The 112,043-nt window shown below is 39.8% G+C and overlaps 2 protein-coding genes across 2 annotated transcripts; one reads left to right on the top strand and one right to left on the bottom strand.

Annotated features, from left to right (window-relative positions):
• Positions 1-971: 971 nt before the first annotated feature.
• Positions 972-21,377, top strand: ECRG4 (ECRG4 augurin precursor). The gene is made up of 5 exons (XM_023918211.2): positions 972-1,182; positions 15,490-15,615; positions 16,272-16,319; positions 18,827-18,984; positions 21,016-21,377. Exons 2-5 carry the CDS (start codon positions 15,522-15,524, stop codon positions 21,175-21,177), a joined length of 462 nt encoding a protein of 153 aa, XP_023773979.2. The 5' UTR covers positions 972-1,182; positions 15,490-15,521; the 3' UTR covers positions 21,178-21,377.
• A 6,710-nt stretch (positions 21,378-28,087) lies between these two features.
• Positions 28,088-84,634, bottom strand: UXS1 (UDP-glucuronate decarboxylase 1). Its single transcript, XM_086880329.1, has 15 exons — positions 84,427-84,634; positions 72,964-72,991; positions 70,251-70,299; positions 68,118-68,161; positions 64,562-64,622; positions 59,696-59,876; positions 48,983-49,087; positions 47,605-47,664; positions 45,432-45,553; positions 38,679-38,798; positions 35,153-35,196; positions 34,044-34,104; positions 32,572-32,629; positions 30,177-30,280; positions 28,088-28,927 (listed from the first exon to the last, which is right to left on the bottom strand). The coding sequence occupies exons 1-15, from the start codon at positions 84,521-84,523 to the stop codon at positions 28,796-28,798; spliced, it is 1,266 nt and encodes a 421-aa protein (XP_086736455.1). The 5' UTR covers positions 84,524-84,634; the 3' UTR covers positions 28,088-28,795.
• Positions 84,635-112,043: the final 27,409 nt, after the last annotated feature.

Here is a 112,043-nt window from a genome sequence, read left to right as displayed (position 1 = left end):
GCATGATCATGTTATTTCCAAGTGGTGGCAGTAAGTAAAGCCTCTCTTCCCAGAACTCCTACATAAGCTGGACATGTGGCTGGCTGCCTGGAGGTGAGCCCCATGTGCAGTGTCTGGGCCCTTACACACTGCTTACAGCTGCTTTGCCACTGCATGTCCAGGTATGTCCCATGAGCAGGAATATTCACCCTGACGTGGCCAGACATCCTGAAGTATGATCCAAAGGGTACATCCATTTCCACTGAATGTTTGGATATGTATCTTAGCCATTCTGGCACTAAAAATATATAATGTTTTATATAAAACTCCAAAATACAGCTGTAACTGCACCAAGTGTTTCTTTAAGTTGACTGCAATTTCCTTATGCCATTTGCAACATTACTGGGATATCCCACTGAATAAGAAGAACTTTCTAATATACAGATGCCACACTCATTGTCTGTTCCTCATTAGCTACATATTCAGATAAATTAATTTGATATTATTGATGTCCATCTTGTTTATTCCTCCTGGATCATCCGTAACAGGAGGTTGAAACCACTACACTTGTGGTAAAACACAGTTTTGCTGCCACAGCCTCGTGAATTTTCGTGCATAATGGGTGTTCAGCAGGAAAATGAGTTTTTATGAACCCCAGCCTTGTTCCCTGCAGTAAGGGGAGCCTGCTGGTCATGCCTCTGGCTTCTGGCTCTCCTGCTGACCCCAGGTGTGCTGTCCCTCCTGTGTCTCAGCTCTGCTGTACCAACACATACTGGTTCCCAGCACCTGCAAGGAATTACAGAGCACTAAAATGCTCCCTGGAGCTGGGCGCTCATCGTACAGTACAGCTGACACAAAAGCTGAAATTCCTTTCACATGAGAACATGGGTACATCTGCTTGCAATCATCTTCCTCCAGGCAGCCGGCCTGATCAAGGAGAAATGTGATTCTCCACTCTTGATCCAAGGAGTGCTGGGTAGACGCCTACAGCCAAGGGGCTGGGACTGGGGAGAGACAGAATAAACGCGCCTTTCACACCCGGCATCCCCACCAGTCCCGTGGCTCCCGTGCTCTTCTTGCCCTGCTTGCAGGAGGCAGGGCATGCTGAAATAAAGAGAAACTTGTTCTGTGGCAGGAAAAGTCATTTCTTCTGGCCAGGCATTCCCATCCTGGGAAGGAGACAGGAAGCATATTACATTAAAGGTAAACTGATAAAATATTTGTCTGCTGGAGGAAGGGGAGGAATGTCAGAAACATGTCAGTGTTGTTTAGAAAAAAGTATTGTGGCATCTCACTCCTTCCCTGACAACAACTGTGGGGTGTCATAAAGAAATGTTTTGGGCTTCAGTGATCTGTAGCCTCATGCAGGGCATTTTGCTGGGAGGATGCTCTTTGTTGGTCTGTGCACGCCTGTGTGTGTACACACTGGGGTGTGAGTGTGCGCTGTGCAGCAGAGGAAATGTCTGAAAGTATTAGAAGTGAGTGGACATAGAGGGGATATTGGCAGAGCTCTGGGAAATCTATTGTTTGTTTGCTATTACTTTCTTTGTTGCAGCTGACCAATGAGAAAACAACCAAAAAAGCTACTTCTTTGATAAAATGTACAATTTGTAACACAGATGTCTTATGGTTCTTGTACTTCTGTAGATTTGTCACATTCCGTGTTAAAACTTGCTTTTCATGCTGCTACACAAGGGGACTGAAGAAGTAATTTATAGGTACAATTAAGAATGCCATGCTTGGGAAATAAAGGGAGAGTGTTTGTAAAAAAAGGAAGCTTGACAATTGAGTGGCTTAACTTCACTGTGATTCCTGAAAGCAAGCTGAAGGTAGGAGCCATGTACTTTTAATCTTCAAATCTGATCATCAGTTAATATGTTTGTAAAGGCAAGGTGGCCCCACCTCCTCAGGCTGGATTTTACCAGCACATAGTCCAGATAGCCTGAAGACTTGAGCCAGCCTTGCAGAAGACATTAACAACTCAGTGATGCAGTTGTAGCTACAATGCTCCAAGGGCACATGCGACCCAGACAGCCACAGCATCCCTACAGCTGGACTGATTAAAATGGTCAGAAGTGACAGTTCACCACAGTCCTGCAAGAAAATGCTGTGCTGCAGGCTGGGCAAGAGGACCTAGGGCAAGGCAGCCTGCTCTGTGCATGCTCTTTGGAGGCATGTGGTTAAATCAGGCATGGACTGCTCCTAAACTCTTTGAACTTAACTCCTGCTAAGACCTCCTTGGTTTCAGCCAAGCTATATTCTTGGCCACAAATAAGTGCCTAATAAAGACAGTTCTCATGAATAAGTCTTACTTTGGAGTTTTTTTAAGAATCTGTCTTAGGGAAGACATTTAAGAATCTGTTTAGGGAAGTTTTGGTAGGGTGGAAGAACATCCCTTAACAAGTGCAGAGAACAGTGATGAACAGATAATGTTTAAAAAAAATTGGCATGCAGAGGTTCTGCATATTTTACCATTGCAGTTTATTCACATACATTCATGTACGTATGTAGAGTTTTAAGGTGACTATAGAACGATCTGTGCTAGAGCATGAAAATTCGAAGAGAAACATCTGTCATTAAAAAACAATAGGAAAAAAACATTTATTTAGCACAGGCTGAAATACAGAAATGTTTGCATGCTGTGTTTGGCTTGATTTACTATAGGGAAGACAATGATGTACAGAAGAGTTGTCTGTAAGAAATCCTGTGGGGTCTGCTCTTTTCTGGGCCTTCTCACATGAATGTTCATTTGGGTGTTGCAACACACTCACACTCTGTAGTAAATCCACCACAGCATTTTGTAAAGGCCTCATACTCAATGTATTTTTTTAATATGCTTCATTCCCAGAGAATACTAATGCAGATTTATAAAGATGAGAAGCTTTCCTATGACAGACAGATGGGATGCCTTTAAGGCTGTGTCAGTGGCCTCTGAAAATATTGATTGCCATGTGTGGTTACTGAGAAAAGATGCTGAAACCTTCAGAATTGAACAGTTAACAGAGCATGCATCAAACCTGGATTTTCAGTTATAGAAAGGAGAAGCCCTTATGTCAGTCCTTCCCTGTGGCAGCCATTAACTCCTATGACTGGGTCTCAGTGTAGCTGTGGGAAAATCACATCTGTGTTCCTTTGTTTTGTGAAGGCTGTGCTTACAGAGAATGTTCTTACCTCTCACCACACAGATTTCATCCTCAGCAGGAGGATGAGTTATTATTCTAGGCAGAAGGCACAAGCACAAGTCTTTAACTTTGGGGAGTAAATGGAATTTGTCAAGGCCTTGTAAAATCACTCTTGCCCGTTGGTCTTTCTAATGTTACACCACTGCCCTTTGCCTCCTCTGACTCTTACTTGCAGCCTCTCTGTTCCTTGTAGTGCTGTCATCAGCCACCAACCTTTTTCAGGTATTGCCTGAAGCCACTACTGAGAAATTGATGGGAAAACAATACTGGTTAGGTTGGAGGAAAGTTGGCTTTTGGTGACATTTTTGTATATATTTGGAGAAATACATTTTGTAGGTGACTTGTAAATGCACAAATTCTACACTACCACCTGTCGTCTCCTTCCTTTCACATCCAAGAGAGCTGCATTGGTTTTAAGGCTAGATGGCTTCACTCTGGGCTGACCACATGCATAATTCAGATCCTCTGACATCCCTGTATAAAGTCATGTTTCAGGATCAAGAAGAGTACCTGTGACAGAGACTGTCTTTTGACAAGCAGAAAAAAAACCTCTCCTTGATTAAGAAAGATCCACATAGTCCAAGAAAGTTCTTTAGAAGTTGTTCTGGTATTGTTAACATCCATCTGATGTTTCCCCTTGGAATTTATACTCAGAGCCCATTACACATCCAATTAGGTTAAAAGAACTTCAGAAGGGAGGCTGCTCCGCTCCTCACACATGCATTCTCCCTGCACAGAATTCAAGTATCAGTAAGCAAAATACATATGTTTCATAAGTGTAGGTGCTCTTGTCATAAACTCCAGATCATTTGGGATCATTTGTTCCTGAAGCTGCCTATATAGTTGGGGAAGGGAATGGGAAAATACATTTTTCAACATATTTTCTATGCAGAAAACATGCTTAGATCTTTGATTAATATTCCTAGTTTGTATTGTGTATATACATATAAGAGATCAGTCCTTTGTAATGAGAGCTTATTTCTGAATGAAAATATATGATGTTTAAATGGAGAATGGAGATGAATAGGAGAGAGACAGCTCAGAAGAAATAATAAAGAGTTGGAATTTGTTCATAATGAAACCAAAATGAGGGTATTCTGTCAGCCTTTGTTTTAATCTGTTTCTTTTTTTAGCCTTGCCTGAATTTTCCTCTGTGCTCGCAGTGAAATCAATCTATGCCTTGGGCAGTGGGATCTCTCCATGCCTAGGGAGACTGATTGATTGTTTCGTATATTGAGACTGTAGGTTTGATGGGAATTCTATAGGAATGGTGACAGCAGTGGAGATTTGAGGGTTTTGGCTTCTTTACTAAAATACATACCTTACAGCATATGTTCCTTCTTATCAGATAAAATGTCTTCTCTCCACTGTGTATTTCTCTCTTCTTTCTGCTATTTCTCGTCTCTTTTGTGCATTTCTCTCTTTTCTCTTCAAACATCTCAGTATGGATCATTTTAAGTACAAAATTTAATTAGTAAGTCATGTAAGATTAGTACTATGGAAAAGCTTTTCCATGGACATATTTAGTGGCTTTGTAATGATTCAGTGATTTGGTTGCATTTGGTACTTTTTTTTTTTTTAAGTGTAAAATAATTTGTCATGACATGGCCAACTCAAACCCCATGACAAAAATTTCATATGAAATTATCAAGGGTAAAGGGTTGGCTTTACTAAACCCAAGGACAATTATTGTATTTATACTAGCAGAACCAAGACTTTTCTTATCCAGGTGCCTGAACTTTGCTAGCAGCCAGCCAGGCTCAGTCTGTGAAAAATGTGCTCGCATGTTCTTCAAAGTATGACTGGTGTTCTTCAAAGTACGACTGATCTGTCATTTTCTCTTAATTGAAAAAGACTAAACAGCAGAAAGCTTCCTATCTGCTCCAATCTCCTCCCTGCTGTCCTGGGAAGCACTGGAGTCACCATCCCTGGAGGTGATTTTAAAAGATTTTTAAAAGATGCATGGATTTGGCACTTAGAGACATGGTTTAGTGGTGGACTTGACAGTGGAAGGTTTTTTGTTGGACTTTCCCTACTAAGTGTTTCTGTGATATGGTGATCTTGCCATCTCTGGTTAATAAGTGATTATCAACAACTGAAATTCATGAAGAACTTCACAGAAAAGGTAATAACTTTGGAATGGACTCCCTGTGGAGATGGTGGAGTCATCATCCCTGGAAGTGTTCAAGAAACAACTGGACGTGGCACTGCATGCCATGGTTTAGTTGAGCTGGTGGTGATTGGTCTTGGTTGGAGTGGTTGGACTTGCTGATCTTGGGTGTCTTTTCCAACCTAAATGATTCTGTGTGATTACCAATATCAAAGTTATATTGCTGTCCCTGTGTCTGCATTAATCAACATAAAAATTACAAGTTTAAGTGACCATCTTTATGAAGATGTTTCTATTCCAGTTATAACTTGGGTAAAAATAAACAGTCTAATACCACTGTGTGGCCTCTCCTGATCTATCATAGAGTCATCCCTATGCTTGCACCAATTCTGTCAGGTACAAGCAATCCTCAAAGGTTTGTCTGTGTGTATGTATGTATATATGTTTGTACATACTCACTGCTGTATGGCTAAGCCCCAACCTGGACTCACTCTCTTTGGAGAGAAAGAGATTGGTGTCATCAGGACACCACGGCATTACCCAGATCAGGTCCTTCCCATTCCAAATACCATTCAGCTCATTCCAAATACTTGCAGCCTATTTTAACAATTATTTTTTATTTTAACAATTATTTTAACAATAATTACCAGGTGAAAGCATCTTTTCATTGTAGCTATTAGGCAGTAATATTATCTAATAAAAAGGCAGTCACTGTCCTTTGGTCAGGAACAGTACTTCAGATCTGCCATGCAGCATGTGAAAACATGTTAAATAAGGACAACATACTTTAAAGCAAAAATCACTATGGTCCTCTTTAAAATAAAAAAAGGAGTCAGACACAAAGACTTATAATGGCAGATCTTGAGAGAGGAGGAGGTGAAAGAATTTTGTGTTGGTTTTGTTAAAAGTAAGTGATCTAATTGCTCATTACAACTTGAAGAATTATATCTTCAGAATTCCCCTCTATGAAACTGATTAACTTTCAGATTAAAGTTTATATCTTGTCTGACCCAGAAACTGAGTGATCTGACCCAAACCACGGCTGTCTTGCTTACAAGGACATTTTTGGTGGAAGGGAAACAACATGCCAGAGATAGATGGCAGCATCTTAGCTCCTCTGTGCCATCCTCCATGGCAGGAGTTCCAGGACAAATCAACAATTATGCCAGTGCCTTGAGCAGTGAGCAGGAACTCCAGAGACCTATCTACATCAATAAGTACAGGCACGTTCCTCTGCTTGGTTGATGGAGAGCCAGCATGGGTCCAGGAGTTGTGCAGTCCTACTAACACAAGGAGAGCTAAGGTGGGCTGAGTCAGGACCCATGCTGTGATTCAGGATCAGAGACCAGCAGCATTCCTTTCTGTCACTCACCAAACACAGGCCCAGGAGAGCAAAGAGATGGGGATGAAATGCCCACCTTTCCAGTGGAGCCACGTTTCTGTTACAACAGAGTTTTTTGATATCCAGGCATAGAGTGGGATTTAATCTTTCTGAGATAAATGGGATTCCATAGGGCTCTTGTGATTAAAAATACATGTGTGCATGAATACTTGTAGGGCGGGGGGCTAAATTATCCCAATGGGCAAAAAACCTCCCCTCAAATTTCCATAGCCCACAGCCACCCACCCTTTGAAGTTGCTGGCATCCAGGGACAGCTGGGTGCAGTGGGGCTTCACAGGGAAGATTAAAGATGTCATGATCTCTTGTTCATCAGCAGCACAGAGAGAGTACAGAGAGTGCATTCTCCTGGAAACAAACTGAACTGTAAATCAGAGAGGTAATCCAGCATCAGATGAGCAGAGGCATGGGCTTGTTCACAGGCAGGGCATTGGTGAAACTGGGAATAAAGCAGAGCCAGCAAGCGCGGCCACAGAGCAGATCAAGAGAGGTGTAAGGTCATATATGATAAAGTCAGGGAGACAAGTGAGGTTTCTGCTCTAATAACCTGAGAATCCTGCTCCAAGCTGGGATGCACTGCATGTTACTAAGGCTCCCAAGGGCTCGTGTTTGACCTGAGGAGAGAACAGTGACTTGCCCTCTGTTGCAGGTGACTCTGCCATATTTTGTATTTCCACTGTTTGGACAGACATTTTGTATCCCATGGGCCTGCTTTGGGCAGGCTGGCAGTGCTGCTGAAAACTGTATCCCATGTGATTCCTACCTGCCTGAGAAGGGGAAAGCAGGCTGTTCTGTTTATGCTGAAAATTCCTGATACACTCCAGGCAATGTTCCAGCTCTTCTGCTTTGAAATGTTGGCTTCACACTCAGCCAAGGGCGACAGCAGCTCTCTGAGATGTCCCCTGTCCCCCTTTTCCTTCCCCATGGAAACACACCCACTTTCTCCCATTTCAAATAAAACCTCCATATTTTTACAGCACCTGCTCAGTAGGCACTGTCCCTGCAGGTCTCTGAGGCTCCTGGCTGTGCTGGTGAGGTTGCAGTGGAGACACACAGGGCTTGCCCTGCTGCCCAGGCTGTCCAGCATTGCTGGGGTTCCTGGCACTGTGGTGACTGAGGCACAGGGAGGGAAACCTTGGGCTGACCTATTACAGATTGACCTGTCACTGTCTCAGGCTCTTTGCTCCTCAGAAGGCAAACTTGTTCTGCTAGTAAACTTCCCTGCACAGGCTGAAACCCACTCTGGAACATGCCCATTTTAACTGGTGACATCACTAAGATTTAATATTTTTGAGATTTTGCATTTCCTAATCATTGAGTAGGTGCAGCTTGTTTGTTGAGTGGATCTGGGATTTTTTTGTTTGTTCAAGGGGTTCTTTATGAGAGTGTGTGTGCATTCCAAATGTGAATAATAAAATAAGGCAATGAACACAAGTGAAAAAAATAGCTCAGGAATAAGAGTTTAAAAAAGAAATATTCTGAAGCATAAAAAATAAGTATCCCAAATCACAGCAGTAAAGCAAAGAATGATTTGAATGAAATCAGACCATGTCAGAAAGACAGGTATTAATGTACTACAGTCCCTCTCCATCTCCCTTCCTGTTAAATCTGACACAGACTTGCTATATGCTTCCAGGTTTATCCTAAAAGTATGTTGGAGGCAGTGGAAGAAAAAAAGGAGAAGGATTTCTTAGAGAGAGACTGTTTTTATCCCTCTGTGGAAAGGAAGCAGCCATGATCTGATAACGTTGCTGAACTAATCTGTTTCTCACTGTGCTTATCACTAGAGCAGCAAGGTGAATTCTGCAGTGAGGGCAGCAAAGTACTGTCAGTCAGTGAAAGGGAGGAGGATGGACAGACCAACAGACATCATTTCTTATCTGGCAGGCTCAGACAGAAGCTGAGAAAAATATCAGCAGTAGCCAAGCAGGAGAAAAAAAATCCCAACAACTTTATTTTAAGCCGTTTTTTATGGAAAATATGAGCTCTAATATTTATTACTAAAATGGACCAAAGAAATAGTGCAACCAATTGAGATACAATGGCTGAAATGTGTCCCAAACCATGTGCCATGGACAATGAGACTCACAGATGACAACAATTAAGCTTTTCCTAAAGAAAAGGTGTTTGCCCTGGGACTTGGGGCTGGTCCTGTCACTGTCAGGACATCTCTGGGGCGGTGGAAGAAATAGTATGAAAGTCAAAATATTTTGGAAAGAAGTGACTGATGATTTAAATATTATTCCTTCTGTTTGGAAGGAAAACACAAGTTCCTGCAGTTTTCTTGGAACAGGCTGCAGAAAATGATTTGGAGTGCCAAGTGTCTCTACCCTAAGGCAAGCGACCTGTACAATATGTCTGGGAGATTCAGAGAAACCTTATTAGCAGAAAGTAATAATTTACTGGGTGTTAGGAACACTCTTCAGTGTAGCCATGTTCTTGATCAAATAGATCATTTTAGTGGATTGTTAAAAACTACATGGTGCTTATTTGCAAAAGATGAAGTGCCTTCTCCTGCACTCCCTGGCCAATTTCCAACTTATCTATTTGCCTACCAAGTTATGCTGACGTTGAGCCTCATTATTTTATCCTAAGTCTCATTATATTTGGTGGGGGGGTTTCTTGGAAATCCAACTTTGGGAGTCCTGTGATTATATAAGCATTTAATCTACACTGTATTCAAGAATATTACTGTGTTGAAACACTTATAATCATGAATCCTAATAAAGAAAGAGGGAAAGAAATCAAGATCAATCTTTTTAGTGCATTTTTTCTTACGCTTGGAATTACTGAATATCCTTGAATAGCCATTACTAATACTATCTCTTACATTTTAATGAACAAACCATAGTTCTCTCAATAGCTACTGTGATGAGAGGCAAAAGCAGAGGCGTGTCTGCTATTCACAGATCTCTTTGTACAAAATTTTAGACAAAGTGTAGAATATTGATAATAGTAATAATAATAATAATAGTAATAGTAAAACTTAAAAATGCAGGATGCTTTGAGCCAGAGATTCCCCCATCCTCCCTGTGCCCCCCCAATTTAGCTCATATCAGTTAAAGAGCCACACATGCCCACACCATTTCAGGCAGCTTAAGTTTAAACCTCTGGGCTTAAAACCAATTTACATAAACTCAGGGATCACAGAAATGAAATGGGGTTGCCTGAGTAGTCACCAAACCTGCTGCAAGTTGAAGAGCTCTTTCGAAATCTCGGACCTTCTTTGCTTACTCTGAAAAACATGCACTGAGTCCTGCAGGCTCCAAAGACAAAGCTGGCCAGTAGCAGACTCAGCTGTCAGAATTTCTTCAGTGAGCTCCTTGTCTTGCTCCTGCCTGTATACTCTTGAAGTCAGGTTCAGAGTGGTTTCCATTGGACTGCTCCCAAATTTTTGCTTCAGTCTTCCAAGACTGTAGTCCTCTGTCTAACCCCATGTTGGGAAAGTAATGAACCCACCAGCTCCATCCTGCTATCCTGCTGCAGGAATCCCTCCAATTCATGGTCTTTGTTGTGCTGAGGGCTTGATGGAGCTTACACCATACGTGAAAGGGGCCCTGCTCACTGCTTGTCATTCCAGGGCTGTCTGGGGAACAGTCCTGCTGACAGCATTAATTAACACCTTTCAAAAAAATTTCGACATCAAGGGTCTAGTGCTGTCACCAGTGGTGATGAAAGAGATTAAACCAGATGACATCATTAGTGCAGACTTGCTTACCTAATGCCCATGGGAGTGCTGCTCATGCCATCAGAGAGCTTCCAGCACTGGTGTGCCAATGGAGGCAAATCAGGCCCTAAAACAAGCCTTAAATGCCTCCATACACAGAATCACACAGAATCACAGGGCTGGAAGAGACCTTCAAGATCATTGAGTCCAACCCAGCCCTAACACTTCAACTAAACCAAGTCACTGAGTGCCATATCCAGTCTTTTTTCAAAGACATCCAGGGATGGTGACTTCACCACCTCCCCAGGCAGACCATTCCAGTACTTTATCTTTCTATAGAATACTTTTTCCTAATATCCAACCTGTATTTCCATTGATGCAGCTTTAGACTGTGTGCTCTCATTCTGTCAGCTGCTGCCTGGAGAAAGAGACCAACCTCACCTGACTACAGCCACCTCTCAGGGTGTTGTAGAGAGTGATAATGTCACCTCTGAGTCTCCTTTTCTCCAGGCTAAACAACCCCAGCTCCCTCAGCCTTTCCTCACAGGGTTTGTGTTCCAAGCCCCTCACCAGCCTCACTGCCCTCCTCTGGACACGCTCCAGTGTCTCAATGTCCTTCCCAAACTGAGGGGCCCAGAACTGGACACAGCACTCCAGGTGTGACCTCACCAGTGCTGAGTACAGGGGAAGAATGACCTCCCTGTTCATGCTGGCCTCACCATTCCTGATCCAGGCCAGGAGCCATTGGCCTTCTTGGCCCACCAGGGCACAGGGCTGGCTCACGTCCAGCCAGCTGTCACCAGCACCTGGAGCACGTGACTGCCACTCCCTGGACCCGGCCATCCAGCCAGTTCCTAACCCAGCACAGAGAGCTCCTGTCCAAGCTGAGGACTGACAGCTTTTCCAGGGAATGCTGTGGGAGGCAGTGTCAAGGGCCTTGCTGAAGTCCAAACAGACACATCCACAGCCTTTCCCACATCCACCAGGTGGGTCACCTGGTCATAAAAGGAGACCAGGTTGGTCAGACACAACCTACCCCTCCTAAACCCATCCTGGCTGGGTCTGATACCCTGGCCATCCTGTAAGTGCTGTGTGATGACACTCAGAATAAACTGTCCCATTACCTCACCAGGTACTGAGGTCAGGCTAACTAGTCTATAATTACCAGGGTCTTCCTTCCCACTCTCTGTGAATGGGTGTTACACTGGCCAGCTTCCATTCATCTGGAACCTCACCAGTGAGCCAGGACTGTTGGCAAATGATGGAGAGCGACTTCTCAAGCTCATCTGCCAGTTCCCTCATCACCCTGGCCCTTCTGGGTCCAGAGATTTATGAACATCCAAGCAGCTCAGCAGTTCTCTGACTGCCTCCTCCTGGCTAACAGAGGGACCATTTTGCTCCCTGACACCATCTACCAACCCAGCAGGACAGTTGTCCTGAGGACAAGCCATCTTCCCACTAAACACTGAGGTAAAGAAGGCATTAAGCACCTCCACCTTCTCCACATCTGCAGTTACTAAGTTCCCTCCCACATCCAGTAGAGTACCAAGGCTGTTCTTACCCTTCCTTTTGCCATTAATATATTTGTAAAAACATTTTTTATTATCCTTCACAAAAGTTGAGAAATTAAGTTCTGAGATTTAGCCTCCCTAATTTTTTTCCTACATTCTCTACCAACCCCCTTAAATATTTCCTGAGACACCTGACCTTCCTTCCAAAGATGCTATGTCCTCTTTTTATTCCTAACTTCTTTCAAAACCTTGTTGCCCACCCAGGCTGGATGTTTGCCTCATCTACTCATCTTTAGGCACATGAGGACAATCTGTTCCTGTGCCCTCAGGATTTCTGTTTTGAAGCACCACCCACCTTTCCTTAACTCTTTTATTTTAAGGGCTGTTTCCCAAGGAACTCTCTGAATAAGTCTCCTAAGTAGGCCGAAGTCTGCCCTCCAGAAGTCTAGTGTGGATATTTTATTGATGCTCCTCCTGATTTCACCAGATACTGAGAACTCTCTAATTTCATGATCACTGTGCCCCAAGCTGCCTTCAACCACCACATCTCCCACCAGCCCATCTCCATTTGCAAACAGCAGGTCTAACATAACCCTGCCCTGGTGGGCTCACTCACCAGCTGTGACAAAAAGTTGTCCTCCACACACTCCAAGAACCTCCTGGACTGCCTCTTCTCTGCTGTGTTAAGTTCCCTGCAGATGTCTGGCAGGTTAAAGTCACCTACAAAAACAAGGGCTGGTGATCCTGGTGATGCTGAGGAAAGGGAGGTTTTAAAGAGAGCAGTGTCACTGCTGATGAAGAGATCCCAGGAAAAACTGTAGTATTCCAGCTGTACACACAGCAACTGTGGTTTTTCATGGTAAGTAACAGAAAGGGGTACTGCAGGCATGTCAATAAACTTGGATATTCACTCGGGGATAAATACTTGGAATAACAATGCAGTAGTTGCAAGCTCAACAGAAAAATGTGTCTTACTACAATACTAGGGCAACACTGCTTTAAGTCCTTAAAACTAACTGGAAAGAAATAGAGAGTGCTAGTGGGAAAACATCAGTCACCTTTCACCCTGCCTTAGAAAAGGAGTGCTGCTATATTTGTTTTTTTTTACTTTATGTCAAAAACTTGTGTCCCCTGAACTGAAAAATTTACTTCTTCTCAAAGACAATGCACTCAGTTTAAATCTGAGCATTGTAGTCTTCTGTCAATCACTTCTTCCATCACCAGGGCAATGAATTTCTACAATAACCTTGTACTTGAGTCAATCCCTTCTCTAGGTTTTACAAGATTGCATTTTATCCCAGCAGTTTCTTGAGTCATCATGATGTATCTGGTATCCAGATATTTCTTTGGCCAAGAGGCACAAAGCACCTGAAGTTCTGCAGAGCCCCAGCTCCCACACAAGGCTTGTTACAAGCCAACCAGCTGAACAAAACATCCTTTGCCACTACCAGTATAGCAGTAAACCATGAATATTCATGAGTTATTGCCCTGGTTTTATAAATTAACTCCATCACAGCTTTTCCATGTAGTCTTGCCTATGTGCTCTTCACTTCTGTCCCTTCTAGCTATATTCTGCAAGTAACTGTGTTAACCTGATGAAAGAGTGCATTGATTCAGGAGAAGGGGCGTTTGCTCCAACACATGGTGTAGTCTGCTGACACTTGAAGCATGGGGCTACAGGGAGAAACCACTCGAAAACAGAGGCAGAAAAGAGGAACAAATTCCTGTTCACATTTGCATGTGAGTTAAGCTGGGACCCCAGCCTCTGTCACAGGGATGGGGAAGGTGCTGCTCCCTCCCGCTATCCCTGTGGGAAGGTGTGGCTCCTGCAGAGAGCAAGAGGCGCTTTGGGTGGAGCTCTTGTTCGACTTTGACACTGCCACTTGGGCTGGGATAAGAGAATCATAGAATGGTTTGGGTTGGAAGCGACATTAAAGATGATCTCATTCCAACCCCTCCCCACCCAGGTAGGGACACCTTCCTGAAGACCAGGTTGCTCAGACAACCCCATGCAACCTGGCCTTGAACACTTCCAGGGATGGGACATCCAGAACATCTCTGGGCAAGCAGTTCCAGGGTCTCACCACCATCACAGTAAAGAATTTCTTCCTAATACCTAAACTAAACCTCTTTCAGTCTGAAGCCCTTACCCCTTGTCCTATTACTTCATGTCCTTGTAACAAATCCTCACAAAAAGGATGAGCAGAGATGCCTGCTCTTTAGCTCAGGGCTGCTGGGGGGATGAAGTGCAGCAAGGGAGAAGCTTTGAGTGCAGATTCAAGTGATTTTTTCAGAAGAGGAAAGATGAGTGGGGCACACAGGAGCAATTTTCTGAAGCAGCATTCAGGCTGGGGCTGGGACACTGCAGAGGGGCCAGCCCACTCCGGTGATTCTTCTGCATTCTACAGTGAGAGGTGAAGCCAGCCATGGGGTCTGGTCCCACCCCCACCATCTGCTGTGCCTGTATGTTCCACATCTCATCACAGGGAGCTGCCACACCTCTGCACAGCTTCCCCACCCTGCACTCGTGGCTATGCATACACACACGTACATATTCAATGTACATATTTATATACAATTGCAATATACAGAGTATGCACTCTGTGTGTGTATTCATCTGCAACTGATCTGGAACCGATCCTTCTAGCACAGAGCCAAGGCTCCAGCACTTGCCAGATTTCTCACAAGTAGTTTACAGAGGGAGCCCGGCTCTCCCTTGCTCTGCGCTGGCACAGGTTCAGCAGGAGGTGAGATGCTCATTGTGGTCTCCTGAGTGCTGTGGGTCTCTGCTGCGAGGGAAGAGAGAGGTTTGTGTCTGAGGATGGGTAAGGAATTCATTAGGAATTCATCTGGGCTGTTTCTGGCATCTGCAGGGGAAGGAACTGGTAGAGGATTAATTCACCAAGGGAAGGTTTAAGTCCGAATTAGGAAAAGGCAAGAGTAAGTTTAGGCACCATTAGAGTTATGAAACTGCTGAGCAAGGGTTCTTCGATTTTAAGTCTGGCTTTAGGTCCCTGAATTCTTAGAATAAAGTAAAACTGTCCATATGTAGGGAAAAAGTCCAAATTATTTTTTAAAGAATTGTGATTATCTGTGGGTTCGGGTGATGGGAGGAAGGGAGACAGAGAAAACCCTGAACTAAGTCACCTTTAAGTGATTCTGTTTAGTTTTTCAATCAGGACAACCTCTCCATTTCCATGTACTGTTAAGAAGGATCTGACAAACTGGGTTTTTATCGACAGCAATGTGAAACGACAAGCTACAGCCATTTAAAATTTGTTTTTTGACTCCCCTGTCAGAAAAGCCTGCATGAACCTGCAAGGTCTTTGCCAGTCTCACTGGACCGATTATGTGTAACTCCAAACAAGAAGTGTTTCTGGGAAGTGGCCGAGCACAGGGGGGTCCCTGTCGCTGTCGGTGGCTGCCGGTCCCGCGGGTCCCGGGGCTGCGGGCTCCGGGAGCGCTGCCCTCGCCTCCGCGCCCCTCCCCGCCCGCAGGGACCGGCCTTCCCTCCCTCCCTCCGTCCCTCCGTCCCTCCCTCCCTCCCTCCCTCCCTCCCTCCCTCCCTCCCTCCCTCCCTCCCTCCCTCCCTCCCTCCGTCCCTCCCTCCGCCTCCATCCTCTCCGTCTCCTCCCGCACAGGTGGGACTCCTCTCCTCGCCGGCCCTGCCGCGATGCCGCCGCCGTGTGCCCGCGGGGCCCTGCCCGGAGTCTCCTTCCTCCTCCTCCTCCTCCTCCTCCTCGTCCCGCTGCTGTGCGCGGCCCCCGGTGAGTGAGCGCGGGATGCGGGACACGGGGCGAGCACAGCCCGGCCCGGCCCGGCCAGCGGCGATGAACCTTCCCCGGCATCCCCCTTCGGACGCCCCAAACCTTGAGCAAGTCGGGCATGTCTCTTGAAAGGTGCTTGTTTGCCAGTGACTGAAGCATTTGGGAACAGCCGAGCGCTCTCCCTTTGCACTGCCGGTCGGGGGATCAGCGGGATCTGCTCCGGTGTGCTTTGGGGCAGGATGCCAGGCACGACTCTGGAGCGGTCTGATTGTTAGCACAGCCTTCACCCAGGGGCTTTCAGCATTATCATGCTGTTCTGGGTGCTGGTACCGGCACCAGCTGCACTTTTCTGGTGAAAAATATAATGATTTACTCGGTGAAGAAGGCCAGCTTAGGGTTTCCCTTGCCAAGAGAGCTGGGGAGAGGATGCTGGAGTGTCAGAATCTTCCCTGCAGTGTATATGGTGCTCAAGTGTGGAAAGGGGAGCAAAGACAGCAAGTTTCTCTTGGGAGAAAATTGTCTGCTTTGCCTGTTGAACTGGAGCTATGACAAAAATACTTCTGGCAGTTTTTGAGAAAAAATCTTTTTTTGTTGTTGGTGGTGGTGGTGTTATTTCCTTCTCAGTAAATGTATCTGTTTTATTTTTATTTGTCTAGATGTTTCAAGGGGAAATAAGCTTAAACTGATGCTTCAGAAACGAGAAAGTAAGTAAAGAAACAGCAAAGTGCTTTGATTTCCCTTGGAGCTGGTTGCTGCCAGCAGAAGCTGCTGCTGAGCTGTCCCTGTACCTCCAGCTCCAGGAGCACAGACGGAGCAGGAGGCTGCAAACACAGGGCCACGCTCACCACGGGCCACACCAAACCTGCTGCCCAGGCAGAGCCTCTGCCTGGGTGCCTGTTGGGGCTGTTGGGCTGGAGGCTCTGCTTGCCACAGCTCCCTCTGGCATCCGGGGTTCCCAGGCTTGGCAGCACACCTGCCTTTTGCTCTGCACAGAGCACAGCACCAACCTTTTCCAGTGCTTGCATGGCAGACGTGGCATTTATCTGGTTCGTTTGGGGAAGTCACAAACTTTTCCAAGGAATTGTAATGCATGGAAATACTGCTGGCTCAGGCACAGGGAAGAATATGTGCAAACCCAGCTTTCCTATGATGCCTTGACTTGTTCTTTTGGTCTTCTTGGCCCCTCTAGTGCTTCTTTTTTGGAAGACTGCTCTCTTACAGGAGAGATGATGGCCAAGGGCCCAGCAGTCAGAAGCATGGAATGGCTCACTGGTTGAGGGAAGGTGGTGGAAACGATGCCAGCTGGGAACAAGCTGCACCACAGCAGACGAAACATCCCAGAAGTTTTGGCCAGCTCTCCTCAGCCAGCTCTATGGCTGAAGCAAAGAATTTATACCCCCACAGAGGGGACTCCCACTTTCTGCCAGGCTTTCTAATTTCATACTGGTTTTTTTTTTCTGGCATCACTCCACACCTCTTACCAGAACTAAAATATATATCCCACTGTCGCTATCCAGCTCCCTACCACCTCTGTTTTCTCCTCATGTGTGGGTTCCTTACATCACCATTCTGCAGCGCTTGTGTGACGGTAGGAGCGACCTTCCTGCACCACAGCAGCGGTGTTTGTTCAGGTCCCCTGGGGAGAGGGACTGCCTGGGGAGGGCTCTTGGGGCATGAAGACAACATGGCTTAGATCAGGAAGAACTGAAGAACTGATGATGGAGGGATATGCAGTCTCTTTAATTCCAACCTTGCTCCCCTTTCCTGGCTGGTTTCTAAAGTGAGCAGGCCAAGCACACAGTTCTGCTTCCCTTGCTGGCAGTGTCCCTTGTGTGAGGGCTCATTCATGGGACATTTGCTCAGCTATCCCTCTTCTCAGTAATAACACCCAGTTCAAGCTCACAGTGTGTAATCAGTTTCCAGCTCATCACTGCAGAACAGCCTACTGTTTCCCACTTACTACAACTCATCTATCACTTTTATCTTCAGAATCTCCTTCTCTCTGCAGTCCTTTGCCTTTCTCTGTGAGTCTGCCCAGCTCCTACTTCAGTGGTTTTCACATCTCCACTTGACTTCCCTGTCTACCCCAGTCTCTCCCCTCACATCCTCCAAAAATCCCACCCGTGTTCCTGATTTCTCCCTCATTGAAATGAACCATCTGAAGGCAGGACTTCTCCTACTCCTACAGACTTCTTGTTTCACAGCCAGATCAATAACGTGTTTTATCATTTCCACGTGTGGCCAGGGGCTGGCCAGTCACAGAATCATAGAACTGTTAGATTAGAAAAGATCTCTAAGTTTAAATCCAACTATTTACCCAGCAGAGACACTGTCACCACTAAACCATGTCTCCAAGTGCCACATCTGTTTTTTTGGACTTCCAGGGATGGCAATTCCCACCACTTCCCTAGGCAAGCTTGTTCCAAAGCTTGACCACTCTTTAAGTGAAGGAATTTTTCCCAACATCCAATCTTACATGGCACAACTTGAGGCCATTTCTTCTCATCCTGTGTAGTCCTCTCATCCATGTCTTTGGGAGGTGCATCAGTTCCTCTAGCAGCCACAGCAAGCTGCTCTTAGGCATGGAGCAAGCCAGATGGCTCATCTGGCTCTGGCAGGTTGAGGGCAACCTACATGAGGGAGGCATTTCCATGCATCCCTCATGTAGGTTGCTATGAAAACCTGATGGGCTTTTATTTTCAGGCATACAGGGCATTTAGTAGTGCTCATCTAAATACTGCTTTTTACACATCAGTTCAAAAATCAATCCTTTTAAGTGTTTCTCCCTTCACTCTAATATGTTAGCAGTGTTTTGCCAGCTTCCTCAGTCTTTTTAACTTCACCTCTCTTCTTCAACCCAATTTCTGCAATCATAGCACTTGGGGCCAGTCTCCTGTTCTCCCCTGAAAGCAAAAACACATAGTGCATATGCTCCTTGAGTCTGGGTGTTTTTATCCAAATTCCTCAGTTAGCTGCTCTGCTTGAGCTCAGAAATTATTTTCAAGAATCCAGGAGAATGAGGGTAGCAGAGAAATCCTATTACATCGGTGATTCCTGGGTTTATTACTGCTACTCTGCTACAGGCATTGCACTGGCAAGCACAAAGGTAATGGCACGATGTGAGAATCATTTTCTTACTTGCTGCAAGTAGTACTCTTCAGGCTGACTAAAAATTTCCTGGCATGCCTTTTGTGGGGGGAATTAATTTCAGCCTCTGCTGCTGTGAAGCCTGAGGTGTCAGTGAAAGAAAGAGCAGCCAAGGAATTCCTGAGCAGCCTGAGACGCCAGAGGCGCCAGCTGTGGGACAGGAGCCAGCCCGACGTGCAGCAGTGGTACCAGCAGTTCCTGTACCTGGGCTTCGACGAGCAGGTGAGTGCAAGAAATGGAGAGGGCTTATGAAACAGAGGGAGAATACACAGGGATAGAACAAGGTTAATGGGGTTTAAATGAAAAAAAAAAAAAAAGATATTTGGATAATTAGGAATATTAGGAAGAAATAGATAAAATATTAAGAAGAAATTCTTTACTGTGAGGGTGGTGAGGCCCTGGAACAAGTTGCCCACAGAAATGGCTGATGCCCCATTCCTCCAAGTGTTGAACGACAGGTTTGACAGGATCTAGTAGTGTCCCTGCCCAGATTTCTTTAAAGAGGCAAATGTCACACAGAAATATAACCTCTGTTACATGTTAAGAGATTTTTGCATTATTTTATTAATAGAAAAAAAATTACATTAAGGTTTTCTATGGAGTTCTTGCCTGCTATCAAACTTAAGCTTAATATGAACAAAGTTTGCTTTGTGGAAGAGGTGTCCAGACTCAAAGCAATCAATTGTATTTCAGGAAAGAAATTTGTCAGCCTCAGTCTAATCAGTTTTTAAACATGCTGAGAAATTCACACCAAGCTGGCTGTGATTGGCACTGGCATTATGCACCCAATGCACACTTGTGCCTCCACAGTGTGGGAAGCTCCTGACCATCATGAACACTGGCAGCTGTGCCTCCACTCTATATGTGAAAGGAAAACCACTGGATAATATTCAGTCAGCCTCCCTTCAAATGAGGACACATTTTTAAAAACATTTTATTTGTAAAAACACTGGAGTGGAATCAAACTGCACAAAACTCCCCTAAATAGATGCTGGAATAGGGCAAAAAAGTGTGTTTGGTTGCAGTCCCACATGTAGAATCATTTTTGGTTTTAATAAGAGGTAAAAATAGTTATAGATGCTGAATTCTTGGCCTCTGTCAGCTGTATGAATATGTTTAATGAGATTGCATTGGCACAGGCAAGAAAGCTTCATGCTATGTGGATTGCTTGGAAGATGAATGCCCTCATTTTCAAAACTGCAACAATTAGAAAAATAATCCTTTACTTGAGCTGAAATAATAAAGGGTACTTTTTTCTAAATTCTCCTGGATATTGTATGGATAAAAGTAACTCCTCAACAGCATGGCTACATCCCCCTTCACTAATAGGAAAAGGAAAAATAGGACAAATGGTTTTATACATCAGAAACTGAAGACTGGGTGAAAATACCAAAAGGAACAAGGACAAACCATGCAGATAAAGTGAATTCTCCTCTGAGTTCCTGTATGCATTTCAAAAACTGAAATGAGGCCTGTTGTAGGATACAATGAACCTACTTAGTAGGTTTTCTTGAGTATTAAGACAGTCTTAACAATGAAATAACTGTTTGTTCCAGCAAAGGACTAAAGGACTTGGTCCATAACTATCAATTGAGTATTTGCAAAACTTTTTCTTTTCTTTTTTTCTCCCAAATCTCAGCCAAAAATATTTCCAAAGAGTCATTCAGATGGAAAGGCTCTGGCTTGGCAAGTATTTTGTATCCTTGCACACTATATTTCCTCTGCTGTTGTGAGCAGAACTGAAGAGCTAATTGCATTTCCGTAGCTGGAAGGCTGCATTGTACCTTTGTTTTCACCCGTGAAAGGTGGGAGTGAGAGATCAGAGACAGAAATCAAAAAAGCCTGTTGCACCTCAGTCAGAGACATTGCAAATAAGGGCACATGGCAAGGGAAAACTAAACCTTTAACTGTAAAATATTGACATGATTTTACAGTCCACCATTGACAAGGTAATCAAAATATTAAAGGTGCTTAGTGCACACACATTTCAGATGAAGGCACTCTCAGATTAAGCACTTTGCAGTGGGCAGGGGGTGTGGGGCTGGGCAGGACAATTCCTGCACACAGAATCCTGATAATCCCATAGAGAAGGTGGGTACAAGTCACAAAGCCCCTTGGATCTAAAGATTTCATTTATGACAAATATACAAGGCATCCGAATTTCTGAAAGAGGCTTGCACCACTTCTGTTTCATCTCATCACTGTAGTTTCAGGCTGGAAAGCAAATGCTTTCTTTTTTTTTTTTTCTGGCAGAAATTTGAAGATGACATCTCCTACTGGACAAACCTGGGGCGTGCTCGTAATGAATACTACGGTGGGTACTACCAGCACCACTACGACGAAGATTCTCCCATTGGCCCACGAAACCCACACAGCTTCAGGCACGGAGCAGGCGTCAACTACGACGATTACTAATGCCATTTATCCTGCTCTAGCCTGTAGGGCTGCACTGGGTGAGGCTGAGCCCTCCCTCAGCCCGAATGACCCCGCTTTTCCCCTCTATTCATGTCAAACAGCAAGAGTAAAGGAACTGCCTGACTTGGGTGAAAGTATTATCATTACTTAGTAGTACACTATATATATAAAGTGTTATAGAAATAAAGCTTTTTTGATAACCAGGTTGCCATTATTTAGTAGACTTCATAACAGAAAGTTTAATTCCAACTGTATTACTACAGATCCCTTTTAAAATGGCTTTTTAATTTGCTGTCCTACAATCAATTGCAAAACTACATTATATCATCTACTTTGGCATATAGAATACATAATATAAGCCAGTACTTTTAAGATGTGCCTGCCCATTCACATTTCTATTAACAAATAAATCAAATTATTCTTGGGAGAAAAGTAAAAAAAAGGTTTCCTGTCAATTGAAGTTCTGCCTTGTTGCCTCCTCTGCCATTTCCATACCTACAGCGTGCAGTGCTCCAAGCCTGACATGGCACTTCTGCAGCTCCTGTTGGGTCAAGGACACAGATATTCACAAAAGCTAAATTCAGTGCAGATGAGCTTGCCTACCTACAAAGTCTGTGCAAAGATCCTCCAGGGAATGGAGGCTCAAGGCAGGAACTTGACTTCAGCAGTAATTGCTGAGGCGCAGAGCATCCAACCTGAGAGGCCCCAACCCCTCCCAGGCACGATAACCCAAAGGTTATCTTTGCTGAATACTCCCCTTTGTGTCCGTTCCACTTAGCGTCAAGCTTTCAGCCTAGCTCAAAACAGGGAATAAAACAACAAAGTAAGCTATTTAAAATTAAGTTAGTGTCAGATAGCATCCAACACAATTCCCTGACATCGTAATTTCCTTCTGCAAAATTCCCTCTATGCCAATTCAGACTGAAACACGCACGTCAGGCTGAGCATCAAAATACATCAGAAACTGGGCATCTGTTAGTGAAACACAGTGGATTAAAGGGGAATTGTTGGTGGCATTATGTATGTTAAGAATCCCAAAACACAACCAATTTTTGTATCACAGCAACATCAGCCTGGGAGGGAGATTTCAGCCGTCAGGGGCTTCAGGAGGAGCTGGGCAGAGGAAAGCACTGCTGGCACTTGACAAATGTAGTGGACTGGGAAGGTGAGGAATGCTGGGTGCTCCAGGACTTCTGGAACTGAAGAATCAGGAAAAAGAGAGATTAAATATGTTCTACCAACTGTAGCAGTTAGAGAAGACAGCATGGATGCTTTAGCAGTCTCATCTAGAGCATACAAGAAATTTCCAAAGCATGGATCATAGCAACACCATTTCTTACACTTCACTTCTTTCTTAACTCTATTTCCTAATCTTTTGCTTAAAGCCCTTGCAGTGGGATGGACTGGTGTCTAGGAGACGTAGCCTAGCACTACACAGCTCCCTGCAGGAACACTTCCCTTTGCTGAGGGAGCCAAGCTGAATGAACTTGCTGATCACTTCTCTGCACACACAGATCCACACTAGCCTAACATGCTCCAAACCCTCAGCCATCCTTAGGCTTAATCTCACAGAATCCTTGCCAGTTTGACTGGTTTAAACTGGTGTGTTTCCTTAGTAGAAGAGCTTTTATTCCAAATACAGAATAATCACATTCTGAGTCAAGGATGGACTCTTTTGCAGAGTTGGAAAACACCTCTTCCTAAAAGAATACTTCCATTTTGTGTATTATCCAAAAAGTGTACTGAATTTGGCAACATTTGAACCATGCTGGTAATTTTCATCATTTCCCAGAATTTACAACTGGGAATTCAGACCAGCTGAATAAGGAAGAATAAGACAAGTGCTGTAAATAAAGACCATCCCTCCCTAGGCCTTTGTAAACTCTGTCCATTCCTGCAGGCTGACTCAGTCTAACAGCTCTCTGTGCCTCGCAGGCTCACACCCAAATCTACAGTCTCTGTCTCCTGAACCCTCTAAGAGGAAAAAAAAAATCTTTTCCATTATATTGTGTTGCAGGGTTAAGGAGTGGGACAGAGTTAACTTTACATAACAACACATATGATAACACGTTTTAGATTTGTGACTAAACCAGCGCAGGCAGAACACAAATGTTTTTGCTTTGGGTGAAGAGTGCCCGCACAGCCCGTTTTCCACACTGTCCCCCAGCAGGCAGGCTAGGAGCGGGTGAGAGGCTGGGAGGGCACATGGGAGAGAGAGCTGACCCAAACTGGACAATTCCAAATGATGTAAGGACTTGCTCAACACTAAAAGCTAGTAAGAAAAGTGTGAGGGCTTTGCCTTCCAGGGAAGCCATTTCTCAGAGAGTGGGTGAGCACCAGGCTTGCTTGGGGGAGATGGTGAGTGGCCTTTGCATCACGTGGGTTTTCTTCTTTACTTCACTCATTAAACTGCTCCTACCTCAGCCCTCAAGAGTACTCATCCTGATTGTCTAATTCTCTCCCATTGGGGAAGGAGGAAGGGAGTGGCTGTGAGGGCACTTTTCTGCAGGCTGGGGTCACTCACCACAAGGCAAAGCTCTGAGGTGAGGACAACCTCCTTCTTCCAGAGGAATGCCACATGCCTTGCTGTGCAGCAGTTGCAATGATGGGAAGCAAGCAAGGAAGAGCCATCAGACTTGGGCAAAAGGAGGATAATTTACTGGGGCAAAAAAAAATATCAGATATGCATGGAATGCTTCAAAGTTTATTTTCCTTGGACTATTTCTGTCCCAAAACATAGAACTGTCTATCTCCTCTCAGTCTTTCCAGTCTGCTGTGCAGACAGCACAGAGCACATCACCACCACCCTCAGCCATCCCAGCACTGACATAATGTAACCTCTCCAGCAAGACAGAAGAGCAGCGATTGTTCATTGTGGCTCCCTTCTGAGCAGGAACAGCTTGGCCATGCTCCAGTGCTTCATGTTTCAAAGCCTGATGCTGCAACATCCCTGAGTTTGTCGGTGTCAGCCAGGCAGATCCATCAGACTTGCAGGGCAGAGCTGCCTCCTTTGCTGGTAACACCTGCCAGCAAATCCTTCTGCCAAAGAATGGAAGTATTACTGCTGTGTCTTTTTTGTTTGTTTTTGTTTTTTGGAGGACAGGTCATCATTCCCTCCAAGTTCCTACTTGTGACACAAACATGTTGAGGATGGGAGATTGAGCACTTCCATCCCAGGACTGTTTCCCAGGTGGAAGATGTAGCCTCCTTGCTTAAAACAGCTTTCTCTGCAGTGGGGTGGACAGAGCCCAGATTGCTGTGTGTGGCTTTGACAGCACTTAAAGCCACTGTTCCCTGTGGCTTTGTGCTTTGGACCTTCCAGCTCTTCCAGCTATGGTATGATATGGACCAGAGCATTCAGAGGATCCTGTTCCTTGCTGAAGAGCATGTCAGCATCTATGGAAAACACTGCAAGAATAAACAAGCTGGTGCTTGTTTCAGGCTGCAAATGGCAACAAACCAAGATGGAAAAAGACTTGTCAGATCTGCTATTATGAAATAAGCAAGCGGGAGAAGGACTGAGACAAAGAACAGAGAATCAAAATCTGTTGGTTTTTTTGTGAGAAATATGAATTGTTATTTTAGCAAAGCCTCCCTGTTGATACAGAATTGCACTCAGGAGCCTCCTGCCACAACAGGAGCTCTGCTTTGCTTCAGAACTATTGCTGCTCTTCATGTTAGCTCTAAGGAGTCAAGAGCTGCAAAAACAGCATTCCCTTCTGCCATCTGAAATCCCAACAGAGGAGCTATGGATTTGTGGCAGCAACATTCCCAGAAACTTCAGGGAAGGGATGTATGGTAGTTAGGGCTAGCAGTGTTGAGCATACAGCTCCCCTTGCTGTTAATAACGCATCTTCTTCCTGTAGACCAGCCCCTGAGCAGCCCCTAACAACCCTCAGAGACTTCTGGCCTCAAATAGCACTAAACTCAGTACTAGCAGGGCTGGGGCCTGGTTTAATCCATCAAACTAATCAAAGCCTTGTTTTGCCCTTTGTAGCCTGTTCTCTAAGGCAATCATGCCTCTTCCAACTTTGAAATTCCATTCAAACCCTGACAAAAAGTGAAGCTTTTTTTCCCAATGTATTATGTTTCTAATAATTTATTGGAAAAAAAATAGATTAAGACACATTAATACCCAGATGGCAGTGAACTCACTGGCTACTAAACCCACCAGAATCTATACAGGTTAAGAGAAGCTGCAAACATCTTAGACACAGAAACTACCAGATCATTATTTCCCCATAGCAGAAAGTTAGGCATGAGGCTTCTCTAGACTACATATTCATGGAACTAGTTAAAATAAATGAGGCCTGCAAGCCCCTCTGCAGCTTGTCTGTAGACTAGCAACGTGGCTGACAATGCTCCTTAGCAGCAGATTAAGTAGAGAAACAAAGGAAAAGCACACCATGTTTGAAATAAAACATTAAAATCCCAGTGTGGCTCTCATGCTGTAGTAACCTCCAGCTGCAGGAGTGGTCCTCCTTGTGAGGATCAAAGGATGCACAGGTGCCTTGCACACCTTTCTTTCTGGAAAGCTGGTCTCACTCCGCAGCATCAAGCTGGCCAGTTCCCTCTGCTGCACTGTGTATTTCCTACTGAGAGTGAGGACTTGCACCCAGCACCAGCTGAGCTGCCCATTTGTACAGATCACTGTGAGTAAACAGGCACCTCAAGTTTGGCCATGCTAGTTTTACCTTGTCTGCCTGACCAGATGACAGCAGAAAATTCCAATTCTTAGAATTTTGTAGGGGAAAAAGAACATCCCGAGAGCATGTCTCAGCATTCACCCCCCAAATCCTCTATTAGCAAGCTTTCAGTGCTGTATTCCACTACCCTCCATCAAAAGTGGCTCTTCTGGGGAAGCAGCAGCTCTTTCTTTCCCGTGGTTCCCAGCACACTTGATGGCTCCTCCTGCTGAGATGTCTAACCCCAGACAGGAGTAGAGCACCAACATGTGAACCTCTATCCACTTTCTTGAAGACTCAGCTCAGACCAGATAACTTCAAAGAACCCTTCAGAGACCCTTTCAGTCTCAAGCATCAGCAGACTCAACATGATTCATGCTTTTCAAATCAGCCCCATGCTCAGTCACTGGCTTCAAAACCTAAGGGCAACAGCTGCCTCAGCTCCGGCTGCTGGAGAACACTATTGAAAAAGAATATGGGAGCTGAATCAGGAACCTCTGAAACAAAAACCAGGAACAGTATGAGGAAAGTAGCCAATCCAGAGTCTTGTAGTTCGGGCCCAGTGGGAGGCATCACACACACTCACAGATGGGTTGTACTGCTACCAGCCACTTGCCCTCTCCTCAATTTCCTCCTTTTACGAAGGAAGTCAGGCTGTGAAGTAACCTAAAGAGCTTTTACATACTTCTCTCTTGTGTCTAAAGGTTTGGACTTCCTGGGGGATTATTTTTTTTTGAACATACACATTTTGTGCTAGTCTGTAGTAGCATGCTTGTGCCTGAACAAATTCACGTACTTTCTACTAAGGTCATTGGGTTAAATAAAAAACTGCCCTGGGAGTAACAGCTGGTAGCCACAGCTCAAACTTACTCTCCATGGCTGTGCTGAATGTTGGACCAGGGTTGCACCCATGCCCCATCTCTTCATAGACATTGGCATTCAGTGGCACAACTTGCCCGGGGAGGGAAAACTAAGGAGAAGGAGCATCATCCTCCAAATATAATCTCCATCTTGAGTGTTTTAAGGGTTAAAACCACCATGCTGAGAGCTGATTAACAGTTCTCTCCAAAGAACTATTGAAGAAGTAGGCACTACTTTCACACATGTCCAGCTGTGGCTTTGAGTCCAGGGAGAGGCTGTGCTTTGTGAGTGTTTCAGTAATGACAGGTTACAGGCACATTTGGAGCACACCATGGTGTACTTTTCAGGCAATTTAGTACGGAATAAATGCCCAGATCAAGGACCTAGAAAAAGGCTTCATACAAAAAAAAGCAGATCTCAAGCTGCTCAGCTGTGAAAAGATGAAGGTAATGTATAATATCTAAATTCCACCTCTGAATCCAGACAGGAAAGTGCACCCTGGCTCCCCATCTCAGCTGTATGGCAGATTTCCAATGGGAGAACACGTGCACTTGTGCACAAGGAAAAACCCATTAGTCCTAAAAAGGTCCCTGCAGCCCCACTCCAGGCAGGGCACAGCAGTGAATGCAGCAACCCCACCAGACAGACTGGACAGGACTCCAAACCACACAAGCACCGTGGGGCTCTGGCAGACAGCTCAGACAGAGGAGCCTAAATGCCACACTGCTTTCAGAGTCTTCCCAGGGCTGGGCATAACATCACTGCTACTGGTAACTCCCAATTTACCACAAAGATACTCAAAAGCTAATAAAAATATCAAGCTTTAATGAGATAAAGTCAAGTCACTTTGCTTGATGAGGTTTAGGATTTTCAATTTTGAGTGGCACGAAGCCAAAATACCTTTTAAATACCTTTTTAAAACTAGAAGAATTATTAAAAATAAGGGGAATGTGTTTGGTTTTGGTCTTCTTTTTTTGGTTTTATTTTTCCAAGACGACAGGCATAGTTACCAAAGTTGAAAGCATTTACTGGAAATGTAGCAACTGCTTAAAATAGGAAACACTTCCTCGGTATTTCCTCAGGAAGGCTGAAGTTAGGCTCCATGGTTTAAAGAAATATTATACTCCTGCATCACTATCAACTACCTGAATTGGAATAAATCAGGATGGTTCTGTCTGTCCTATTTCAACAGACATCCTGCATCCCTTACTATACATCTGTTAAAAGACAAGCAATGCAAGACCAAAGTTATTAACTTTGAGTGGATTATTTACAGACTGTTACTTTATAATTAATACACAATAAATCCACAGATGTGCAAATCCAGAGAAAAGCCCACAGTGAAACCTTGAAACTAGTAAACAGAAGTTTCAGTATTTTATTAAAATAGCATATTCAACCACTGTAACCAATAATACATTAACTTTATTCCCAGAGTATGCACAACACAGTAGTGATTCAAAATATCCTTATCCATGGTAATCAATGAAAATATCTCAAATTCAAGTGTACAACTAAAACTAAACCTTTAAAAAATCTCTCCTTTAAAGAATACATAAAGCTCTCATACAGAATTCTTTTAAACTCTTCTATATGCAGATGTCAGTATCTTTCACCTGACAATACCACTAGTTTTTTTCTTATGCATAGTAGAACATCTCATATTTTATAGTACCCATTTTATAAATAAATTGGCATTTTCCATCCCGTTTGTGTTTATCATCAGCTTCACAAAGAAACCAGTAAATAAAACTGTCAAGGACAGTCACAACAAAATGATCTCACATCAAGATATAAAACTTGAAGATACTAAAAGATGCTTCTACTCTATTTTACATAAAAAGACAGATTTAAAAAGTGCAAGGCAAGATTTGCAGGGAAAGGGAATATTTATGTTATTTTTAGGCACATCCACTTCTTTAAAGCAAGCTTCAGAATGAAATTCCAGTTCGTTCTTCATGATACCTGTTTTAAAGTCTCTCTCAAAAAAAAAAAAAAAATGAAAAAAAAAATTAAAAAAAATTACATCTGTCAAATGTCAAGAAGGGAATTTCCTGTCCAACTAATAGTCTTCAGTTATGTCTTGTTCTTCCTTTTTTCATCCTTGCAGGTTTTGGTTTGGGAATATACTGATTGTTCGCCTGATACTCCAGTTCTTTACGGAAGTAATGAATTGCTTTATTCAAACCTTCTTCCAATGGGACCTGTTCCCAAAAGTGAGGAGAGAATTGTATCACTCTAGGTTCACATCAGCTTATTTCACAATAGTATCTTTTATAACACAGCTATCACAAGGGAAACAGGGAGTCTCACTCTTAGCCAATCTAAGTATTAACAGCACCACATGCTGGTTACATCTCCTCAGTGCTGATGCAGCTGAGCTTTCTAACCAGCACACATATTTTCTGACATAAGTTGAAAACCCCAGCAAATTTAAATCTCACACATGGTTATGATGGGCCTGTTTATTATCCAAACAGACATGCATAATTCTACTTTCAATTCCTAATGCATTGAAAGAGACCAACACAAAGCATTTAAGCCCCTTCTGTCTGTAAGGATTAAAGATCCTCTTTTGCAGCATGGTATGAAGTTGGCATCCAGTATCTCATTTGATATTCTTAAATCCGATACAAATAATTGTAATCCTACAAATTGCAGTGTTTAAATACAGGCATAAAATAAGGAGACAGGAACAACAGAGGAGCTGTTTTCACAGGAGCCATATGCTCTGACATGCTTGCTTGTCACCATCACCCATACAGGAAGATAAAACAGCACCACAGAAACCGCTTGCCTTGCTGTACCAATTCTATACTGCTACTTCAGAACAAGTTTTGTTATGGGCTATGCCAAACACAGAAGGCCAGAAATACTAAAGTTAAACCTTGTGTGGTGATGATTCTGTATTTGCAACAATTTGCTATTACCCTTGTGCTGTCAGACACAGTCTATCAATATCATGTGCCTCTGTGAATCCTTTCAGAAGGGTCTGGATCTTTTTCTATTATTAGGCTTACGTTTACTACCTAGGTTCACATGTTTTCTGGAATGATTTTTGTCTGCAAATTTAAAAAATGCTACAAACCATTGTGCTAGTTATAATGGGGAGCTGGCTAAGAAAGTCACACTTTTTCTGGGAATTAGGCAGATCTTACCTCTCCTAGCAAACTAATTCCTATCGCTAGTGACAGGAATGAGGATTGTAGCAACACCAGCAGATCCATTAGCTACAAGCTTGGTAACGTAAGTAACTGTACCATATACTTCAAATGATTCATCAGGCTTACAGAAAGGTAAACATCTCATAATATGCAAGTGAAAAAGTTAAAATGTTAAAACTTTTCTGAAGATGGCATTAGGAATATATTCCAGTTACCATGTGGCCCTCCCTTAGCCCCCTCTGCCTCCTGGTGTTTTACCACACAGCAATAGTAATCCATCTGTACCTACCACAGGTTCCCAGCCAAGCAGTAACTTGGCTTTTCTGATGTCAGGTTTTCGTTTCTGAGGGTCATCCTGTGCTTCTGAGAGAAACTGGATTTCACTCCCACTGCCTATTAAAAAAGACATTGTGATTTATCATCTGCAATTCACTATGCTTTGTATTTACACCTGTTCTACCAACTGGAGCAGCAGGTCTTTCTGCAGCTCCGTGCTTCATAATTCAACCACTGAAATACTTTGCACAGACACAGGTGCACTGTATGCAACAGCTGGGTGATGATCCACCTGTCCCACAGCAACATGGGCTCACAAAGCATTTCTCAAAGATTTCAGCATGGATTCACAAAAATTAAGTTATGCTCACAGACCAGTCTACTAACCTTGCCTGTTTCAGTAGCTGAGGGCAGAGCAGTGGGTATCACCTGCTTTGACTTCAGGGATGCTTTTGACACTGTCTCCCATAACAGCCTCACTGAGTGCTGGATGAGCAGTGAGAAGGACTGAAAACTGCATGGCCAGGCCCAGAGGGTGGTGATTAATTAGAGACTGGTAACTCGTGCTGTACCCCAAGGGTCAATGCTGGGTCAATGCTGGATCAATACTGAATAGCTGATACACCAGAGCACTGTGCTGCCATCCAGACCTCGAGAAAGGAGGCTGGATAAAGGGCTCACAGGAACCTCATAAAATTCAACAAGTTCAAAGTCCTGAATTTGGAGAAATACAGGCTGGGGCCAACCAGCTGGAATACAGCTTGGCAGGAAAGGACTGAGGGTCCTGGTGGGAACCAAGCTGAATACGAACCTGTCGCATGTGCTTGCCACAAAGAAGGCAAATGATATCTGGGCTGCAGAAGTGCTGCCAGCAGGACAAGGAAGATCAGCTTTGCAACTAATCAGCACTGATGAGATCCATATGGAGAACTGGGTCCAGTTATAGGCTCCACAGCACAAGAGAGACGGGGACATACAGAATGAGTCCAACAAAGGGACCGTGGTGATGATGAAGGGACCGGAGAGGCTGAAAGACCTGGGGCCCTTCAATGTGGAGAAGAAAAGGCTATGGGGAATTCAATCCCTGTGTACAAATACCAGATGGGGGGGGGGGTGGGGATTAAGAAGAGGAAGCCAGGCTCTTTCCAATGGTGCCCAGTGACAGGATCAGAGACAGTGGGCACAAACAAACACAGATGGCCCAAGAAGGATGTGGAGTCTCTACCCTTGGAGATACTGACCATCTGGACATGGTCCTGGGCTATTGCTGGTTCTGAGTTGCCCTGCCTGAGCTAAGGGGCTGGACCAAGTGACCTCTAGAGGTGCTTTCCAACCTCAACCATTCCATGATTGTTAGCACTCTGGCATCAAAAGGGCATCAGTTTCTCTTTGTCCATCATCTCCAGTCTGATTTAAATAATCAAGCACTAGCTTTTCCTCAGAACAACACATAGAAAGAGGCCAGTTCCTCCAACCAAATCTAGCAAATAGTTTACATGACACTTTAGAACTAAACTGCGCCCCTAAGTGTAATGGAACACATCAAGTTGTTTGTGAACAGACAAATAGAGGTGACAATCTATGGGTCTGGTGGGTTTGGTGCTGTGATTTTCTCCATTTCCTTCCTGAATTGTGGTTTCACAGAAGTTCTCCAGGGGGAATAGTCTTTTATTAGAAACAACACATGCATCAGCTTCTGTGTTATATGTCTGAACTCGTCTTTTTCAGATCTTCTGGAATGTACAGACTAAAAGCCCTTGGCTAATGGCAGCATGACGTTTCATCAGGGAGCCACACTAGAAGATCAAGCACAACCATTTGCTTCCATTCTTGAGGGCTCTGATTTGCTACAGGTGTCAGAGTAAAAATGAGGAGGAAGCCACAGTTTTTTCTTCCTAGATGCTGTCAACACTTTCAAGAATCACTGTTAGAAACAGTGAAAAGAACAGAGAAAGACTGTTGCCACAGCATGAGGTTTTTAATGGTAGTTGAAGGACCACAGCCTGCACAACTGTGAAGAACCACCTTCCTACAGTATTCCTATTGCAGCTAAGATATTATGCAGGACATTCTCATTCACATATTTTACATTTCATTTATGTATTGTCCTTGTGCCAAAACAAACCTAAAAAAATGTCTGGACATTATAAAAATTAATGGGTATAGATTGCACAGATACACAGAAAATATATTCATTCTACTCGTCATGCAGTAGTTTACAGATAATGGAGAGGATTTGGATTATCTTATTAATATTTAATAATATGATTAAATGCCTTTGATAAAATTATTAAGAAATCCAAAGACTAATTAAATTATCCAGATATTACACACAGTAATCAAGTAATAATTATCTAACTACAGTAAGTACTTCATAAGCTTTATAAAGAATTCCTAATCATACTCACCAACAAGTTTTTTAATTAACTGAGCAAACTCTAGGATAGTGTGCTCTTCTGGATTTCCCTACAAACAAAAGAAATGCTCACTTCAATAACAATTAAACACCTTACAACATGCAAGACATGAGATGGTTCCAGTAGGGGCATATTAAACTCTGAAAAAGCTAAACCTTAAACTTTATTCTACCTTGTTGAAAAAAATAAAAAAATAGACTTTGACAAGCTCCTTACTCATTAGGAAATTTGTTCTCCATTATATTCACGTTGGTAATTCAGTGTATGTAGAGAGGTGGTGTTCCCTGTCATCCCCCCCCAAAATGTCAGTCTGTAAAGAGCTGGCAATCACAGTAAAGGCCTACGACACTGAGCAGCCCACACAGCCACATCATTTGCAAATCTGGATTCAAGGACTGTGCCCAGCTGAGGACAGGTATCATGAAGAAATAAGCTGAGTTCTTGGTTCATCCAAAGTTAGGAACCCAGACTCATTCTCATTTAGCTGCAAAAAACTGCTTCTGAATCTACTACAACTTACCTATCAATTCATAAAGGCTACTTGCTTTGCTATACAGTATTCCTTTTATTTTTTCTTTTAACCATCTTGCACATAATTTCCTCATCAGCATTTCACAATCAAATGTGAACATTTTCTGCTAGCATTAGCTCACCTTCATCAGACTCAATTCCCTTCATCTCTAGCTTTCCTTATTTCAAAACTCTTTACCACATCTCATTTGACCTAAAGCTGAGCACTTAAGATACATACAGATTTAAATACTGAGTTTTCTGAAGACAAAGCATGTGATAGAGTTTAAACATATCAGCATTTGGATAAAAACACAGAAATTAACTCATGGCCACAGGAGAAAAGGAAAATCTAGTGAACAACTGCCCTGCAGAGTTGAGTATCTGATTTGGCAAAAGCTGGCATACACAAGAAATTACTTGGGATATGCGTCCTTTTTCTATTATTAACTACACTACTAAGAATAAGGTGACAACAAACAGGACAGAACAAAAATCTTACTAGACAAGTTAAGTTCCAAGCACTTTAAGCAATGCCACATTTTCCTCTAACCAGGATAGTATGAAATTACTTCTAATTATCTAGAGTTAAGTACTCCTTCAGTGCTTTTTTCCTACTGAAATCAGTCTTCATTTTCTTGGTGCACTTTGCACTTGTGACCCCCTCCAAATTTCTTCTAACCTTCATTTCTAATTACATACATCTTCTTGCTAAAACAAATTAAAAACTCCAGCAAATTTATCCTGTTCTTGGAACTGTAAGATCTCAATATCTAGGGGATTAGTCTTCTTATTTACAAAGAGAGTACACGGTGAATACGTTCTTCATAATAGAAATAGCTCTTCTTGTTCCATTTACTTTTTCTAGAAATCAGTATCAGTAACAAGGAGGAAAACAGAAGTGGTGTTGACCAGTGCACTGTAACTCAGGAGAGTGGAGCACTCATACTCACCAAGTTGACAGGACTGCTGACATTGCTGTTCATCAATGCCACCAACCCGTTCACAAGATCACTATAAAAGAGAGAAGAACAGACTGGGGCAATTTCCACTTCTCTATAAATAATATTCTTTATCAAAAAGAGAGCTGACTCCTAAGAGCTCCAGTAAAGCAGATTAGACAGCTGAGGAATGATGAAATGAAATCAGATTTATATGGGTGCCTGTTTCTGTGAGTGTTTGTATTAAAAAATGATTAATATTTCCTCTTCTCTCCAGTATCCAAACATACCTGGATATGTATATAAATTGTATCTCATATGATTTCCAATGCATTTTAAACAGAATAGAGCAAGTTGTAAAACAGAGGCACATAACACTACCAACCTGCTTTGCAGCCTGTTGTTTGAATTGTTTTCTCATTTTCAAAAATTCTTAGACTAAGTTTTTTAAAAATCAGTATTTTGGTGCTACTTTTCCCCAGCAATATAACCCAAAGTTATATTGGATTATTAGCTACAGATGCAGCACCTTGGCCCTAGACAAAGAAATCCAGATCCTTTTCATTATGACTTATTTGACCTTGTGGGGTTTCTTTAACATCTCTTACCACTGATACTACTTTCAGCAGAGGGAAAGAACATTTTCAAGTAAAGAATACTTAAAATAACCCAGAAGTCCAGCATGGGATTTTTTAGCTTTTATTTGTGCATAGTCTGCACACTAACCACAGTAGACCCAAGGACACAAGGTGGCAGCATTGCATTAAAATGCAAGGAGTGACAAACTGTTCAGCACTACAAATTTGTCTGCTACTTGCTGTCTCTGGAAGGGAAGAACATGTTAGTATCTCAAATAAAATTCTAAACCAAGGTTTTTCTCCTTGATATTTTTAAAAGCTTCTGTGTCTCCCTTCTGAAAGTAAAGCTATCTCCTAAGAGCTCCAGTAAGCAGATCAGGTAGGTTAGAAATGCTGAAATCAGATTTCAGTGGGTGCATGTTTTTTTGAGTGCTTGTATTTAAGAAATGATTAATAAAAGTAAAGCAAATGCACGTGCATACAAAGCTGACCAGGCTAACTGAACCATGAAATAAATTATCAGCCAGAACAAATAAGGCTTACCTGACATACTGGAAAGCTCTTGTCTGAGTTCCAGGTCCATAGACCTAAAATCATATGAAAAATAGGAAAGTTAATAAATACAGCAGTCCTCCCTAGCCCAATTATTTTTTCCTAAACATTCTAGAAAAATGTTTCAAGGAGAAACACTTGAGACACAAGCTCAATGTTACAGGAATGGAAAAAAATGTGCTTGCAGAGCCTTTGGCAAAGTATCAGTTCATTGAAGATCGTCTTCCTCTTGGATCTGTCTCCAGTAAACACATCCCTAGGCATTTTGTTAACCAGAACTCTGCATGAAGGAAACCTTCTCGGGGGTGTAGGACAGAGTGATGCTTTGTCCTCTCCTGGAACACTGAAAGAAGGTGCAGCCTGAACTCAGCCAGAAAAGAGTGCCAAACATTTAAAGCAAACTTTGGGCTACTAAGATGTGGTTATGATGAGCAGTTTTGATTTGCTCATTAACAACAGCCAGCTTCAAAGAGACCACTAAATGTTAGTGGTCTCTAAAAAAAATGTTGAGAAACAGCACCGTGTTTAAAGCAATCAGGACAAAAAAAAAAAAAATTAAAAAATCACGTGGCTCTAAATATTACTATCTAGGGAAATAGGAAGCAGAGGAATTTCTAGATGATACAACTCACAAAGTCACTTGTACAGATTTGTATCAAAACCTTAGAGGGGAAAAAAAAGAAGTCTCCTCAGGTTACATGCTGGTACTTTGGAGCAAATTGCTGAAGTTCAAACAGACATTAATGTATACTTGAAGTGTACAGAATGGTACTTGATACCACTATTTTTTTCACAGTTTAAGTAAATGCAGCACTAAAGTCTCTAGGACATGAATACTTATAGTCTGAAAGCTATCAGTAGGCACATTGAAGTGATGAATACATTTCAGTTTAACTGGGAACACATATTTTACCATCAATCTGCTGCAACAGAATGGCTTTTGGAAGGACAGAAAAGAAAGCATGCTTGTTTTCCTCGAGGACAGAAAGAGCAGTACAATGGTACATAGGCTATCTGTTACTTGGTAAGCCTTGTGCTCTCCAAGGCTGATTCAGAGCCCAAAAGTATTCACATTTCAGTACACATCAGGTAAGATCAGGGGTCTAAGAGCTTACCCAAAAACTGATTCAGAGAGGAATGCACCAGGGGCACAATGAGAGCCTGATGGACTCCCAAACAATGAGAGCCTGATGGACTCCCAAAGAAACAGGAAGCAGATTTCTGTATTTATATAGAGCTTCCTGCACTTAGCTTTACTTTTAGTATGTGGGATAAGTCTTACAGAACTAAGTATTTGTACATGATTTTTGCAAAGTCACCCATGTGGTTGTCTTTCCCACATAGAAGCAATGGCTGAAAAATACAATGAAGTGTCTATCTTTCAGTTTCTCCTAATAAATCTTTCCTTTATAATAACAAAACAACAATCATCATGTTTGCATAGGCCACAATTTCTACAACGCAGTGACACTGCTCTCTGAAGAGATTATCTACTCCATTTGAACAAGTACTCTGAACTGAGAGATCAAATACACAGAGTTTCTAAAGAGATCAACACACTTGGTATTCCTGTCAGCCAAATTCTATGATGATGTAAGAAAGGTTTTTTGGGGTTTTTTTTAGGTATCAGCCACTGCTTATTGCTGGTAATTAATTTTATTTGACCTGGTCAGCTAAAGAACTCTCTCCTTAGTTCTTTCTCAGACCCAGTAATTTTCAGTACAGAGAGTTATTTTCTAAAGAACAGTGATGTTGGGCATCACTGAGCATAAAACATTCTATTTTAACCCCTATTACAATTACATTCTTGCTAAAGTTTAGACAGCATGACATTTACAGAAATAAAATAAAAGCTTCCAGTGTCCCCTCCCACAGAAGAACATGGATTCCAGACTTCATTTATTGATGCTCTGAAATATTCCATGGACTGTATGTTTTAAAACAAGGTAAGTGCTTCATATTTCATAAGGCTTCACAAGAGTTCCAAGTTAGTGTTTTCACTCTGTTCTTATAAAAGACTACAGTACTACTGCCAATAAAACTTGAGAAGCTATGCATGAATTAAAAAAAAAATAAATTGACAGGCCAAATATAGCAATAGCTTGATATATGCACTGGGGATTAAACCCGAAAAATGGAAATGCCTTCTGATCCTCTATAAGCAGGTAAATTTTCTAAACAGCATTTAGAAGCTCAGACTTTATACCCAGGGATGCCATCTTGGAAACATCAACACTCATAAATCAGCACACGGCCACATTCATATTTTGATACAAGCAGGTCCTACAAGGATGCAAAGTACCAAAACAAGAAGCTCCACCTTCTTGTCTGCTTCTATTTGCTTAAATCCAATAAGTGAATTTGGGGAAACACCTGGGTAAGAAAATGAAACTCTTTCTGCAGGAATCAAATTTTTTTTTTTTTAATGTTTTGATAGGAAAATAGCACTGACCCACATGGTTGTGCTGTCTATGTAGTGCTGAAGGGATTCCTAACAAGGGTTAGGTAAACTGGGTTCACTGGTTTAGTCAGCTACCTAAGACTAAGCCCTGAGATCTGCACTCTTAATGCTGATTTATATGGCAGACTAAACGTCATATGCTCCAGTAAACACTGGCCACTATGTTACAGTCTGCATCACACAATAGCTACCATACACTAAGCACTAACAGTGGTTTCTACTGAAGCAGTAAATCTCTGGAGGAAAAAAGAAATCTAACTTTAGGAGAGGTGGAGAACACAGCATCACTGCAGGCTTGTTATTCTGAAGTAATCACAAGCCATGGAAATTTAGCAAAGGCTAGCAACACCTGAGTAGACAAGATTTATCGCTGATGACATTAAAAAATAGTAACAAACTACCTAAGCAACCAAGCATTGCTGATAGCAAGCAAGCAAGCAAATGCTGACCTCCAGAGAAGACCAATCTTTCAAGAATTATCAGTGTACTTAAGCAAGGTGATGTGCACTGCTTTGTAGAACATACGTAATTTGAACTCCTTCCATTTTCTTTTTTTGAAAAGAGCTCTAGATTTCACTCTGCCAGTAGGGTACATATCTACCACCACAGTTTTGCAGGGAGTAGCCATGCTTTGGCACTCTATTTGAAAGAGATTAAGGTTAGAGGAGACTTATCACAGGACACCAAGCTTTATCTTGCTTTGCATGACTTATTCCCTGGCCTAAACTCTTCAATGCTCTATCCACAGTTTCAGATTTTGCTCTGCAAGTACTACAGCTGTAGGAGTTACCTCAAAACTTTTTTTACAAAGAATGCTGAAGAGCTTCTGCAGATTGAAACTGGAAGCCTTGTTTCTTTCTGGGAAAGAAAGATCAACCCCATTAACACAACACCTTCATACCTGTCATTCCCTACACCTGAGCTTGGTATACTAGAACACTACCTTTTGGAGGAGGGGAACATCAGTATTTTCTAAAATCTGTCCTCATTCTCAACACATCAGGACACAATATAAAGATGAACAGTGCTTCATATCACCAGGAGGTTGTCACTTACTGTGAGTGGTTCTCCCTGGAGAGCTTGTAGGATAAAATTACTGACAACCCTTCCATCATTCATATGCATTCGAGGACCAAAGGTATTGAATATTCTGGCAACTCTCACTTCAACTCCTTCCTGTAGCAGAAGAAAAAAGAACTGTTACTTCCTTAATAAAAGTGTCTTTCTCCCTAGAAGTGTAAACTCTCCCCTGTCAAAAAGCTTTTCAAGAATCCCTCTTTCACTTTAACATGCATTATTTTCTAATAATGAAACACTTCAAATCTCTCCTCATCCCTTCTGAAAAATGTAGTGCATACAGCAAGGTAATTTATACTAGTTCTCAGTATTTGTAATGCAAATCTAAATCAGTGCTAGAACAGGTCATGATTTTAGTACATGTATTTTCTTCCAGGAAAAACTCAGAAGATTTTTCAGTAATACCTTTCCAATAACAAATTACTTCATCAGGGACTTAGTTACTTTATTTTTGCACATAAGTGAAGTCTCACGATCACCAGATATCCACGATCACCAAGGCAGCATTTCCACAGATTACAAAAGTCTATACTTTAGAAAAGCTGAACGTGTCAGAGAAGTATCTTTTACAAAGGCCAAAACGTGGTTTTGTAACCCCAGCCACAGTGTCTTCCAGTGCCCTTCTCATTAGGCTGTGTAAATGCATGCATTACAATCAAACTCTTCAATGGTGTAGTTTTTTTCCAAGAAACGTTTTTATCATTTCCAGAAGTCCCTTCTATGGAATATTTTGCAAATCTTCAAAGCAAAAGGCAACTAATAGGTGAGACTGGAACCTTTTGGGACAATGCATTTTAACAGTTAAGAGATTGTAGGCTGAAATAATCTCTCTCGATTTATTCTGACTGACACACCCATTTGAACAAGCTGCAATTTATGACAAAGCTTTCAAGAAGGATGTTTGGCCCTTATGAGCTTAAACAGGATACTGCTGAGCTCAGAGCAACAGGGTATACTTTAAGCAGATAGATGCGACCATCTGAGAATGACAGTCACAAGGCAGGGAAGAATGTGTCAACCTCAGTGCAGGCCTACGTATCCTCCTCCTCCTCCTCTGTATATTACCTGGTCTCCCACCTCCCAGAAAAAGACATCCTCGTAACAGTTACAGGAAAAAAATTGCCTGAAGCAAATTTTGTGTGCTCTGATTCAACTGAAGTCACAAGCACAATGTTCTGGAGTTGCAAACATTCCTTCCATGACCATTCCTTCAGAGGATACACAGAACAGCTTGTATTTTCCACATATTTTACTAAGGCTTAGACCAATGCTTGCTCCTGTCTTGGAAGAAGGTGTATTGTTGGTACATCTGTGGCTGAAAACTGCAGCTCACACACCTTCACCCAGGACAGTGGAAACACATTTTTCTTGAAAATAAATGTAGCTTCATGTACAAGAGACACTTGCAGAAAAACGTGACCTTCTCTCTTAGGTCTCCAAGTGATTCATAAACAAACAAATCCTCAGAGATGCTTTGTGAAAGTCGTAGAACTAGCTTTTCCCAGGTGAGAGACAGGCAAAAGGGACACTCAATACATCAGCTATTACTTGGTGTTGAGAAATCAGAAACACCAAGTAGTACAGGTAAAACCAAACACCTCCCAGTATGCAGAAAGTCAAACAACATTCAGTTCCATTTAGCTGCAAGTAGATTTCATTAGTCATGATCAAACCTTGTTTGCAACTGCAACAAAATGGTAAACTAACAGTAACAAGGGAGGTAACTATTGTGCTCCAGGAAAAGATACACAGTCTTTATCCAACAAGCTTGTATCCACAACAGAGCCAAAAAAATAACTTCGCAACATCCACTGGGTCTTTCCTGTTGAAAGAGACTCTGGAAAGAGCAGAAATCCCTTTCCATGCAAAATGGAACTAATGGAAAACTTCCATGTATCAGCTGGAAACAGACTCTTTATTTCTTGTTAGCTAAAACAGTACAGCAGCATAACATTTCAAATTTATACTTCCAGCAGCACATTACAGAACCATTTCCAAAGCCTTCACTGCATTTGGAAAGATGTACTTTTATAGAGCTGCTCCTTTGTTTTGCCCAGCACTTTATCTTAAGAAGGCCACTGACTTCTTCAGGAAGGGTTGTACTTCACGTGGGCTTTCCAGATACTGCCATTAACAGCAAGTGCAGAAAAAAAGGCACTTGGAAGCTAGTATTCAAGATAAAAATAACTCATTCAACAATGCTGATCAAGAAGCCTCTCTTGCACTACACAAGCTACAGCAGCATTGTTTTCCAGTATTGGTTGGAAACTAGCAAGGGATCTAGAAAAGAAAAACAACACATTCTCTATTAGGCAGTTACTCACAGTCACAATGAATCCATTATTTCTTCTTCCTTCTGTTTATTCACCTCATCCCACTGTAATGTTCTTTTAAAATGAGTAACCTTTTATTTATAGTATCCCATAGCACAGCTTTTCTATGCAGCCTACTGCTTTGAAAAATCTATTTTCTATGCAGCTAATTTTTCATTTCCCTCTTTAAAACTGTCAAAAACTATCATCTGTCTTCTCAAAAGAAACTCTTCCACAGACAAAAAGATTTTGGAGCCAGTAACTTAAAAATTGTCATAACTCTCCTTTTGCTATTTCATGAACATCTCGTTTCAAGTGATCCTTTTTATATGTTGAGTAACTCTACTCCTTTTTCTATTAATTGTCTGTGTCTTAGCTATGTCCTGTTACTCCGAATATTATCAGTAACACGCAGTAATGACTGACTACCTCTACCATATTCCCATTATCAAAGTCAATTACTTCCCCAGGTTTGCAGCAGTAAGTCATGTACAGTATTTTATTACATCCTAGAGAAAGGAAAAAACCCCTTTGGCTCATATTTATACTGGTAAATGCAAGAGAGCTTGAAATTTATCCCTAATGATGAGATAAAATGTGATCAGCTGCCTTCTGTCCTCACAGTTCAAGCCAATGCCTTCCCACAGCAGATTGATCAGAAAGTAAATTCCTTGAGCAATCAGAAAAAAAGAGCCTGAGAGCAAAATCATAAAATGCAGGATTGTGGACTAGCAAAACACTTCAGTTCACTCTATTATTTATCAGTATGAATTTCTTCAAAGAGGCAGTGCCTGTACAGATGAAAAGAAACAGGAAAGAAGCAGAAAAGATTGTTATGGCTTATGGAGATACCTCCTCTGAATAAGTACTCAAGACTATTCTATAGCTGTCAGTCAAAATGTATCAGTAATTATCCAATCTCCCCAGCAAAACAAAGCTGTCCTTGGTTTTCAGCATGAGTCTTTGCCAGTAATTTAGTTTCAGAGATCCCAGGTCCAGAAACTATCAAGGATGCTATAACTCCTTAATTTAAAAAGACATATTTTAATTTTATAAGCTTTTTAAGAACAAGTATCTCCTTGTGTTGACTGTCTTAGAAAATAGATCGATACAATTCAAATGCCAAGTCTTTTTAACCAAAACAATTTGAACATGGTATATTGTGGCTGTAATTCACAAGGATATCAGGCAAGCTTCTCCTATTAATTACCAGTGCTTTCTCCTTTGCCAAACGTGGATCTGTCTGAAGAGCAAGCATGAGTTAGACCTCCCTCCATAAAAAAATCAGGAAAGGAAAAGCTATAAATGTCTGCTCTCCAGCAGGCATTTTAACTGGAAATTCCATTTTAACTGGGATTTAAAAAAATCTGCTGGGGAGGTCTAGACAGTAGCAGGGGTATCAGTGTGACCGGATACAAATCTTTACCAATGTCTCAGCCAAAATTACTTGAATTGTTATATTCCTTGTCTGCATTCCTTGCTCTAATAGTCACTTTCTTACTGATTCATATTCTTTCCCATGTGTTTCATAGATCATTAACTCTCAAAATTGTTCCCAAACCTCTGAATTGCAATCACAGCAGAATTACTTCCACTGTGTACACTGGATCCATCTACGATGTGTTTAAGCTACAATACTCCACAATGAAGCTGGGTCCAAAGAATTTTATTTATACATGCTGTCAGTTGTATTAAAAAAATGCCATTAATACTCTGTTACTAATAGCTTTTTAGTATTATTTAGCAAGAACAGTGATGCTGAGATCTCAATTTCAGAAACACTAAAGCTCCTGAGCAAGCTAGGAAGGACAGCCTCAATTATCTGACTCTATACTTTGGGCATAATGCAGGTCCCTGAACACAATCTACAATTTTACAGCTGTAACTGTGCTTACAGTTCAACACCTCAGCTATTCTAAGGCAATTCCAAAACTAGAACTTAATGCAATAGCTGTATCACAACCAAACCCATTTCTTACCACCAAAGCTTTCAGAGTCACACAGCTGGTATGAAAAAATGGATGAAGAAAGTGGAAGGAGAAGAAAAATTTTCCTGTAACATTCCCTAGTGACCTGAAGTGTTGCTTCAGCTCTGGAGAATTTCCTTACAGGTCAGTGGTATAGGAAAAGAAAGAAATCTCGTTCACAAAACACCCTTAATATGCACAGCATTTAAAATGCTGAGTATCTTTATTTACAACACAGCTATGCAGATGATGCAAATCCCTGCCATGAGGGTAGTATCAGATTCTAGTCAGTATTTAAATTTAATCCAGAGCATTGGAGTAAACATTAATACCTAGACTTCCAGGTAGCTCCAGAATGCAAAATGCAATTTTTTAAAGATTGAACAGATAACCGAATAGCAAGTCCTAACAAAGCATAAAATTTACACTGAGATATGTGTGCTGAAACTCCCCTCCCACTGCTATTTCACGTGATAATGTCAAGAAATGCTTAATTCATAGGGCCAAAATAAATGAACAGAACAACACTGCCAGCAGAAAAGAATGCACTAAGAATGCCTTGGTCAGGACAGGCTACTGAGGAATTGTAATTAGCCAATTTTGACTAGATTCAAAACCCATTCAAGCAGGCTGTCGGAAGTACAATGCAGAAGTTTAGTTTTACTTCAGATTTTTTGGAAACACTATTAGGTATTTAAGGTACCTAGCAATGTGCATAATGATGGCGATCTTTGTACTAAATTACCAAAAAATGCAAAATAACTTTGCCTGTTTCTTCTTTTTATTGAAGCAGAGAGATTCTGGAAATATTTTAGCCTGAAATACTGCAAATCCTATTGTTTGGGACTAGGTCATTCCTACTGAAAATCCTCTTAAAAACACAATGCTTATTTGCATAGAGGAAATCAGACCTTTTCAAAAGGTAAGGTTTCCTCCACTAATAAGAGTGTATCACCTAAACACTACTCACCCCTCTCTTTTCCCCACACCAGCTCAACAGTGTTTCAGAATATATATGAACATAGGCCAAGCTTGGGCAGACTTCATTAACCCATAACAAAATACAAGAAATATGTCACAGAGATGCCTCTAGGACAGACAGTTCATCTGCATCTTAAGTTTTTACTTAATGTATATGTTCCACCTTACAAATCTTTCCTATTCATTATAAATCCTGCATAAAATTTATGAGATGCTATCATGACTCATGCTGTGGTTTTAAGATACAGCCCATGATTTTAAAAATTACCTACTCATGCCTTTCTGAAAGAATACTGCAGTGTGTACCACAAACTTGCAAAAAATGCAATACCCTACAGCACAAGAATTTCTCATAAAAACTGCAGTTTTCAACTGCAAATGGGTTTCCAGACTGACAAGGAATATTTTACAAGAGTGAAATACTGGAGACATCATCCTGAACAAGAGCAGTATCACCATGTTGGACCTAAAATGATCTAAAAGAGAACAAAGGAGACAACCTCTGCCTTCTATGTCTGGTAGAAAAGATAAGACAAAATTACTACACTATACTAAAATATCACCTCTTAAAGTCTTATCAGACTTCAGCTTTATTCTGTTTCCAGAATCACTTTTTTCAAAATAATCACTTTTTAAAAGCACTTAGAATTTTATAATTTAAAGGTTTAAAATTCTATACAATATACTGTGTTTGATTAATACTTTTGTATATTAAGGCTGCAAATAAAAAAAATACTGATACCATTTTCTTTAGTATGCCACATTTGCTAATTGAATAGTCTCCTAGAGCCTAGCTGAACCACAATTAAGGAAGATTTACATACAGGTAAAGAGTCAATGCTATATTAGTTAATAATGAGCTTCTACCTCCTGGTTAGTAAACAAAAGGACTCTGGCATGTATAATTTCTTAAATATATTTTAAATTGCATTTTTATCCTCATGTTACTGTGTTTGTCTAAAAACATGCATTACATAGCTAGGTATTATTAAGGTCTGTATTTATACCTGTGTAATTTTAAGGCATTTCAAAGGTGCTTAAAATACATTGCTTCTATAGAAGTACTCATTAAAGATCTTCCCCATTCTTACCTGTATATTCTGATTTTGATTATTTTCCTTCAACATTCCACATTTATCTGTAACGGCACTATTCAATACTACTGACTTCTCAGTGCACTAAGGTCACCTCAGTTTAATTTGTTTAAAGACTATTCACTATACTGAAAGACATACCTTTTAAGAAGACTAAAGCACATTTTCTACAAGAAAACTGCTCATCTAAAAACACACAACAGATGGGAGCAATAAAACCTCCCCATTAAAGAAAACAGATTTTGCAACAGGATAAGTGTTCCTACTCAAGATGTTCTCTTTTGCCTTCCTATCCCTAAATACACATATTCCAGTCTTGCCATACATTGGCCTTCAATAATTACAGAAAAACCACTGAATCTGATGCAAATTTAATACCTGCTTCATGTATGCATAGCACATGGTCTCTGCAACTCGCTTTCCTTCATCATAGCAGGCTCTTGGACCTATCGGATTCACGTGCCCCCAGTAATCCTCATTTTGAGGGTGAACTTCAGGATCTATGGGGAAAATAAAACCCACTTTAGATTATGAAATATCAAAAAATGATTATATATAATGAAACTTTCAGTAGAGCATTTGCATTATACAAGTCAGCATAGCTTTTCCCTGAATTCTGCATTTTAGAAAATCTTACATTTTAGCACAATGTCTTTAAAGTACAATCACTGAAATCATGAGAATGGCAGTGGCAGAAGATGAAAGACTAGTAAAATAACTGAATACAAGCAAAGAATAGCCAGCACTTGCTTTCCCTAAAAGAGCCTGTGAACAGAGGGTTAAACTCAACTCTTCTCTGCAAAGGCAGAGTACCCCAGGGGCATAAATACAACTTTTACCTAATGTGCTTCCAAGGAAGCATTACAGGTTATGTAGGCAGCAGTTAGGTAGGAGGCACAGGTAAGTAAAGCAGGAAAGTAAAGCATATTCAAATTTCATAAAATACAAAACAAGGAAAGAAAAATGGAGAAAATAAGGATATACTGCATTTCTTAAAGAGATAAGAGTGATATACCACAAAGTATTTAACATTTCTATTTTACCCTAAGCATTTTTACTAGCTATCACTAGGCACAATCAGGCTAGACAATCCTTTGGTTTAATCCAGTGTAGAAGTTATTGATCATAAAAAACTGAACAACCAAACAATAATCACCTAGGAACCTTGATGGTGTGTGCTTTGTATGCTAGAAAAAATACAAATATTTGGTTAAATTTCCCACTTTATTGTCTACAGGACAGTATAATTTCTACTGGGTTTAAAGTTGGCATACATTACTATAGAACTTCCTAGTGTTGAAAGCTAATTTTTGAAACAGCCTTGACAGTCAGTTCTGATCAAACCTTCCTGATTTTATGCTGCTCAGACATGATTATGAATGAATTTGAGCCACATGAAAGCCACAGAGCAATGGTAAATGCATATAAGTTTTACATGATTATAAAAGCCCATAGCAATCTTGAATGGGCCTGGAAAGATGCTGTGGGAAAGGAGATACTCCAGAAGGGAGTTTTTTCAGTTACAGAAGAGTCCTTGGGGCTATAATTCTTCTCTGCAGAGCCTGACTATGGATAATCTAAGGCTTGGGAGGCAGCAGGAATGCTGCACATCCCCAAGCTACTTTGACCAATCATCTTTTGGCCACTTTGGCCAATCATCTTCATGATCTCCTGCTGGGTTATTTACTTTGAATCTCCTGGACTGAAGTTGCTCCACCAAAAGTGTACACCTAGAGGCATGTTCTTCATCCTTCCTAACTTTTTGGTCATAAAGTTTTGTATCTTGTAACACAGGTGGCCATTTTTTGTTTACCTGTTTGTTCTTTACAGCCAAGAGTCAAATCTACTCCCATTGAGCAGGGTACTGTGCCTGTGGATCTCCACTAATCTTGCAAGACTGCTATGAGCAATTACATATTACATATTTCAGAATACAAGGAAGTTCCTCTAGCAGGCACAGGGTCTGTTACATACCTAAGAAAGTATTACAGATTCTTGCTGCATCCTGTCACCGTTCTATCCATCATTCTTTCACTCCCTCACTTCTAAACAGTTAAGATGCTGTCAAATATTACATTTTAAGAGACACCAGAAGAACCTGCATGTACAACATGGAGGTTACGTCCTTTGTGTCTTACACATCAGGGCAATTGCTAAATCTTAACAATACAATTCCTGTGTGATGCGAAAAAGATATGCGTATTTACTATTTAAATTATCTTTCTTTTCAGGTTTTCATTATGGCATCTGGACTTTAGAGTACAACACTCAATTTCCCCACAAGCCCTTTGGAAAAAGAGATGTAAACTAGGACACAGGAAGGATACAGACAACACACCACCAGTCTCCTGCCATCACTCTTGACTAGATACATAAAGCAAGCACTGTAAATGCCCTTCTCACATTTTAAACTGTAAGAAGAGCATCTCCTAAAAAAGTAAGCTAAGACAGTGATGAAAATCTATCATTCTGGTATCTGACAGAAGATGTGTAAATATACTTTTACACAGTCATATCTGAAGAGCTCTAAATACTGTTTTATTCTTCTTACCTCCATAAACCTCTGATGTAGAGGCCAGCAGCAGCCGTGCTCCAACACGTTTAGCTAAACCTAGATTTTGGGCAATGGGGAAAGAACATAATTAGTGCAAGAATCTTTCACTCATGCTAGTTGTTTCAGTGTGATCCTGTTTTGCATGTTTTTAAAGAGAATTTGATTTCTCTCACTAGGCAAATTTAGCTGAAAATGACATCCATAGCTCCCACTTCCAAACTAGAAAACTTAAGAAACAGCAGAGCAGCACCTGTATGTGATGTGTTTGCTTCTGGGACTAACATTTGCACTGAATCCAGATCCAAGAACTTAAGCTATTGCAATCTAAAAGCCAAGGAAGCATTCCAATTAGGAAATCAAGATCTTGAAACAACACAGTATATTATGATTACCAAATCCTTCTTTACATAGATTAAAGACAAGCTATGTACAGAAACTTACACAGAATAACATGTTATACGACAAAAATCAATAATTTCTTCTTTATTATGCCCTTTTAAATTGCTTGGATGACCCTACCCATCACTTCAGATTATCCTACATTCCATGGCAAATGAAGCAAATCTCTCACCTGTGCCATTCTGGTACCTCAATAGCTTCTGAATCACTTGATTCTCTTAAAAGTACTCTCAAGAGTATCACTCAAATAAGAAACTCAGCTACGCTAATGTCCAGGAGTTCTTCTGACTCATAACAGTTCTTAGGATCACTGACACTCAGATCAGTCTCCATCATACCAAATGGCACAGAGATGGGAGAAAAAGTAGTGAAGGCCTGAAGTCATCTTTTCACAGACCCATTCTCAGCATCAAAACTAGCAGACATAGCTGAAAACATTGCCTTGTAATTATCCAGCATGAAGCTAGACATTAAACGCTCTTTCAGAATTTGCTAGCCAAGGCATGCACAAGAGGCAAGAGACTGCAGTATTCCTGATGTCTGGAGTTTAAACCAGTGCAGTTCCACCAAGTCCAAAGTCTGCTGAGGTGGAAAGAAATACTCACTTATAGTTATTGTGGGAATGTTCCACAGTCACCAAAGTGTAAACTGCAGTTATGAGCACAACAGTGCTATAAAAACCCCACGCTCTTAATTTTTCCTGTTACTTCTTACTTAATTACTGCACACTCCATAGCCAATTTACAGGCACAAAGTTCTTGTGCTTTGAAAGCCATGTTGTCAGTGTTCATTTGCAGATATATTTAAAGGACAAAAATCTTCAAAGAGGGTAAAAATACACCCAACTTTCTTTTGCTTAAATGAACAACTTTTTAAAATGTACAACTCATTTGCTTCATCCCTCCCTCTCCCCAGCAACTACGTCAGGATTATATGATGTCTAACCAAGTTAAGTAATAAAAAAGATTCCACTTACCCAGCATGTTTAATGTTCCAATAGTGTTGGTCTTCAATGTTTTTATAGGATTATACATGTAATTTGGAGGAGAAGCAGGAGATGCTAGATGATAGATCTGGTCCACTACAGAAAAATGGAGGAGATAACATTATTTTCCCACATAAGATATTAAACAAGAAATCACTGAAATCAAGAAACAAGTATTCCTTTGTGCACTCCTAGCACTGGAAGCCAGCACTTACTGTGCTGCTACCTACAGATGATATGTACACAAACCTGTTGTAACTCTCTAGAACTTAATTTTACATAAAACAGAACCTAGAGCATAATGTAATACATCAACACTATTGACATGGATATAGATGTCTGTATTGGTATTCACACTTTTTCACTTATAAAATTTATCTGAGTACTTCAGAAATGTTTAGAAGCTGTGAAAGTATTCGCAGCGTTCTGTTATACTCAAGTTTTTAAGTGGCTACAAGCTTCAGAGTATTTTTCTAAAATAGACTGTGAAGGAAAAACAGTACACATTTTTTCAGTATGAGGAGAAACTTCATGGGAAAATTAAATACTGTATTTTTATTTCTAGACCATCTGTCAATGAAACATTAATTTGCTTTGTATCATTTATATATTAAATATTTATGGCAAAATATAAGCACGCAACTTTTGTCTTTTTTTTCCAGTTACTTTTGTTAAACACATGCAATGCTTTGGATAACATTATTTTTGCTTTAATTAAAAAAACAAACACACAAATCAAAAGTCAATACAGAGATTTCAGCACACTCATCCACTCCCTGTTATAAAACACAATTAACCAAAGAACTAGTCAAAATGCATTGTCTGAGATGATTGTAGGTTGGAGGTATTAGAAACAAAAGACTGTTGGAAACAAATTTGTTAAATTATAATAAAAACAATACAATGAAAACTGGATTCATTTCCATAGGCAGTATCTGATATTGAAAAGCTCAACCTGCAAGACTTTCATAACATGACTGTTGTAAATATGCAGATGTCTTTCTGTCTTATATGTAACCTGACTCAGAGCAAGCCAGAACTATGTGAAAAAAAACAACCCATGGATAAATACCTGCAAAAGCAAAAATTAAACATAAGCCCAAATGAGATGTTTAAGGAGGAAGAAATCCCCTGTATCAAGGTCATTCAAGAAAAGCAATCAAAAGGTGAGGTAGTAATTAGCATGGACTGATAAAAGAAAGGGAAAATAACTTCTTTGGATTTTAAAAGTTAGGGGTTTTTATTGTTGGGTTTTGTTGGGTTTTTTTAAAAAGGCTTGACATTGAAACCAGAAAGAAGCTGGAAAAGTCAAGGCTAGCTGCTATTCTGCAGAAAAAACACTACATGGCATGAGGCTGTCTTGCCCTAGAACAGAGCACTACTGGTGAAAGAAAACAAATGTTTTCTTTCTATTTCCTTAGGTGTTTTACTATTAAGAGCATTAGCAAATCACAGCATTAAAAAATAATCTGTACTTTGACCACATAATGATTTCTCTTAGCCGTTTGCTGGGAGCTTTAACTTTCAGAGTATCTCTGACATAATGAACTTTCTCCTCCTTTTCTTACTTAAAACAGCTTAGAAGCACCCTTGACTTTCAAGTTAAAAAAAAAATCCAAGAACAAACAAATTTTCTTTTTCTCCATTTAAATGCAACTGTACTTGCTTAAATAGCACAAGCTGTATATGAATTACATGTAGTAGGAAAAAAAAAAAAATTATAAATGGTTTGAGTTGGAAGAGACCTTAAAGATCACCTATATCCCACCAGACCAGGCTGAACAAAGCCCCATCCAGCCTGGAACATTTTCAGCAATGGGACTTCCACAGCTTCTCTGGGCAACCTGTTCCGGTGCCTCACCACCCTCACAGTAGAGATTCTGTTTCCTAGCTCTAATCTAAACCTACCTTCTTACAGTTTAAAGACATTTCCCCTTGTCCTATCACTGTATGAAAAAATAAAGTATCAACTATGAAGTTATCACCTGCTTTCAACTAGCTGAGAACACTGAAAGATAAGAGGAATGTGCCTCCTTTTGAAGACTTCCTTCCCATACTCAGATTTCATTTGTCAAAGAAAACCTTTGCTTTCTGACCTCCAATATACATATATATATAGAGAGAAAAAAACAGACTAGTAGGGCAAAAGCATACATAAGTGGCTTGAATTATCCTTGTGAAAGTCATCCCTTACTTTTCAACAGTGTATTGAGCAATGAAAAAATGAAAAGTAGGTAAGCCTTCAAAGCACAAGCATATCCTTCACATTAAAACATTACATTCATTTTAAGATAAGCACGTGCTCTGGTAACAACACATTAAAAATACCAGCAATATTGGCATGGTAAAATATTCAACCTACTTTCTCTCTGAATCCCTAATGAAGCGTGCCTGTATAGAAGTAAAGTTTTTCTAGATTAACTGTTGTGTCTATTGTCTACTGAGCAAGCTCAGATCCTGACTTCCATGAAACAGAGCTTGGATAAGCACACACTGGATCATCTGGAGGAAGCATTTCAAAGTCTACCCCATACTGCACCCCTGCATTATCACTGCAACACAAGAAATACTGCAAAATATCTTCATTCACTGATTAAACTCACAATATCAAGTGACCAAAATAAGAAGAAATTATTTCAAGCTATACCTCACCCCAGAGAACAATTAACTATCAACATAAACATAAGATGATCTCCTAAGGCAAACTTAATGACTGTTACTGCAAGTCCTGTCTTGACAGAGTAATGGTATTTGACAGTATGCTCATACAGATGCCACAAAATATAACTAATTATATGTTGCCACACTCTCTTTGGTCTACAGCTGTTTATCTCTAGTGCAGGGATGAATTGCTGCCTAGAAGATGTCAAAACAGCCCAGAAAGCTAAAGAGAGACAGTTTTGGCAGATGTGTAATGTTGTTGAATATTTATTCTCACATAAAAAGGTGCAGAGAAGTAAAATTTTATGTAGCAGGTTCTCAGCTATTTGTTCTTGAATGATCAGGAATTGTACATCCAACCACTATGAACTGTAGTGCAGCATCAAGAAACAGTTTGCCACACAAGGCACCTGCAATAGCAACACAAACAGCATCTCAAAGACAACCTGACGCAGCAAGAGCTGGCAGGAGAAAGTTCCCAGCTTAGGCTCGATTCCATGCCCTACCTGCTAATGCAGCTGAAACTTTTAGGAGTCTGTCTGCAACATGAAGCTAGTTCTTCTGCATGATGTAATGTGACATGGAATAACTACTCATTAGTTTGGTCACTGTGACACTGTAAGCTTAAGCAATGAATCAAGTTTGAATCAATTTTTGAGCTGGGGAAATAATGCAAAATTGTATCATGGGGTAAATTTTAACTGGTTTGTTGAATGCCAATACACCTCCTACAGATGACTTCTGAACATGAATAAGATACATGACTACCTCAAGTTTTGCTTTAAGTATGCCCTTCACACAGCATGCTATCATAAAACCAAAGACAAGGGGTAGACTGGAAGATGGCAAAAGGAATACTCTGTAAACATGCTGACTGATGCTTCAAGCAGCAGGTAATTCAAGCACAGTGGTGTAGAAAAATTAAGAAAGCAATTGCTGAAGTCACCTACAGCCAACTCAAAGCTAAACTATGACCTGAGTTTTATGCTGTTTCTTTCTACCTACTCCTTTACAATCCTGTCTAAATCAGTTTTTTGACAAGCTGTGGTAGAATTTTTGGAAAGAGAAAATGTCACTTCAAAAGCATTCTGGTCTGTTAGTAATTTACTGCCCAATCCTAATCTGTCAAAGCAGAAATGAACTCTTTCCTGCCTACCTCTCCATCCACTTAATTTTGTTTGGTGATTTCTTTGCTTTTTATTTAGATACTGCTAATTTTTGACACACAGCAGCTTGTATAGGAATGGTTCCTTTAATGGCATGTGGCAATTCAGATACAGAAGTTCAAAAACTACCATTCCTTTTGCTCCACAAGGATACAGCTAGCCTGTGATTATCCAAGTGGTCATAACTGTTAGCTAGAAACAAATGCATTTAAAATACAAAACCCCAAAACCTCCTTATAATATTCAAGTTTATTTACTTATTTTTAAACATTTTTAAACAGTAAAAAACACTGCAAAAGAAAGCAAGAAAGCAAGGAAGAAAGCACTCCCATTCTCTAAGTCCTTCATTCATCCTTTTGCTTCCCAGCTAGCAATTGTTTTAAATGGAACAAAGAGAAGGAACTGGTGGGAAAACAAGGATTTCCTTGCCAGACGTACAGTCTTGCCTGCCTCATTTGCCTCTGTACTTTTCCCCCATGCACAAAGGCAAAAATCGACCCCTGTATGGAAGAGGTTCAGCAAGAGCAGAACTGGCAGAGATGGAAAATGGGAAATCTGATGGCCAAGTGTCAGATGGCCATCATCTGGATCTGGACAGGCAACCAGGCAGCTACAGGACCTCCGCCTTTTGCCTGGGAAAGAATCTTTCATATATCAAGCCTCAGACCAATGAAAAACATCACCATTTTCCCAAAACATTTAGAGGATGCTGGACATTTCAGTAGGGTGAAAAGTTTCTACCACAAACTTTTCATATTTGATTCATCAAGCTTACAATGTCAGCATTATCAGAGTAATTGTTTCTCATTCCACCTTCCCTCAAATAACTGCCAGGTCTGAAAAATACCTACTTTTCTTTGGGTTTTCCCCTCAGAATTTCAGCAGGCCAGCTAGCCAAAGCCATTGACCCAGCTTGGCTGACAACTTTGTATGTTGTAGCACAAAGTTACCTGTTATTTAAGATAGCAGACAACTCTGCTCCAGACAGAGCTGTGGAAAGCTATCCAGGCTACAGCTTTGTAGAGGATTAACTGTTTGGGTGCCTGGGACAGTACGTACTGAAGGACAGGATGAAATACATCTAGTAATTGATCTCCACAACTCTTTCTTGCTACACAAGGTAAAGAAAAGAAGTTTTATAAAATTTAACATGAAGACTTGAGCTAGCTTTGCAATAAAGTCATAGTGCAATTATTTGAAAATAACTGTGTGAACAGCTGTGCAAAGTGCTACTTTAAGAACCACAACAGAAGAACAAATGATAACAATAAAATTGTGCAAGTTTTGTGTGTAACTCACATGAGAGACCAGAACTTTGTTAATCTACTTTGTTAACTTTGTTAAACTACAGCAAGTAGTTTACCAAGCACGTAGATTCACCAGGATCATAGACTACTTAAAAAAAACATTAAACAAATCTGTTATGTTACAATTTTATTGAAAAAAAAGTCAAAAGAATAAAATTCATTTCAAAATACCACAGACACAGAAGTTGACATAAACATTCAAGCCAGGTATGCAAGGTATACCGTGGCAAATATAGAAGTCTGTGCTCAATATAAAGTTTAAGTAACATATTGCAAGAGAAACAGCAATTAATGTTTGCCAATTATGCCCTTCTCTATGTATAAAGCTGAAGAAAAAAAAAATCCCTAAAATTTAGCATACATGGAATCTGTAGTAGCTAAATTTAGACACAAACGTTCAATCCTGTGTTTTTATTAATGCTAAACAAGAATGATCAATAAAACCACTTACCCTAGGGTGACTAGGACAAAATACTCCATAAAACTACCATAAAACTACCTTCCTTCATACCATTTTTATTTTCTAGCCCTAATACTGCATATGTTCTCCATGCTTCTTAAGTGAATGGTAAGAAAGAAATCTACCACCTTTCCTATGGCAGGAAATGACCTTCATCCTTCAATTTCTGCCTTCAACATATGTCACGGTCCCAGAAAGGACTGAACGGGTCACCAAGTCCACTAAGCACCTGCATCCATCACTCTATTTGCTAATCAGGAAGCACTGAGAAGAAAAGCTTTGATCAGAAGCATACAAATAAGCTTCTACAGCTTGAATGCATGGATTTTTCTTGTAAAAAAAGCAGCTGTGCCTAATTCCTTATTGGAAGTCAGGCCAGAGAAGCTGACACAATGAAGCAAGACATTTCTATTGCCCTGAACTAAAAAGGACTACAAACACAAGTTCATTTACCTGACGCTAAGCACATTGTCTGTAATATTCCAGGCAAACTGGAATAACTCAAAGATTTGCCACATGGCTCATACTGGAGCAGTTTTGGAGAGTCTCATACCAGAGACCAAAATCAAGGCACCACTGCACTTGGCTCTGGACAAACAAAATAAAGTAGCATCTGCTACCCCTTGCCTTGCCATACAATTATGACCATACAATTTAAAACCAGCTGAACATATTAAGCACATATGAATGAAGACTAGGAAGGGAAAAACCTGGGACAAAAGTATGGGTAAAAAAAAAAAAAAAAAAAGAAAAATGAAAAAAGCCACTTATTAAAGACACTCTTTGTGTTTGTATTTGTATGTGCTTTGAATCACCTGTGAGAGGACTTGAAGACCGAACAATCCAGGGATACTGTCAAACACTGCTTATTAAAATGCTAGCATGCTGACATCTGAAAGGTTGTTATTCACAAGAAGGCTATAGACTATTCTTTTGACCAATTTTGTGACACTGTTGGTCTTAGCCTTAAAAATCAACTTAGACCTACAAGCTAACAAAGTCCTTAAAAATAAAAGGATTTTTTAATCCCAGTCAAGCAAATGATTTATTAAAATCTATAAATACTGTTACTTTACATACCTATGTGCATGTAACAAGCAACTAAAACACCTCCTGCAAACTCTGAAAACAAATATCCTTGTCACTATGTGTATCACATGCTTACACCCTGTCTCTCACCTTGCAAAATGTTTTTTTATTATATCATTTTAAAAGCTTTTCCAGTGAGAGTCAAAGGAGACAAAACTACCTTTGTGTTCACAACAGGCACTGAGACAACATTTAAGAAATGTTTTTCCAGAAACTGGACTGCTGGAATTAAGAATTAAAACAGGACAACAAAGACCAAAACCAAACAGCTTCAGTTAGCTGAAGATCAGTTAATCTCAGAGCATAAGCCATAGAACAGTTTATCATTACCTACCACTTACACTTCTCTCTCATTTTGTATTATATTATTTAGGTAGTGCACATGCACTTTTTTTAAATAAAAGTTTTTTAGCATCAGAGGGGAACTACTCTTCACTGCTCTGCCCAAAAAGTGATTGGGCAGCAGTTTTAGCTGCCACAGACTGCAATTTTAGAAGTATCATACTGTATTTTTCAAAACATACTGAGCATCTTTGATTAGGGAAGTGAAACCAGTTCAACTGACTCAACTGTTTCCACCCTTGACTGTAAACTGGTGGCATTTTCAGGCCTGTTTTCATTTCAGATTTGTGAAAGGTGTGGTAAAGAACCAAAACAACAGCACCAAGCAACCAAAAAGAAGTGCAAGGCTGAAGTATGTTCCTGTGAACTGTGAAACAGTTCAGCTGAGGACATCTTTCAGATACAGGAGATAGCTGGGTTTAAAGGAAATGTGCACATATCACTTCACAGAAGATTATTTTAAGGCTTCCAAAACTTGCTGAGGAAGCAGGAAGAAGAAACGCCAGTGGGAGAAGGATATGGGCTATGTATAACTGCCTCATGCTTTCTTCCAGATTTATTCAAATGCTGTGTGTACCTAAGGGTAGTTGAAAATTGGACCTCAAGACCAAAAACTGAGAGGCATTTTTTCCTGTTTAGGGGTCCAGTTTGTGGAATGATCATATGCCATCTTATGACACCACCTTGAAAGAGGCTTGGTTTTTTGTGTGTGTTTTTGGGGGTTTTGCAGGGTATATGGGCTGTGTATTTTTGCAGGTTTTTGGTTTTTTTTATTGTTTCCATGTATCTGTGTTTTTTGGTTAGGGCTCTTTTTTGTTTGGTAGGTTTGTTATGGGTTTGTTTTGTTGGGTTTTTTTACACATATATTCAAGTATAACAATATTTCACAGTAGAAATACAGACTTTGGTGGTTTGAAGTGATATAAAAACAAACCCTTATTTTATTACAAACACAGGGTCAAGTCTAAAGCAAAGTTGAGTATAAACAAGACAGCAATAATGCTTATGTCATTATGTAAACCAAGTATATTACTAATAACGTACATTCATTTAATACAGAATTTCCATTGGCATTTTCTAATGCAATTTCACCTATTACCTTATAGTGTGGTACCATCACATTAACACCAGATGAAGCATTAATTCTTATTTGTTTTCCAGTTAACATCTATGTCTTTACAATATGGTTTGCAAGAACATGAACCACATTGCTCTCAAGTTAGCATCTTGGGGCATTTGTAAACTTAATGAATGTAAAGAATGAGGCAGAAAATAAGTAAACGTGAATTTCTATTTTTTTCCCCCTGATAATACAAAAAAGAGTGTTAAGTGACTATTTTCTTTCCAGACCAGCCTTCAGAAAACAACAACCTGTCTTCCAGTACCAAAAAAGTTCCCATTTAATAGTGTATAAAAGCTATACATGAGAGTCAGGCTGAAATGAAAATATCTTTAAAAACACAGAATTGAACTATAATAGGAAAAAAAGGGTTAATATAGAACTATTTAAGACTTTTTTTTTTTTACTATTTTTCGCCTTTCAAGATTCCTGAGCTACTTTCATTCCACTAAAGAATTCAAAACCCTTTTAAAACAAAGTGAAAACATGTGCATTTCCAAATGCTAAAGCAAATAAAATCCTAGCAGAGGAGAAAGACATTCAGCACTAGAGATAACTACAGCTGTCACAGGGCTAAAAAAAAATATAAAAAATTATGTTCAGTGATTTATTATTGTTTCTGGCCAACCTAGATCAAGATCCAAGAATGCTGAGTCCTACTTCGTGTCATGGATCAAAGGTAATGACGCAGCCAAGGCAGATTGTGCGTAGGCATCACTGTGAAGCTGAAAGCTACACATCTTGAGACTAAATTCACTTTTCCATATCCAGAGCAAAAACACGGTTCTTTCTAGACCAAAAATGAGGTCTCTTTCGGAAATAAAGCACTGATTATCCTCTCTGGAACTGAACTGTCAAAGAACCTTATATAACCTCATTTAAACAGGACAGCAAATACAGACAAATTCTTTAGACACAAACCTACTTTTTATCATGACATTATTTAGTCATTTCAACTTCTATTTACAAGTAAAAAGGAGAAACCAGGACTAAGAAAAGAAGTATCTGATCTGTTACAAAAACTAATCCCCCTACTGTCTCACTGGACTATAAACTCTGCAATGAAACAAAATTTTACCATGTTCTTAAGTGTATGAAAGTTAATTTTATTTTGAAACTTCACCATACCAGCCTCAATTTATACTGTTGGAAGATGAAAAGATATTCAATAAACTAACCACTGAATAACATGTAATAATTAGCTGTCAGTATTAAATAGGGAATTGGTGTCTTAATTACATAGGCCATAGGAAAGGTAGCTAAGGATCTCAGAATTCCCATTCATTAATGCCTAGTTAGCTGGGTAATAATATTAGCCACGATGATAACTCTGAGAAAGTCTCAAGTGTAATCAGTCAGAAAGAAGGTAATGCATGGAAAAGATTAGAAAAGCTGACAAGTTGATCTGGCTGAGGTATGAGCTATCAGCACCTGGAGTCAGTTAATAAGATCCTTGTTTCATTATCCCATCAGTGGAAGCTGAAGTTGGAAGTAAAATAACAGGCAGTAACTGAGCCAGTGCACTGTCAGAACAGAGCAGGAGCACGTGTTTTTGCAGGACTGTTTAAGTAGTGTTGCCAGGAATTCATCACAAGCAATAACACAAGAGATGCAATTACTAGTTGTATTTCCTGTGAAATTCCATCCACTAGAATCCAGCAGGAATTTAAAAAAAACAAAATGAGCTACTCAGTAGTTTTTCCTTAAAATGACCAAGTACATTCCTACAGAGTTTTAAAAGGATGGAGCACACCCACCAGAACTGCAGTGCAATTTGAGCAATCCTTTCACTGACTCATTATATGGCTAGATAGTCCCATAAAAGTTGATAAATGCATGTCTCTCGCAAATACAACCATGTTAATGGTGCCTTAAAAGCTGATTACTTAGTAGTTTGAGGTTTATGATAGTTCAGATGTTGAGCTACTACTTTAAAGCTGAACATACTTTTGTTTGTTTGCTTCTTTCTTTAAGATTAGTGTATTTTTTTTTGTTGTTTTTCTGTTGAAAACTAGGGAAATCCAGTGTTGCTGTTTTCCTACTCTTCATGTTGTAGAATGCCTGTACCTAAAGCAGGAGCAATGTTTTCTACAGAAGATAGTGAAAGCAACTAAGGAAAGTTAATTTCCTCTCAACTGACCATACACATTTGCAGGATGTATGTCTAGTCTAACTGCAGCTCTCAATTAAACTTCAGTTCATGAAATATCTGTACCACAGACTCTGCATGCCTGCACAGGCACATAGGAAAGTGGGACAATGGATGGGACAGGCTGACCCACTGCCATCTTGCCTTCTCACAATATCTGACATATCAGGATGCTTTTAAGGTCTTTTTCCTCCTGTCCACTCTGAAAAGAAGAAGATTTCAAAGACAAAAGTGCTCTGAACCTTTTACTTCAAACTGGTCACAGAAAATAGTCTAATAATAAACAAAGCATACAGATATTAGATAGATCAATACAGAACTCAGCATTTATATTTAATTTCTTTACAGACACACACACCCAGAACAGAAAGGCACAAAGAAATGCAAATACCAAAGCAGAGACTACCTACCTTCAATGTACAGGGGCTCAACGACATCATGATTTATCAGTTCGAAGTTCTCATGACCAATCCAGTGCTCCACATTTCTTTTCCTGCCCGTAAAGAAGTTGTCCACAACTGTAACCTCATGGCCATCCATCATTAGTTTGTCAGTAAGATGAGAACCCACAAACCCTGCTCCTCCAGTTATCTGCGTTAGGACAGTTGGTATAAATTTTTTTTTCTTTTTAGAGAGACACTAGACAAAGTCTACAAACATAAAGACAGAACAGTAGGTTTCAGATCTTTGCTTACTCCAGGGGAAGCAACTCCATTTCAATGTATGCTTTTTTTTTCCAAGATTTACAGCTTAAAATTTCGAGAGACATATTTGACATGTTTCATCACTGTCAGACTAGAAGGTCAGCTACCTATTCATATCAGCAAAATCTCTTTTTCAGATTACATTATTTCCTCTTTTTCCTTCAAATTGGATTGTGCTTTTTTTTGTGACAGCCGTGTCTAAAAAGATGCAGAAAGGTAACAGGAGAAAGTTCTGCAAATCCCATTTCTCAGGAAATAAAAAAAAGGTATAACAGAATGCCAGGTCATTTTCATGTCAAATTTATCAGACATGTCAAATGCAGCTTCTGTCTGGATTACATGGAAGACATGCTGGGTGTTCTAAGTAAATACTGTAAGTGTGCACCCACAAAGGAGAAAGGGAATTCTCTGAAGACCTTTCATTTAAAGTATCTGCTAAAACCAAAATCATTCTTTCTGTATTTTAATGCATCCATAGCTTACATTGTCCTGGCCTGAAGAGGTCAGTCAGTTGGATTAGATGAACTTTGCAGGTCCCTTACAACTGAAAAAACTCTATTCTATACCATTAGCTCTGACATGCAGCATTTGCCTGTCTTCAAACTCTGATGTTCCGCTGCAAAGAAGCAAGCAGAAATAAAATATTTAAAACCCTGTAGCCCTGTTTCATTGAAGAAACAAGAAATTTTCCCCTTTTTGCACCACAGACTTTAACAGTAAACAAGCAAACAAAAATGGCTAATTCAGTACTGAAGCAGTCAGCACAATAAGCAGAACTGCAAATTCTGTGACACATCCAGACCTGTCTACAGAAGCAATTATTTTCTCTGCATTTCATGAACTGGTTTCAAGAACCAATACACAACAGATCACAACACTCAAAAAGCAGACTTGTAAAAGACCTGTGTATCAGCTATACATCTGCACGGTCAAATTCGTATTTTGAAAGTGATTCAGCTGTTGATGTCCATTCCTCAGCTGTAGTGACAACTAAATAAACAATGAAAGGACAAGGTGGAATCAAGCAGGAATCTAATGAACAGATGGTGTACTGCAATGACAAAGTGCTGTGTGGCAAAGGATGAGTTGCCCGAAGCTCTTTTACTTTGGGTTAGTCATAGGCTAAACATTTACCCTGTCCACTACCCCTGCCCTCCAATGTATTAAAAAACCAGAATTAGCAGATTTATTTTTTTTTAACTAGAAAAACTAGGTTTTTTTTAACTAGAAAAAAAACAAAGGAAAACCTCCAAAGATTGAAAAGGGAAAGAACCATACAAAAACTACATCTGTTTTATTTTGTAAAAACTTGAATGTCCATTTCTTGCATTCTCATCCTTTTTCTTATTAAAAATTCAGGGGAACCAGTGTGTCAAAACAACTGTAAGTAGCAGTTAATAAAAGAATCATTTAGTTGCTCTATTTAGCATTCTTCTGAGTTTGTCAGGGCTTCTGAACCTGAAGGAGAAACAGGATTTAAGTGAAAGCCCCTCTGGAATAAAAGAAAGAATCTCAAGGCTCATGTTGTACTGCAACAGAGAGGAGGGAAGGGCAGGTTTCTGGCAGAATGCTGAAAATGAGGAGAGAATAGCAGTAACTGAGGGAGAGCAGCCCTTTCCCATGTGTCACCACTTATCAGAGGGAAAAAAGCAAACTCATGCACGGCAAACCTAGTGCCATGAGTTTATCCTGGCTTGCAAGCAAGCTGCAGCCCTGTTGAATGTTCCAAGGGTTTTGGTTTTGCTGTGGTGACCAGGACAAGACCTTTCTATAGCAGACCTGAACCTACTCCTTCAACAGAGGCCCAAGGAAATCTCCTGTTGCTATTTTTATTTCCAAGATTCTAGAGAATGTAAGTTCAATGCTTGCAATATATTGAACTTTACTTTGGTGCAGTAAAATGAAATGTCTTCTTCCCATATCTCTTATGAAAAAAACCATCACAAAGCCAACAGACAAAATAGACAAAAAGTTTAAAAAACAAAGGAAAAAAGCACATAGACACAAAGAAGAAAAAAAGCATCAAAAAAGGTAAAAAAAAGCACAAACCAATTCTGTCGGGAAAGGAGTTTCCAATTATCTTAAATCTACAAATAGTTTTTAAGATGAATTTAAGTTTGCTGTATTAATGTATCACTTCCATGGGTATTAGACAAAGAACTTAAGAAATTATTGAAAAAGGAGTTGAACTTCCCCTGGAAAAGTAAAAATAAATATGTAAATTATGCTTTTTATCATTACTTGAGACAACATTAAAAAAAAAAAAGATGATTTATCATTGAAGTTCTTTGTACAACCTTCCTGTAATTACTCATAAAAGCATCACTTCTAAATATGACTTCCTGTAAATCACAGTGACATATTAATCTACATAATCATAAGTTGTACATGAATCATATTCATATCAGAACTGAAGCACCAGCACTTGGGTCTTAAAAAGGAATTCTTTATTAAGACAACATTAATGAAAATCTTTAATTACTTAGTAGTGCATGTATGCTTGGTAACTTCAGCATCTACAAAAAGGCACAAATATTACAGATAATTATCTTCACTAGAGGCACTTACAAATTTGTCTATTACATATTTCTGCTGTCTACAATCAGATTCAAAACATCTTATGCCCCATAATGAAATTATATTAATTTTGTTTTCTGCTTTATCAATTTACTTTCAATTCAGAATAAACCCACACAATAGACTGAACCAATGACAACACAATCTTCTACAACAACAATTCCCTCTCTTGCATATGAAAGCCTGTGGCCTAGTCACTTCAGAGAACTCGGGAAATAGATAAATCATGCACAACAAGGTGAAGATCTCTTTTCAATGAAAGTGACAGAATATCTGGTCTCAGCTGAGATACCACCACTACTAAAAATCATCTCCAAAGAGATGCTGTTTAGCAAAAAGTATCTGCTAGAACTGTTGTCTCATCAGGAGAGTGCTGTGAGGATCTCCAGGCTGGAGCTGGAGACTGCAGTCAGAATAAAAAAAAAGTTAAATCAAATTAAGAATGCATTCTAGAAAAAGACACAGTATTAACAAAATGCAAAGCAAAAATACACGATCGAGTAAAATTCACTTGGCTGGCCAATTCTTGAGAATTTTGAAGCGTCATGCAATATTTTTTTGGGAACTTCAGCCACTCAAAAGAACATGAATTATTTCCCCTAGGATTATGAAAGCAACACCATAACATGAGGAGGAGGCCTATGAATGCCCATCTGAGTTGGCACAAAACTAGTCAGAACCTGACACTCCTTTTGGCCAGCTTTCTCTGTAGTCATTTAACCTCTACAAAATACATAGGGAACCAAAAAGCTATTCACCTCCATCTCAGCTGAAAACACTCCTATTCCAACTACGTTCCATTTCTGTTGAAGCAACAGATTTCAACAAAATATCCAGTATTTTTCAGCAGCAAAGTCTGGAAGTGAACATTAAGAGCTCCACAGCCTGTTAACAGCTTTCACTGACACTTTGTTGGAAGTACATTCTCACACAGAAAACATGACATTAAGGTTACTTCATACCCTTGTAAACACACATGAAGTACACAATTTAGGAATTTTCAAAATTAAACCTTTATCTTCTCTCAGTTTATTTTCTATATTCAACAGGGGCACTGGGAGCCTACAGGTCGTAAAAATGACAGAACACCATTGCAGAACTAAACTAATTTGGTAACACTTTTTGGAATTTTGCAATAGCAATGAAGATTATTGCCTAACAATGCAGTAAAATAATTTTATCTGCATCTTTTCAGTTTTTTTGTTCAAGATTTTGAAGTCAAACAAAAGCACCAGCCAAGTTAGGTACGTTAGCAGGGTTTTGTTGTAGACTTTACTTTCTACTACAGAAGAAGTAGTTCATACTCTTATTTTACACATCTCAAGTAGCTATACTTTGTCTGCCTTCAAAACACAGGGACAATTTCCCCCTCACCCCCCACAAAAAAAATAAACAAGGAAAAAATGTAGGTCACAGATAACATCAAGAAGTGTTTGCAGGGTCATTTCCAGCACAATTCACTAAGTTTAAGAATGCCCCGGACAACTACTTGTCCTGACTTAACTTGTCATCCACTTCCACCCTCAACTGCTTATGTTGCTTCAAAGTAACAGAAACAACAGAGAAGATACAGAGAAATTAACACTGTTAGCAGAGCAACTTCTTTCCTAGCTTTATGGCTAGATTTTGTCCAATTTGGTGTCACAAGGCTCCCATCAAGATGTGCTTAGAAAGTTTCCTAGTCTCTGCAAGTTTAAGCCATCTGGGAGCACACACAAAGACTCCTTGGTAATGTGATCCTGAGAAGTTAAAGGGAAGAGCAGTTTAGTTGACAAGTCCAACTTCAAAACCAGAGTCCAAGTGTATTGCTCGTATGCTGAGTTTGAGAACATCAACACAAATAAGCGAAGCAGCGCCTTAAAACCTGTGCAACACATATGACATCCAAGGTAATTCCCTTCATCCCTTCTCATGTCTTTAATCCTACAAAATAGATTACATTACACAGAATTTTTTGGCATTTCCCCAAAACAACCTCTGAGTAAAGGAACTTACCAGGATTCTTTTACGATCCTTTTCTGATAAAAATTTCACTGGTGGGTATTTCTGGGTGAAACTACAGAACATTTCAAAACAAAGAAGAAAATCTAAATAAGTTTCAGCCTCGTTTCTTTCATATACATCTTTGATATGTGAGAAACTACTGTGAAAATCTTCCATTCTGGAAGTTCTGCTAAGACTATATTTAGTCCTTTAGTCTAAAAAACAATCTGGGTCAACTGGCAATACAAGACAATGCCTATGCATGATGAAGTATCAAAATTCATCTGCAAAGACTGCTTTCAAAATTTCTGCCTGATTTTAAATAAAACATCATTTGACTTTTATCTTTTGAGAGCAGAACTACTGCCAGGCATGACATCACAAGAGAATAAAACAGTAAAACATAAGCAGTGACTGGACACCTTCTTTTTAAAGTTATAGAAGACAAACTACCCTCTTAAAAGCTCCTGAGAACAAAGAAAATTTTGTTGACTTACTGCATTGACTTCAAACACTTCTCCTTGAAATTTCAATGTGAAACTTACAACAAAAAGTCTTAATTCTCCTTAAAGTTTTACAAAAACCAATATAAACTATATATACAAATATAAACAAATATAAAATATTTACAGTCAGAATGTTGAAAACACACATTTTAAGATATTTCAACAATTACTACCACAGAACTTGTTCAGTATGACAACTAATCTTAATTTTCTTAGACATACTAGATTGCCATTTATTTGATGGTCTTCAAGCTAGGAATTTAATTTTTGTGCCTTCTTTACAAGAACTTAATCACACCAAAAACACCATAAAGTAAAATTATGTGACATATGAATCTTAAGTGCTCTCTCAAGCTCTTGATGTTTCAAGCCTTAGAAGAACTTCTCTCCCACCCTGTTATGCATTCTGCATAGAGCAACAAAGTCCTCTGTTAGAAGGTGTGAATTTATTTATTCATTCAAGTAATTAGCCTCATATTTTTGGCAATTTAATAGTTCAGTTTTTCCTTAACTAAATATCACCATGACACTGCACAAAAATTAAACTATGGTTACTCTTCTCCTCCAATAAGTCCACAGGCTAGAGTTAGCCTGGTGTAGCATGAGGAGCCAAAAATGCCAAGTTACATTTTCTTCTACTCACTAACAACTGCTGATTGAATTGACCCTACAACTGTGATCTTGGAGCACCTCCTCCTCTGCTTCTAACCTGCAGTACTGGCTCAACAGGAATTCTTCAGCACCAGAGCACAGATGCTCCCGTACTTTATCCAATTTTCATCACAGCATGAAAGCTGTTTTCAGTTTCCTGGATAGAGGAAATATGGCAATGGAACCTTCCAACGTTAGCCACACGTGGAGACTGAGAAAGAAGCTACCCACACTTGCCTTCCATCACTAACAGGTCACTAACAATTTCTGTGATTTATGCTGAAGCAATGAAAGACAACAGTGCACAAGCAAAATGCAGAAGCGTGAAACACATCCCTTCTGAGACACAGAGGAAAATTCAGTCATAACAAGAGATTAATGGAGTTCAAAATAAGTTTAAATGCCAAATAACTAGATGCAAGGCAAGTCTCTCTCCTCCATTCCAAAGACCACTATTTTAAGGTTGCAGTAATCCAGCCTGGAGATATATTGCTTGCCAAAGGGACCTCACAAACATTCTTGCTTCTTCTATTACACCAGTAACAGTTTAGAGGCAGTGGGATAGAGTCTGGCAGCCAAATAATGACCTTTTGGCAACAAAATGGAGTTTATCTTGACTTAATGTTTGCTTTGATGACTACACAGCACTGCTTTTGCTGTGCAAATCCTTAATAAAAACTTTACAGCTCTAGCTTCAGTTAAACAATCTCTTGTCATGAGACTAGCATTAAGGAATTCTTGTCTTTCCTGCTTCTCAAAAGCATGAAGACGGCTTGTTTTCAGGTTATATCAGCTTATGAAGTAAGAAATCATTGACACTGGAATAAGCTTTGCAAGCAGGATCAGCTTTCAGGCATCTGACAGTGAGTATTTACTGCTACTTCACACAGATATAAAATTTTATATATGTTAATTGCAACAACCCACATTCAGCTGAATCATCAGAGGCAAATGGCTACATTATTTGAAAAACACTAATAAGAGCACCCCTTTTGTATGATTTCTAGATTGGGTCATACAGAGGTAAAAAATATTTTGATTCTATCTCCTTTTTCCTAGATGTCTGAAACAAGACTTACCAATACACATGAAAAGGCAAGAGTATTTATATGGCTTGTGGGAGAAGCTTTAACTCAATGGTTCTACTCAATAATTCATTGCTCATTTGAAAAAATACAACAATTATTAAATAAAAAAGAGCCAATCAGGATACCTTCCCACAAAAGTCTTCTGTGGATGGCAGAAGAAGATACCTGAACTACCCACAACGGAAGCTGAAGGTTTACTGGACTATCAACAAAGATTAAATAAATTAATTTAATATTGTAATTGGCAAGGTGGTGACACAATCTGCAAATTGTTTCATGTTGCCAATACACACCTAGTTCAGCCTATGAAGTTTATGTGCATATTAAGAGATGAACAACCAGCTCAGTATTCTCACTGAAATAAATTGCATGTGGCAAGTCACTGAACCTTTCAAATCAATTGTAAAAAACAGAACTGAAATTTTTTCTCGTTTTTTTTTCCTTACAGCCCAGGAGGGGTAGGAGGAGGGGCAGTTGCCCACTGACAAGAAAAAACTCTGAACACCAAAGCACTGCAGGTGTCAAGCATACCTCTGGCCAGCAGCAATGGTACTGTCCCCTCTCCAGAGGAAGACACACAACCACCGGTATGCAATACCCCATGAGGGCTTACTGGTACCACCTGACCAATCCAGACCTGGACCTTTGCAATGCAGCACTCTCTGCTTTGCCTGGGACACCAACAGTGTCACCTGGAGAACAGTACCACCGGCAAAAGCACCATGTCCCTGTCAGAGCTGATAGCTCCCACTGCCATACCAGACCTTATTTTGTGATGTAATATTGCCCACGAGGACACCCAGCTCAGAGAACTGATGTAACACGAAGACTAACAGGCAGAGTGAGGGATAACACATTCCCTTAGAAATCCTGAGAGAAGCAGGTCAGTCAAGCACATTCAAAGTACATACACAGTCTAAGATGCACAAGCAAATCACTGAACCAGAGTAACTGATCACAAGTATGGAAAAATATGGTAAAACTTACTTTAAGTCTCTTGAAGACTAAACCAGTACGTCCTAGCAGACATAAACCATGGTAATCAATTCACCAGCTGGACTCCAAATAGCAAATTCCTCCACGGGATTTGAGCTTTACGAGAGTCCAGCACTCCCAGCTCGATTTAGTAGGATAAATCAGCCTGAATGCTTTAACCATTACTGTCTTATCACATATAAGTGAGGACAGGGCATTGAATGCTAACAAATCAAAGGTGCTGAAGGTATATACAAAATTTATTTCAAGCCTACAACTACAGAGCTGACTGCTACAGAAAAGAAATTGTACCTTTGAGCTGCTTCCTAAATTCAGTAGATGACATACCTTTTTTCGAGATCTTTGATTTTCTCCCTTAGAGGTGCAACAGCCTGAAATAAAGGAAAAACATTTAATCTTTGAAGAATAAAACATGCACATAGGAAGTTACCTTGGAGCAAAAATCATGGCAAACAGTCTCTTTTGCAGATCTTTACTGAAGAGACTCCAAGAAACTTACATTTTAAAGCCCCCTTTATGTAGAAAATTCCTTGAACCTTTTCCACCAAAAAATCAAATCACCTAGAAAAGTGTGAAATTAAATCCCTTAGTTTACCACTCAAGGCTATGAGTACCATAGTCTTGACAAAGACATCCAATGTTATGATTCCTATTTGGCAAAATGAAGTCCTGAGTGACTTGTTGAGGTTGTAAAAGTTAATCTACATCCAGCAACAGAACAATGGGACAGTAATTTAAACATCAACTATTTAAATGGACAACAGATAAGCATACAGAGGATGCAGAGAGAAGAGCATTAGCTCCAGAAAATGACTGTAATTCTCTCAGAACATGCTATGCAAATTTAAAGGTACATCATTGTCATAGGGTAGCTTTGCCTTTAAGACACCACGACAATCATGTTTAAATATCTAAATATATTCTACATCATGATTTGAGGTTATATTTAGACCTAAGAAAATATTCAAAGGAAATCTGTTAGAAAACACAGTTTTCATTTTCACAGCTTTAGAAAAAAGAATCACTTTAGAAGAGAGAATCACTTAAGCTGGCATCAGTTTCAGTTTCTTTATCACAGGACCCAAATCTCTAACAGTCCTGCTGAATTTCAACAGGAGTCCCTGAACTCTTGTTTTTAAGTTTACTAAAGCCTTGTCACAAAATATACCATCTTGGGCTATACTTAAGTTGAAAGCTGTCAGAGGTTCTAACTGGTACTAAGTGGCAGCACACCAGCAAACATCATTAATTCGTTTTATACAAATACTTCTGTTAGAGCTAGACAATTCAGGAGCTTCATAAAATGAATAAAGCTGCATATTCATGTTAAGAGGAAATAATATGGTGTTGTCATTTATATTCATTAAATATTTAGCTCTGTGGAACAGCAAGTAGTTCTTGAAAGAGTTGTATTTATTCTGATGGTGTAAGACATTATGCAACTTTAAAAATAAGATCCAGAAATGCCCAACTTCTCACATCTTACAGAAACTCTGATCTACACATTGAATTTCAAGTATTTCACCTTTCTTAAACAACTGGAATTTTCACAATGGTTGTTGCAACACTTAGCAGATTTAAAAAAAAAAAAAAAAGACAAACCAACCGAAAAAACAGAGAGAAGTATGCAAAAGACAAACTAAGAATACAAGCTCTCCATTGATTTTAAGCCATTTCAGTGGGGCTATTCACTGTGTCCAGAGGAACAACTGCTATATAAACCTACTGGAATACAAGACACTAGGCAGACCGGACCAGACTAGTACAGGAACACACACCCACACAAGGGTACGGGGTATCAACCTCAAGGACTTCTCTATTTAATACTTTGTTTTACTGTTATTAGACTTCAAGGCTAAAACATTTGGAGAAAGATCTGTTGCACACATTCTCAGCGGTTCACAACAAATTGAGGCTGAAATGGAAATTCAGAAGTGTTGATACAGTAGTTCAGAAGCACGAGTATGTTCAGTCTACTCCAGAAATTGCCAGGACTTGTGCTTAAAGCCCTGATACTGCATATCCTCCCCAGCCACAAATATTGCTATGTTTGTTCATTAGTTATGAACAAAGCAAAGCAGTTTTGGGTACCTTCAAATTTGTAATGCACCTTATATATACCTCACATTTTGTAAGGCAGTCAGAGGAAAGAATTTGTGTAGATCCTTTCAGTAAGAAATAGAACAGTTCTTGGGAGGATTCTATCATAGTCTCTGCAGTAAATGTATCAGCAGATCTATCACTCTCAAGAAAGTCTCAAGACTGTGGTGTCACAGATCAATGTTAGAAACTCCACTAGAGCGAAGAACAGTTAAAAAACTTCTGTACAGACACAAATCCAATGTTGTGGTTTTAGTAGAATCAAGAGTAATGAGATTAAACTAAATGTAACACTTCAATATGAAATTAGTGAAATGGAGTCCTCAAAATAAATCAGATTACAACTGTTAGCAAACTAACCTCCTCTATTCTACTTTCCACCTTCTGATCCCCATTTTCTTGAAGAGACCTGTTGGCAAGAAAAGAAAAAACATAATGCACACCTAAGCAATAACTGCTCCACTGCACCTGCATCATATTAAAACAGCATCCTCAAAGCATCTCGAGTTAGTATTATTTCAAATACATTATTGGAATTAATTAAAGAGGATGGTCTCATTTCCATCGAAACCTATCAGTTTGGCAGAAACTGATCCAATACCACAGGAAAGAACAGTATCAATAAAAATGACATTCATTTTACATAGAAAATTAACTTCATTTTAGAAAAGTGTTTGATTACTGGTTTTGAGTGTAAATTTACTGTGCAAAGGCCCAAAATGTTTCTTTGAGGTCTCTGCTTACCATATGCTGACAAAACAATTTCCCTTAGGCAAACGTATCTCATTTTGACTTTTAACTTTTCCAAACACATGGCAAAAAAGCCCAATTGCACTAAAACATGTCTTCAGCAACCACCTGATGGACAATAGTGACTTCTCACATAAATGTTACTCATTTGAAATGAGGCCAAGAATAAAATATGTCAAAGTAACTTACGAAAACAGAATACTGTCTAAAAGACTGGTGTCTTGCACAAATCTGTGTGGTCTTATTTAGCTGATTATGTAAAGTGTCTCAGTTATGTTCACTTTTGAGTAAACTTTTACAAGTGTAGAATATGTATTTTTTAATTCTACCTCTTGTATCAAGGTTATGCAATTTTCCTTACATTTGTGTTATTGTATTTTATTTTTTTTTTAATTAAATCTTCTGAAAGGGGTATTATTTATTTCACAGCAGTTAAGTTTTTGCATACTAGAGGATTCATGGGTATCCAACATAAAATACAGTTCTTTCAAGTGACAAACAAGAGCTCCTTTACTTGGGACCTAAACTCATTACACCTAGAGAAACAGAAGATCCTTTGTTAGGCAGATATATATATATACACACCACACTGTTAGAAGTAAAAGCAATGAGTCCCTTCATAACCCACTGTGAAACTTTCACTTTTTAAAAAAGTCAACTCAGTCTATTACTGAGGCAAAGACCTTAATGACTAGATTCATTTGTATCTCTAAAGAATACAGTAAATTCTTACAGTAAGACACATATTCCCTGAACCATCTGTTCAAACCAGGTTGTCATTTATTACACCAGTGGCAAATAAAACCCCTGCAGCTAATGTAGAACGAATTTACTATAAGGAAGCAATATTAAGCTATCCTGGTGGATTTTGAAAATGTTTTCCCAAGCAACAGAAATTTACAAAAAACCTTGCGAACAACTGTGGAACAGACAGTCTTTCCTCTCTTATAAGTCAGCAAGGAAAATTTGGAAAATTCCTCAGAATTTAAAAAAGTCCCCTCAAAAATAGTTCCTACTGTTTTTTACTCACAAATCCTGCAACTCAATGACTGGCAACTCTGCAGTCTATTTTTCAATGAGCATTTCATTCTAACAAAATCTTATTGGCTGAGGACCAGCATCAGCTCTTCAGAAATAATTTTCCCCCTGTAACAGCTCTATAAAGGACATCTCAAATAAGCATTCAGAGGCAGGTCGTGGCAGAATTTGTAAGGCCAGCTTATCAGGAAGTAAACATCCTAGATCCCACACTCACCTTCCTCCTCAAACCCCTCTCTGAGGTTCTTGTCCTTTAAAGAAATGCTCAGCTGCTCCCGTAACAGCTGCGAAGTTGCTGGTCATGATAACATGGCAATCTAACTGATATATCCATCTGCAAGCCACAGAAGCCCAGCAGCTGTTTGCCTGACAGCTGAGCACTCTTTGCATCAAGGGTGGGAAACGCCAAGAGGAGTAGAGTAGACCACTTGGGATAGGAACATGCCCCAGGGTAAGGGGTCCTGGGTGAATTAGAGCCTAGAGAAAATTATTATTCTTATTTTGTCTCAAACTTTTGTCACTATGTACTGCTAAGAGTGGCAACAGAATACCAAAACCCTTTACTAGCAAAACAACATGTTAAAATATTTTGTCCTGTATACACAATGACTTTGCTGTAGGGAACAAGCTGTCCCCATATTCTCTTCAATTTCTTTTACAGCTGTGTCTTCCCAGTGAATTTTCCTGCAGGACAAACTCATATACAAGCAGAAATGTGAAAATCTGCATGTTTTGTATACATATTGTTTGTCTTTCTATTTCTAAAGGAAAAATTCTAGGGGACAATGCAGGATTTTCTGCCTTTCGGTAGTTTAACCATCAGAATCTCTACCAATTAACTGTGGAGGAGGAAAAACTCTCCAAAGCACATTTCTAATTCTAGGTACAGAAATATAATAATGGCAAGCAGTGGAGAATGTGCTGCTCTTCAACATTTAAGGCCACATTATCATTGAGATACAGTGACATCTGTGCTGAGGGAAAGTAGAATCCAAGCCTATACAACTAGGTATGCCAACCAAATGGCCAAAATTAGAAGAGGAATTTCTGCACAGAAAAGCAGATGAAATGTGAGTAAAATCTCAGTGAGATCTGTACCAAACATACAACCATTTTTGAGACTGAACACTTTACATTAAAAAAAAAAATTGTATCAGCTGATTAGCAACCACCCAAACAACAGTGTGAGCTGCTGTTTTTCTCCCCATTTTATATATATTGACGGGAAAGGTAAGTTAATTTTATTAAACTTAAGGATATTCAATACAAAAATTATATACATTACCTCATATTGACAAAGTTTCCCCATACAGCTGGAAAAGAAGAAGAGAGAGAGAAAACATTACAATGCCATTTAGTACATATATGTACTATAGTACCTGAGGTAATTTTTTCCTATTATCATCAGAATGAATTTAAGACAATATTTACTATGTTAATCACAAATTATCTAAGTAAGTTACATATACAGCCCCTCATATATAAGTGTCTAGACCACAGTTTCAGAGTATGGGTGGAATTCTGATGAGATTACATAAGACTGGGAAAAATACACAAGCATTATCTAAACTGTAATTTGTCACTGCACACAGAATAAATAAACCAGAATACTTGACTTGTTTATTAGGGAAAAAACTGATAAGAGCAAGCAAGGAGCCCTGTAGACCTGAACCACAGAAATTAGAAATTGCAGAGTGACAAAAGACTGGCCACTACAGGTGAGAGCTGAACCTTTCCAAAGAGGTGCTTCAAGAGCCCTGCATTAAAGGTAGCAATATACTGTGTGCACATATAATTGTGTCTAAACATACATATTGTGATGTAGACACAAAAGGTACTTAAGCTTAGGTAGCTTATATCTTAAGGGAGGAGCTTATAATCTGAAATGCCTCAGTAAGCAAGCAAAACTCATTTATTACTGTTTGTATGGAAAAAGTTTTACAGAAAGATAAATCACAATATAAAATCAAAGACCAAAGATGCAACAGATGTTCACAAAAAGATCCAGCTGCCCACATTACTTTCTACTAGAAAAAATAAAATCTTCTGAAACTGGTCCGGGTTTAGGTGATTATAGGAAGACTATCAGAACACTGACTTTGCTTTTAACTTTCAACTAGGAAACAGAATGCAGTTTAAAGTGAAAAAATGAGAAGCCATAAACCAGGCTACACTGCCAAGAAGACTTGACAATTTGGCATCATCAAGATAAACAAGGTTAACATGGCACAGGTATGTTAGGGACTCTGCAAAACAAGCAACACAGAAAATATACCCCAATCATCTCCAGAAAATCATTCTAGAGTTGCTCATTAAGAGACAAGGCTCAAGCTAAGCACCCAAATTACTTTGGGTCTTAAGGAGTAGCCTATATGCAGTATTACCATACAAAGAGAAAATTTCCGAACTGTCCACATATTTTGCAAGCTGTATTGAAGGTCTAGCAAAGTATTTTCTCTACCTTCAGGCTCTGAACATACATTTCCATCACTGTTACACAATGAGGTGTTACAGAAACAAAGCTGCTAAAAAACAGGCACCTTCCAGTTAGGAGTACTTCAACATTCCCAGGAAGGAGGAGTGGGGAGGGAGAAAAGAAGATTCAGTAATGCAGTTGTTCTAGCCTTCAGGGGATGGCAAAGCTACTGAACTGTTTTTAAGTGCTCAGTGCTGCTAAGTAATTCACGAGTAACTCATAAGAATCCATGAGAGACTATGAAATAAGTTGTAGGAGGGCCCTGAGTTATCTGTGGTGATACTATAAAACCTGTCATCTTCTGGGGAAAAGACAGGGAAGGTTTATTGCATTGGAACAAATGATCCATAAAATCCAACTGATTTTAACCTGATTTTGTGTTAATGAGATAAAGTAAATTTAATGTGGTGAAAACAGGATACAGTGTTGAGCACAGTTAAATTCAAGTTATTTACCCTCTGGCTAGGATTTTAGAATTACGTATGGTAACACTAATGGAAAACCACTTTGTTTTTTTTCAATGAACGATGATGATGATCTGGCAGTTACAGGTACAGAATTCTCCAGTTAAACATGACTGAGCTATACTGACAAAGAATTATTTTTCTGGGCTACAGAAACCCATACAAATAATATACGCAGTTATGCAGTGGCAGGAAGCATCTGGGTTTATGCTGGTGAAGTAGGAATTGAGTGAAGAAAAAAAAAAAAAAAAAATGAGTTGCCAGCTGCAACACAAATACCACCTTCCCAGTTCTGTTGCAAAGACAGTGAAGCCACATTGCAAACAAAGAACTGGCTTCCTAAAGAAAACATGTGACTTGTGTGTGCTTAGGGTCCCCAGCAGGGAAAAGAAGCTCAAAAAGACATTCAAATCCTTCCAGAAACACTATTTTTGATATCACAGTTCTGTAGGAATACATGACCTAACATTAAACTTTTACGAAGCATACTGGGTAGCGCTGCAAAAAAATAAAATAAAAATAATAATAATAAAAAAAATTAACCACACAGAACCTATCACAGAAAGAGATCTGAAGAACCCTGAAGTCTCATGTAGAGAAATGTTGCAATAACTCATTTCAATATACTGACTGCCCTCATGAAGGATTCTGAATGCCCAATTCTAAAAATGATCTTTTTGGCTACTGGTGCTCACATGGAGCTTACACTGAGGTTGAAGGGATCACAGCTAAGATTTTTGTACAAGAGTGGAAATAAGGTTTGGCTGTTTCTCTTCCAAATACACAGCTGTTTATATAACGGGCTTACCTAGCAGCAGAACCAGAAGCACTGGCTCACAGAGGATTTCCTTGCCCTAAAGGTTCAGTCAAGGCTGGTTTCACATTCAGGCAAGAACGATGGACACACAGAGGTAAGTCAGTCCAAATCCACAAGCAGAACAATGAAAATCACAAGCCTAAATTCAAGATGAAAATCCTTAGAGGAATCGCAAAAGCACTTGACAGGCCCATCAAGTTCAGGCCACAAAAGCTACAAACATGGATGGTTAAAAAAATCTTCCACATTAGCAAGGTCATGAATTGGGCACTACACACAAACCCAGCTTTCAAAAGCATGAGACTCCTAATGGATCAAATTTGAGCAAACACTAACACAACCCAGAACCTCACTCTAAAAGCCAGTTTTGAAAATTCAAGTCTAAAGCCAAATCTTTTAAGCGAAAACATATTAATGCAGGATAATAGTCTTGTGCCAATTCTCAGACTGTAGAAATTTAACATCCTCACCCCCCACAGCCTCACAGAACATACTCTATGAAGAACTTCCAACTCATCCAACTAGAGAGCATTCATAAACATAGTCTTCCTGCCACGTACTGGAACTCTGAGCAAGGGAAGAATTCATGATTCATCCAACTAGACAGAAGCATGACTTGTAACTTAACAATTAAGACACTCACCTACAAAAGAAAGAGACAGAGGTTCTACTTCTTCTTTCAAAGACTGATGTAAACCTCACCTAATGACTGATTAAAGTCATAGTAAGTTGCCATTAGGGAAGTGATCAGACCACCTGAATTGTTATAACCTGGTTTAATGGCCTGTAGGAGGAGTAAAATTAGGACTATAACTATTTGTTTTGAGTGTTTCTTTTCTCCCCTTTGCATCCTTTTCATAAAATAATGAGGGAGATAATTTTTATTGTCACATTTTTGCAAGGATTAATTGCAAGTACCATGAAGAATAAAATACATTAGTCATTAATCATTCCCACAGACATTACACTTTAAAGTGAAGGCTTCCAGAGGAGAGCAACATGCCTTAAGTGAAATGATGAAGAACTCCCTAAAAGATCCTTTTCTAAAAAAAAAAATAAATTGTTTATTAAAATATTAATGCCCTAATCACAGTATTGTTATTAAAGAGGTATTAACCTTTATCTGACTAAATATTAATCGCTTAGGGTTTTTAGGAAACCATAATGCTTTTTTGTTTCTTTCCCCAGCCTCTGAGATTAAGCTGTAACTATTTGGCAAGCACAGCCTTGCAGCAAAACTGTTGCAGGTTTTCAAGACTTCTCAAACTTATCTTAAAAGGCAATTAGCCATATATGAATAAAGAATGTGTTGGGGAATTTTTTTTTCCCTACTGAATATATTTACATTCCTGAAAATTTAAGTTTGTTTAGTTTTTCTAGAGAAGCCCCGTTCTGAAATGATGCTGGATGCAGAGAACTGCAACGACTGGGATACTGTCAGTAAAGGAATAGTCCAGGAGCTATCCTCTGGATACAAACCAACGCTGCCTACATCAAGTAAAAAAAACAACCAACAAACAAACAAAACCAACAACACAAACTACAAAATCTGGTGAATCACACTTGAAAAATACAACAGAAACCCCAAGCACTTGGCTGGGGTTCTGCTGAGCATCTACTGTTAAATGGACATGTCAATATCATAGTCAGACTTTTAACTCTGACCAGCTGCACTTCATAGCAGGCAAATTTCCAGATCCTCAGAACATAGAAATAGGATGTATGTTTTCATCTGAATATCCTTTGAATTTGTCATCTGCAATAACATTTTTTGTACAGGTTCCATAAAATACAGTTTACTACACTAAGAGAACCTTGCAAGCCATAATTAACTCATCCACAATAGGCTGGGGAACCAGATAAACAGCACTGCACACAACCTGAAGGTACAAAAAAACACAATCCTAAAAGAAATCTGTACCTTTATCTCTCTTCTCTGAGTCTCTTTAAATGACATTAAAATCAAGTCACAGACTACCACAGGCCCTCAACAGTTATACACACTCAATATGAAATTATTAGCGACAACACTAGTTTCAGCATCACATACATTTTAAAACGGATGTTTTAAAAAGCAAAAGTGTGATGTCCATAGAGATCCAACTGTACCAAAACAAGATGCAATCTCTTTTAAAATCATATTCTTTCCCAACTGCTTTGTTGTTTGCATTTTCAGGACATTGTGTCAAAAAAACTTTTGCATATTTTTGTCTAAATAGATTTAGCTGAAAGCACAGGAATTTTTCCCTGTATCACCCTCCTTTAAAACTTCTTCTCAGAATAAAAAGATTACAAGATGATGTTTGTTACAAATAGATTTCACTATCAACAGAAACAGCATGCAGAAATAATATGAATTGATTTACAGTCATAACCAGAATTTCTACAGCACACTTGTATGCTCTGAACATCGAAAGTGAATTGCTTCAGTCAAACTTTCAATTTCAGAGAGATGCAATGGCATTCAAAAGAGGATTTGGGTTTTTTTTGCTTAAATCTGACTCTCAACAATCACTCAGCAGCTTCAGTCTACTGAAAGAAATAAGTTTTTTGTTTCAAGATGCAAACCTGACAAAAAGGAGGAGCATGTAAAGGGAAATCATAAAATGCTTTTTAACACAATTGCATTAAAGTTTTTATTTAATTTCTTTACATGTTTAATAATGTAAAGAAAACTATTATTTTCTTTAGGAAACTAAATAAATTATTAATAAAAATAAAAAATTGTTTCCAACACAACACCTCGTGGGTAAATTGGAGAGGTATGACTTTGATGGACTACTCAAGAGATGGCAGCACCCTTAAGAGACATGGTGCTAGCCTGAAAGAGAGGAGGTTTAAGTAAGACACGAGGAAGCAATTCTTTCCCATGAGAGAGGAAAGCCACTAGAAGAGGTTGCCCAGAAAAGTTGTAGATGGCCCACACGTGGAAACAATGTGGACAGGTCTCTAAGCAACCTGTTCTACTGAAAGATGTCCCTGGCCATGGCAGTGGGGGGCTGGACTAGATGACCTTTAAGGGTCCCATCCAATGCAAACCATTCTACGATTTGGCCAACATATTTCAAACTGCCTTTTATTGTCTAGATCCCGTAAGACTAAAAAAACCCTCTCAACTGTATTCCATCTGTAATTCTAGCAGTATGTTAATTTGCTTTAGAAAATCATTTTACTGATGAAAGTATGTTGCAGTATTACTGGAGATAACAACATAAAATTACTAAACATAACTTTGTATTAAGAACTTTCACCTTCCTGAGTGAAGTTTATGATTATGCCTTTGGGGAAGATACAACAACCTCAATACTAACAGATTAAAAAAAAAAAAAATACACCTCTGGTAAGTCTACACAGATCTCTGTACAGCAAATGCTTCTTCTTGTTGCATTTCCTGAACTAATGCCTTGCCCAACAGTAAAGTTCTGCCCCAAATCAAAGACAGCAGGTAGGAACTGTAGCTTTTCCTACATGAGAAGTATTCTAGACACAAGTATGCAGGGTTTGCTAAGGAAAAGATGCTGTCTTTCTATCTTGGACAGCACCACTGCCTCTATGTCAACCTTTCAGCTAGTCATCAACTGGGAAAACAAAAACAACACAATCACCAGGAAATTTCTCCACCCTCTCTTAAGAACAAACACTTAAACCTTGGCAAACCAATGCCCTCCCACAGCTGTAAGATATAACATTATGCAGATTTTCTTTCTTTACAAGAGTTAATGGAGCTTCATACTGCATGGGAAGGTAGCCAAGGATACTTTTTCTTACATCTCAATTAGCATCATCACTTTATAACTGACTTTTTCTTAGTTTCCCAGATGGAAACTTCTCTTGAAATTTTCTATTAAGTCTTTTCTCTAGTTCTGTTCACTGTTACTATTCCTTCCTGCCTCTCACCTTCACCATATCATTCTCTACCACTGCTCTTCCACTGACCCATCTGTTGATGGCTCCGATTGTTTTCAGTGGACTCACAGAACGTTCCAATGGTCAGCACTTTAACTGAAACAAACTCACTTTCCCCAGCTACCTTTCACAAACCCCTTCAAGTAAATTGATGCAATAACCCCCACCTCTCTCTCTCTACAGTCGATAAATGAGATGCTGAAAACTACCAGTTTCAACCAAATTCTGCTTTGGTCAACTAACCTTAGGAAAAAGAAGCTAGTAATATAAATGTTAGAGAAACATTTGCCTTTGCAAAGACAGAGGGTAAAGAAGGTGGAATCTCTAAGAGTGTTTGTCCTTGAGTAGAATGATGACAGTGCTGTCTCCTGCACATGCTGCAGAAGAGACAAATATTAAGTGGAGGTAATAGATTAAAGACAAATATTAACTGAAGAGAGAAACTGTAAGATAATTTCTCCAGGATGCCAAAAATTGTTTTAAAACATCATGGCTATGCAATGGCATAGTCATAGTCCATCTACTCCTTAGAAACAACTGCAGCATGAACAAATTTTCATTAGCTACATGAGTGCAGCTAGTTGCAAGCCTGATGAGCAGAGAACTGGAAGCTGTTACAACAGTGAACTTACTTGCATAAACCCACAAATGATAGGCAACTCCATGAATGTGAACCCAGCCAGCAAATATTTTGGGTTTAATTTTTTTTTGGTGGAGAATCCATGACAAGCTGACACAAAAAGCAAGCCAGCCTAAAGTCCTACACAACCATTTCTAACTCTTCCATGGCCAATGAAATCTGACATCTAGTTATAAAATGGCTGGGGAAGGAAGGTTTCTGACCTGAATAACATTGAGACAGATATCCTGAAGCAATAGGGCAGGACCAACTTGATAACTGCTTTTCTATTATGAAAAATGGAAGTAAAAGCTTATCAAAACAGAACATTAAGTAGCATTTAACCTTAGTTTTGAAGGTATGCAAGACAAGCAACATCCAAGGGGCTGGTATGGTTCAAAACTGAAAAGCTCACTCACACCTCAACATTTTGAGAAGAGAACATTGCATTCTTCCTAGCTGATGAAAATCTGACAAAAACAAACGGCTAATCTTATAAAACAAAGGATAACAACCATGGAAATGAACAATGCTGTGAAGTCAAGCCACTGTACTACAGGATGTACTTCCCTCAGATTATTTTGAAATTTCATTTTTAAGTTGTTCTAATAGCTGTGTTATAATTTATCTTACAAAGGAAATGAGGTCTTAAGTTTGGATCTCATGACAGCACCCTACTATTCCATTTTCCCCGTGGAAAAGGAACAAGGCTACTGATATACTTCCAGAGAACCATTTGATCAACAAATGAGTAAAGAGAATTGTTCTACTTTACCAGAAATAGAGCTCTTAACTATTTCATTAAGAACATGCAACTGCCCTGTCATACCAAGACATCAGAAGATTATTTACAGTAGCATCAAGATTAAAGCAAACCATGCAGACTGATGAGCTCTGGCCTTAAAAGCCTGACTACAAGATTCTAAGTGTATTTCCAGCAACTTAAATAAGGTCCTCATTCTGCAAAGAGACTGCTGAAGCATGACTGCATATTCATATAAAGCCGAATAAACATTTAAAACTTCCAAGGGAGCAAGTTTAAGATGTATCTTAACATTCCAACACACAGATGGGGATTTTAAAAACAGAAGAAAATTCTCAGCCTGCATATAAGTTATTCATATTGTGGTGACACTGAAGTTTTTTAACATTATAGATTTAATTGACTGCTCTTTTAGGATCTGTCTGCATTTCTCATTACAGACAACATTTAAACCCACTTCACCTCTGCTTAATCACCTCATGTTCTGAAGCTGTGGATTCACAACAGCTTCAAGATTATGTACGTGGAGCTCATGCCTGAAAGAATTTGTTTCAGTCCACCTCCACACACCCCTCCATCCCATTTTGGTTAGCATTAGCACTCCTGCACTATTTTGCTGGAGGTTAAATCAGAGGAAAGCTGGAGCAGAAGACTTTGGCTCTTTGAAAGGGCAATGCAAATTCAACCTCTGGGCAAGGTTTCCCATTTTTTGTAGCACAGTATAGTCATGCAATGTTCAAAGAAGACAGCACTGAAGGTGAGTCAACTAAGCTAATTATGAGGAGTATTAGAAAAAAAAAAAGTAGCAGTCTGACATATTACAGACTGATTCAGTCTTGCTAGCTGCAGTATCTCCAAATTCACTACCTGGGTAGTGGGGAACAACATCACCCCTTTCACCCAGGGCCTAGAGAAAAGGTAAATGTTCAACTTTATTCACTTCCTTTTCCCAGGAAACAACAGCTTTTAATTGCTTGCTGCACAAAAATGCTCCTTTTGACTTCTATTTTTATACATACAAACCATGCACAGAACAATATTTCAAGTGAATGATTTTTTAAATTAATATAAATTAGATTTACAGAAACGAGGCATCAAACACTACCTTAATTCAAATCCACAGTAAGGATCTTTCAGGTTCTAAGTGCTGCTAGGGAACCGAATAAAGTCCATACAGGAGTTCCAGGGATCTTTAACACAATCTTAACAGTGTATCTCCCATATCATGGCCACACTTCAACCAAAGTAAACAGGACTCCTTAGGAGATATCCTCCTAATTGCAAACCTGCAAAGCATGTGATGGCAATACTGCCAGCAGCACTGCCAGCTTTTATCCCATTTTACCACTGTGCACCACCTTCTCAAGCTGGTCCAAAACAGCTGTGGAATACTCACACTGTCAAACAGATAACTCAAAACATGGTGATCTCAGTCCAGACCAGTTCCTTCATCTGGCACACAGCAAAGAAATTTCAGTCACTGTATGGATGTGGAGCAGAGATACCCAAGACAGCCCAGCCACTCCTGATACCCAGCCCAGAAACTACTGAGAGAGCCACTCAGTGACTTGAGAGTGAAATAGCTCATGGCCTTTCCACTGTATACCAAGTTCTTTCTCTAGCTTGCAAACTTGCACAGAGAAGTTCTTCAGGCACCTTTCTAATAAATTTGCATTCAAAGCCAAAAGATTTCTGTGAAATAAGACATTTTTCTAAATTATACTCCGAAAACATTTACTCAGGGTTTCACACACAGGCTGACAAAACAGCACTATTAAAAAAAGTCCTATCCTTCAGTTCACAAAAAAAAAAAAAAAAAAAAAAAAAGTACTTGCCAACTATTTAATTCCCTGTAAAATGTGCTCCAAGTCTGAATGCCCATACCCTAATACTGAATGGAAATTCATGGAAAGGAGGCGCACAGCCTAAAAACACTTAGTCATTTGGAGAGTCCTTCAGAAAGAAGGAATGTAAGAAGTGCCAGCACATACACCTACACCAGCAGCTCAGTTTTCTCAGATTCTCTGCTATTTCAGTTGGGCATTATCTGCCTGAAAGTAGAGCGTAGTGATGATTCCGTTAACACTGTGAGAAGTACCCTTTTAGGGTAGGTGAATGGGATCATAAATAATTACTTCTGAGAAAAGCAAACAAAAAATATTCTCTCTAGAATGTGACAGACCAGTGGCATCTGCTACCGTACCATACTATGTAGTTGACACCTAACGATTCTACTACTTTTGGTCTCTAGTCAAAAGATGGGAAAGCACGGCATGTTAGATTCACAAAATCACGTTTCTATCAGACACCAACTTATTCCCTTTTCAAGTCACTTTTTTTGCCACACTGACCTGCAGTCCCTGTCCTCCTCCACTTTTTTTCTGAATTAAAAAAAACAAGCAGTCAGAAGGCGTCTCCTTAAGGCTAACTTTTACTCACAAAGTTAGAAAGCAAACATCAATTACTGTCCACAGAATATAACCAATAGATAGGTCCCAGTGACCACATCAAATGTCACGCAAATCCAGCTTCCACAGCAGCCTATCTTAACTTTCATTTTGAAAACTATCACTTTTAGCAAAATATGTAAGCCTTTCAAAATAAGAACTGACATTAAGCTGTCAGGATGCAAGGGGTCTGAAGTCACTTGGATAAACAACTGTCCTGAAAGTCAGAGCTGAAACACAAACGGTAACAGAAGTACCTAAATAGTGAGGTCTAGTAAAGATATTAACATATGGTAATGAAGGGAACTGATGTGTTTCTGTGATAGGACACACCACCCCTCTGACAAATTACTTGTGTTGTACCTCTCCATCTTCCCAAATCCAAAGGGTGGATCTGAACGGTGATACACACACTCACCTATATGTATGTGCCTTCAAGCATCAAGAGGATAGCTTTTTCCCTACCTAAACTGACAAGGCATCATGCTGTCCACACAAAATCTACTTGAGTCTGAAAACGAAACAGGCTAAAATAAATTAAAATTGCAACAGAAAAACCAAGAGAACAGCTTGAGCTGACAGGTCAACGTTTTAAATCCATTTTAAATCTATCTGACTCACTCCTAGTAAGTGAAGTCGTAAACATCCCCGTCACTGGCTATTCTAAGATTTTCTCAAGTACCTCTGTGCCTCTCTCCAGGCTCTTAAGGCTCTAGCTACGCGCTGAGTTAATAAACAAACATTTATTTAGCCCCCCAAGGACTTGGGAGATTTTACAAAAACCAGACTCGAGGCCTACCCTGGAAAAACTTCCCTGAGGGCTGCTCACCGCTACCAGGTGACGATCGGGGCGGACAAAGCGCGGTCTGAGAAAAAGAGCAGCCGCGGAAACACTCTGAGCCACGTCCCGCCCGCAGCGCTCCCCGCAAGCTCTCGGGATGGGGCAGGGGAGCGACGACGGCCGGGGGACGCCCGGCACGGCCGCCCACCGCACTCGGGAAAGTTTCGGCCGGGCAGGGAAAGGGGGAACCCTGAGCCCCGCCGCCCGGAGCCGGGGGAGCCCCTGCCCCGCCAGGGCCGGAGCAGCCGCGCTGCGGCGCGCCCGCAACCGGGCAGCGCAACGGGGTACGGGAGGCGCCGCCGCCACATCTTCCTCCTCCTTCTCCTCCTCTCCCCCACGGCGGGGAGAGGGCACGGGGGGCGCCGTGCCAGCGGGCAACGAATGGCTAGATCCGCCCCCACCCCCGCTCACTCACAGGCGACGTAGGCGACGAAGGCGAGCCCCATGAGCAGCTTCATCCTCCTGCGGTTGATGGCGGTCAGCAGGCGCAGCAGCGGCCCCTTGCTCACCATGCCCCGCGGCAGCGGCACGCAGAGCGCCGGGCACGGCCGCGGCCACCCACGGCTCCGCTCGGCCCCGCTCCGCCCGCCCCGGAACCGCCCGCGCAGGCGCAGCGGCGGCGCGCGCCCGCTCCCCCGCCCGTCCCGTCCCTCCCCTCCCTGGCCGCGGCCGCGGAGCGGTGGCTGCGCATGCGCGGGGCCCGTGCTTCCCTCATAGCGAGCGTTTGGCGCCCGGCCGCGTGCAGCCTGAGGGGTGTTCGCTTCCCGCCGAGCGGGCTGGGACATGGAGCCCGCCAGCAGCCTGCCCGTGGCCCTCGTCTGGCCTTTCAGGGTGCTTCAGGGTCGGGCGGCCTTGGTCACCAGTCACCTCCTGCTGTGGTGGTCCTTGCATGGTGACATGCCGGAATGAACAGGCAGACGTGGACACACGCAGACCGCGCGCGCGTCGCGCTGGCACCTTCAGTGCCTTTAAAAACACATTGTCCCTGCTGTGCTTTTCATATCTGCACAGGTGTCTGCACAGCAAAGAGAACCACCTGGATGCAATTTTTCAGGATCACGGAATACTCTTTAAGTTGGAAATGACCCACAACGATAATCAAGTTCAGCTCTTGACCCTGCAAAGGACAGCCCCAACAATTACATCATGTGCCTGGGAGCGTTGTCCAAATGCTTCTGCCTGGCTAGGTGCTGTGAGCACTTCCCTGGGGAGCCCGTCCTAGTGCCTGACCATCCTCTGGGTGAAAAACCCTTTTGTGATACACAGCCTAAACCCGCCCTGACATAACTAAAGGCCATTCACTCCGGTCGTGTCATTGGCTGCTAGAGAAAAGAGGTCATTGCTCCTCCACCATGTGAGAAGTTATAAACTGTGATGAGGTCTCCCCTTGTTATAAATACATATTATAATATTGGCTTTTCACAAGTATTAAAATGGATGGTATACGTATAATGTTAAAGTAACTTTGCTATAAAGATATTGTTTTTTATTTATGTTTAGATATAGTAGTGAAATAGGTAATATAGTTATGCTTGTGGTAATTGAACTGCCTGCTTGTTTGGGGTAACATCCAATGAATGTATGATGAAGAACCCTGCTACTGATATGCCAATGATCAGCATTTACTGTTTGTAGTAACAGTACATCATTATTTTGGAGCTCAAAATAATAAAATTTTTTATTTTATTACTCAAGCTGGAGGTGGTAATAAGAACAGACTAAAACCATAGTCAATTAATGTGTATGCTCTAAAAAGGCAGGCTCGAGGAGGAGCCATGCTAAACAGTTCTTGGAACATGTAAACTAGTTTGGGGAAAAATTTAAATATACATAATTGTCTGAATATGCAATAGGCTGATGTAATAGAAGAGGTATGTAAAGGGTGTCTCCAAAATAGCAGGTGTGCTCTTGGAGGAGTGCCAAGCACCTGGCCACTAAACATTGCTTTATTATCTTTGTCTCATATTGTCCTTTATTGAACTTTTAAATTTTACCAGGAGAGTGAACCTCATTTTTCACACCCTCAAGGTGCAGCAGGATAGCCCTGTTTGAGCATGGAGGTTGGACCAGATGACCTGCTCTGGTGCCTTCCTATCTTGCCCTTTCTGTCAGTCTGTAAATGAAAAATGTGAGGATTTCCCCCTTTTCCCACACACCCCTGCCAAGTAGTAGTTTTAGTTTATGACTTAGCCTCTGTTCAGGATAACAAGATTGCAGTTTGTTTAAAACATTTTACATTTTTACTGCGGCTGCTATCTGAAGTTCTCCTGGCCTGTTGCAAACTGCAAATTAATACTTGCCTGGAAGGGTAGGTACCTTCCTCATGTGTCAAAACATGTTATTCTGCCAGTAGATACCCTTAATCTGAAGAGAAATCTGTCTCCACAACCTGACCTTCCCCCTGAGTAGTGTGTCCTCCACACAGTTTGTAAGGGATAGTCTTTCTCACACTTGCGTCCCATGGGAGAAGACTGCAAGACCAAGTGCTCTTGAATTAAATTATTCTTTTCAGTATAGAAATGCAGCTTGTTTATACCAAGAAACTCTGTCCTCATTCAAACAGAGGCTCACACAGTTAAAAACTCCCTATTACAAGGAGTAACATGAGTGAAACGAGTTGTGAGTGTCAGAAAGGTAAATGCAGGTGCTGTGCAGAGTGGTTAAGAACAACCTCCCCTGTGAGCCCCATGCAAGAAAAGACATTTTTTTCAGGAAGCCTTGAGATTTGAGATTTCCTAACCCTGGGCTCTGATAATAAGGCCACTCCTTTCCTCTTGATTTTTATTTCCTTTGATTTATGTTTGCTATACCTAACTTGCAAGTTCGTTCCACTTCTTCTAGCTTCATGGAGTAAAGGGAAGGACAGATCATCATTTAAAAGATGAGCTAGCTCCAAATTTATCTTGTGTAGTAATCTCTCAAAAAGTAGCAGAGTTTTATACTGGCAGTAGATTTGGCCATCAAAAAGATACAACTGAGCTGTGCTGCATGAAAGCTTGAGAATGTTACAGGATGTATTCACATACAGAATACAAATCCACAAGCCTTCAGGGGTGCCCAAGATGCTTTAAAATGTTGCCCTGCCCTAATCTGGGCTGCTTAGTCTGTGACTCAGTCACACTGCCTGTTTAAAGGACCTTGCTTGGCACCTTGCTCAGTCTTCATGCCAGTTTTGCTGCAGAAACACGTCCAGACAGGCTGCAATCTGTGAGGATGGGAAAAGGAGAGCAAAAGAGCAGAATGCATTATGGAACTTCATGGTGGAGGAGACTTGAGTTCCACAGGAGGCAGGCTGGCCATGGTCTCTGCAGGGCCACCTGTTTGTCATGCGTGACACCAGGGCCAGCTGTATCTATGTCACTCTGCAAAAGAGACAGAATGTGTCTAACTTAACTGCAGGGGGCTGACAGTAAATCTGTCCTATCTCACCTATAACTATACACATGTATCTTGTAAGTACTATAAATTTCTCCAGACCTGTGATGGCCAACAGCAGGGACACATTTCAGGATAAAGCTTGTCACATTCACAACCTTGTGCCAAGGACTGGACTAGGAGAGGTTCTGGTATGTAATGGCTGCTAAATATGCCAAGACAAGGATGATACAGTTTTGAGTGCTAAGTCTTAGTGTGCTATAAATCAGGGAGCAAGCATCCATCTGCCTTCAGGTCATTATTTTGGTCAGGCTGGTCATGACATCAGCTAATGGCAATCTTCACTGAGATGGTTTGCAGGCAGTACACCCTGGCTCTCACACTGCAGTTTTCAACTTTAGTTCTCAAAGTGCTTTATGAGAGCATTTTGATTTTTTTTTTGTTCACTAAATCACAGTCTGTAATGCAATGTTTTGTGGTTTATGTTTTAGTTTTAAATAATGGAATTTTTAAATAACTTTTGATAATGATTAAAAATGTGAATGTGCAGGTATATCTACCTGAACAACCAATATGAGTTTAGAATTCACAGCACCTCTGCAGTGTACTTTTCCTTGATACGAGATTAAAATTGTGCAATTACCCAATTGTTGTTCCAGAATCAGGAAAAAACCCCACCAAACCTACTGCTACAATTTTTAGAATTTTCACATGATGCGGCATGCTGGAGACTCTTCTGCCATGTGGAAATACCAGTAAAATCTTGGTTTTCTGTCCCACTCATGTTTCTGCAAGAGATGACACTCCACCATATGATGTGGGAGACATTAGTGGACTCTGGGCACTGAGACCTGAGCAGAGAGAATTGCTATGTACAAGATAAAAAAATGTGTTACAAAGCTCCGAAGAAAATGCAAGAATAAAATCAAGCCATTACCAGCACACTACTTTCCTCTCTTGTAACTTTGGTCTCTAACTTAGAAAGCTTAATGCAGCCAAGAAAGTAGCACAGAGTAGCTCAGTTATTTGTATGCTTCCCACCATTCAGCTGCATCAAGCAGTGATACTTACCCGGGAGGAATTGTTGTGGTATCATTATCCTTTTCTGAAAATAGATGATTCTGTGGAGTTACACTGTTGCACTGCACAGGCACACCAACTTAAATATACAAAACCCAAGATAACCTTGAAAAACTAATGGCATTCATGCATGCACATATTGTAAAATGCAATTTAAAAGAAAAGAAAAACCACATTGGAATGTGATTATTTGTTTTGGTTAGTTCTACTTTTAACTACAAGTCATAGTGGGGAAGGGAACTCAGACAAAAATGAATTAAAACTAGCAGTATTTCTTTTCAGGAAAAGTTAGAATTTTGAGGGTTTGTGGTTTTTATAAAGGCCAATGAAAAGAGAACATGCAGATCTGGGAAGAGAGTCTATTTTAATATTAACATCTCTGAAGGAAAAGAAAACTGCTAAGTGCTTCAGACAGTTATTATTTGGATGGTAATAAACAGTTTCAAATACAACTGGATCATAACAGTTCTAAGCAGAATTGAGACAATCCCAGCCATTAAAAATATACAAATTAAGAGGCAGATCATACAGTGAATGCAAGCAAACAAGTAAGTGTCAAAGCATAATATGAAAATGACTACTTAAGTATGGATTTGCAGAAATTAGGTGAATCATTTAATATTTAGGCAGTTACTTGCAAAGAATGAATTATAACATCTGAGGAAATAATTGTATTTCTGATTACAGTAAGTCTATCTATCTTGTTAAGCAGTTTTGTTCATGTGGGTGTAGTCCCAGTATTTAATGCTGTAAAAGTTGAGGCTCTTTTTTTTTACATCAACTGTATAGAAATCCAAGACATGACACTACTCAAAAGAGTTGCTTCAGGCTCCAGGCTTCAAACTGATATACTGACTCAATTTAAAAAATAAAAAATTAAACATTCCTAAATTGACTGGTAGCATTACTTACATAAAGCACTTGTTCTTCATGATGCATTTTCCCCCTGAGTTAATTGAAAGCAGCCATGTACATTTTCAAAGTTTGAAAAAGACTTTAAGGTGCTTTATCTATTGTGGAAGTGCAGAAGGCCACGTGCAAGATCCTTTGGTAATTGGGTCAGAATGAAATAGCAGAGATAGTAGCTAAATTAGTTATCATAAAAACTTGTGAGCAGTTAAAACCACTGTTCCTCAAGGTTCTTTTATCATCCATCAAAGAAACTAGTTTATTAGGCTGGGTCAGCAAGTTACTCATTCACTGCTGTTTTACATTTCATAATTTCCCAAGCCCTTTGGAACTTTTTAATTGGTATCGCTCTACCCTCGAGCACTTTGGAAGTAATGATTTCAAATGCATCCATTTTGGGCTGTATTCAATCCAGATCAAGATGGAATTAATACTGAAGAAGCCCATGCCTTCATCTGATGGTATACAGCAGTCAAATCTGTATGCCCCTGTTTACCTTTGTATCACGGGCCTAGAAAGCAATCAAAAAGAAACCTACCCTGGAGTGGGCTAGGGATGTATATGCATGTAATATGCATCTGACACAGTGGCTGAGGACTGCTCCTTGTTAAGAAAAGCTACTTGGGGTTTATAGTGGAAATCTGTGCTGGCCACTGTAGCACCAGGAAGACAGAAAACCTTTTCCTTCTGCATCTTTACTTGCAATAATGGGACTGGATAGGACTTTACCCATGTTAGTGGTGTGCTTTGTAAAAGGTCTGCCTCTCCTTTCCTCATGCAAATCTCAGGCAGATGACTTACAAGCCACTTTGGTGGTAGTGCTTCTATGTTATAGCAATGTGAGGATTATCATCTTAATTGGGAATAAGGAGCTGATGGTAAGTAACTGAAGGAGCAGGACTGCAACATGCTGGAGAGTACATCTATTCTGCTGTCGAGACATATCTATTGGTGTTTTCTCCTCTGAGGCAAGGAAAGGCTTAGTGCTGTTCAACTTCTCTCAGGCTGTCAATAAAGCAGAAAGTAAACAAGGGCATTAAAGGTGTTAAAGAACCTATACAGTTGAATTTATAGAAATACATTACTGAGAAGTGTCTGTATCACAGTGCAGTTGAATTGCATTTGGAATCCAAACATTCCTACTGCTGTTTGATGTTATTACTCTTTCACAAATTTCTCTAGCTGTAGTGTCAGAGGAGTTAGATGGATGACAGAGAGGACATGTACACACATACATTTTTGGAAATGTAGCACAGAAGCATTATTCAGTTTATGTAGTCCATGGCCTTATGGAGGGATCTAGGACAGCTGCAAAGAGAAGAGCATCATGTATCATGTATCGTCTGAGTGATGGGGAAAGCGTACCTTCAGCATATTTGTAGATGACGCCAAACTGGGAGGAGAGGCTGATATGCCAGAGGGCTGATCTGGCATCCAGACAAACCTAGCCAGGCTGGAGAAATGCTGCACCTTGGGAGGAACAGCCCCAGGCAGCAGTACAGGCTGGGGGACAAACAGCTGGAGGTCCTAGTAGACACCAAGTTGAACATGAACTAGCCATATGCCCAAATGGGAAGAAGGCTAATGGTACCTTGGGCTGCATTAGCAGTTGTCCTTCCAGCAGATGAAGGGAAGTGAGCTTTCCCCTCCACTCAGCACTGATGAGGCCACACCTGGAGTGTTGTGTCCGGTTCTGGGCTTCCCAGTACAAGAGATACGTGGATGTAACGGAGAGAGGCCAGTAAATGGCTCCTAAGGTGATTAATGGACTGGACCATCTCTCACATCAGGAAAAGCTGAAAGTGCTGGGACTTTTCAGCCTGGAGAAGAGAAGGCTCAGGAGGGATCTCATCCATGTGTACAAATAACTGAAGGGAGAGTACAAGAGATGGAGCCAGGCTCTTTTCAGTGGTGTCCAGTGACAAGATCAGAGACAGTGGGCACAAAGTGAAACACTTTGGCTCCCTATGAAATCAATAAACGCTTTTGTACTGCAAGGGTGACTGCACACTGGCACAGGTTATCCAAGGAAGCTGTGAAATACCCATTCCTGGGGATACTCAAAAGTCATCTGAACAGGAACCTAGGCAACTGGCTATGGGTATGCTTGAGCAGGAAGATTGGACTAAATGACCTCCATAAGTGTCTGCCAACCTCGAACATCTTCTGATTTGGTGTTTATAAAGCAAACAAAAGCACAGCTCGGAATATTTTACTTAGATGTGGGCTTTTGTTCTTTTTCCAGGATACAGCTGAATAGATACAAAACCAGGCAAGTACCTACCTTTCTATAAACTATCTCAGTAGAAATATTCCTGTGAGGAAGGGCAGTAATGAACAACCTCCTGTGTAAACTTACTCTTGTTTGCAATTACAGGCTTTAGAATTACAGCCTATAGTCAAGGTAGTGTACAGTATCAAATTTCTGTTTTGAAGTGAGAAGGATTAGGAATTTCCAGATAGGTTTTCCAGTAGCTAATGAGATTTAACCAAATAAATTTTCATTGCTGCCTTCCAAAGGTAAATTATGGTCTTATATAAACAGTAAATTCCCCTGGTGAATACCAGTTAAATGAACTTGGAAACTGTTTTGCAGCCCAACAACCAACCAAACCTAGCTAAAGAACCTTTGAATTTTCTTGTTATACAGAGAATAAATTCACTGCTGGTGAAAGCAATATCCCATGGATTTTCAAATCGTCTACATGCAATGTGGACTTTTGAATATGAAACTTATTCGTAGAAGAAATGACAATTCGTATGTACACATCAAACAAACAGCTAGAAGATTTATTACTGCGGTGCTTACTAAGAATAACCAGCAAAAGACCACAAAGATCTGATGTATACAGCATTTGCATTATTAGATCAAAAATAATTATCAGAAATTTATCTTTCTGTGTTATGCCAAGGCTTCCATGGGAAGGTTTTATAAATAAACAAGTTCACATTTATCATAAGCTCCACACCGGGCACTTAAACTAAGTTGATTAGGCCAGGCCTGGACTAAGCATATGACCTTACTGGTTTATTCAGCCTTCTACTTTTAGCTATGGAAACCATACTGGGAGGTAAAGCATGAATTGAGGAAGGAATGCAATGATGGCAAAGCTGGAACATACATCTGAACTACTTTTGGGAAATATTCCTAGGTCCCAAACTTTCAATATGTGGACTATGTTGGAGCATTCTACAAATGGTTCTGCAAACAAAAAAAAATTAAAAAAATTTTATTGTCAGATTTACATCTGAAGTCTGTGGGAGGCTGTAGATCAAAAAGGTTTGGAAACCTTGCTTCTATACACACATGATAGGCTGACTAGGTAGGAATAGGATCTCAAACTCTAGTGCATGTTGGAAGGAAAAGCATTATGTTGAATCAAGTCATTGGTAATTCCAGCAAATACATGACTCAGGAACTTGTTTACTGTATATACAAACACATTCTGTATATGCACCTAGTTGTACTGGATACTACTGGATAGGTGCACTTGCATATAGAACAAATGTGACTGCAGGAATTACACTGGAAAATTACTCCCTTGCCAAGACAACTTAAACTAGTACCCTGAAAAGAATCAGGCAATATTGGTAAGATGAGCTGTTAAATGTAGATTTTACCCTAATGTCTGTGCTGGTGATGGCTGTGACTTTTGTAGCCTAGGTACATGCCTGTATAAATGTATGTATCCGTTCCTATATTCCTACATCTTTCTATGTCTCCCTCCCTACTCTTGTCCCTCCATAATTTTTTAATCACCAGCTTGTTTCATCTGAAATAGCATAGCTCTTAACGATGTTAATTTCTTCGTACATTTATTTATGGTAGGCAAATGGGAAGTATATATGTTATTCTTAAGTCTTGATAAGCAGTAAAAATTCTATGCAGGAGAAAGACACGTATGAACACTTTAACCACAAGATCAGATCTCACAGTTTGCTAGATATGAAACAATCCAACCACAACCAAAACAGAAATACTTGGGAGAGCAGGGTTAATTAGCTTTCATCTTCCTGGAGTTACTAATCCGTGTAGCGAAGTCCATGTGACAGCTTCCTGGGAGAAAGGAATAAGCCCTCAGAAGAAGAGAAAACTACAGGAGATGGAAAGTACTATGGAAAGAGTGAAAGTAAAAGAAAGTAGTCTGTTGAAACTGTGCCCAAATATCTTGAAATACAAGCTTTAATTACCCATGTTTCTCTCAATAGTTTTGAGAACAATTCCAGATGATAACAATCTAAAGTAGATTTCTGATCCTTTTTTTTCTCCCCACACCTAGTACTCCACGGCTTTACAAAGAGAAGAGTTTGTGTGAGGAGAGTAGAATAAAGAGTGACATCCACATGAATGGCACTTGTGTGCCTTGGCTCAGCCCACCATTCTCACCCAAAGTGAACTTGGCTGTAGACACTCCGATTACTCATTCATCTCCTGCAGCCTCCCTTTGCTAAATCCAGCCAACTGGAGAGCAAGTGCAAGTGAAACCAGCTTTCTATTCTATCTGTCAGGCCATTCACTTGTCTTCTGCCTGGTTTTCACATGTCAACAGACAGTATGAAAGAAAATGCATTTGAAGGCCTTGTTTTTAATTTTCATTTTTTTTTAAGAAAATGACCATACTGAAATATCACATCAAGAAGCCTTGTCTAGAAATTAGTGTGCTCTTCTCCAGAAATTCCAGCATGATATTTCTGACTAGCTTTATAATTCATTTCAATGTATATAGGACTTAAGGTTTGCAGCACCTGAATTAATCTTGTGAGACTATAAAGTATGGAATACTGTTAGAGGTGCCACCCTTCACATTTGTCTAGCTTTAGTAAAGGCTTTGCTCATTTGTATATGGGCTAAGGCACTCTGTGTGGTTGCTGAAGCCTGAACCAAAAATTTATTGAACCCCAGCTCTTAAGGACCTCTGATGCCCTTCAATGTAGTCATGCACTTTGGGAAATAGTTTATCACCAAGGGCAAAGAAGCATCTATTTTCAGCTGTAGCTGCTGCCAATATTGCACCCTGCAATTAGGTAAGATGCTGTCTGTAGGACTATTGTCCTCACTGGGAGCTGAAATACCTAGTACCAAATTCCTATTGTTGCTCACTGTTTTCACCTCAGACCAGGCATCAAAGCATCATAAGAGTGCAACAGCTGTTACAACAGCACAAAAATCTTTGTGCTCCCCAGCTTTCATGTGTCATCTAGCATGTCTCACTGCCAGTCTTGATGATTCCTTTGGGTTCAAATGCTCACAGATATGTGAGCACCTGAAGAGTGGCTAAGTGGTGGTTCTGGGGACACCACAGTCAAACAGTAGGGAATGGCAATAATCCAGAGACATGAACACCTGACAAAAATTTTAATCTTCCTTATGTAAAGCTAAGTGAAGATACTGGACAAAGTAAGCAGAAATGAAGACTCTTTATGAAGAAGGGTGCAGAGCTGGTGTGGTGTTGTGGATTAACCACCAGAGATAGTTCAAGCCCATGCAGCTGTTCCCTCACTGCCCTCCCATCATCGATCCTCCTGCTGTGGGAAGGGGAGAGAATCAAAAAAGATAAAAATGGGAAACCTTGTAGGTTGACAAAAAAATACTCTAATAGGTAAAGCAAAAGGTGAACAAAAGCAAAGCAAAATAAGGAATTAATTCAACACTTCTCATGGTCAGGCAGGTGTTCAGCCATCTCCAGGAAAGCCAGGCTCCATCATGCTAAGAGTTACTTGCAAAGATGAATGCCATAACTCCAAATATTCCTTCTTCCCTCTTTTCCCCTCAGCTTTTATATCTAAGAAAAACATCCTATGGTCTGGGATATCCCTTTGGTCAGCTGGGGTCAGCTGTTCCAGCTGTGTCCTGTCCCAGTTCCTTGTGCACTCCCATCCCCCTCACTGATGGGGTGGGAAAAAGAAAAAGCCTTGTCAAGCCATGTCAGCAATAGCAAAAAACCCCTGAATTACCAGCACTCTTTTGGTCACAAATCAAAACCACAACACCGTATGAAGTGCTATGAAGAAAACTAATCCTGCGCCAGCCCAAACCAGTACACGTGTGCAAATGAGTGCATGAAGAGGGGCCCAGGAAAGGTGTGGGATGTTGACTGGGTTTGTAGGATAGGGTCTAGTACATTCCATGCTGTCTGTAAATGTCAGTAGACCACTGAGAAAACGGGGCTGCAAAAGCATGCTCTGTGGTCTTGAGTGGGTTCCAGCTAGGGTTTGTACGTGGACATGGCAACAGCATCTGGCTGTTGGTTCACTTGGCCTGGAAACTCAGGAGGTCATTAATATTCATTAATCAAATAGAAAAAAATGCAAGCTGAAAGGAGAGGGAGAGGATACTGGGAAGAGCTTTATTACAATACCTTTCTGTACTTCAAATTTTTACTTTCATTGACTTTGTCTGCAAAACACTTCTTTCAGCACAGAGCCTGTTCCTGGGTATTGCTTGTGCTTGAGATGATTTTTAGTTTTTTACTCTTCAGCTTTTCATTTGTTATTTTCCCCCAAAACACACAGACAATATCTTCCTCAAATATATCTTTTTTTATATACATGAACAGTGTGGAAAGGCAGAACTCTGAAAATAGTGAAGGAAGCTATGTAGCATTTTTGCATGCCTGCAGTAAAGCCAGAGCAAGCACTCAATCTACAGCTTATATCTTCAATTTTCCCAGTAACATCCTTTGCCTTGAACCTGCTCAAGTTTATTATTGAAAATCAATCACTAAAAGTAAGGCAGTTAGGGGATTTTTTCATTCTTTTGATGTATATAGTATTTTCATTACCATAATGCAAATGATCATCCCAGTTTACAGATCAGACAATCTCAAGAAGGTAAGTAAAGCCTTTCAAACAATTAATGCAAGACACTGAAAAACTGTTCATGCTTCCATTTTTTTTAGATTTCAGTAGGTTAATTGCCTCTTGAGCCCAATGAGGCATTGGTCTCTGCTAGATTGCAATAGCGAAGGCTCTGCTGGTAGTAATTTGGAGATGCAAATAGGGTAATTATCATCTGACCATCCAGTTTCCAAATAAAGCCTGGAGATATATTATTTAAAATCTCTTCCATCAGCAGAAGCAATCCTATAGTTTATGTAATTGTACTTCAATCTGATAAAATTAAGAAATATCTATTTATGGTCTACCTACTCACTGATTGGTAAAAGAGAATAATTTTTTATTTATATATCACTATCTCACTCCAATCTTCTAGGAGCAAGCTAATTCAAGGAGAGGGAAGACAACAGCTAAGGGGCTGCTACTCAGAGACTTCAATACTCAATACATGTTAATATGTTGCCCTTCCTCCAGAATACACTTTTTAACAGTCTTTCTACTCCCTCTGAATTTAATGGGGTCTGTACATACAAAACATGCCTTTTATGAATTTGGGTCATTGAAAAGTCTGTACAGACCCTCATACATGAAACCAGATGAATTATTTGAGGTATGAGTTAAAAGTAAAGATGTAAGGAAAACATATTTCATAAAGGTGAATAACTAAGTGATTTGTTGTAGACACAGAGTTAAACCACGTGTTTAATGACCATATAGTAGAATAATTTAGGTTGGAAAAACCTTAACATATCATGTCCAGTCATAAAGCTAAAACTGCCAGGCTACCACTAAACCATGTCCCTAAGTGCCACATTCACATATTTTTTGAACACTCACAGGGACAGTGGTCCCACCACTTCTCTGGCCAGACTGTTCCAATGCTTGACAACACTTTTGTCAAGGAATTTTTCCTAATACCCAATCTAAAATTCCCTTGGCTCTACTAGAGGCTGTTTTTTCTTGTCCTATTGCTTTTCATTAGAGGTCAGAGACTGCAGTTCCTTTAGCTGTTTATTACAGGACTTGTGTCCTAGATTCTTTTTCAGCTTTGTTGCTCTTCTCTGGATGCAGTGTAAGTCCCAAACTAACCTCTGGATCGGAAGATTGATAACAAAGGATCCATGAAGGGTGAAGCAGAATCTTGTCTGGCTGTTCTAAGAAAAACTGCATCACTTCTGTGCAGACCTGTCCCAGGATGAATATTGAGACACTAAACTCAAACATGAATTCCAGGAGCCCCTACTCTTCTGTACTTTCCACTGAAAAAATGCATCTGCAGAAGGATAGCTCTGTTCTATTTCCTAAAGGCTGTATTTGCAATTCACATGTAAGCATGTCTTGTCAATTGTGTCAAATTCTTTGCAACCCCACTTCAGCTGTAACTGTGTTGCAGAAGCCAGTGGCCCTCTACTAAGTTGAAAAATGCAAACCAAACAGCATTATAGCAAAATGGTTCATATAATACAGGTGAACTCCTTGCAGTCTCTGAATCTATTGGGAGCACAGCTTACTTGACACCAGGACCACACGAGTCACTTTATAGTCATTATTTAGATGGACTTTACTCTGAGCTAGCCAATTCTCCTCATACATTATGCAGATAATTTAAGGCATAAGGGTATAGCTTAAATTCTGAGGTCAGATGTCTAAGCCTTAGTCAATTGTGGGGTCAAGTTTCACGTGATGAAGTCCTCTATCAGCTCTTGCTCAAAATGTCTACCTGGTTCCCACAAGAATTAATTCTCTCTTCAACATCCTTCATTCTGATTGGCCCTTTCTTGCACCAGTTATCATCATGGGACTAGATCAAAAATACCTTCCCCCTTATTCATAGTGAAAAAGAGGAAAACTGGAGCCACCTATAATAACTTGGGGTTGCAGGTTGGAGTAGTTGCACAAGAGCTAGCAAAATCAGTATCACATGATTTAAATAACAAAGGTGGTCTCTGTAAGCTTGGAGGAAAGCCTGCATTATCAGTTCAGGGGGTTTTATAAAGAACTTCATAACAAGGCTCTTATCTGAGTCTCTCACTGATTTTTCTATCTAAATTAATTTGCCAGTTCAGCTGTACTTAGCTAAATAGTTATCTAATTATAATCTCACATTCTGATTCAATGTTTTTCATTGACAAGGAGTCTGAATTCAGTACTAAGAATAAAGACTTGTCTGAGTGAAATTGTGTGAGTATATATTCTTTTTCCATCTGTCACTTAGAAATAGGATGCATGTCACCTAAAATACAACAATCTCTATCCATTTTTAAATACAACCAAATGGCAGTTTATTTTTCCATTTTTCTGAGATCCAGTATCCTCAGATAGTGTGGTTGACAAGTTTTCTTACAGACACATGTTTTTTTTGACTATAGAGCAAACAGTAAGAATTACTCTTACAGTGTATTATAGTCATTCTAAAAATACATAATTCCACTTGAGCTCTGTTCTCATTTCTTTCAAGAGAGCATCACCATTTAGAAGGAGAACCCACAATGAGTGCTTATGAAGGAAGTCCAGAAGGTACCAGCATTCCTCTCCCCTCCTGGGAATTTGCCTGCCTGGGCTTTGTGTCAAGAGTTTAGCTGTGTTCAGGCTGGCTCATTGAGAAGACCTCTTGTGAAAAAGAGATGGAAGATGCCGTAAGAGTCCCCATTCCTTTCCTTCAGAGTTGCTTTTAAGCTGAGTTTCTTGCCCCTGTCCCCACTTGAGCTACCTTGCAATTATGTCATGCCCAGTCATGCCCATCCCCAGCTGTGAACACTGTTGATCCAGACTCTGATCGTGACATGTTGGCTTGACTCTGTGACTTGGTCGTTCCGCTTTGTCCCTATGGTCTTGTCTCATGATCTGAGCTCTCAGCCTAGCCAAGTACTGTCACCACACCTTCTCTGGTTACCTCACTCAGGTACTGTAGGACTTGACTCTTGCTGTCATGGCCCCTCCGTCTGCCAACTTCTTCATCATCCTTGGTTTTGCACTGCCTTTTCCTTATGGCACGGCTAGACAGGGAGATTCCTGACAGGGAGATTCAAGGCAGCAGGCATGTTTTTTAGAGGTAGCCTGAGTGTCACACTGTGCAATGCCTGCCTGAAGAAAGAAAAAAAAGAAAGAAAAGGCAATTGAGAGGTGGTTAAGGTATGCAGGATAAGGAATAGTCAAGCTAAGATCTTGTCTATACTTGACAATTTTTCCCTTTTTAATTGTGCCAGAAATAAAAAGTCCTATCTTCCCCCATCACCCACCTACTGAGACATACTCTCAGCAGGGTAATAATGTTACTATTTGACTTACTATGAAAGGCTGAGAGGTGTGTTTTGGACTGCATTAAATACATGGCACCTATAATTTTCTAACATGGCAAAAAAAAAAAAAAAATCATACACCCTCTCACCACTGTACTTATAAAAGGCAAAATTTTAAATATGTATTAGACTCCAGTTATTACTTTTGATGTGGTTTGGCTGGTACTTGAGTTATCCAAACAATGATTCTGTGCTCCTTACCAGTAAAGTCAAATCCAGACACCAGAGAAAGTTTGTCCTGTAATGCTATGTAATGATGCCTAGAGGGACAGCTTTTTCTTTTTTGTCTCTCTGAGCAGTCTGTACTCACACTTTACACTGCACGAATACAACCACCTAGTATGCAGCTGATAAAATCACACTGGAGCCAATGTGATGGTGGCAGGTGTGGATTACATATCTGATGATAAGTAAATAGTTGTGGGTTTACATGAGCCCACAAGGCTGTTTCTGCCTATTTACACCACTTCTATATGACCTTGACTGCTGCATTTTAGGACTGACCTTGCCTTTTGAATGTTTGTAGGCTTCTCCTGTAGCTTTTTCTCCTTTAAATTCTTTCTACCACTACATGTTTTTTTTTCATGTTAAAAAACTTGTTTCTAGTAACACCTTCTTAAAGATGAGAAGGACTCTAGTGCATGCTATGTACCAGCTTACTTTTAGAAGTCTAGATGGCTGCTTTCAAAAACAATTTTGTTTTCAAGGGCTCAATCTGTTTCAGACTTTATTTGGAAAAGACATGTTGGTGATCCATCAGCAGTTCCTGGATTGCATTTATACACAAAATTATTCACAAAGAGAGAGTTTTGCTACAGCAACTTCCCAGCAAAATCCAGAATTCATACTACAGGCTACATCATCACAGTAACAAAGTACTGCAAGACCAGCTCCATAGTGGAAATTTAGCAGTGAGACATTCACTCTAAATTATGCATTCTTTATATGTTCTGCATACAGAGCTGGTGTCAGCTGGGGGAAATAAAACTTTGAGGCAAAAGCATAAATATAGGAACTGCAGTGTGTGGAAAGAGACACCTTCCTCTGCTTTATTTGTTGTGTAAACAGTGTAATTTTGGCAAGATTTCACAAGACTACTCAGCAAGCTCATTTATGTATTGCAACCTTTCCCTATCTGCCAAGAGGCTTCTGTCTCTGGGACTGTATTACACTGGAGCATTGGCATACTGTGTATTTATGTTTGTCTGGAGGGTTTCCCACAGCCACTGCACCTCACTACTCTCATTACTACTCTGATAGCCTGCCTTCACAGCAGTTAACCCAGTTGCAAACATAGTGAAAATATGGTATCAGATCACTCAGAATAAATGTATATTAGGTCTGGAGGTCTTCATCCTCGGGATGCTGTAGTCCAGACCAATGTGACTGTGTCCATAGAAACAATGTCCCAGCACAAATGTGTTAAAAAGAACTGTTCAATGAACTAATGCACAAGGTGCTCTCTCATCTGCCTGAGATGCCATCTACAGCAATGACATGAAAACAATGTTTTATGTAAGTAGCTTCCAAACAGTTATTCATTATAAATGCAGACAGTTCTGACAGCAAAAGCAAACAGGATTTGGCAGCAAGAACTTAATAAGAATGTCATTAAGGAATTCAGTCTGCCAACCAGCACGTGCTTTGTAGTGCAGTGAGCTGACTTCCCTGCCTCTTTGCCTCTGCCTCTTTGCCTTTTTTTTGGCTGCTAATCATAAAACTGTCACTGTAAGTATATTTTCCCTCTTGATGTGTTCTACTGGTACCATACCACAGCTTACCAGAAGATTGATGTCAGCTCCTGGCAACCTGTATTCTCTGTCAGTGTCTCTGAGATGGAACAGAAGTAAAACCAAAAATGCACAACACAGGAGAAATACAGCAAAGGAGTACAAGCCTGGTAAAACAGGGGTTGGAACAGGAGGATTAGTGGTATCAACATTTCATTTCTCTGCATATTCATTGAATGTATCTGCAAACACAAGCCATTATTTGTGTAGGTGCTTTGCAGGATATTAACCTTTGGCAAGGAATAGCTGATAAGAATGATTCCTGATGAAAACTGTTTATATTTGCTTTACTCATGCTTATTCAGTGTCGTGGAAATGAAATTTGTTTAAGATTAAGGGAATAAACTAATTTTTAAAACCCCATGGTTCTATCTTGACCTAGACAAAGTAAAACATTTTTATCAAATGGCTGGAACAAACTGATATATTAGTTGCTTTGGAAAGGTTAATCTGAAAAATTGGCATGTGGCACTGAGTCTTGGTATGCCATATACCATCCTATGTAGCTGTACAGAGACAAAATAGAATTTAGTGCACTGGTCTTGGTCCAAATTTATCTGACATTTGATCAACAAGTGAGAATGTATCTAGTATTTCACTACAGGAGATCTGCAAAGAAGTTTATCAGTTCTCTTTAAAAAAATAAAAACAAAATAAGAATAATAAAAGGCCTCATGTTTGAAGAATGAGAAGCACTTTATCGAGACTTTTTTCTGGGTTTACTTTTTAATGTTAGAAATATCAGGAACAGAAATCTTGAACAGATACCCTATACATTTGCTGAAAGATTTATTCAGAATTTAGTTAAAAGAGCAGAAGTGTTGAGTGATTTACACAGATTAGTATTTCTTGTGAATAGCTTAATTAAATGAATGCAAAGTATCTCTAATAAAACCCCAACAAATTTCACAACTGAGGTATTTCAAACAGTCTGAATAATGATCTCATTTGCTTTACTTGGTGAGCCTGATTTCCTTGATATGTCATATCACAGTCCTGCCATTTCTCTCCATTTTCTTTAAAATCTATGTGTACATCAGAATTTTGAACTTCTAGTTTCCATGATTTTTGTTCTATATCCATATTGAATAGTTAGATTAATGAAGGTAATTTATTGCAGTTTAGATGAACAATGACTAATTAGTCCAGAGAAGATACCCTTTTTTTTTTTTTTGGATTATCCTGCCTATTCTACTGCTTTAGGTGCTTTAATTGAACTAACCAGTTTATTTTTGCACTTCTTTCAACAATTCCTTATGGGCAACTGAATTCTAACAGCGCTAGTTAGAAGTGACTATTATCAGTACCTTTGACACTTTTACACATCTCTGATGGCTTTTTTTCCCATTGCTGAAAAGGTAAGGTTCCTATTATTAAACTCCCCACCCCTTTAACAATCTTTTTGGCTCTAGCTCTTCCTTCACCGAACTTCCTATTTTTGTAATTAGTGTAGTTTGAAGAATTGTCAGTTACTAACTCAGTTCCAGCCCCACCGAAGGGCAGGGTGATTCTGTAGGAATGAAGAGCTATCTATACTAATAAGCATTAGTGACACTCAGGAAAACTGGGTGTTCTGAGGCAACTCTGCATGTTGCCAGTTCTTTCTGCCATTCAGCACTAATGAAAGAGTTGATGACCTTGCTGCAGCTAACAGATGCTGCAGAAAAGGTTGCAAGGCTATTAAATTAGGAACAGAAACACAGTACATTAAGACTAATTGAGCATGCTGGTTCCTGTTGTGACTGTGATGTTGCTGGTTTGATAATGACACCTCTGCTGAGAGTTTTTGAAGCCTTCCGGAGTTCTGACACGGGAGCAGATGAGAATTTCAGAATAGCAGCAATTTCTGAAGTAATGCTAATGGCCGCACTGACAGTTCTAGTGACAATGAAACAGGGAAAAACAGTCTACTAAAGACTACCAAAATCTCAAGTCTGCTCTGCTATGGAGAATGCTGGATTGCCCTCAGACTAGTGTGAACAAGTGGATTGGAAGGAACCTTTAGGTTTCACCTATGAACTTGCCCTACCTTACATTTCTGGGAATTATTTGCTGAGCACCTAATGGGAACTCTGAGCTGTGTATGGAACTGCTGCAGTTGTCTCATTCCTTCGGTGGAAGGGGAGAATGTTGTTTCCAGTATGCTTGATTCCTCAAAACACTTTTTATTTCTTCACCACATTACATCAGGAAAGACAATGTTTCCCTTGATCCAACTACTTTCCATAAAGGTTGCTTTTTGGGGTGAAAGAGTTTTCACCCTTTCAGAAACTTCTGGAACAGCAGTGATTCCATCAGCAGAAAATCAGTTTTACTAGGACAGCACAGCTGAACTCACAGCATCTTGTGATATTACAGCTTTGGAAAGAAGCAAAAACAAGAAACTCTGTAAGTCTCTAGTGGCAAGAATTTCAGAGACAAGGAATTGTTCTCTTTTAAACCTGTTCAAGTTTTGCTGCAGAGAAAGAATTGAGAATTAGGTCCTGTCTCCATACTCTGTTTTTTGGGAGAATTAGGAATACTCACTTGCAAAGGAGTTGCTGAGACAGTCAGCAAGTTAATCACAGAGATTACCAGGACCATGACATAAAAATTACTTAGTGCACCATGACTTCTCTGCCCTCTTCCCTCCCCTGAGCCCTCTCTCACAGACACCTCGAACATAGACAGCTGCTGTATATATTGCATTTTGGCAATTATTTCTTATTTACTGATTTGGTCTTGTCATTACAGACTGGAGAACAACATATTGTTGGGTGGGATTTGAGTAGGTCCTATATTTTTCAGAATTGGTTGTCACAGCAATTATTTTTAAATTACAAGTTCTCTACCAGAGGTGTTAGCTGTTTCTTTAAAAAGTGAACAAAGGTCATTTTTATCACAGGGAAGCTTACATTTCATTCACAGGCTGCAGCTTTGTATTTCTCAAAACATTTCAAACTATAGCATTAGTGAAGTCAAAAATTACAAGGTAACATTAAAACATTCAGTAGCCCCATCCTTTTACAGATTGCCCATCATCTTTTCTCCACCATGAGGCATTTCCTCAGCACATGTCTTCTCCTTTCCAGCCATTACCAGCAGAAAATGTAGTGGATGTGTCAACATGTCTTGTAGCAGGCTCTGTAACTCACTAGAATTTAAGATACTGCTTTCACAACAACAGGGAGGAGAATATTTTTCAAGGAAAATGGTTCTGGTGCTGCAGAACATACACATTGCTCATTTGCTGTTTTGTGTCTTTTACACTCCTTTATGAAACTGCACCGCTAAAAGCTGAAACCATGGTAGATTAACTTCTCTGGAATTCATGTGTGTCTATGTGATACTGTGAACTCAATGAATCCTTGAGAACATTTTAACTTTGTTTTCTATCTTTTCATGCTAATTTTTTAGTTTTTTTTTACTTATGGAAGAATTAGAAAAAAAATCGGAAATTGAAAAATACTTCAAAAAAACCTCTATTTCAGAGGTATTCAAAGGAACTGTTGTTAGGTTTCTCATGGCATGCTTTTCTGTGTAGAAAAGGTTCCTTGATTCAAAAAAAGCCCTAGCTGTGTTTTCTGTTTTTCTTTCTTGATAAACAATTCAAGGTTTCACTTAGAGTACTCATATGAAATCCATACTGGCAAATTAAATCATGCTTGGGGTTTTGACCTAAGGAAAATAAGGACACTTGGGACAATGAATTCTCATGAGGCTTTATGATAGGAATTCTTAAATAAGTTCCTTTTGATTACTGAAATATTTGGTTTCTAGAAAAATTAATTATTTTTTACTCTTCAGGACTTTTTTTCAGGGAGAAAAGTATGATTCGCTTATGTTCATGATTTTGCAAACTTTGAATTGAAAATTTTAAAAACTGGTTTTGGTCAAAATTCAAAGAGTTGTTTTAGTCAGCAGAAAGCATGTATGATGAATAGAGTACTGATTTTTAATGCTTCTTAGAATATGGTATTCCCTGCTTCTATGCTTCTATGCTCTTAATGAGTCTGACGGTAAGCAATGCTGACTCTTTGTGTAGCCTATTAGTTAAACTGGAAGGCTGCCTTGCATCTGTAAATAGTTGGAGAGTATGTTGACCAAGAATAGGATTGAAAAAATTGTAACACCTAATTTTTCACATGGGAGGTGAGAAGAAAAGAATTATATATTGAAGCATAGACATGCTGCTTAGTCATTATTTTCCACTTTCCACCTTTTCCCCTTGACATTATTTGATTTGTCATCAGTTGCTCAGCATATTTGGCCATGCTGAATCAGAAAGGGAACAGAAAACAATTAATTCCACTTCCTGATGCATCATTCCCATTCTGTTCATTTTTCCAGGCAGTGTTCAATCCACTGCTTACAAAGCAATTTTATTCTGAGGCTTTGCAGATAATGATGAAGAAAGTTTAATACATATTTTAAATTATAATTAGGCATGACTGATTACTCAAATTGAAGCAGAAATTATAAAATCAGGTATGTATGTATTTAAATCCAGTACTGTTAAGACCAAAATTAATGGATTTGCTATTTGACATATGCCAAAAAGCCATATATTGAATACAGAGGACAACAACACACTCTGATCCCAAACTCATACAAAAAGAACAAGAAGCACTCGAATTTGGACTTTGACAGGCTGTCCCCACCAAAGAAACTGAAATTCTGCAAGCTCTACTTAGAATTTGAGAATTTTTATTTTATTCATTCATTATCTTAATAGTGCATTGCAGGTCTCCAGAAGCATCCTAGGAGAAGTTAAACAAGAACACATGTTCAAGAATTAGTAACAGAAAGAGTGGATCACAGTTTGGATTTCATTTCCAAGCTTAGGACACTTCATGAAGACAAGAAGTTCAGCATAGAAAAAGTTCTTGTATGGCAGAAAAGTGATTTATTTACTTTTTAATGTGACAGACAAAACTGTTGACAGGCCCAATGAGTATCCTATAAAGGTTTTCAACACTGAGAACACTGTCTGAAAAGCTGTGCAGTTTCTCACAGGGTCTATCTATTCTGCTTTTAAAAAAAATGTTCTGATTAGTTGAGCTTTTATCCAGTAAGATTTATATATGATTTCATGTTTGTCCAAAAATAAGTAGGAAATAATGAAGTTGTATTGGTTTTATTGTGATTTCTAATCAAAATAGTGGGATTCATTTCCACAATCCCCTTCTCTCCCCTAAAGCTTCTTATTTTCATTAATATTCCACATGCCTACCAAATATGTAAAAGGACTAATGTGCACGTCTAAAATTTATATTTTAGTCTCTATTTTGCTAATGGTTTCATACTAATTCTCCTGATGTAAAGACAAGCAGGTCATAGGAGGCATTACTTGCCATTAGCTGGTGCATATTATGGGGATCTGTAGCTGCATCTACATTAGACTTTGCTCTGGTACACAGCTAAAGCCAGGTAGTGAATTCCTCTATCTTTAGTTGTGCACTGGCTGCACTGACTTGTAGAGCAGTCAGATGTGTACAAACTCAATATTCTTTTGATGAATATTAAACAAGAATCTGTGCTCCTACTGTGAATCAAGTGCACCCCAACCCCTAAGAGACCTGTGGGTCTAAATCAATCATGGTCCTCCAGACAACTTCAGTCTGCTGCCAGAGGGGTGGATAAAGGTAAAAGTTCTGTACCGTCTTGTACAGCTATAAAAAACAAACACTACTTCCCTGCTGAGCCACTTCACACCCAAGTACTTGCTAAAGTTGATGTTGCATCTGATTCTTCACTTCCTATGAAATATTTTAATCTCATTTCACTTTGATCTCTTACATGCCTCTGTTTTCCTGTGGTTTTAATTTTTAAAAATTTAATATAAGCAAATGGCTCAGAAAGTACTCAAACCCCATGGGATTTCCCAGTCTAGCAGTTGACTTGCTAAATCAGTGCAATACCTTAATATATTGACAGCTTGTTCAGACATGTAACATTCCAATTATCTAGAACAATAATCCTTGTGATGGAAGCAGATAATTTCATAGTTTTTTTAAGAATCAACTTTCAGTAGTCTGATTTAGAGGGAGTGCAGTAGTTTAGGATTTACTCAGTGCATTAGCACTGAGCCAAACCAATGTGACATATTTATTCCCTTTAATCACACCACTGTTATCTTGACAACCTTTGATGATTCAAAAGCCTTTTGAAATGACTAGTGGCACTATAATTCTATATTTAGAACTAATTAAAGCTTTTGTTCTGAACATGATTTTTCCCTTTAATGCCAATTGCATTACTATATGTGCTACAAATGCAATCATATAATTGAATGTTTTTGAAGTAGTAGCTTAAAAAGAACAAATGGACAGACTGAGTAGGAAAACACTTCAGGAAAAAATGAAATGGTAATTAGCTGGCTAGCACAGCATTTTTATATTATGAAGAACAGAATATTGACATTTTGTATTTTATTTTCATTGTGTCACCTCTGGATTTTGCTATTTGTACATCTTTGCTCCTTGAACTAATCTAAACCTATTTCTCTATCTATTTTTTGTCCAAAAGAAGATTTTAAAATAAATATTACTGCCACTCTTCTTGTAGTGCAAGTGATTACTGTGTTTGAGCTAGTTTTAACTGAAAGCAATAGAATGATCTCTCTATTTTCAGTATTTTCAAGATATGCAGAAGGCTTAGCTATTATTCTGAATTGCAACAACTCTTAATTGTTTCCTATTTTTCTAATCTTATAAATTATCTTTTTAATTTCTTTTTAATGAGAAAAAATCAATTCCATGACTAAATTGAAAAATGTGATCCTTTACATGTTGTCTGTATATATGTAAATGTGTAAAATCCACAAAAATACCTGTATTTACACTTCTCCCTCCATCCTTATTCCCATAGACAACACCAGAAGCAAATGAATGCTTTATCTGGTAGCTATAAGTTAACTGTAGCAAAAATAATTTTGGAATGTGTATTTGGTAGCAAGTATCAGCACACAGATTTCATTTAACAGAGTTAGGAGAATGAGCAAATTAATGGGAGAGGTCCCATCAATTTAATTCCTTGTCTTTCTCAGGCCCTGGTTGGGATGGCCTTTCATGGCCATGGTGGTCATGGTGGGGTGGGAGAGAAGAAAGGCCAGAGGAGTTGGAGTGGATTTATTGGAATGTTTTCCCCTGCCAAAGGTAATGACACCTGAGTCAAAAGGGCAGACAAGTGAGAGGCAAAACAAGGCAAAGGGGTGGTGTAATTTCATTTCAATGGTCAGGGGACCAAGTCAGTTATCATAAAGATGAGAATGTAATTTCTTATTTCTTTTTAGGTAGTGTTTTTAGCATTCCCATATTCATGCTGTCCCATTTGCCTTTCTGTGTCTTTTGTAGAGATTTGGTACTTGCAGATAAGGAGTTGCTGCCTGTGAATGATATACGAAAGCGGAAAGAAATAATTCCCATGCTCTAGGGTGGGGATTCACTGGGGTTTGTAAGACTTTCTATGCAGCTGGAAGGGGCAAGTGTTCCTGGCATTGCTGGGAAGACTGCTCAGCTGTGTTTCTAAGTGGACTGGAATGAGTTTGTATTAAAATATTCATTTAAAACTCTATTTCCAAGGGAGGCAGAGTTTTTGTAAAGCAGAGGAATTGCAAAAGCAAGAATATAGGTGCCTCTCAGATGGTCAGCAATGGTGTGTTAGGCAGTGAGAACTGTCATACAAATTAGCAAGAAATAAATCTCTCCCTGCTGCCTCATGGTGAAATATCTATTTGCTCATGGAGTGTGTTTTTCCTGCCAGTGATGAGCATCAACAAAGGTTCAGGGAATAGAGGGCCATGGTATACCAGCTGTAGGCATTTTAAAAAGGTGTGACTTCTAAGGATTGTGCTAATACTTTCACTGCACAAGGAAAGAGAAGTATTGTTTGTGAGGTGGCACATAGCACAGTTGGCAAATAGTATTTTGATGAAATCCCAGAGGGTCTAGGCCATGATGGAGGATAAGAGAGAATTAAAGAGTAAGTCTTCTATGAACTATGCTCTGCATAAAACTAGTGACTGATTGAATAAACAAACTGTAAAAAGATGAGTACACTAATACGACATGAAGTTGGAACAATTTTCTTACCGGAGGTTCAAGCTTTCACAGGAAATCAACCATTCTAGACAGATTTTGGCAACACCTGACAGAGATGTAGCTACTCATCTCCCAAATGACACATAACTTTGTTTCCCTGAGGTGTCAGAAATCAATTAAGGGGACTAGATAGTCTTGCTTTGACTTGTGATGGGATGGCTCTTCCTTCAATTTAGCTTGTAATTTCTGGAGAACATACTAGCTTCAGGATGATTTGGGGGTGAAGAAAGGAAGGGACATGGTCTCAAGGCACCCTTCGTCATTCAGTTTCTGAAGGGACACAGGAAAAGGTATTTTTCTGTGATGGTACTTCTGATTAGCTCTTCAAAGGCATAGGTGTCACAGTCATCTCAGTGAGGATGAAAACTGTGCCTACTAAGACCATCTGTCAATGAACACATGAAAAGCAAGGAATTCTGTGCACAACAGAACTGAGGTAGCCCAACCTCCTGCATCTCTTTCTCTTCATCTGTTCCCTGTTTCCTCAACCCTACTAGAGGAACTTCTGGTGTTAAATGAAGAGTAAAACCACCCCTAAATGGGAGCACCAAATACACAATGTGACTCCACAAGTTTTATTTCCTTGTATGACCACAGTACAAGCTGCCCCTTTCCTAGTTTAAACAGTTAATTACAAGCTATTACCCAGGGCAGCAGTAAGGGAAGAAAAAACACTGCAGAAACATTAATCTTTGTTCAGGTACAGCAGTGGAAGCCTAGCATTGCACTGGTCTCTGAAGGGACCTTCAGGTGGGAGTTTACCTGCCTAAAAATCTTGCAGTTTATCTCATTGTATGTTTCGTTTTGGTTTTGTGTTTGATTTGCTCCTGCTCTTGCTGAGACTGGATCACTGGGTACCAAACCCAGTGCCCACAGGGAGCCTGCAAGGAACAGAGCTCTACCCCATGTCCTTGCTTACAAAATTCTAACCCTATAATGCAATAAGGCATCTCAGAGCCACCCCACAGCAATCTCTTCTGGTTGTATATATGCTTACAATATGAAATTTAAACTCTTCAAAGATGTGTTTGCAGTATTTTTATCTCCCTGGGAGAAACTATATGTATGGTGAAACCATAAACAGATGTAAATGTGAAAACAAATAAAATTTGCAATTTAGCATTTCTCAGCATCAGTCAGGAAGGAAATGCATGAATGCATCAGTGTTCTGAAAGAATTAATTTTAATTTGTCTTCCATTTGATTCATTTCACATAGTTAAGTATTGTTTAAATTCCTGTGTTTCACTGGAGCTGTAATTTTAGCATAATTTTTATATAATATCATGTTTCAAAGACTTTGCATAGTATCTACTGCTAGACGAGGATCCAAAGGGAGAAAGGAAGAAAAGAGATCATTTTCTACAAGACCAGAAAAAGAATGTTTGTAATTGTGGTTATGAAATTTATTCTTTTACTTCACTAAGCATCTCCAGTGTTAGTGCTCCGTTATTCTGCTGTACATTGTTGTGTTTTATTAGATGAGACTTTTGCACCCCTTAATTCTCACAAATTCACTGTTCATGTTGTTATCCTAACTAAAATTGTTTTATGAACAATGGGAAGAAATTTTTATTCTTTCATTCACAAACACAAGTCAAAACCCTTCTTTCAGGGAATCCCAAGGATTGGCATGGTACAGTCTGTTTCCTATCCTTGTCCCTTTTGCCAACTGAGAGAATGCAGATCTGAGTGGCTGAACAGGAGGCAGAATTTTGTGTCAGACATGGCCCAGAATTTGTTTATTATGTATAAAAAGGCAGAGTGGGTGAGAAGCAGCACATGCTCTCAAGCCAGAGGATAACAGTGAGGATGGGAAATGGAAGCCCTGTACCAGCTGCTCTCAGCTCACAGTCCAGAAAGCCAAACATGTCCTGGGCTGTACCAAAAGCAGAATGGCCAGCAGATCTAGGGAGGCAATTGTACCTCTCTGCTCCTTTCTGTGAGATCCCACTTGGTGTGCTGCATCCAGATCTGGGACCCCCAACATAAGAAGGATGTAGGCCTGTTGGAGAAAATCCAAAGGGCCATGAAGATGGGCAGGAGAGCTGGAACTAGATGATCAGTAAGGCCCCTTCCAACCCAAACTATTCTGTGATTCTATGATTCAGTCTATGATTCTATGATTGGATTCCCAAGATACTGTTTAGCCTTCAGCATTAGCCACCAAAATCTGCCTGGCATAAGTAGCAATTCACACTGCACTGAAGATCTTTACGTATGTCTTATGAAAATCTGTTGTATAAGAAGTGCCAGAGTGAATTCTGGTTAAAGTTTTAGTTTTCTTCTAATGAAAGTTTTTCATTTATTGATTTTCTCAAATGAATCAGTTTAATATCTGTAGAGAAAAACTTAAAATTTACTTGAGTATTTAATGTTGATTTGAATATGTTTTATAATAAAGGAATTTGCACAGCAACCTTTAAAATTGGGAAAAAGTACTCCATAACATATCATCAAAATCTATTTTCAACTTAGCTCTTGAATGCATTTTCAAAATTCCTACCTAAGTCAATAAGTTGCAGTCACCCGGAGTACACATGAATGATTGATTTTGGCTTCTGAAATAGTAATGTTATAATACCAGAGAGTAAAGCACCTGTGTCATTTCTGCCTTGAATGGCTGTTAGGATAATAATAAAAAGTAATGAACTGTCTAGTGC

This window comes from Cyanistes caeruleus, chromosome 3 (assembly GCF_971803275.1).
Source record: "Cyanistes caeruleus chromosome 3, bCyaCae1.hap1.1, whole genome shotgun sequence".
NCBI lineage: Eukaryota > Metazoa > Chordata > Aves > Passeriformes > Paridae > Cyanistes > Cyanistes caeruleus.
This window is presented reverse-complemented; position numbering and strand designations above follow the sequence as displayed.

Coding starts and splice junctions, on each gene's coding strand:
- ECRG4 (XM_023918211.2), top strand. CDS start 15,522: ATGCCGCCGCCGTGTGCCCGCGGGGCCCTGCCCGGAGTCTCCTTCCTC. Junction 16,320..18,826: donor GATGCTTCAGAAACGAGAAA/GTAAGTAAAGAA, acceptor AATTAATTTCAG/CCTCTGCTGCTGTGAAGCCT. Junction 18,985..21,015: donor ACCTGGGCTTCGACGAGCAG/GTGAGTGCAAGA, acceptor TTTTTCTGGCAG/AAATTTGAAGATGACATCTC.
- UXS1 (XM_086880329.1), bottom strand. CDS start 84,523: ATGGTGAGCAAGGGGCCGCTGCTGCGCCTGCTGACCGCCATCAACCGC. Junction 70,300..72,963: donor GGAAACTTTGTCAATATGAG/GTAATGTATATA, acceptor TCTTGCCAACAG/GTCTCTTCAAGAAAATGGGG. Junction 35,197..38,678: donor TCCAGGGAGAACCACTCACA/GTAAGTGACAAC, acceptor ATATGATTTTAG/GTCTATGGACCTGGAACTCA.